The sequence below is a fragment of the Peromyscus maniculatus genome, chromosome 19 (assembly GCF_049852395.1).
Source record: "Peromyscus maniculatus bairdii isolate BWxNUB_F1_BW_parent chromosome 19, HU_Pman_BW_mat_3.1, whole genome shotgun sequence".
NCBI classification, from domain to species: Eukaryota; Metazoa; Chordata; class Mammalia; order Rodentia; family Cricetidae; genus Peromyscus; species Peromyscus maniculatus.
Window position 1 is genome coordinate 43523315 of NC_134870.1, and position 144179 is coordinate 43667493.

Here is a 144179-nt window from a genome sequence, read left to right on the forward strand (position 1 = left end):
CACACATGCGCACGTGTGCACACACACATGCACACGCACATGCACACATACACAAATAAATAAAACTGCAAAGTATGTGGCACAGAAAGCACATTCGAATCTTGTTCTTCAGTGAAGTTCATGGCTTGTGTGAAGTTTGTGGTAACCCTGTAGTTCTAACACATTGAAAGGAAGCAAGCAGAGGGAGCGGAAAGACCACATGCAAACGTTAGAGAAAAGAAACAATTATGCCATCTTACATAAGAGGAGTGGGCGGGAGAGCGGGAGGAAGGGATTGATAACCAGAAAAAGTAACAGAGTGAGTTACAGAAGCCTGACTTTTTCTAGTTGGAGTAGAAGGGGACCGGTGAGTGGACTTGAAAGCTAACAGGGACTTTCCATTCCTTTCGCCCCATCCTTGCTGTCTGCCACATGCCACTTCCAGGTATTCACCCAAATATAAAAAGTAGACAGTTGGTACACATTTGTCTGTGTGTCAAGACCGAACTAAAAAAAGAAAATAAGTAAACAAACTGGCTAGAAATAGCCCAGAAAGAATGAATTTTAAATATATCTGGCTGGGTTACCTAGCCCCTTGGGCCACCTAAGGAAGGGAAAAGTGGAATTGAAGTCTGGGGAATAGAAAAGCATTCTATTCTGCTGTCTTTAATGGATCTCCATATGTGATTACGTAAAGAATGCTAGTCTAGCAAAACAGAAAAGTGGGAAGAGAGGAAGGACCTCAGGGTGAGGAGAAAGGACCTTTGAAACACAGTGAGTCAGTCAAAGTAATTTGTTTATATTGACCAAAAAAATAAAGTGTCAGCCAGTTGGCAAAATCATTCCTAAGTGAAGTCCAGGTAATTTGATTGGGATGGTTGACAGCCTAGTGACAAAAAAAGATCAATTGTAGGTGTTACAGGGTGTGTCAGGGTTGTTTCTATTAGTGATAGGAAAGGTTGTGCAGCGAGGTCTGAATCTCGGCTTCTTTGCCCCTCAACTCTCCCTACAGTCCTCCGCACTCACTACCCATCACCCTAAAAGTTATTTACTCTCGTATTATCCAGTCATGATCTTCTGCTATGCTGGAAGGCACATCATGAAGACATTTGCTCTTATCTCAGGCACCTCTATCATCTTCGATTTCCCCAGCAGGCATCTCCCTGCTTTAAATGAATCTGTTGTGCACAGCTCTCCTTTGAAGCCCAAGGGGAGCATGAGATCACAAATTATTAACACTGGAATGGGAATTCCATGGAACTTGTCCTATAGGATGATGCTCTAAGAACATTTGAAAGTGATCTGTGTGTTTGGGGTGAAGACAGAATAGAAAGAAGATGTAGTGTGGCTATGAAAGAGAAAACCCATTTCCTAATTGTGCTTGAGAGAAGCCATGAGACCTTCTTAGTTTCAAGTTGAGCTCAGAACTTTGCATATTCTGAGCCAAATCCTCAGCCAGTGAAGATCTTTCAAAGAGGCCAATCAATACTGAAACTATTGTTGTACACATGGGTTCTCTAGCCTCTGCCTGATTTTTTCTTCGACATTTGTTGTTTTCATGAATTGTGGCTATCTCTTCTAGAAGGTTCAGGGAAAAACAAGAATCAAAACAAAGCTCAAGATCTCAGTTACTGTTCTAGGCTAGTTATGTGAATAAGACATAGCATTTAAACTTTATTTTCAAAGCTTTCTATGTACTTTTGGAGACAGCTAATAGCACAAGGACCTATAACACAATGGCATATTAGAAACTACTGACTACATTGATTATAAATTAATATTGAATAAAATTTTAATCTATACAGATTCAAAATGATCTATGGCTAAGAAATCTCTGATGTCAACTGTCTTAGTTAGGGTTTCTATTGCTGTGAAGAGACACCATGACCTCAGCCACTCTTACAAAAGAAAACATTTGATTGGGGTGGTTTGTTTACAGTTCAGAGATTTAGTCCATTATCATCACGGCAGGCAGCAAGACAGCATGCAGGCAGCAAGACAGCATGCAGGTAGCAAGACAGCATGCAGGCAACAAGACAGCATGCAGGAAGCAAGACAGCATGCAGGCAGCAAGACAGCATGTAGACAGACATGGTGCGGAAATTTAGAGTCCTTATATCTTGACTCACAGGCAACAGGAAGTAGTCAGAGGCACTGGACGTACACGAGACCTCAAAGCCCGCCTCCACAGTGACACACTTCCTCCAACAAGACCACACCTACTCCAACAGGGCCACACCTCCTAATAGTGCCACTCCCTTTAGGAGCCATTTTCTTTCAAACCATCACACCTATATAACTGAGCTGTGATCTTTTAGTAAAGGAAGAAAACAATCATAAAACAAGCAATAATAAGATAACTTAGCAACTTAATTATCCACTTATGAGACTGGACTTGTGCTTTCCATTAATAATGAGGATCTCTACTTCTTACCATTTATTACGTTAGTGGCAGCCATTCAATGTGCTTTAAATGCATTGACCCATTTTTATCCTCATTTACAATCTCGTGACATGTTTATTTATATTTTTGTTTTATAGATAAAAAACAATCCCAAAGCTTTAGAAAGATTAAGCAACATGCTTACTAAATACTGGCACCACTGACTTTTGAACCCAGGTCTATGCGATCAAAAACCACAATACTGAATTCTATCATGGGGTGTAGAAAGACGGAAACAATTGCTTCTTTCATCTTATTTCTTTTTGTTTAATTGCTGGAAGAAATAAACCAAATGATTCACTCAAGACTACATAGCAGTGAGATTGTGGCCAGGCCAATTAAATTACAAGGCTGGCAATGACTTTCACCTATGGCTTTGGGATCAGTCTGATATGCAAATGGCTGAAAAGTGACTATGAGTAGAAATAACATGGGTGAAGGAGACAGACAGTCCCTGCCGTGTGTGACAGTGAGTCCTTGAGCAAATTACTTAACTATTGTGAGTCTTGAATTGCTCCACCAAAAATAAAAGTAATAAAACTCATCTTGAAGGGCCGCTGCTATGAAATGTTTATAAGTGCACGGCAGAGAATCTAGCTCCTATTAGGCACCACGCAGAGGGTAATTGACATTACTGCTTGGTATTTGAATGGTAGAATTTAAATGGAGACAAAGAGTCTCTGTACACAAATAATCATGTCGAAAGGTGTTTTCTATAAACATGGAGAAAGAAGCTATTATTTGTTTTTTCAAATATGTTTGTTCGTTGACAATTTCATATGTGTATATTTTGAATTTTGGTGATTTTCAATTTCTCTCATTACTCTTGTTTGTCTCCCCTTTCTCCTACTGAAAACCTTCTTTTCCCAACAAGCTAGCTCAGTGTTCCTCCTACTTTGATGTGTGTGTGTGTGTGTGTGTGTGTGTGTGTGTGTGTGTGTGTGTGTCCCACTGAGTTTAATTATGGTTGCTTGTATGAGCATGAGTGAGATTATCACTGGCTACACCACTAAAGAAAAGAACACTCCCTCCCCTAGAACCCGTTATCTGACCACAGTCCCTCAGTAAGGGGTCCTTGTGAGCTCCTTCCTCATGGTGATGAAACAGTAACAGGCGTCATCTTGTGAAGGTCGTCTGTAGATAATGACAGTTGCAGTGAGTTCATGAATGTCATGGTCATGTCCAGAAGACACTGTTACACAGTCCTTCTCCCCAACCTCCGGCTCATACATCCCCTTCTGCCTCATTCTCTATGCCTTCTCAGAGACTTGGAGGTGATAAATAGATGTCTAGTTTATGGACAAGTACACCTATGTCACTTCTTCTTATCACTTTGACCAGTTGTAACTCTCTGCAGTCACCTCTATCCACAACACAAAGAAGTGGACTGCCTTCTGAAGGCAGTTGAGTTTTGTTACCTTGAGAGAAGATTAAGGTATAAATCAATGTTAATTATGAATTAACATTATATTGATCTATTAGTCACATAAAATAAGATGTATAATTTTCAAGTATATGACTTGGTGAATTTTAGCAATACTTATGTCAATATATCCAGGGCTATAATCAAGACATTGAGTATTCCCATAAACTACCCCCAGCTTACTCCATCCAATCCACTAAACCACAGCTCTGATTTTTTTTTTTTTTTTTTTTTTTAGCTTATATTGGTTTTATCTACTCTGGAAGTTTTCCTAAGTGGAAATCACACAAAGATTTCTTTTGTGTCTGCTCTTTTGCTCAGGAGTATGTCTGTAAGGTTCATCCATACTATTGTTCTATACACAGCTCATTCATTTTCTTTACATCAATTCATGCTACGAATGCATCATCATTTTTTTTTCATACCAGGGTTATGGATAAAGCTGATGTGAGTATTCACCTACAAATTATTCTGTGCATGGACTTTCATGGCTTTTTGGGTAAACAGTTAGAAATAGAATTACTACATCTTTAGAGCACCTACATATTTAACTATGTGAGGACCTGTCAAATGTTTTAAGTATTCCTTTTTTATTCTTCATTCATACCACTCAGAATTCAGTTGCATTCTTCTATTTCCTTGTCATTTTTACGTTTATTTATTTATTTTGTGGGTGTGTATGTGTGGGCACACACATGTTGCATTGTGTATGTGGGGGTCAGAGGATAGCTGACCTCCAGAGGTTGGTTTTCTCCTACCTTGTGGGTTCATCAGGCTCTGTGGCAAGTCCTTTTACTCACTCAGCCATTTTTCAGCACCTATTATTGTCATTTAATATGAATTTCCTTAGTGATTTTGAGTATTTTCAATGTGCTGCATTACCTAGGTTACATGTTTGTGATGTATCTATACAAATTTCCTTTATGCTAATTATATCCTATGGATTTTCTTGGATTGTAGAAAGACTTTTAAAGTTGATTCTGGCTACAAGACTCAAGAGATACACATTGTGAGTATTAATTGCATCTGTGAGATTAACCATTTCCTTTTTTAAATGACCTCTTTTAAAACTAGATGTCTATAATTTTGATAAACATCTAGTTGTCAATTTTATTTTCTTTTGTGACTAATGTTTTTTTTTTTAATTCTGAGAAATTTTATTCCAGTCCAATGTCACAAACATTATTGTTCATGTTTTTGTCGAGAATTTTCTAATTTAATTTCATGTTTAGGTTTATAACCCTTTCAAAACATTTTTATATATAACAATAGGTAAGAGTTAAGGCTTATGGTTCCCTACATGAACATAGTTGATCCAATACTTTTGTTGTGAAGAATACTCTTTTGCTAGAAAAATTTTTGTCAAAAATCAATATGTCTGTTCTAGTTTCATTCTGCTCCTGTGATAAAACACTGACCAGAAACCACTTAAGGGAAAAAAGGATTTATTTGGCTTACAAAGGCAGGTTCACAATATTTGAGGGAAATCAGGGAAGGAACCCACAGCAGGAGCTTGAAGCAGAAACCACGGAAGAAAGCTGCTTGCTGCCCCTACCTTCTGGCGCCTTTACTCATAGGCTCATGCCTAGATAACTTTCTTATATAGCTCAGGATTAGCCAGTCCACAACCCAGCCCTCCTATTAACAATCAAGGCAATCTCCCACTGCCGTGGTTTGAATGAGATTGTTCCCTATAAGCTCTGCTGTTTGAATACCTAGTCACCAGTTGGTGGCTCTGTTTGGGTAGTATCATGATTTGAATGAGAATGGCCCCCATAAGCTCATATATTTGAATGCTTGGTTTCTAATTAGTGGGTTGTTTGTGAAGGATTAGGAACATGGGGTTGGGCTTTGAGGTTTCAAAAGCCCATACTAGGACCAGTCCCTGCCTGCCTGCCTGCCTGTCTGCCTGCCTATCTATCTATCTATCTATCTATCTATCTATCTATCTATCTATCTATCTATCTATCCATCCATCCATCAATCTATCTACATTCTTTCTGTAGATCAGAGCTCTCAGCTACCACTCTAGCACCATGCATGCCTGTCTACCACCATGCTTTCCACCATACTGATTATGGACTAACCCTCTGAAACTGTAAGTAAGCCACCAATTGAATGCTTCTGTTTGTAAGTTACATTGGTCATCATGTCTCTTCAGAGCAATAGAGCAGTAACTAAGATGGTAGTTTTAGAAGATATAGACTAACTAAGAAGTATGTTATAGATTTTGAAGTTTCAAAGCCACATAATCATTCCCAGCTCCTTCTCTAGTTCATGTTTATGGTTTGAAGATGTGAGAACCCTCAGCTTCCTGATCCAGTCTCCACACCTACATGCTTCTATCATGGGCTCTTATCCTCTAGAACCATAAGCCCAAATAAACTTTCTTCCAAAAGTTACCTTGGTCCTGTGTTTTCTTACAACAATAAAAAAAATACCTAGTATTCCCACAGACATTCCATAGGCCAATCTGATCTATACAATTCCTTAATTTGAGGTCCTCTGTTTTCCAGGTGATTCCAGGTTGTGTTGGGCTGTCAATAAAACCAACAGGATAATGCTTTATTGCGTGGATCTGTTTCTAGTTCCTGTACTCTGTTTACAAATATGTTTACTTATTCTTTTACCAAAACCACACTGTCCTGCTTATGGTAGCTTATTGTAATCTTGAAATCATGTTGTGAAAATATTCCAACTTTATTTTTTTCCAGTAGTGTTCTGTTTTAGGTCCTCTGTATTTATACACACACACACACACACACACACACACACACACACACACACACGAGTCTGATGATTTTCATTTTTAAAAGCAACTAGAATTTTGACTGAGACTGACTTGAATCTATGGAACAATTTGGAAAGTTTGCATCTAAGCAATATAATATATCAATCAATGAGCATGGCATATCATTCCATTTATTCAGGTCTTAAACTTCTCTCAATCATGTTTGAGTACTTAATATAAAATGCATACATATTTCTTACTAGTATTACTCTTGAGTACTTTATATGCACAAAAGCTATTGACTTAGTTACTTTTCTGTTGATGTGATATACATCATGACCAACACCAACTTGAAGAGGGAAGAGTTCATTTGCTTTACATATTCCAATGCATGGATCTGTTTCTAGTTCCTGTACTCTGTTTACAAATATGTTTACTTATTCTTATACCAAAACTGCACTGTCCTGCTTATTGTAGCTTATTGTAATCTTGAAATCATGTTGTGAAAATATTCCAACATTCTCAGTCTGTCATTGAGAGAAACCAGTACAGGAACTCAAAACAGGAACCTGGAAGCAGAAACTGAAGCAGAACCATGGAGGAATGCTGCTTACTGGCTTTCTCCTCATGACGCCTCACTGCCCAGAGTAGGCTGGGCCCTCTCACACCAGTCACTAATTAATAAAAAATCCACATATTCACCTACAGGTCAGTCTGATAGAGGCATTTTCTCAACTGAGGGTCCCTTTTCTGAGATGACTCTACCTCGCACCATGTTGACACAAAACTAACCATTACCATTGGTCCCTTGTCAATTTGATACATGAATATATCACTATTAAAACCATAACCTTTCCTTTTTATTTATTCCCAAGATTCCTTATTATTATTATTATTATTATTATTATTATTATTATTATCATTTACATACACAGGGTTTCTCTGTGTAGTTTTGGTGCCTGTCCTGGATCTCGCTCTGTAGACCAGGCTGGCCTCAAACTCACAGAGATCTGCCTGGCTCTGCCTCCCAAGTGCTGGGATTAAAGGTGTGTGCTACCACCGCCTGGCTCCTTGTTAATATTATAACATAAAGTGCAGTGTAGCTTTAAATGTCACAATCCTTTTTTAAAAATTCAAACACTTTAAAAGTTTAGTCTCTTTAAAATATCCAATACCCCACTAGAAGTCCAAAGTCTTTTAATTGTGGGGTCCTGTAAAATCAAAAACAACTGAAATACTTTCTTATTCCAAAAAAGGACCAAGTCTCAGTCACAATCAAAGCCAAGCCAAGCCAAATTCTTAGCAGTGTAAACAACTCAGTATCTACTGTCTTGGTCTCATTCAAGATCTTCTGGGTTCCAAAGGACTCAAGCAATGGCACTTTTCTGGCTCTGTCATCTGCAGGCACAGATGGCTTGTCTTACAGGCTCAGGCCAGCTCTATTACTTACTAACTCTGTCCTTGATGAGTGTCTCATGGTCCCAGTGCCTCCAACACACTGGGGTCTCCACTGCAAGTGAGGCTGCTCCTACACCAATATTCTGGTTAAATTAATGTCTATTCACTCCAAAGTGATTAAATGCTTACTTTCCATACTGAGACAGCTGAAGAGACTTTGCATTTGGCACACTAATAAATGTGTAATATATGTTCATTGAAACCGTGCTGGGCTAGACTGGCTTCTTTTTATAGAATCTAATCCTGCTACATGGTGCAAAGCTTCAGCTTCTTCTTTTTGACCCCTTAAATCCCAAGTCTTCACTACAATGGAGACTGCATCGTCACCAATGGCCTCTCCTGACCTCTTACAGTGTTAAGCTTCAGCTGCTCACCATGACCCCTTCAATTCTGCAGCTTCTAGTCTGCTAACCTGGGCTACATGGTGAGTCTAGAACGGTATTTGGGGATATGCTGAGACACTTTGCTCAGCCTTGGTGTAGGGAGGAGGGGACTGGACCTGCCTCAACTGAGTCTACCAGGCTGGGTTGACTCCCTGGGGGAGACCTTGCCTTGGATGAGGTGGGAATGGGGGGTGGATTGGGGGGGGGGAAGGCTGGGGGGTGGGAGGAGGGAGGACAGGGGAATTCATGGCTGATATGTAAAATTAAAATAATTATAAAATAAAAATATTTTTAAAAAATTCTGGGGCCCATTATGCAAGGTAGCAGAGCCATGCTAAGAACAACTCCAGCTGCAGTCCACATGGTGACATTTTTATTTGTAAAATAAATATTTTATTTTTTAAAAAATATTTTATTTGTAAAATGCTGAGTGGTTATTTATTGATCTTTCAAGCAAATCACAGAGGAAATCGACAAGTGACTGCCTTAGACTTTGTTTACGTTGACAATTGTCTCCTCAACTGAATATGCATTTTTTTTCCAGTGTGTGCTCATCAAAGCATTTCAAAAAAAAAAGTGAAAGAAACTCCAATCACTAGCTGGAGAAACAAAGAACAAACGGAAAGTCAATTACTGATCCTGGATAGATGGCTCAGCCCTTGCAGGGGACCTGGGTCAATTCCCAGCACCCATATGGTGGCTCACAACCATCCGTAACTCTAGTCCTAGGGGATCTGAGGCCGTCTTCTGACTTTTACCAACACCAGGCATACATATGGTGCACAAACATACATGCAGGCAAAACATTCATACACACAAAATAAATAAATCTAAAATACATTTTAAAAGTCAATTCATGTATTTTTACTATTGCTCTGTATCAATAATCAAAGAAGTGAATAATGAGAGAGATATTGGCGCAATCTACTCATTTCTTGATTAGCAGTGAATATTATCAAAGTTGACACTACCAAGTTGATGATTACAAAAAATAAATAATATATTCTAGAAATACTAAGGGATTATCAAATAAAATACTACTTTAGGGGGCTGGAGAGATCTCTCAGTGGTTAAGAGCATCAGTTGCTCTTCCAGAAGACTGGGGTTCAATTCCCAGACCTACATGGTAGCTAAGAACTGTCTTTAACTCCAGTTGCAGGGGATCTGACACCCTCTTCTCTCCTCTACTGGTACTGCATGCATATAGTGCACAGACACAAATGCAGGGAAAATACCCATACACATAAAATAAAAAGAATAAATCTCTAAAAAAATACTGTTAATATGTATGTATATATTATATTATCATCTTTCCTCAAGAAAGATAAGTTTTTCCACGTGATACTTTAGGTTAGTTTCTGAGAAGCTAGGCCATAACACTGTAAGAAAACAGAGGTCTCTTCTAAATATTCAATGTCTGTTTCGCATTAACTAGAAGCTGATACCAACGATAAGACCTAGACACAGTTTGTTTTTAAAGAGGAGTAGCTGTGTGCTAAGTATGTGCTCTCTATATTGACATTATCCTTGGCGAGTGAATCATCTCTGTTAATAAATCACCTCTGGGATGACTGGCAATTGCTTACTGAATGTACATCCCACTTGTCTCATCTGAGCCTTAAAGTTATATTTGAGTTCCCTGCTAGGGACTGCTTTTTGAGATTTGGGAGCCAAAAGTATAATAATGTGCAGAACTAAATATCACCATACCTTCAAGATTATTACTACAATAGTTTTCAAGGGAAAATGGCCCAACACAAAAGGCAATGCCTTGGGGAACAATACTCAGAGTCAATGAAGTATTATAGAGACACACTAAAACAAAACATCCTTTTTAAGAACAGAGTGTCTTTCATGAAGGCCTTGATTTACATGATATGGTGTGAGGCTGCCCTTCAAAAAACTCTGAAAATGTTACTGATGATGTTGAGTGATGTGCTTGATTTTTAACCCATCCACAAGGCTGCTACATCTTTGATTTTCCCCATGATTTACAGTTACAACTCATAAGAGAAAGGACAGTGTACTTTATGTTCCAGCATGGTAGTATTTTGTTCCCATTGAAAAGCTTAAATGTCTTTGGAACGTAGCTCTCAGTGGAAAACTTGAAATCAAAACAGTTTGGGATTTTTTTTTTCTGATTCAGGATTCTTGCCACTCGGAGATCGATCTGTGTGGTAGGTGCCTCAAGAGGAAGGTGTCCAAGAAATGCTGTTCTAGGTGTGGTTAGTGAATGACTTGCAGACAGAAAAATGTTCTCTGTAGGTCTAGTGGAACAAAAGACATACGACTCTTTCCTTTCCACGGGGCAGTTCCTCAGTCCTTCAGAGTGAATATGTGGCAAGACAGACGTGGGCTCACTGGGGCTCGTTTGTCTATTTTCTAACACAGCTTAGTATTTCTAAAAAAACTACCCAAATGAGTCATCCTCCAGGGGGCAACAGAGTGTGACTCAGCCTCAGAATTGCCGGAATCAGGGAGGGATTGACCCTGAAGAATTCTGCAACAGTCTGAAACCCAAGAAAACAGTAGGCTGGCTTCCACTGTATTACTGTCATTAAGCCTATCTAGTGTCCTGTAGTAATAGTGAGGGAGGCTGCAATGGACAAAAAGACCAGTAACTGTTCTTCAGGAGCAACTGGATGGAATCCACGCCTCAGATCTGCGCAACCCTACTCCCTACTGAACTCCGGTACCATCTTTTTAGTGCTCAGCCCCTGCATTTGCCGTACCTGGGATGGGTGGATATTTTCTGTGAGCTGCTACCGAGTCCCTCAAACTTTAGTGCGTTGAATTGTACCATACTTTCCAGGCCTAGCGGCTATAGAAAAGTTAACTAGTGGTTATCCCCTTCCCCCATGTAATAGGAAGAGCTCTGAGAATTATTTCTGCTTCCTTGCTATAGAAATAAGAATCTGGGTGGGTGGGATTAAAATTCTCATGCTGGTTTCTTTCTTTCCTGCTGGTCTAGGAGAAAACAAGACAGCTATAAGCATAGTGTACTTTCCAGGTAAATGGTAAGAAACCTGCCTGACAGAGGTGAAGAAGAAAAGGCAAAGAAGAAGAAGAAAAAGAAGAAAAAAAGGTGGAGTGGGAGGAGGAAAAGAAGGAGGAGGAAGGGGAGGAGGGAGAGCAGGAAATAGGAGGGGGAGGGGAGGAGGAGGAGAGGGAGGAGGGGGAGGAAGAGGAGGAGAGGGAGGAGGAGAAGAAGGGGAGGAGGGGAGGGAGAGGGGTGAGTGCATGTAGGTTGTACAAAGACATATGTCGTATTCCTAGTAAAAGTATACAAAAGTCTAGTGGGGACAAAGGGTAGCGGAAGGAGTAGTATTAATTTTCAAACATCCATAATATTTCTTACCTCTGTTTCCTTCCATGAAGAGTTCTTTCTGGCTGGATTTTCCATGTAGACTTTGAAAGATGGGATAATACTTTTGTAAAAATCAAAGCATAGGGTAGAATACACTTGACAAAGAGCTGCATGCAAGAAGGAAAGTCACTATGAGCTACTAGAGTGGCTAGTAAGATCTCCCTTTAAAAAGATTTATTTCTACAATTATGTGTATGTACGTGTCTGTGTGCATGTATGTCCATGTGTGGAAGTTCCTGCAGAGTCTAGAAGAGTGTGACAGATCCCTGGGAACTGTAATTATTGGTTGCTGTGAGGCACAAAATGTGGGTGATGGGAACCGAGCTCAGGTCTTCTACAAGAGCGTTTGTACTCTTAGTTGCTACTCCGTCTTGATAGCCCACAAACGGTGGGTCTTAAAAAGAAGAGAGGTCTAGATGCGAGAGGATGAGACATAAAGGCATTGTGGAAGGATCATTCCTAAGGACTGTGTTAGCTATTATAAAGAGATGAAGAATGAGAAAAGTATGCAAAAAATACTAAGTCCTGTGGCTTGTATTCAAGGTACACTATGTGTCTTCAGGCACTTTCCCCTACCAGGAGACCTGTCAAGGCTCCAAATAGTTTTACTATTTGAGAATAGTTCAGGTGGGTATGGCCACCCACTCACATTTAAATTACAGTTCCATAGTATATTGATCTGTAATATGGTTATCACTTTCCTTACTTACTTATTTTAGCTCTTTCTTCAGTTTATATTTAATCACACACTGTCTCAGGGAGCAATAAACCCAAAACGTATATTAGAAATGTATTTTTAAGTCAACAGTAAAAAGAACCCTAAGCTTCAACTTAGTATAGCCAGGTTTTTTTTTTTTTCCAAGAACGGTAATTGTTACTTGTGGAATTTCCTTAGAATGGCCAAGGCTTTGACTCAATAGCTATAGTTCTGGAATGATTATCAGGGTGGAGGCACTAGTCTGTTGGAAAACTTGTGATAGTTTAGCTCCATATGCTGCAAGAGATTTATTGATAGATCTGCTTGGCAGATCCAAAACACACAGGGTGTGTTTGGTTTAAATTGAACACTGAATTCCCTTCGTGTTTGGTGTTTGTACTCTTTTTTCTTTTAACTATTTTTTCTAGCTTCATTTTTCCCGTTTTAATCATAGTGACAACACTTACTAAAATATGATCTTAGGATTAACATGCAAGGATCACACTCAGAACATGTTAAGGAGTTTGTAAGAGAGTTAGTTACTTGAAAATACACTTCTGGAAACAACCACAAAGCTGTGAGGAATGGGGGTAAGTTTAGAGACTAGAGGGTTACAGGACCAGGGCTCAACTAAGCAACGTGGACAGGCACAGTTCTGAGCCACAGTATTAAGAGTTGGGCTTCAAAACTCCTCTTTCATGGTATTTGAGTTGAAACTGATTTCCTTGCTGTGTTTTCTAAGATGTCACTGTACATAGACATGTGGAATATGGATATAAACCAATCAGTTCTGGGGGGTGGGGGAGGGGTGGTATTCTAAATGCTAGAGTTCATTTTAGGTGTATTCCTATTATCATTAGTGTGTGTGTGTGTGTGTGTGTGTGTGTGTGTGATATGTGTACAAGTACTGAAGGAGGCCAGAAGAGGCTGTTGATCCCTTGGGGCTGAAGTTACAGGTGTTTGTGAGTAGACATGTGAGAGTGCTAGGAACCAAAACAATTAATTTCTGGCACTCTGTAAAGAAGTAGGCTCTCTTAATCACTAAACCATTTTCTACACCTGAAAAGGTTCATTCAAATTTTTTGAATGATTTGTTTTATCTCTAAAATGTTAGTGTGTATATGCCCAAATGGAAAAAGGAGACATTTTTAAGAAGAATCTTTAACTAAATTTTTATACTGTATGTTCATTAGATTTTAAGCTTGATCACAAAAGATTTAGTTTCTCCTCTCCTGTTTACAATCCATTCAATGCTGTGGGGTGGTCTGTATGTCAAATTGCTCTGATTGGTCAATAAATAAAACACTGATTGGCCAGTGGCCAGGCAGGAAGTATAGGCGGGACTAACAGAGAGGAGAACAGAGAAAACAGGAAGGTGGAGGGAGTCACTGCCAAGGACAAGCAGCATGTGAAGATGCCAGTAAGCCACGAGCCATGTGACAAGGTATAGAGTTATGGAAATGGATTAATTTAAGCTATAAGAACAGTTGGCAAGAAGCCTGCCACGGCCATACAGTTTGTATGCAATATAAGTATCTGTGTTTACTTGGTTGGGTCTGAGCGGCTGTGGGACTGGCGAGTGACAGAGATTTGTCCTGACTGTGGGCAAGGCAGGAAAACTCTAGCTACAATTCAATATTCTTTTTTTTTTTCTTTTTTAACTCAAAACATCAGCAAAAGTAATTTAAAAGTGTGCCTTTCCTCATCTGAATATTCACCAGCTGTCACAGGAAGCTGTACAGATATGATCTGACATTTGCACTGATATTGGTCTATTTGTGAATAAGTCATATATGTCTGGAGTCTCATTTCTCTCTTTTCTTCTTGCACATATTAAAACACTTTAGTATTTCTTATTTTGGAGAATCATTGTACCAAACCAGAATGCCTTCTTTTCCAGCTAACATAAAGTAAAATATCATGCAAACAAATCTAATTAAAAAAAATTAGTCAAGCAGATATTTGTTACATCTACAGCATTTAAAATCAGGCCCAAATTTTGTAAACAGGCAGTTTCCAAAAAACCACATATATTACAAATCCAAGGATAAATGAGATCACTTGTTTCAAGCTTGTTTGAATTTTGTACTAAAACTTTAGGGCTGATGTGGCACCCATGCATACATTCCTGAACCACAGGCAAGAAGGGAATGCTACAATCTATTCCTCTTGGACTTGCCTGACACTAAAAGTTCAAGAACTGGGCACTGTAATTATATCAAACACACACGATTCACAAATGAAGTAAGACAGAGGCTGCCCGTCGATTTCTGCTGACTTTGCTGATACACTGGAGGAGCTGGAGTTTCCAATGTAGGAGTGATCTAGGGAGATATTTGGTAGTTTGGTCCACCTAAAGAGTAGAGAAAAGCCAGTTGCAGATTGCCTCTGGAGCTCAAGGATGCATCTTCCATGACTTGGGCTGCAGTTAAACACACAGAACAAGGTCAACAGTCCTAAGAACAGCTTTCAGATTCCACACCTGCCTAACTGTGGTCAAAATAGCAACTTCTTCTGTGGACCAACATTACAGAATCTCTCTATAATGATTCTGGGGTATAAGCTAGACTCTAGGCCTGCATGTCTTCAGTGCCTCTTAGAAGAATCTTATTCTTTGATTTAAGTCATTTTCTGTTTAAAAGACTTCATTTTCTGCTATCTGTAATTGAATCCACATTGACAGCAAAGTTTGGAGAGAAGCTGAAGATCTACTTAAAACAATGGGGTAACGGTAATCATTGCCAGCTGGTGGTGAAGCATTTAAGCCATTACTAGCATTTACCTGGAATGGGATGCCCATGGAAAATACAGATGGGGTGAGAGAGAGTGCCATGTCACAGTCTGAGGACGCAGTGAGCCCATTTAACAAAAATGCAGAGTCTGATCACGTGACTTTCTGAGTCACAGTGTAGGTGGGATGTCGGCAGATGCAGCCTTTCCCACTCCGTGGGATAAGATTCACCTTTCCTTAGTGATCTTTGTTGATCTAGTGCTGATGCTGATTTCCCTCCATTTTATCCCACACAGGGCTCTTCCAAACTCGTAAGCAAAAATATCTCCCCAGATGCCAGAGTATCACGTTTCCAGAGCCACAGCTGGAAAGAAGATGATTTACCCTTCAAGACGCTGCAAGGTTTTCTAAAAGCAGTGAAGAAATATGCTGTAAAGTAAAAGAAATTCCTGTGAAAATCAAATCTGTAGGTTATAGATGTTACCACATGCCTTATGCTGTGGAAGCATCTTATGAAGAATGGAATGACTTATTTGTGTGTGTGTGTGTGTGTGTGTGTGTGTGTGTGTGTGTGTGTGTGTGTGTGTGTGCATGTGTGTGGTGTGTGTGCTGGGATTAAGCCCCAAGCCTTAGATCAGCTAGACAAATACTCTAGCACTGAATCACATCACATGCCACTTAGATTTAAAGATGGCATTTATGATATTAGTACAAATCTACTCTCAGTATGTATTACTTGCTTTCCCATTGCTCTGATAAAAAAAAACCATGACCAAAAGCAACTTATAGACTAAGGAGTGACTGTGGCTTATGTTTCCAGAGAGATGAGTCCATTATGGAAGGAAAGCATAGTGGCCATCAGCAGGCACTGTGACCGCAGTAGGAAGCTGAGAGTTCACATCCTCAACCACAATCATGAAGCACAGACAGCTAACTGGAAGTGGGGTGAGGTTATAAACAGGGGGTTCTCAACCTGTTAGTTATGATCCCTTTGGGGGTCAAATGACCTTTCACAGGGGTTGCCTAAGACCATTGGAAAACACAGATATTTACATTACAATTCACAGCAATAGCAAAATTATAGCTATAAAATAGCAATGAAAATAATTTTATGGTGGGGGGGGTCACCTCAACATGAGAAACTGTATTAAAGGGTCACGGCATTAGGAAGGTTGAGAACCACTGCTCTACACTCTCAAAGCCTGCCTCCAGTGATATACTTTCTCCAGCTAGGCCAAACTCCCTAGACCTTCCTAAATAACGCCACAGACTAGGGGCCATGCTTCTTTCAAGCCACCACAATGTGAGCTGATACCTCAATAGGAAGTGAAATCTTGTCTTAACCAGTGACCAGTGTATACATATACACGGCTCTGGGCTAAGGGGTGTGCAGTTGGGCTCAGCACGGTCACTATGTAGAAGACAGTCATATAGAATTCTTGCTTTATATTCCACTGTGACATGGGATGCAAAACTGTGTGCTCAAATCATGGTTCCACGTTGAATGGCCAGTATGGCTCAAGAATTGGGAAGACGGTAGTCCCCCCCAAATCTCTGGCCATGATTGCCGGAAGAAGGAAAAAGTAGTACTGAGTGGCAAAATTATAAATGGCATATCATATAAGCAACCATGATCTAAATCAGTGCTTCTCGACCTTTCTAAGTCTTCCACTCTGTGATACAGTTCCTCCTGCTGTGGTGACTCCCACACATACAATTATTTTTGCTGTTGCTTCATAACTGTAATTTTGCTACTTTCATGAATTGTAATGTAAATGCCTGATATGTAGGATATCTGATATGTGATCCCTGGGAAAGGATCATTTGATCCCCCAAAGGGGTCGCGACCCACAGGTTGAGAACATTTGCTGTAAAGCATCCCAACAATCATGAGTGCGAAGACTCACCACAAACTACTGCCACCACTTAAGACTTAACTAACAGCAAATGCCTTCTTTTCAGGTTGCTATCCTGTCTTAGTCATGGTTTCTATTGCTGTTGACCGAAAGCAGCGTGGGGAGGAGAGGGTCTATTTCATCTTACAACGCTCAGGTCTCCCTCCATCACTGGGAGAAGTCAGGACTGGAGCTCAAGGAAGAGCCTTAGTGGTAGGAACTGAAGCAGTAGCCACGGAGGAACACTACTCACTGCCTTGTTCCCCATGGCTTGCTCAGTCTGCTTTCTTATACAACCCGGAACCACCTGCCCAGGGGTGGCACCACCCACAATGCCTTCCACATAAATCCTTAATCAGGAAAATGCCCCCCCAGGTTTGCCCACAGGCCAGTCTGGTAGAAACATTTTCTCAACTGAGTTTCCTTCTTTTCAAATGACTCTAATTTGTGTCAAGTTGACAAAAAAAAAAAAAAAAAAAAGCAACTAACCAACCAAACAACCAAACAACAACAAAAAACCCAAACTAATTAGTACACATCCTCATTACAAAGAGGAAGGGTGAATTAATCTATCTAGAATTGTAGAAGTGGGACAGAACTGTGGAGTGGAAAAGCTTATTCATGAAAAAATGCATTATGCAAATAGCATAAAATTGAAAGGTGTGAAAAGGGGATATATATATAAAAGAGCTTTCCTTTTCCACTGCTCATCAGACTCAGATGCTAGGGAACCCTAAAAAGCTGTTACCAACATCTTTGTGTATCACTCTATATATGCATATACAAAACACAAAAGCATATATAGTTATGCTAAAAATGCAGTTGGGAATTGGTATTGTAATGTCTCTTTTCTATTAATATACCCGTCGACTAATCTTGATAATCATTATGTATTAGTGAAAGCAGTTTTGCTGTGTTTATCAACTCCTACAGTGTTCCCTAGCTCTATTAAGTTCCATCCATATAACAAACCTTACTGGAATAGCCCCAACTCTTAACAATGTTTTGCAGGCAATGCCTCACTGGGTAGCCTTGTTCCTATAGCTTTGACCTCATGCTTACACATGCAAGATAAATTCCTAGAAATAGCATTTTAGCAAAAAGATACACGCATTTTAAACTTGCTAGCTACTTTCAAACTGCCCTCCAAAAGGATGGTTAGGGCTCCTATTTACATCAACTGTTCCTGCCTTATCCCAGGTATTTTGATTTCTATCAATCTGATAAAGGGGTATTTATTATGGGCATCTTTTCATGTGTGTGTGTGTGTGTGTGTGTGTGTGTGTGTGTGTGTGTGTGTGTGTGTAATCTGTCTTCCCATTCCTAAGTGTTCATATCCTCTGTATCCTGAACTATTTAGTCCTTTCAATTTGATTTAAAGGAGTAAAGGTGTTATTGTGTGGATAGAGATTTTCCTTTTTGTTTGTTTATAGTTTTTTTATTCTGGGCAGAAATTAAATTTCATTTATCTATTTTTAGTGAGTAACTTTATCTTTTAAGCTATCATTTACTTTGCTTACAGGCTTTAGAAAGCCATTGCTATCTGGAAAGTGAAAAAAAATTCTTCCATAATTTCTTTTCAGTATGTTTATGGTTTCCTCCCTGCACTAAAAAAATCTGGCATTCTTTTCAATATGAAGAGAAATTGAGATTTTTCCCCCTTCCATATTATAAAATTCCTTTAATGGCTATATTTTCTTGTTATCTTTTTCATGCTGTGAAAAAAATCCCACAAACAAAGGTGACGTTAGAGGATAAGGGATTTATTTTGACTTAAGATTTTAGAGGAATAGAGTCCAGGAGGGTGAGAAAAGTCAAATAAAGAAGGTTAACACTCAAGGAATTTGCTGAGGAGGTCTTTCTGTATGCTGTGAATGTGTTGCTCTGATTGATTGATAAATAAAATGCTGATTGGCCAGTAGCCAGGCAGGAAGTATAGGCGGGACAAAGAGAGAGGAGAATTCTGGGAACAGGAGGGCTGAGTTAGGAGACGCTGCCAGCTGCCACCATGAGAAGCATGATGTAATGTGTTGGTAAACCATGAGCCATGTGGCAAGGTATAGACTTATAGAAATGAGTTAATTTAAGATATAAGAACTAGATAGCAAGAAGCCTGAGCCATTAGGCCAAACAGTTTAAATAATATAAGTGTCTGTGTGTTTATTTGGGTCTGAGTGGCTGCGGGCCTGGGCGGGACTGGAGATAACTCCAGCAACAGGAATTGATGGTGCTGTGAGCAGGGAACTGGTCACATTTTTATCCATACAGGAAAGGGAGGGGGAGAGGGGGGAGAGAGGAGAAAGGGAGGGAGAGAGGGAGGAGAGAGAGGGAAGGAGGAGAGAGAAAGAGAGAGAGAGAGAGAGAGAGAGAGAGAGAGAGAGAGAGAGAGAGAGAGAGGATGAGGATGAGGATGAGGATGAGGATGAGGATGAGGATGAGAATGAGAATGGGAATTGAGGACCTCAAAGCCTGCCTTCCTTAGTAAGTCTTCACCTCCCTAAATGGTGCTAACAGCTAGGGACCAAGCACTCACATACATGAGCCTATGCAGGACATTTTTATCTAAACCACCACACTACAGGATGTTGTCTTCTTGTGATTATCAGAGATGACCCACTGACATTCCATCTGTATTTATTAACTCTTTAACACTACCTCCTGAGGGTTAAAATCTTAGTGGTTCTCATGTGATGACTTCAGTCAATATGGATGATGCTAATATCCATGATCACGTGAAGAGCATGTACAGGTGATCACTGGAAAGAACAAATGTGGGCATCATAAAAATTAAAAAGGGAAAGAATAAGAGGTGGTTCAGACAAAAACTCAGCACCATACTAAGTGCTATACACGGAATATTCCATGGAGTAAAGAAAGAAAGATTGTTATCTTATGTAAATAAGGCAACTGGCCTTAGAGCAGTGAAGTGATTTGAAATCACATAGCCAGTGAATGCTGAGGTCAGGCTGGGACAATTCTACAAAGTAGAGCAAAAGAAAATCTGAGACCTGGGAGCTAAGCATGCTTGGCAAAAAGGAAGATAATATGACAGGGGACGCTGCCCGTCAAGTGACCTGAGCTATATCCTCCTAGGACACATTTCTCCATAGCCAAGTCCCTCAATGCCACTTCTGGGTTGGGTATGACAGAATGAAATGCAGTAGTTCCCTCACTGAAGGCACAGAAGTTGCTCACTTGAGAACCAGTGGAAAGAAGACTGGTCAAAGGGAATGCAAGAGCTCATCATTCCCACCAGCTGGGCCACTCTTGAACCAGGACACGGGAAGAAGATCAGGGCTTCAACCAGGTCAACAAGGAGATGAGGAGGCACCTAGGGAATGCTTATGCTCTGCATCTGCCTGGCACACCCACCCACTGACCACACAGCTGTCCCTGCTGAGACTTGTGAAGACTGTAGATTAGGCTGGAACTGTCTGCTACAACCTGGAGAGAGGAAAGGATACAGGAGGACTGCTCTGAGCTGGTGTGGAGCTCCAGACCCCTGTCTTGTATCTGTTCATTTTCTACGTTTTCCCCAAAGTTATTCTGGTCTTGAAGCCTGCCTGGCATGGCTCAGGCGGCCAGTGACCACATGGAGAAAACCTTGTCTATTATTATGCCACCGAGGGTTCTCAGGAAACTGGCAAATGTTCAAAAAGAATTGTATGCGTTTCTGGGGTTTGGACTACCTAATCTTTTTAAAATAAGCTCTCAAATAGTTTGTGTGACTTTGAACTTAGAGTTTAGGAAACTGTGTGGGAAGAAATCTGACTGTAGCACATAGATTTTTTTTTTAAAGAAAATATATTTAAACTTTCTGTAAATGTATTTTATTATAGATACATGTATATTATTGTTTTAGGAACATGATTATTTGATCGAGTATTATAATCAGAAGTGACTCAAAGTTACTTAAAACAAAATGCATAAACAAGGAAAAAGTTCTAATATTTTATCAATAAAAGGCCTTATAATAAACATATGCTATAGTGTATATTCTGCCTAATAATCAAGGCTTACCGTTTACAGCTATGAATTCTTTACATTCTTTACTAATTCTTTATGAATTAGTTTTACATCCTTCTTAGGAGCACTAAAAGGTTAATTTTCTTTGTAGTCCCTTTTGTTCCAAATTGAAAAACAGAAGAGGAAAGTAGTTGTGTTGGCTAGTTAACATAGTTAACCCCTGTGTGTTTCATATTGGTAAAATAATTTATATATTTAAAGTAATGGTGGACGCAGCATGGGCTTAGGACCAGTCGCAACTGGTCTGAATTCTGCCTTTGTCCGGTATTGCTCTGTCCTTGTGGACAGTTTCTTTGACCTCTCTGAGACCTCTTCAGTCTTTTCTTCTGTAGGATGGCAACAGTGAAATCCATCTTGGAAGGTACTGAAGAGAAGAATGGCATCTAGTCGTTACTTAATAGTGGTGTTGGTTATTATTACAAGGAATGTAAATTGTCAGCCCAGAGCAAAATGTATTTTCTTTGAATGTAAAATAGATTCCTGGACTGAAGCTGGCTGAAGCTAATGTGATACGAATGAAACCACAATCCACTCGGATTGTGGGGATTTCTTCCTGTTTAGCGGGACAGAAAGACAGAAGTCTGAAGCTGATTCTGCCATGTAAAACTAGTGTAGCAGGAATGGAGCAAGGACCCCAGGGGTGAAAGGGCTTGGGGTCCCCCAGATGGTGCCTCAACCAATCTCTGCCATAGTTTGGTTATTTCTAACATACTGAGGGTGGGAGCCTCTTTAGGCTGACATGAAAGGCATGATGTTTTGTTTTGGAATGTCATTCATCAGTAGGTTCCCTCCACCCATGGCTATAAAAGTATTTGAAAATGAAACAAAATCGAGTGGTAAAAACTCTCGGTATGTATTTTCCCTTTAGAAGATGAGGTGCTCAGGCAGCCTGCTCGGAAAAGATTATTTTCTGCTCTGGTCAAAGTGGCCTACTTTCTTTTTGTGTTGAAGTGCTTTGAAATGAGAAGTTATTTGTATTTTCCCAGGGAGTGTCCACTTTAGGAAGAAAGAAAATTATATGCCTGAAGAACATAGTTGGCCAGTTTATTGTTTATGTCTACCCTAGGCTAGCAAGGAAATATGTAGAATTTGAGTTTATTTTTTTTCTGGGAAATATAAAAAAAAATGTCTCATCTGATTTTATTCTCCTTATTTAGTGGCCCTTAAAGGTGACTTCTCTGATCATGGGATCACAAATTAAACCAAACCAGACTTGCAGAGAAATGGAATAAACAAAAGAAATAAAAAATTTCCTTTAAAAACTTCAAAGAATGTTTTAGTTATTTAAGTACATTTTGACCCCTCTAAATGTGTTGATTTTTTGGCAAACTTTACAAAAGCAATTCTTCTGCAATTATTTCATATGAGAAAATCAGTACTGAACGCAGCTGAAACATCAAGGGATTCTCATTATGAGTAATATGTCATGGGGTTATTCTTATACCAAAAAGACTTTTGCAAATCACACAGAAAATAAATTAATTAGTAAAGTTTAGCAAGTGCTCAAGGAGTCTTTAAAGCTGGTGCTGGGGGATAACCTCGTTCATTTGTGCCAGGTGCCCTCTTCTGGTCATTGTGAGTAATGTTTGCTAGCTTACTCCGTTTTACCACGAAGCACAGGACGTGCAATTGCACATGTACTCTGTGCTGGCTCCACCTTCCGAAAATAGAGGACATTTAATTTAATTGGAGTTGAACTCATTTGCCCGCCTCAGTCCGGCAACTTTTGTTCACCAAGCAGTGCTTGGCTAGCCCTCCGTGGCGGGGCTGGCCTCTGGTGAACTGGAGAACTTCCCCATCTTTTTGGCTTCACTTTTGGCCCAGGGAAGCACACTTATGGTCTGTTTATACAACAGAGAGTGACAGAACTTGTGGGACAGAAAGGCTACCTCCAACATGAACAGGTCCAGAAATGAAGATCTTCCCAATATCATCCCCCATGAGAGGCTGCTGTATGCACCCCAACATTCTCACACCCAGGGAAGAGGGTACCCATTGAGATCGAGTGTTCCATGTGAAATGCTACTGGCTTATGCACTTTGCCATATGTTTTGGGAATCAGGAAGAGTGGGGGTAGAACTCAGAGCCAGAAGCCTATTATGGAGAAGCTATGATCATATTATGGGTTCTCAGGAAAGCAGCTTTGAAAGGACAAAATGGTTTTAGTTTATAAGCTATACACCCTCAGAGTGGGCTTGGCTATAAATGTCTTCTAGTTCAATCTCTAGCAGAGGATATACATGAAGTGTCAACTTGTTCTGAGAGATATGATGGGTGTGTCCTCCTACCCGACCAACCACCAAGCAAACAAACAAACAAACAGCCATCACCACCCCTAGGCTTGCTGACTGTTACAAATTGGTTGGATTTGCTGCATTCAGTGTTCTACAGCTCTAGGGCAAATCTCTGCTTCAAATCCGTCAACACGTGTTGAGTCGTGACATGGAGAGCGAATGTGTAACTGTGCAGATCCTTGGACTGCTTCCTGTGCCACAGGCGAAAGTGTCCTGGGTCTATGTCAACAGGAGTCCCTGTCTTTGGTCAACGAAACAGTAATGGACTGGCTTGCACCTTTATATGTAATACAAAATCAAAACCTTGACCTGACAATAGCACCTCCAGTGGGCTAGAGTTTTCCCGGGATTCTCTAAGTATCTATTTACCTTCTTTGTGTGTGAGATACTACACCAACTTCAGCAGCTGATTAATGTCCTATGCCACGTTGGTAATAGGCTGTCTGTAGACGTGAGTACATTTAGCATACTCAGAATATGTAAACACACAGACGATATGTTTCTAGTCAGAAATCAAAATTCAGAAACAGTTTCACAAATGTTTACGTCTTGATGTTTTAAACAATCAAATAGCTCGAGCTCACCAGGGACTTGATGTCTAGCTATTGCCCTTGTGAAGATGAAGGGAGTGAGTTCATTCAACGCAGACAGCCTAGACCACACTGTGGTTTCAATACTAAGAGTTAATATTATATATATATATATGTAATATGTTGATATATATATGATTTTGTATATATGTAAGTGTAGTCTTTCAAAGAAAAGATGGCAGAAAGAAATTGAAAAAAATAATGGCCCACACTCTGCAAACATGTTGAGAGTGAAAAGTTTACAGGCTCAATAAGTATAATCCTAGGTATAAGAAACACCATGCAAAGATTAATCACAACCTAATTTTGCAAAACTTCTAATAGGAATAAAAAATTTCAAAAGGAGCCTGAAAGGAAAACAGATACAATTCTCATCATATTTTTTGAATAAATAATTCAAATGATAAACTAATGGAAAATATTTTTGAAGAACTGAAAGGAAGAAAGCTTACAACTAGAACCCTGTGCCTAATCAGTTTTCAAAAATATGAAAGGTAAAATAAAGATTTTTTTCTGAGATATTCGAAAGCTAAGAGAATTCATCAGCAGATCGGAACTGCACTAACTATTAAATGAAGCCTCCCAGAAAGGAAAATAGTAGCAACAGAAACAGACATTAAAAAAGCAAGGCATCAGGAAAGGTCCAAGCCCAATACTGCCTTACATAAAGATGAAAATGTATTTTCTAAAGCTACATGAAATCCAATCACTGGGTTGGAGAGATGGCTCAAGGGAGGAGTACCCGCTTCTTTTCCAGAGGACTTGAGTTTGGTTTCCTGACCACAGAACTGCTCACAACCACCTGCAACTCCCGCTCCAAGAAATCTGACACTCTCTTCTGGTCTCTGAGGACACCTGCACACATCCCCCCCCCCCCCCCCGACACACACAAACACATAAACAATTAAAATAAAACACTTCAAAAGATGACTATTTAAAATAACAGCAATGGATTGTATAACTTATAACAATAAAATGCATGAAAATGATACTAAAAATCCAGAAGGGAGAAATTAGTAATCTCTGCAGCAAATGGTATTATCCCAAACAAGCCAGGTTCTTGCTAAGCCAATGGGTTGCCCTCTGAAGACTGACAGTAGGCCCCATTGCTGAGGACAACACCCACACAACTCATTGAACGTGGAGAAGTCGAGCTGGTGCCTACATGGAACATTCATCCTTATGTTCTAGTATCTTTACTGCAGGAAGGTCCTCTGTAGGCCACCAAAGAGAAACATAAACACCAACCCAGCCACAAAAGCTTTTACCTGCCATCTGTCCTGCCTGTAAGCTGTGCTAGGGAAATGGTGGCACAGAATTTGTGGGAGCAGCCAACCAATATCTGATTTGACTTAAGGCCTACTCTATTAGATGGGACCCATACCTGACACTGTTTGTGTGACCAAGAACCAGAGACTAGATAGCCCAGAGACCCAGGGTAAAACCAACTACTACTGGTCAAAAATAAACAAAACAAAACCACAAAAAACAAGTATCAATAAAATAACTCTTAGTTATATTTTGCTATATTCATAGATCAGTGCCTTATTCAGTCATCGTCAGAGAAGCTTCCTCCTGCTGCAGACGGGAACAGATGCAGTGATCCACAGCTACTAGACATTATGCAGTGTGTGTGTATGTGTGTGTGTGTGTGTGTGTGTGTTTTCTTGGAACACACCACTTTAAATGGATGTTCTCTCTGCTCAGTGTTCAGAGAATCCCACAAAAGAGGAGGCAAAAAGAGTGTAAGAGCCAGAAGGGATGAAGAAAGGACACCAGGAGAACAAGGCCCTCTGAATCAACTTAACAAAGCTCATATGAACTCACAGAGACTGAAGTAGCAATCTTAGGGCAGACATGGTGTTGCTAGAGTTTTCCGCCTTGCCCACAGTCAGGACAAATCTTTGTCACCCGCCAGTCCCACAGCCGCTCAGACCCAACCAAGTAAACACAGAGACTTATATTGCTTACAAACTGTATGGCCGTGGCAGGCTTCTTGCTAACTGTGCTTATAGCTTAAATTAGTCCATTTCCATAAATCTATACCTTGCCACGTGGCTGGTGGCTTACCGGCATCTTCACATGCTGCTGGTCATGGCGGCATCTGGCAGTCAGTCCTTCTGCCTTCCTGTCCTTTTATTTCTCCTCTCTGTTAGTCCCACCTATCCTTCCTGCCTAGCCACAGCCGATCAGGTTTTATTTATTGACCAATCAGAACAACTTGACATACAGACCATCCCCCAGCACAGCCAAGTGCAGACCATCTCAGACACCTGCACTCAGGCCCATGGTCCTAATCATCCTCTATGCAGACCTGCTGGGTAACGCCACAAAGAACCCAAGAAGGGCTCCCACAGGACATACAGAACATCCCACAGCAACATGGGTCTGTATCAGGTCCTCTGCATACATATCTATATATCTATATCTATATCTATATCTATATCTATATCTATATCTATATCTATATCTATATCTATATCTATATTATAGCTCTCAGCTTAGTATTCTAATAGGATTCCCGAGTCTGTGAATGAGTGTATCTCTGATTCTTTTGACTTCCTTTGGGACTCTTTTCTTTCTGTTTGGCTGCCTGGTCCAGTCTTTATATGATGTTTTTTGTTTTATCTTAGTATATTTTATTTTATCATGCTTGGTTGTTATCTCTTAGAAGCCTGTTCTCTTCTGATGAGAGACAGAAAGGGAGTGGATCCAGAGGGGAAGTGGGCAAGAACCAAAAAGAGTAAAAAGGAGGGAAACTGTAAACAGGATATATTGTATGAGAAAAGAATCTATTTTCAATAAAAAAGAAATGATGTAACATCACTTATTCCATATATCTTCACCAAACCACCAAAATAGCTCAAATAAATAAGAGGATACTTTAAATTGAATCATAAAAATATTCAGTTCTTTAAAAGGGGAATGAATATTTATGAAACAGCTGGCATACGTCACCCTCAATAGTGTCAGGAAAGATACTCACAAAATCCAAAATCCATTCATATTAAAAGCTACAACCAACATGCAGCTCATGGTCAAATACTATTCCCCTGAAGATGAAGAGTAAGAGGTAAATGTCTGCTTTCTTCACATTTATTCACTGCTAGACTTGAGAGTCGAGTCATTTAATAAGATAGGAAAAACAAAGACATCTAGAATTTGAATGAATTTTGAATTAATTTTTGTATATGATGTTCTAAGACAGGATTAAAATCTACTGCTTTGTATTTAGATGTCCATCTGCTGCTGCACCATTGGATGAACAGATTGCCCGTTCTCCATTGAGTTGCCTTGAATTTCCATCTTGTGGAAAATCAACTAACTACATAGATGCAGATCTATTTCTACCTCTACTTAATGTGCCTATCTTTAAATCAATATCGTTTCTTTTCCTTCTCTTTCTCAAAACTGTCACTGTGTTGTCTTTAACTTCCCACTCTTGTTTTAGAATTACTTGCCAACGTCTACAAAAGAGCCTTTGGGCACGTTTGATTGGATGATATAGAATCTATAGATAAAACAAGGACGGGTAGCTTTTGTTAGGGAGTGGAAAGAAAGGAGAGACAGAGACTGATTCATTATGTAGCACAGGCTGGGCTAAATCTTGTTATGTAACTGAGGTTAGCCTCCAATTAGTGATCATTCTGCCTCAGCCTTGCAAGTGCTGGGCTTAAAGGTGAAAGTTGTCTTTTTCCTAATGTATTAACGTCTTCTGATTTTGAGCAGACTCTTTCTCTCCTCTTGCCTTTTCCCTCTTTACTTGCCCTCACCAACGTTTTGTGGCTTTCATCATAGAGATGAAAACAAAACCAGCAAAACTCACATAAAAATCAGATACGGTGTAATCCATCAGAATTTAAAACATCCAGTTTTTTTGGGGGTTTCTTTTTTGTTTGTTTGTTTGTTTGTTTTGTTTTTCAAGACAGGGTTTCTTTGTGTAGCCTTGGTTATCTTAGAACTATCTCTGTAGATCAGGCTGGCTTTGATCCCCCTGCCTTTGCTTCCCAAGTGCTGGGATTAAAGGCATGCGCCACCACTGCCTGGCTAAAATGTCCAGTTTTAAAGGCCCTTTTGGAGAGAATGAAGACAAACAAAAAATGGCTTTAAAAAGCCCCTGAAAGTTATCTACACCATAGCAGCTGTACTGAAACTTTGAAAAGACACTCAGGATTCAACAGCATGTAAACCACTGAAGTGGGAAAAAGATGTCAGCCATCTGCTCGCCGAGGATCTATTAAGAGTAACAGATGTGCAACCGAACTGACGTTTAAAATTAGTCATCATTAGTCAAATCACAGTGGAAAACTGCAATGTATCTACTAGAATAACCAGAGTTCCAGACTCACTCATATCAGTCCCTGGCAAAGGCAGAGACGATTCCTAACTCTCATGTACTGCTGTCGACAATATAAAATAATACAACTGCTTTGAAAAGCAATTTGGGGATTTCTTACAAAGACAAGCAGACACCTGCCAGATGGTCCAGCCATCCTTCCTAGACATTCACAGAAGATGAAAGCTACATCCACTTGAAGAGTAACATGCAAATACTCAGAGCAACTTTATTAGTGGTAGCCAGAAGCTGCAAACAACCCAAGTGCCCATCAATGTGGGAGTATAGTAACACATCTCAAAGCACCCACCGCTCAGCAGGAAAGTAGCAATCTGTGAACACAACAACGTGGATGAAACAAAACTATTTTTTCCAAGTAAAAGAAGCCACAAAAAGAATAAATACTGTGTGGTTCTCATTGTGTGAAATTCTAGAAAATTAAACTATAGTGTGAGGGGTCATCGAGGCTGACCCGGGCTGGTGGGTCAGGTTGAAGGGGAAGGATAGCAAAGCTTAAAGAAGCTTGTGGGCATGTTTACAGTCTTCATTATGGTGGTGGTTTTCATTACATACATAAACATGTTCAATAGCATCTTACTAAAATACCCACACTGCCCACTTTCAAAGATGGAAGGAAAGAAAAATCCCTCTTGCTACATATATTCTGAAGACATCCGCATTGCCTTTCAGCAACATTGAGAACAGTTAGTTTTCATATTATTTACTTATTTTTGAGGCACTCTCACTCTATAGACCAGACTAGCTTGCACTAGTGTAAACCAGACTGGCCTCAAACTTGTAGCAATCCTCCTGCCTCTGCCTCCCAAGTGCTGGGACTGTAGGCAGGCATCTCTACACTGGGCTGGTTTGGGGGAGAGGAGGTAGTGTTTTTGGTGACAGGGTCTTATGCATCTTAGTATGACTTCAAAGTCACTTTGTGGTCAAAGATGACCCTGACCTCCTGATCTTTCTGCTGTCATTTCCATGGGCTGAGATTATGGTGTAAGGAGTCACTATTACCAACTGAGAACAATTAATTTCTACAATGTCCTGCCTACTGGACAGGCCAAATAATCCCAAAGTTCTAGACTTACCTTTTGGGTAGCTATGTGTAGGTTATTTTCACCTCTTCCAGACTTCCAGGGCATCTGTGCAAGGTATTATTTGAAAACGAGTTTGTTTGCAAACAGACTTCAAGAGCCACTGATTTATGAAACATTGGACACATTTTAGCTGATGTATCTAATATAGAAATGTCTAAAATATGACGTATTGGGGGAACCCAGATACAATGTGTCTAATGACCAGAATGTCATCACTATTATAAAATAACTGGCCTCTGAACAGATGGGGAGAAGATTTGATTTTTAGTTGGATGATACAAAAGGTGGGATGTAGTGAAGAACTCCATTGGTTCTTAACTAATAAGGCTTCCTTCAGCTGCTGTGCCAATTCTCTGAAATTTCTGAAGCCTAGATATGTTCTGCCTGCACATCTCACACATCTACTAATCCCTCAAATTAAAAAAATAAAATTCTGAGTTATTCTCTTCCTTCATACGACTAGAATTATACTCAAGTGGTACTTTACGACCAAATGTATTTTATAAGAGGCTAGAAGTTATGCTTATTTTTTATTATAAGTATTCTTTGATAACTTCCCGTGTGTGTGTGTGTGTGTGTGTGTGTGTGTGTGTGTGTGTGTGTGTGTGTATTGCATTTGTGTTTTTTTCATCCCTACCCGGTCTTATCTCCCTCAAACCCACATTATTACCTTCTTCCCGACAGGTTCCTTTCCCATGTTGATGTCTTGTTTTGTTTTGTAACCGAGTTAAGTCAGGTCTCTCTGAGGACAATGGTTATGGGTTTTCTAGTGGAGCCTGGTGGGTTTGTCCAATGGGTACACATCTCAAGATAATGACTCCTCCCTCCTCCTTATTCAAAATCCTTTGGTAGCTAATTTAGCACTGTGGGCTAGGACCCCATGAGCTCCTACCCAGTCCATGACTGGCTGTTTTTATGTTCAGTCCTACACAGGCCCAGAACTTGCAGTCAGAGCTACTGTAAATCCATGATTGCAAGGTTTTTAGTGAGCAGAGAAGATAACATTTCACAGCCCTTATCCCCACCTTTCAGATCTTCAAATCCTTCCCACCCCTTCCTGAGGAAAAAATAAGCAATATTCCTGAGAGCTCAAGGAAGTAGTATAACTATGTTCTTTAGGACTGAACACTCAAGTATCCCCCTTTTCCAGCACCTTCAACAGCCAACAGCCTCTGCATCGACCACCACCCCCACTCATATAAAAGAGACCCTTTCTAATTAAGGCCCACAGTAGCATTTGTCTATGGGTGTAAATATAGGAGTTTAGAAGGCAATTTATTACAATGCCAATTTAGCTAAACAACAGCGCTAAGTTCCCTGTTAAGATTTATGGCCTCCCTAGCCTTGAATTTTTGACCATGTTTATAATGCCAGGCTTGAAATTCCTCCCTTGGACACCTCCAGTCCATTTAGAAGCAGTTGGTTGCTCCATAACGGTATTGCAGCAGTAGGTACTCTTGCCTGCTGGGCTGGTATTACCCTTCATAGGGTTCACAGCTGGGTAACACTATTGATCTCTTTTCTTTCTTAGTAGTCTTCATAGTACTTTATATACAATTTTAAAAAGTTTAACATTAAAAAAATATAGTAAAGCTTGTTTCATACAAACTATTCTTAAGGAAGCAAGAAGCAAATTGGTCCTTCAGCCATTCTATAAAACTGGATAGATCATGATTGACATTTGACAATACCACACAGAGGAATCTGAGCCAGCATTAAAATGAAATACAGAGTATATACACTTGAGGATTTGGGAAATGTCTCTTCAATTGTCTAAGTTCTGCATACCCAAATTAAGTCGATACTAAATTCTATCTTAAGATTTAATGATTTGCTAGCCCCATGGTTATCAGCCATCTTATGTTTAAAGAATTGTCACTCTGTTCTGAGGTTCTTATCTAAGGATTACGTATAACAGTCCACTGGATATTCTTTTTTCTTTTTAATGTCATAATGTATGGCATAGTGATATCTATCAAATATTGATTCCTCCATCTCCAAACCTAGACTTTCTCCTCTGTACCTGAGATCAAGTAAGTTTTGACTTTCATTCCTCCTAGTCAGCCGGTTTTCAGAAAAAGGGACTTCAGTCATCTTCAATCCTTAAGGAACTGAAGTCTCTGAGAGATAAAATGAGCCCCTCCCCCCACCAAAAAAAAAAAAAGAAAGAAAAGAAAAGAAACAGAGCCGAAACCTGGAAACTTAAGGAAATATGAAAAGGAAAAAATGTCCACTCCTCACCCCACCTCCACCCCTGCCTGCCTCACAGTCTGGCTGCCTGAGACCAAAACTCTTGCGAAGGACTATAGTTGCTTTTCTGGGAGAATCTCACAATCTGATGAAGGAAGTGATGGTCAAAATGGGTGCCCTGACTTGGTAATGACCTTTTTGCCCGTGGTTTTGCACTCTCAGTCAGTCTGCAGGTCTACACAATGCATCTCATAAGCCATCCTCTAGTCTTGTTCACTAAAGAAACTTCCCTAGGTAAAGATAACCACACATGGGCAATTTTTACTTAATCTTTTAAATTCTTTGAACAATGGAACATTGAAGCCATCTAAATCATGCACATATAGCTATTGTTAAAACACTTAAATGGCACTTTCTTGAGAAACCTAACACACCCTTAAGTGTACAGCTGTCCTTTTCCTATCCTTCCCCCATGGCCCTGCTTAAAATGATAAACCTTTCCTAGGTAGCTCCAAATCTGCTTTGAAAATTAACTTATTTAGTAAACAGCAGTCCTTGCCCTCAAAAAGTATAAAAACAGTTATAGGTAAATGATAGAAGAAGCTTAAATAAATACTCATTTCGAATGGCAAACGTACTTTTTTTTTTTTTTTCACAAGGTGGTGCGTGTCCATTGAACATTCCAGAAAAGGATCACTGTGGGATATCAGAGGTTTGTTATGAACTGGGCTAGTAGGGAACGGCTTTAAAAGGAGCAGGCCTGAAGCTCGTCCTGGAGAGTTGTGTAACCGACCAAATGTTTGGCTAGACTGAGGAGGCGCACAATTGCTTTTAATAAACTGTGGGCCAACGTTCTGTGTTTAGAGAGTCAATATGTTCAGGGAATGCATTCTGCCAGTAAAGTCAGTCCCTGTGGAGGGTGATGCTGCCTCTCCGGCCAACGAGTCTCTTCTCCCAGGCCAAATACATAGTGTGACTGGAAGTCTCAAGGGGTCAGTTAGAAATATCCCACTCGTTGGAACCGGGACATGTTTGTGGAGTTGGTGAGGCACCTGTGCCTACCCATGACTGGACATAGTTATTAGCTCTTCATTTCTCCAAGTGGCAAGCTTGTTCACAGATGTTACCGCAAGGGAGGAAAGCATTCAGAGTTCATGTGGCAAATCTGTTCTGAAGAAATCATTATGCCCCACTGAGGAAATGCCACCTTTATTTTGGTATTCCATTAACATCGGAAATTTTTATTATTTGCAAGGTTGACCAGCCTTTTTTTTTTTAAAATCCATAAATAAACATCACATTCCTGTTTAATATAGCAAATGTTATTGGTCTTTGAAAAATAAAGAACAGGCAGGTCATTTCCGTCCCCACCCAGCAGCTTGGTGACCTTTCCGGTATCAACAAGTTTGACACATACACTTCTATCCTGTTCTCTGTGGGATGTCTAACTCAAAATGCTGAGACTGTCAGATGGTCCCTTTTACTGCCTACATGGCTGCAGTGGTGGCAGAGAATTGGCAGTGACCAAATGTTACTAAGGGACATTTCACAATCTATCTCTGTGGCAATCGCGAAATTCCCACCTCATAAAAACCATCACTGGGTCTCTCTAAAATTGATGCCATTTCTGAGATGGATGATTGGGGAGAGTATCACTGGGTCCTCTCTTTATTCTCCTTCCTGCCTGGAGAAATATTGGTCTCTTAGGTAATTGGAACAATGGAATGGAATTCGGTTGGCTTTTTGTTAGTTTTGCTTTTTCATATACATGAAATCTGTGTCACTTAGAAGACTAAAAGAGTGTTAGGATTAACCGAAGCCTCCTGTGATTGCTTTATATAAAAATTGTCTCAAACACCTCGAGGGTGCTTTGTCTTTGTGGGTATGATGGGTTGATGGGGCTGGTAGAGTGGCTCTCAGATGCTATCCCCAGCTAACTTCTGTTGAAATTCTAATCCCCACTCTTCCTTCTACCGACTGAGTGTGACACTGACATATTCAGACCCAGGCTGTGTGTGACAGACAGGGTGGCAGACGACGACGAGATGGATAGAGTGAAACAGTTCCCCTGCTTATGAGATGTTTGTGTGTGAAAACATTCTCAACATTCTGGTACCAACCTAGCCTCACACCAGCTTCTCCTCGTGCTGTGGCTTGTGGCTCTATGTTCAGGTCTTGTTACCACTTTAAAGTCTTATTGCTCCTGAAATCAAAGATACCTGTAGTGTCTCTCTGTCTCCCAAACTTGCCTCACAGCCATTCTGTCCAATAGACTTTGCCATGAAAATAGAAATGGCCTAGAAAGCACTGAACAATACTGTAGCCGCTAATCATGTGTGAGTACGGAGCCCTTGGAATGAAGCATCACATTTAATTTTAATTATTTTACATTTATATTACAATAGCTTATTATACTGGATAGCATAGCTTCCAAAAAATGGTGTTGGCTGAAAGGCAACATATTCTCAATTGGACAGACCTATTAATATGTGCTTATCACAGATACAGATTTCCTTCCCTAGCATCTAAAAGAATCCCTGCTTGTTTATGTCTAATACACTCTGTGTCCATGTGTATGAGTCTTACCATATAAACTAAGTCTGCCAGTCTTGTATTTCTCAACTGTATTTCTTTAAACATATGCTCATACATTCATTAGATGCCAGTATTGGCTATAAATTAGCAAATCTCAGCTCTACGTAGAAGCATCTGACAAATTGTAAAGCAGTCAAACAATTTAGTTTATCTAAATCATTCTTTTAAAGTAGCTGTGATTACTGGTGTCAGGGTACTCCATTGTAGGTATATACACTTTCTGCAGTCAGTTTTATTCAGCAGAAACTGGCATTTTATCTGTGGGATGGTAGGCTTTTCTCTCAAGCAGAATGTGCCTATGTTATTGGGGTCTCATACTACTCACCGTCTCCTGGGGTACAGAGAGAAAGTTCCCCCATGCTCCCATTCTCTCAGAAGAGCTTTTCTTGTCCTAAGAGCATAGGCTTTTTTTCACAATGTATATTTACCTTCTACATTCCTTTCTTTCAAATGTTTATTACAAATGTTAATCTTCAACAGCTGGGCTTTATTTTTTTGTGGTGAATGCATTTAATAGATGCTATGAACACTTCCCTTGACCAAAAATACTGTTTTCTTTGAGCCAAGGCCTGACACAATATTTCCTCTCTCAAACACTCCTTTGTGTAACTGTTTGCTTGTTTTCCATTTACATTTCTTCTGGGTTTGGCTCCAGTCCGTTCGATAGTCTACATGAAAATGGAACTCTTGTATTCACATGTTGATATGTACAGGCATTCCTTGCTGGGCTCAACATTTCAGCTTGCATATGTGTCTTCCTCCACTTGTGGGGCAAAGCTGCTATCTGAATTCTCTTGGGCAAAAAGAGTTCTGCAAAAGGAACACTCTTTATTGGATTGGCAATTCACTTCATTTTGGTCCTTCAGACTAAGTGGAGTCTCAGTCTATATTGGTTTCTGTCCTTAACAGCTCTATCTTGCTGACTATTGTGCAATGCTTTGGCAAGCTTTGATTTGGTCATGCAGAATGCTCAGTAGTGAGCTCAAAAAGTTCGGTTATCTCTATTACATTCTTAAATTTGGGGGTAGCACAATCATATGAACAAAAAATACAATGAAAACCAGCCCTCCATGACTTTAATGAAGTCATACTTTTCTATTCATGGGTATGTTTTCACACTGTTATAGTAATGATATCCACACATGTTAGGGTCTTTCTTTAGAACTGACTTTTCATTAGATTTTTTTTCACACATTGTGTTTTCACAACTTTCCTTTCTTGTAACTACCATTTTCTCCAGCTAGAGGACAAATTTGAGATTGGGAAGAACAGATATGGTAGTGGTTTGAATGAGAATGTCCCCCATAGGCTCACGTGTTTGAACACATGTTCCCCAGTTCATGGTGCTGTTTGGAGTCGTCTAAGGGTGTGGCCTTGTTGGAGGAGGTACTTCACTGAGGAAAGGTTTTGAGGTTCCAAAGCGTTGTGCAATTTTCATTCCTTTTTCTGCTTTGTGCTAGTGGCAAAGGACATAAGCTCTGTCTGGGTGTCCTCTTCCAGCTGACATGCCTGCTGCCTGCGACCCATGCTTCCCTGCCATGACAGATTCATCTCCTGGAAACCATAAGCCCATTCTTATCCCTCTGAAACGGTAAGCCCAGGTAAACTTTCTCCTCTAAGTTGCGTTGGTCATGATGTTTTCTCACAGCAACAGAAAAGTAACTACTACAGTAGGCCTCTTGAGAAAGACAGGGGCTGTTTCATCTTGGGTGGACTTAGTTAAAGAGTTAGGCTCCAGCATCTCACACTTACACAAAACTTCCACCGAGTCAGTGGCTCCGGGTTCTCATTTCATGAATTTGAGGATGTATTTTCATGAACTATGGGGGAAAGGGAGGGTTAGAAAGGAGTTTATAGGTTTTTTAGATAAGTTTAAGACCCAGTGAGCAAATGGAACTCTGGTATGCCAGAGGCTGCTCTGTTTTTGTAGATAAACTAAGAGGACCCATAGATGGACCCCCCATCTGAGGCATTTATGGGTGGAGACCTGAGTGTTAGGCTGGTCATGCCACAGGCTATGCAGTCAGCCCACCCAGAAGTGTCCAGAAGCTTCTTTGTTTTGGTTATATTTTCCCATAACACTTTGCAGGCATCTGTGCTCATCCAGGTGGCATAAAAGGAGAAAGATAAGAATCCAGAGCAGGAGCCAGAACCCACTTCTGGTATTTCTTGCCTCTGGCCAGGACAGAGTTCAGGATATTTCTGGCCTTCAGCCAAGGGCAAAACTCAAGGCCCCTGTCTCTAAACTGCCTGAGCAGTTTCTGTCTCCTGTTCTCAGCATTCGTGATTCAGTCTGGGAAGACTCTTCTAAAGTGCTGTCTTCCCATTACATCTCCACATGGTGGAAAGCAGAAAGTATGTTCATTGTGTGCATGTGTAGTAGGTGCGTTTGTGTGCAGCTGCCCACAGAGGCCAGAAAAGGATGTCAGATCCCCTGGGAGCTGGAGTTACAAGCAGTTATGAGTTCCTGGACATGGGTACTAGGATCCAAACTCATGTCCTCAAGAAGAGCAGGAAGTGCTCTGAATTTCTGAGCTTTTTCTCCAGCCCTAGGCCTATTCATAATGGCACTGACTACATTGTGTGAGGACTCTGCTTTCCCAAAGTGTCCCACTTCTCTATTCCTTGGCTTAGGGTTTCAACACCTGAATTGGGTGAGGATACAGACATTCAGACTACAGCACCAAAAGAGACACTATTCCTGTCTTTACAACCACTTCTTGTAGAACAATCAATATTTGGGAGAAATTAAAGAACACAAAGGGAAGAAACCACCTACTCGTAAAGTCCTGAATTTAGCATCTAATGAATGCCCAACAAAGGAGGAATTAGCAAAACCATAGGCCATGGCAGAGAAAGATGATTCGAGAAGAAAAAACAACACCTGTCTGAGAAGCATATCCATGTACAAGGAATTAAAGGAAGAGTGTGCTGGGGAGGGGATCATGTACAAGGAATTTGGGTCTTTTCTGCACGTTAATATTTATCAGTAACCGTAAGTCATTATTAGCCCTGGGTTGGCTGATGGATGATTGAGTTTATTATATTAAGCGTCCTTTCCAACACAAGTCAGTTCACTTCAATACACAGCAATACATTAGTGACTGGTTCAGCTACGTATTTCCAGTATTAGATGATACAATTTAAATTATTTTAATAGTCATGAATTTGAAAAGAAAATATTTTATGTTTATAATTACTTTTCAGGGCATATGCAACAATTTAAGGAAAACACTCGAGATCTGTGCAAAGAAATCTCTCAGAATTCTTAAAGTCTAAAGTTCCGATTGTTGCTCCTTTGGCTTAGAGTATAGAAAGCCCTTGGCAGTCTGTGACTTTACCAGTGAGCAGGATAATATACTAACCACCTCTCATTCTTGACCATTTTACACACTATTTTTCTACAGTTGTTCGTAAGCTGTGTCCTTAAAGAATGGATCTCATTGGAGTTGCTTGGCTGATAAATTCTGAAATGGAAATGGTTCCTATGAAGGTTTCTATTTAGAAAGCAAAGACTTAAAACATGGATTCCAGGCCTTTGAAGAGCTGGGGAGCAGAAGTATGAGGCAGAAAGGAGGTATTGCCTATGAAAGTTGGAGAATGGAGTGTGTTTGTGATGTTTTTGTCTTATTTGTTTGCTTTGATTTTCACTTTCATTTTCTTTTTAAGAAAGAAAGGACATGAAATCGGGTGGGTAGGGATGTGGGAAAGATCTGGAAGGAGTTGGGGGGAAAGAAAGAATCTGGTTAAAAATATTATCTGAAAATTTTTAACATAAAAAGCATATAAAAAAACTCAAAGCAGATAAAATTTAAATATATGTTCTTATAGAATACATAGCCTTTACAAAAAGCTGGTGAGTGGCTTAAAATATCATGTTCAGGTATTTTCCTGACAATAAATAGTAATTCTAGACGAAAATGCAAAATACCTTTGAGGAAATAATTTTTCCGAACATCAAATGTTTTATATTTTTGTTGGGTAACAAAAGCCAACATGGCCATGATTTCCCTTACGCTCTTGGCTATTAGCCATGTATTAGCAGGCACATTCAGTACCTGAGGAGGTCAGAAGAAACTGCTCTAGTTAGAAAAGATGGTACTCAAATGTAGTTGCCAGCACTAAACGAGGTGGAAAATTTAATTTCCATTCGGTTCTAGAAATCATGTTAGCCAGTATTTGCAGGCTGATCATGTGACAATTAAAGCTGGCTAATTAAGTTTCATAGTTGCTGTTGTCCCTCGGGAAATAGTCTGCTTCTCCCTCCACTGAGAAGTCATACTTTCGCTCACTCTACACCTTCTTCAACTTGTGGCTTGTTTTTGACAAGGAGAGAAGGAAAGTATGACGCACTCGGCATCAGAGAACGCAATGAGATGGACTCTCTTTGACCCACACTCATTCAACAACCACGGGGAAATACAGAACCATCTGGACTACTGACTACATAAAAATAAAGTCTTCTAACAGTCACAGCCAGAGGAAAACGGACAATAGCAAATAAGCGTTCATCTGGATGCACTCCATCTGCTTTGTAGACAAGCCAGAAACCATCAACTTCTGCCAAAGTAGTCCCGAGAGTTCTCAGGAAACTCTCACTGTCTTTTGCAGACAAATCTTCTTTTTTCCTCCAAATCACTATTGCCATGATAATGACCAAAGCAGATGCTCTTTTAGTAATATAGCCTAGAGTGTCCACTCCATCCTACTTGCTATTCCTGAGACAAAATAGCAATACCATACACCAAGGACAATGGTATCTAGACCAAAATCATACTGTCACCTTTAATAAGAATATCTGTTTAGATCAGCATGAAAGAATTTAGCACACATATAGCAGTGCTGTATAATTTCACAGACACCCCCACTTCATTCTGTTTGAATTCATTTTCTGTTCATTGTCCTCCCGACTCCACAGAGCTCAAGTGTGAGATCATGGTGACTAGGTCAGAGTGGCTGACAGAAATGGGCCTCTGCTCAATAATCATTACTTTGTCTGAGTCTCAGTGTGGTCAATAAACCCACACATCCAGAAGACTCTTTGTCCCTTCAGATGACTTACCTATAAAATGTCTCTTCAAGCTTCTTGCACACAGAAAAATGAATGGTCTCAGAATAACATTTCACTAGATGTGTCTCTCGGAGTGATCATTACTCAGGCGCTTGCCCGGTACTCCGCTACAAAATACTATGGAAAAGTTCGGAAGGGTTTATTATTACTATTAGGGTTATTATTAGTAACATTTGACTAACCAGAATTTTGTGGATCAGGATGTAAGAAAGTACTGGACCAAATAGATCAGAGCCGGAATGAGCTGGAAGAAGAGAAAAGAGTTACAGTGTGGTGTAGAATTTCTTTATAAAGCTGCATTCTACTGGGGAATTAGCATCAATAGAGAGCGGAGGAATTATATCCCCGGGATAATTAAACACCTGCAGTTGTTGCTAAAAAAAAAAATTAGTTTTATTTAAAATCATCATTATGGAACCTTCCAGAGGCAGCTGACTAGTGAGTATGATGGAGCTCATGTGTCCCCAATGCATTCTTCTTTTTCCTTTCTCTTCATCTATTGTTTTTTTTCTTTTTAGATGCTCACAACAGAAAAATAGGAGCTTGGGTAGCTATGGCGACCCTGAGGAGGTAGCCACTGAAGGTGGAGCAATAAGGTGCAAGATATAAAGCTTAAGTATCTAATGTTATAAAACTACATCTCCTTCCTGAACCATTTCCACTCAGACTATTAACTGAGTTTAGTTATATTTCTAACTTAAGCTACTGTGTGTTGATTTTGCAGACGATAAAGTAGTGAGCTAACTCACGAAACAGAAAAATTGAGATGTGAACTAAAACTATCAACAATTTGGACAGAACTATATATTCAGTCTTTGCAGGTAAAATATATTCAGGATAATGTAAAAAAAGATTTTAAATGTATTGTTGACAAAGTTGCATCCCCTAGTATTTGCTCAGTATTAGAATAAATAAATGTTATACTTAAAATGCGTATTAGCTAACTTGTATTGCAGAATTTGCAATTCTGTAACCCATGTCTTCAATATTAAATATCAAAAGATACCTTTGGGCGTCAATAAATTTCGTCTGCTAATTTTATAAGTTCATCCAGGGCAAATTACTTACTCTTTCATATCCCAGAATAGCTTAATGAGAATAAGAAAATAGAAAAAAACCTCTTCAAAATCTTTTATGTCCTTCCATTCTTTTCTCTACATTTTTATACTAATGTTAAAAAACAAATTGCTATGTTCTTAAGAAATTTTTTTCCAGAAACATATGCATGAATATTTTCTGATCCTGGGAGACCCACAGACACGGAATTGCCATTCCTCAGGCCCAGTGAAAGATGTCCATAACATTTGCTATCGGGTTGATCAATGACAGGCTTAGTTTTGTTCTGATTTACTCAGTTCTTGTAATAGATAAGGATTGTTGATAACATGACAATTGATGATTTAAACAATAATAATATTTAATATTCTGTTCAAACAAGAATTAGAATAAAGTGATTCCATTAAAAAAAAAAGTCAAGAAGTCTAGAAATGGGAGGTCCGAGGATTATGACGTCAGCGGCATAATGGCGTCATCAAAGATCTAGACACCGTCTTCTCTGATGGTTTCATTGTGCCTGCTTCCACCATGTCTAACACACTGACACAGTCCCACGCTCACATCTTCCTTCAATCCTACTCCAAAGCCAGAAGCTGGAGGGAAGAATGGGAAGCACTTTATCTTCCATGCTTCCCTACAGCTTGAGAAGGAACATGCTTGCCGGGAGTCTTAATACTTCGTTACTCAAGCTGCAGTCTCACAGATCTCAGAATCCACTCTCACCTGTGAACTTACTAAAATGCAGTGTTTCGGGTCTGACCCCAACTGGCTATTCCTGTTTTGCATCTTAACGAAACCCCCAGGTAGTCCTTCTACCCAGTAAATTTTGAAAGGCCCACAATATTTGTTTTCCTGTGTACTTTAGATACTGGAGACAGGCCTATCCTGGGGAGCAAGAGAAGACGGCAAAGGAATCTTCCTTGGCCTCTTCAGTGGAAACAGGAAAGTACACAAGATGGAGTGACGGTTGGGTAAGTTGTTTCCAGAGTCTGCTGTGGTATTTTTCCATGGACAGAGTGGTATCACACGTCACGCTCACTGCACTTGAATCCTGCCGGCTGTGACTCCGTGGCTTTCATGGTGCCTGGGGAATGAAGCCTGGCTTCAGGAGCAATATTTTCAAGAGAAGGTTGAGACGTTACCCTTGTGGTTTTGGAAAGGTTCCTCATTTTTATAATCTTGAGGTTTAAGAGCGCCGTCTGACCCAGGGGAATTCAGAGGAAAACCATTGATGCTGGCAGAATTGAACAGAAGGTGAGGATTGTAAAATAACAGGTTTCTTTTTAGTTCTCGTTGGTATGAATTTTTTTTCTCCACCAGAATGGCTAATAAAATTTATTCTTGTGTACATTTTTTCCCTTTTGCTATGCATTAGTTCTAAGGATTTATGGCAAACGTTTACTAAGAAGTTTGTTTTAAAATATGAAATAACTGTCTCAGAGGAGTTTAGACTAACTTTGAAAATGAGAATTGCACTGTTTCACAGTTCAGCCATTAATAAACCATGTCTTGAGGGTTTCATAAAGTAAAATTGTGACAAGTTTTCCAATCATAGAAAGCAATAAAACAGAATGGTAAATGGGATGAAAAATAATAAAGCAAGGGGGAAATGCATAGTACCTATTCTTGGGGCAATGTGCTTCCAAACCCCAATCCAAGTCCATTTAGATGACCTGATGACTCGTAATCACATCTACACATTTACTTAGAATACATCTAGTAATCAGTCCTATGGGCTGTTCGAGGACGTCCTGAAAATTAAACTCGGCCTCCATTTTGTTTCTTCTTTGGAAAATATGTGTTCTCCATAACCCTACCTCATTGTAGCCTTACCAACATGGCAGGATACCAATTGTTGCCTTACTAACTAGATGGGAGGCCCAAAGACACTGTCATATTTACAGGGAAAAGAAATCAGAAGACCTTTCAATATGGAAACATGTTTGACTTCAGAAATGCTGCTTACACACACAGCCTGTGCTCCTAAGCTGAATGTGTGATAGAGTGACCGTTTGCAGGAGAACCATACACCGGGGGACAGGACGCTCTTCACTGCTAGTCATGTTTTCGGTCCACATAGTTCTCATGAAATTGGCTGGGAGGCCCCTGCTGAGATCCGCTGGCAAACTGTGGTGCCCACTAAAACAACTGTGACTTTCAATAAAAGCTCATGCCAGGGGTGCCAAAGCAAACTTGCGAAAATTGCCCACTTACAGGCAACCCAGACAAAACCTTCGGAGGGCTAGAGTCACTATTTAAAGGCCTCTTTAAAAGCCAAGAGAAATTTATCCCTGATATATTTCAATACTGGTTCTTATAAATGGCAAAGTCAGAGTGAGCCAATGTGCATTTCATACCTACAGCTTGGATTGAGCTCAGGTTAATCTGGAAAGTGGAAACAATGAGAATCCTGGGCCACTCTTTGCTCTGAGACATTACCTGGAGAGTCCGTAGATTTGGTGAGATTTGATCTTAAAGGTAAAGATTTGGTGATTAATTGGTGATTTGGAAGTAGTCCTATTTTTATATTTCAGATAGTCTTCATTGGACTAAAGAAAAATAACAGTTACAGAAAAGCAGGAAGCATGTTTGATTAAGAAACATCAACTCAATATGGTTTCTTTTTTTTTATTTTTCTCTTTTGGGGTTTGAATTTAAGATTCTCATTGTACCCATTCAGTCTAGTGCTAAATCAGAATGTCACCACTTGCTCTGGCACAGGTACCTGGGAAGGAGGATGAAAGGTACATGGAACAATTTGTGTCTCTCTGAGTCACCAAATGTTCCTTCAACAGCTCAAATGTGTCATGTGTTTTGTCCTGTCTGGTCTTGAGCAACAGAAGGTGCGGTAATCGTAGCAGGGGGCGGGGGTGTGCCGGGGGAGGGGGGGGGTTGGGGAGGGTTGGGTGGGTTACTGCAGGATATGGGACAGTAATTACACATGAATATTTGCCCATAATTTCATAATTTTTTTTGAAAATGATACATAAGAACTTGTAATAGAAGTTGCTGCTGTGACTGGGGCAGGAGCTAGTGAATGTGAATTAAAAAAAAAGAGAAAGAATACTTAGAGTTTTTATTTTAAAGCTTACAACATGAATGTGTGTATGCCTGGCTGGCTGGCTGAGTATACAGAAATAGACAATCCATTCCAGAAAATTAGTAATAACAAGACAGGGAACAAAAAACCATGTTTTTGTTGGTTCTGTTTTCAACTGGGTGGTTAATTTTTTCTCTCTAGATTTTAGTTGTCTTTTTTTCTAAAATAAGGTGAAGAAAATGCAAAACAGCTAATATTCCCTAAAATAGTAACTCTGTAATTTAGAAATAGACCTTTTAAGTGAAGTCTGGTGTTGAAGAAGGACATTGATGATAACAACACAAGACATCAGCCATACCTCTCTAGCCATAAAGTTAAAAAAACAAATCCCACATTTTTGGATGGGAGGCTGTTATGAAAAGAAGCAGAAGAAGGCGAAGAAGAAAAGTCTGTAGGGCAGAAGCTGTCGAAGACAGGAGAGATGGGCTATTTAAGGCCTGGCAGGTGTAACAAAAAGACCATATGCTAGGACAGAATCTGGCGGAGACGAAGCTCACCTGGCTAGGATCATCACCAAGGAGGAATCCTTGTCTTGTTTTGGTTCAATTAGATGCTGACCGGCTTGGGTATGGTCACCCTTAACGGGCCCGGCTGACCTTCTCATCCCTCTTTTCTGAAACCTGGCTTTGGCCTCACATCTCAGAGTCTAAGTTGCTGACCCAGCCCCTACCTTCACTGCTGCCCGCTCTAATAATTCCCTGACCGTTGCCATGGGAACAACTGGCCTCTACTTCTTGTCCTGAACTTTCTCTAACTGACCCCTGTGTGGGAAAAGTGATTCTACTCTCAGTTGTACACTCACCCGCCTACAGCTGAATGTCTCTCACTCATATGCTTGAGGCAGGCGACGTTAAAAAGGCTGTTGGCCAGGAAATGAGCCTGCCAGGACCACCAAGCATATGTCAAAGGGGTCCTCATGAAGGAGGTAGAACAAGAGCGATCTGTGCGGACCCTCTGTGCCTGCTGCTTCCTATGCAATGGAAGTCCCTCGCTACACGCTCTGTGTTTGGAAAGAACCTGTTGACTCACCGTATTGTAGAAACAAACCATGCTTGCTTAAATCCCAGACAGTCCAGAGCACAAAGCTCAACATTGGCACCCTTGCCATTTTAGACTAGATAAATCTTTTTGTTCAGGACAGAAGTGCATTTTGTTTAAAGATGTTTGTCAGCATCTCTGCTATCTAGTCATGAGCAACACTCTCTGTGTGATATGTAATAGTACAAAATATCTCTAGGTCTAGACATTGGCAAAAGCTCCCATCCACAGAGGAATCACCACACTTTGAACATAACTGATTGAAGATGATTTTCCCATAAAATTTCATTTTGGCTCAAATAGAGCTAGGGTGAGTGTTTGCACAACATTAGCTTTATCCAGCATCCTCATCCCTTTAAGCCACATGCTGACCCATCTGGCTGCATTATGTAGCTGGCTTCAGAGGGACACAGTACAGGTCCTCCATATGAGTTAACTTAAGGTGTTAGTGTCCAACATGGTATCTATATGGCAGACACACTTATCCTTACTAATACAAACCTTTTCTCTTCTAAACCTTTCCCATGTGATTACTGAAACCTTTTTGGCATCTTATCACAGGCATTTGGGAAACTAGGAAGTGGAGAGAGACAGAAAACCACTGACAAATGTAGTTGAAGTTTTCCTGTGTCCCACCTGGCACATGGTCAGGACAAATCTCTCTCACCTGCCAGTCCTGCAGCAGCTTGGACCCAGGTAAACACACAGAGGCTTATATTAATTAAAACTGCTTGGCCATTAGCTCAGGCTAACTATTGACTACCTCTTACACTTAAATTAACCCATAATTCTTATTTATGTTTGGCCCTGTGGCTTGTACCTTTTCTCAGTTCTGCTTTCAAATCTTGCTTCCTCTGTGTCTGTCTGATGACTCCTGACTCAGCCTTTCTGTTCCCAGAATTCTCTTCTCTGCTTGTCCTGCCTATACTTCCTGCTTGGCTACTGGCTAATCAGCATTTTATTTATTAACCAATCAGGACAACACATTCACAGCATACAGAGTGATATCCACAGCAGACAAAGGGAGATCTTAGTCATATACTTCCAGGTACAAGATCTACTAACCCACTGACACTTTCTCCTCAACTCTCTTAAGTGATGACACCAGGAACTATGATTGTAAGCTAGAGTTTGGATTCTTTACTTCTCAGATGGATCACATTTATCAAGTCTTGAGTTGAATCTGAGGAATTTTGACTTATCCCAGCCCCATACACTGGAATGGAAGAGAACAACTTTTAATGGATAAAGCGGTGATTATATGAAGAGTCTCAAACTTGCTGAGGGGCAAAAAATAGGGAACACTCATGAGTGAACTGATTGGAGATCATTTGTGAGGTTTTACGAGATGTTTCAGTATGAGAAAGGAATAAAAACTATACAATGGGAGAGAGGGGGGGTAAAAATGAAGAGAAATATAAGAAGAGTGAGACACAGGGGGCTTAGACCAGTCTTTCTTAAGAAGACAGTGGGAGTGTGTATTCATGACAGAGACTTTTTAGTTAATAATAAATGTTTAGTAAGTAACACACCAAAGCAAGTATCTCTAAAATTCAAGAATTCTGTTGCATGAGCATTAAAAAGCCATGATCCCAGATTCAGCTTAAAGGCATTAATGTACTATATGATAGATGATGAATGAGCAAAACCATTTACAAGTCAATGCTTCAAAGCACTAGCACTTGCACTGAAAGCAGGGGTAGAGCTCCAGAGCAGACTTTTTCAAGAGAAGACACCCAAGTCTGGTAAAGAGGAGGTGGTTGCAGAGTAAGAGAAATTGAAAGTGCTACAGAGGAGGGGATAAACGTCAGAAAAATGTCAGAGAGATGAAACATTCTTTCCTCTAAGAATGATGAGAAAATGACCACAAGATGGAAATTTTTAATAAAACACTGTCTTCAATTAAGAAACTGAAATGTCCTGCTGGTCTACAGGTAATGAGCTATCTCAATTGTTCACAGTCAGTTACAGATTGAACCCCTGTTCTACATTTCCCCCTTTTTATTACTTACTATACTCGACTAGAAAAGAAAAAATAGAAGAAACTTAAATGTCCACAATATACCAATGAAAATCAAGATATTACATTGTCATCAGCCATGAACACCAATTTAAACCAGCTGTGAAATCTTTGGGCAATAAACTCATGAATAAGGATATATTGCACTTTTGTTATTTACTTGCTCTAATGCTTCAGACATGCCAAATGTCTGAAGACAGGCGAAATTATTTCAGAAAGTCCATTTTCTATCAGCAGGAAATTTGAGTACTGACTGGGCCTTAACATTTTATCTTCTGTCATCTTCGGCTGGTCATTATTCCCTTCAAAATAGTACTAGAAAGTGTGCATTTGGCGGAGGGAGCAAATATAAACACTCATTTTGTACAAGCGTTATGTTTGGTTGTGATTTAAGGGAGCTGAAAAGAGCTGGGGGAGCTGAGTAGATAATTGTCGAGATGACAGGAAAACTAGGACTGCCGAGACTCAAAGCAAACATTGAAAACCTGGAAGAGTTGCTCCTTGAAACAGTAGGTTTTATAACATGACATAGACAAAGCACACAGTTATCACTGAATACCAAGTATAATACTGAAGAAATATCCTCCTGCCAACAGAAAGAAAGAGCCAATTCTTCTACATAAGGTGAAAGGAAGTTTTAAGTGGACACGGGAATGAGTTGGTTGGGGGAGGGAAGAGAGGGTGTGTGTGTTGGGGGGGGTAACCAAAACTAAGGATATATTTAATAAAGCTATATGGAAATCTACTATTGTGTAAGAGAATCAAAGAAAATATCAAAAATAAAGTTTGGCTATAAAGACAGGTAGGTAGGGACCACAGGGGTGGATTTTGGAGAAGTTGGGGGTGGGGATAAAGATGATCAAATACATGTGGGAAATTCTCAAAAAAATTGATGAAGATCTATATTTTTAAAAGTAGAATGGGGAAATTGGATAGTGGAGGGGAGTGTCCAGCATAGGTGAAAAAAATGGTTTTTAAATGAAATTTCTAGTCCTTGGTATGGGTTACCTCCTTTTGAGTTGTGGGTCAGGGAACCCCAGAGGTTCCCAAAACAGTATAGGCTATTGCCATTCCTCTTAGTTATCCACTAGAACTAGACATCACACATTTTTGTTGCAAGTCATAGAAAAATCAAGCTGATGCGGAACTACAAGCTTCTTTCCTACTGGCTAGCATCCATAGTGTCCAGAACTGTTATTCGGGCTGGTGGAGGAGAAAAGGCATCACCAGTCTTTGAGCTACAACACCAACCCACAGGCAAGATGTGCCTTGATGCAGTCAGTGGTGACTGACATAGGTGTTATGGAAGCAACCACACACACGTTCTTTCTGGATTTGAGGTCCCTTCCATAGCAGGGAGTTCACGTTGTTTATGGGAAACTTGGTCAAAAGCCCATGGCAGCAGAGTTCATAGGCCCCAGAGGGGAAGTCACTACTGTTGCTTTGCTAAGTGCACATGGTGTCAAAATACTTTCTAAACATGTGTGATTATACCCACACACGAGTGCTGTTCTCAACCCAGGTCTGAGAGGTTGCCGCCATGGCTGGCAGTTTTGGTTATATCACACCTTTAGGCTCTATGAAAGCTAGTCAGAAGGAAGGAAGCTTACAGCTCAGTTTCAGCTTTTTTTTTTTTCCTCCATCTTAAAGTGGACAACTGGTCAAAATGCTGAAAATTAAGGGACTGTGGAGTGCTCAGCCCTGAACATAAACTATCTCACCCTTTCCAAGGATTGGGGACATCAAAGAAGAAGAGGCAGACAGCCTAAGAGCTGGGGGATGGGGTGGAGTGTCATGAAATGCTTTCTTGTAGACATGACATGGCGGTTGCATCCCCAAAACTCCCAGCAGTTACCTGCACAAAACTGCGCCCATCAACCTTCAGTCACAGATGGGAAGGGCTCATGAGATTGCACCCTTCCCCGGGGAAGTCTAAGCACTTAATGATTGCTGGGAGTGGAGAAATAATCATTCCTGATTGGTTTAGCCAGTGGTCAGTTTCCTTGCTTAAGTGAGTATCCCACTGTGTTCATGTAAGGAACTCTAATTAAATGCAGTTGGACATACATTCAGGAGCAGACACACAGAAAGGATGAGTTCAGTAGTGGGAAAGGGCTGAAAAAAGTCATGGGTTAATACAATCAAAGTTATATGTGCATATATGGTATATGTGATAAATAACATATATATGAGAACCTGTGAAATAACTAAATCAATAAAAAGCAGAATTTCTTCAATATAATAATATTTTTATTCACATTCGCTTCTCAGTCCTTCCTTGCACCCCCTTCTTGTGACCTCCCCACAACAACAACAAGAACAAAAAACAAGTTCAATTTATGATATCGATATACTCCCTGTATCATGGTTGAACTCCCAGTGGCCTGCCCCCGCAAACAGAACTAAGTCCTTTCCCTCCTACGCCCCTGCTGGAACTATGGTGGAGAGTGATACTTCAGCATCCTTTCATAGTTTTTAGGAGTTCTTTTCTATGGCTTCCTGCTTACGCTATTACTTTTGGGGAGGGGGTTGTGAAGGTAGAGAATGTCACAGAAGTCTTCCACGTTCCTCTTTCTTAACTATGGATCTACAGTCAACGATATCACTGCCAAAGTAGCTCATTTGCTCTTTACGGCCTAAGGGAGCATGGGTCATGAGCATCCACATGGTTTTTGGCCACAGCACAGACCACAGAACAGAGCTCCTGGTTGTAGTAGGGCCTTTGGCAGAACATATACTAAAAAGAAAAAAAAAAACCGCACTTTTAAAGAATAACCATACACTTATTAAAGTGCTGAATCTTAAAAAAAAAAAAGAAATCTTTCTATCCACCTTAGTAAAGTTTTTATTATGTCAAACATAAAGCAAGAGAATCCTTTGACAGTTTTTGTTGTTGTTAGAGTCTGAACTTGGGTCTCCTTATGTAAACAAGTAACTTAAAGTCCCCTGTTTATATGGCTCATTGATTTAAAAAAACCAAACCAATAGTGTTCTGTTTTGTTTTGTTTTTGCCCAACAACAGCGACAGCAGGTTATATAGACTAGATATTATTCAAATGTCATTTCTGGCTTGAGTTCATCTCTATATATATCTGCATTAAAGTATTGAAAATACAGTACATTTATTTCTCCTCTTCAAGTAAGTCTACTTTTTTCTTGAACACAGGTAAAGGAAAACGTTCTGGACTGTTCTGGGGAATTTTCAAAGGCTTAGCATAGTTTCTGTGGTCTCTTGATCACTTTTCCACACACCACCTTAAGTGCAAGGTCCTCACCATCTGCTCTTTGTCCGTGTGTCATCTGGCATGCGTTCCTGAGGGAGCAGCAAGAACAGTCTTTGTGCGAGGCAATGGTATTTCATCAGCTTGTGGTACATGAAAGGACCACAGTACACAGCAGGTGAGAGGGATATCTGTAACACTAAAATATGGTCAGGAGGATTCTCGACAAAGGGGGAGTGGTATCAAAACTACAGTCGTAAAGCTCTGCTCCAGAGCAGGAACTCATAAGCTGCTGTATGCGACCAGATAAACGCTTTTATTTTCCTCCTAGAAGTTTAGGTTTAAAGTGGATCTTTTCCCTTTTCTAATCTATCATAGGACATTTATTTGTAATGCTTTGAATTTAAACCTTTCAAATTCAATGTAGTTTGTAAAACTCCATGCAGAGGCTATTTTGTGACAGGTGTGTGTGTGTGTGTGTGTGTGTGTGTGTGTGTGTTTATTTTGAAAACTTTTTTTTTCTTTTCAGGTCAGACTTGCAGTCTGACAGCAAGATCTTCCAAAAGGCAGAGTGGACGGTAAATCATTAGATGGGAGAAAAGCATGTCACCAGAGATTTCCTTTGAATTAACCTTGTAGTCAGTGACACGTCCCTTAATGCCCCTGGAGTCCCAGTGTCTATCTGTCAAAGAAGTGTACTGCAGACAGATCTTGTGAGTGCTACAGAATTTGAGATAATGGATGTGAGGTGGCTGGCACTCACAGTTTATGAGTTAGAAAATAAAAATGAAGCAGATGAGAGGTTGAAACTGGAGGGTGGCCAAGAGTTGGAGGCCAGCCTAGGCTACAAACTGAATTCAAGGCCATTCGGGGCTGCATAGCAAGACTATGTATCTCAGAAGAAGAGAAAGAGGGAAGAGAAGGAAGAGGAGGTTGAAGGTGAGAGGGAAGGAGGGAAGAGGAGGGGGAAGAAGGGGAGGATATGGGGAGGAGGGAGAGGAGGAGGAAGAGGATGAGGGTGGGGGATAGGAAGAACATAGAACCTATGTTCTATGGCACCCAGCAGAACTATTTCACCAGATCTCACAAGCATCCTCTTCACATCTTTCTACAACCATGGAGAGGTGGGGGTGGAGGGGGGGGGTGAGGGGGGGAAATCCTTGCACACAGAAAACAGCCCCTGCCAAATTTACACAAATGTAAAAGAACTATCAATAGCTTTGGGGGTAAAAATCCAGGCTTTTCTCGGTAAGGACACATGAAGATTGTCCAAAAAAATACCAGCAAGGAGAAGGAAGCATGTCTCCTTCTCTATAAAAATCATCGTGATTTATTCTTTTAATGAAAAAGGCTTGGGAAGGCACACCAGCTGTGGTTTATGAGGGGGAGATGAGCCAGAATTCCTTGTGGCAGGGTCCTTGCCACAAGGGGTCAGATCTGGAGGATGGGTGGACCCTGGCATCATCTCCACATCGACATAAGCATGTGCAGGCATCACGCTGTCTGTGGTGACTAGCTAGACTTTCGGGTCAGGCTGTAACAGCAAGGCAGCCCAGCTTTCTCCACTAGTGTTGAGCAGACCTCGGGTCAAAATTTGGGGCTGGGGCAGAAGCAGCAGGTTTATGTTGAAGCGCTCGCTCGCTCGCTGGTTGCCCACTCAAATCGTGTGTGCAGCTTAGCCGTCTCCGTAAATCACAGCCTCTCCCCGCAGTGATATAAATAGGGATGCGTAAATATTTCGGATTCATCAGCCTCCAAGTATTCTTCAGATGTCTGGGGTTCACCCAAACAGAACACATCGTGCGAGCACATTCTCCCTCGCTTTAAAAAAAAAAAGAAAAAACTCAGAACTGTCTCAGATTTATGTGAAATAGAATCCATATGTTTCTGCCTGGCTTACACTTAAATAATCAAAAGGTTGTGTGTTGTAAGAGCTGCTTGCTGTCCAAGCTGACTCTGAGCTTGCTGCCCATCCCCTCCTCCCCTCCTCCCCTCCTCCCAGAAACACAGGCAGTCCGGTCCCTTTAAAAGCCAAGTGAGAGCGGAGAAGAGGGGGAGGGGATAACCTAGGAAGGCTTGCTTTGCCAAGATGAAATAATCTCAAGTGCCAAGAAGTTCAATTTAGGCAGAAACGGCAATTCCCAAGAATTTGGTGGAAAACACAGGCGCCTCTAGCCATGTTCAAAAGCAGCTTCAAGAACACACACACACACATACACACACACACACACACACACACACACACACACACATACACACACACATACACACACACACACAAAGCAGGCAACTTGGTAACCACACCCTGAAGAAAGAGAGGGAAAGGGTGGGACCTTCGCACCCAGCTAACAGCTACTCCAGCCTGTCATTCCTGGTTCCCTGAGAGCAGCCTGTTGAGTCCAGATACAGAATTTGTCCTATTTTAGTTGGAAATGCAAGCTCTTGTGGTGTGTCCTGGTGCCCTAACCTCACATTTCCTGTCATTCTGTCCCCTGGGCCAGCCAGCCAGCCATGGAACTCAGTATCTGTGTAAATTTGGAACGGTGTGTGCTTATTGCTCGTGCGCTTTCTTGAGACACAGCATTTCGCTCATAATAGGGCCAACATATGCACTTGGTGTAAGGTGAGAAATACGTTAACTGGAGACCTGTGAATCAGCCAAAAGCCAAACGAAAGGCTGTTTTCTTGCCTCAACATTGAGTTACTGACATCCTAGCTGCTCTCATGTCACTTTAGGCCTGAGTGTTTACGTGATTAGAAGAAATGGATCCAAATTAGAAATACTATCTTTAAATATCTATCTGTGAAGGACATCGCTTCTCATTTTTCACAGTACTATCACAAATTAATATGAAGGACCTCGTGGTCCAATGTGATCTTTATGTGTGAAGTTTGCAGTGACCCCCAAAGACGGAACAGTCCTGTGGATTACGAACTCTGCTGGTTAAGTTTTGTCAACTTGACACATCTGGGAAGAGGGAGCTGAAGCATTGCTTCCACCAGCCTGACCTGTGGCCATGTCTGTGAGGCTTTTCCTAATTGGTGATTGATGGGTCCAGCCCCCTGGGCCCTGCCCACTGTGGGCGGTACCATCTTTAGGCTTATGGGCTTGGGTTATTTAAGAGGCAGTGTGAGCCAGTAAGCGACATCCCTCTGCTGTCTCTACTTCAGTTCCTGCTGTCGATTTATGCCCAGGTTTCCCTTGATAATGGACTCTAACCCCTTTCTCCCAAATCAGTCTTGGTAATGGTGAAATAATTAAGGCCACTCCACATAGTTAAAAGGGGGGGGTTATTTTGTGGGGTAACTTAGAAGTGAAGGGATAGTTTATAGGGTCTGGGAAAGGTGTAGCGTAGTCCAGCAGTGTTCTCTGGAGAACTCTACTCAGTCTACCTCCAGCATCCAGGGTCCAGGAACCAAGAGAGCCCACGCATCTGGATCTCAGGTCTTCAGAGTCCTCTCTCTAGCCCCACCTTGTAGGCGTGACTGTTACCGAAGCCTCAATGGGGGTTGGAACTCCCAGGTCAAAGCTGGAATGGCTACCCACTATAGTCTTGGTCAGAGTTTTATTTAAGCAACTAAAAGCAAACTAAGACACATATGTAGCCCAATTATCTAGGAGGCAAGTTATCAGTATAACATATTTATTTCCTCAGCCCTAACCCTAAGAAACATTAGTAATAATATATCCCTTAATCTTACAATAGTGTGTAATAGGAATTAACACCTTGGTGTGTCTTAAACACACACGTGCACATACCTGCTTGTACACACACATACAGTATACCTGTGCAGAGTTTATTGAGTTCCCACTGTGTTACTAGACCGTCCCTAGCAACGGAGGTGTGGTTTTCCATAATTATAAGCTGTTTTGACTCTCAAGCTTCATGCATGAAGAGCAGTCCAGTACAGAACGGTACCACAGTTACCCTAATATCTCTAAGTGCTTTTATACATGAAAGAAGCATTTTAGATCATTACTTCATATATATATTTTAAATGTTGAATCTGGGCCTTTAATCCCAGCACTCTGGAGGCAGAAGCTGGCAGATCTCTGAGTTCGAGGCCAGCCTGGTCTACAGAGTCAGTTCCAGGATAGCCAGGGCTACAGGGAAATGTTACCTCAAAAAGCCAGAATGTCGAGGTTAGTTTTTAAATGCACTTTAAAATATACTTTAGGGCACAGTAGAAAAATAAATTACCATAACAGCTGGTAGTTCCTTGCATTTCAGATCAAGGCAGAGAACCCCTTTTGAAAAACAGAATTTTGTGTTTGGTGGATGGTAGCTGTTTTACACAGAAAACCGTTCTCATGTCCCTAGATCAAAGGATCAGTAGTATGACAAATAAATGCGAGGAACCTTTTCTCCCACAAAGAATAATGTAGGAGACCAGCCCCCACCATTATTTACCCCAGGAACTCTTGAGGAATGAGAGATAAGAGACTTAGAGAGGGGAGAGATAACAGAGAGAAAACAGGATAGACTCGGGTGGGCCTGGATCCTTATCCAAACGGGCCCAGAACTTTATTCCAAGGGTCTATTTATAACAATGCCAAGTTACTGCTAGTTACAGTCACCTGCTACCCAGGCCTGTGGTCCAATCAACCTCTTATGCAGTCCTGCTGGGTATAGCCACTAGGAAACCTAGTGGGCTCCAACAGAATAAGTTGTGTTTCCACATGAGGGACTGTGGCAAGCTCATCTGCCTCTGCTTCCTGGGTGTTCAGTATCTTGGTCTAGTCCCCAGGGAAAGCTCAGGTCCCACCCACCTTCCGGTCTACTTCCCCTTCCTTCACCCCTTGTTTTGGAGTTTACTGAGCAGTTGCCAGAGAGCCAGTCCTGTCCCTTCTGTTGACGGGTTGCCAGGATATATCCAGGCAACAGAAGCTGGGGTTCCTTTTATGCGGCAGCCTTACCTTCTAACTCTAAGTCCCACAAGGGAGATGTGAATCTCGGAGTTCCCAGCTCTAGCGCCATCCTCCCTGCGTCCTCGGAGGGGGTTGGAATGCCACGGTAGAGGCCGAACATTGAGAAGACGGCAGATACTACAAGGTAAGTCTGTTGGAGTGGGGTACTCTGGTCTCCCAGTTCCTCAGTCTGAAGCTTTTCTTTCATCCAGCCATTACTTGGTACCTCGATTTCCTCCACAGCGTCTTTCCCAGTGTGCAGTAAATACTTCTTTGTGAGAGAATAGAAATTGGTCCTAATAATAATGATATTGGGATGGTATTGACAATGAGGCGTAAACTATTACTTAAATGCTGTAATGACTGAAAGATAATCTAGTTTCATTTAAAGACACAACCTAAATAATTTTCTTCAAAGTAAAGTATGCTCTTAACACTAATGCAATATTAAATTTATTGGCCAGCTTAGCCACACCAATAAAAACAGTGATAAAGGGTTCAATTACTCAGTTGAATTAGATTTTTTAAAACAATCAACCGAGTAAACTATAATCACACTTGAGTTCTAATTTTGAAATTCCTAAAATCAACTAATTTAACAGAATATATAGTCACATAGAATCCTCTCAACCAAGGCAAGGGCGTTTCCGTCACCACAGAAACTGTCCTTCTGTCCTTCCAGCCTGCCTTCTCTCCGTTGTGCTGACTTCTGTCACCAGAGCATGATATACGCCCCATGAACCCTGTATGTCTATAGTCATGCTGAGTGCTCCTGTGTCTGACTCCTCTGGATGTGGAGAACGTCCCTGGGCTGTTCTGTGCTGCTCTGTGGGCTGCTGGTCAGTCCTTGACGGGTGAGCATAACCCCATGATTGTTCTACATTTGTTTAGCTAATCTATTGGCTGGTATTTGGTTCCTTTCCAGTTTGGACCTGCTGTAACCAAGCAGCTGTAAACACTCCTGCAGCAATTCCATTCTTCAAGCCTTCCAGCTTCACTGAGATTCATCTGACAAAATACCCATGCATTTAGGGAGTATCATGAGGTGTTTTCACGAGGTACATAGCGGGAGGTGATGGCCAGATTCAACTGGGTTGAAGTGTCCATCACCTCCTACGGGGGCCTTGTTCGCTTTGTTCTTTTCTGGTGGAATGAATGCTTGTGATTCTCTATCTTGGTACATTTCAGGGATATGATATACTGCATCATCGTTGTCTTCCATCAGTATGGTTTGTATTAGGTCCCCAATAGTTAAACCAACAATTTGGATCCTTTAACCGTTATCTTTCCTTTACCCCCAGGCTCCAGCTGCTGGTAACCACCACTCTACTCAAATGACTGACAGGTTTAAGAAAAACATGTTAAATATCACTAATCATCAAGGAAATATAAGTCAGAGTCACCTCATGTGTATTAGAATCTCATTTCACAAAAATGATTTTTAAAAAAGAGGTGCTGGCAAAGATGTGGTGGAAAGGGAACCCTTAAGGGCACACTGTCTGTGGGAATGTAAATTCAACCCGCTATTATGGAAAGGTGTTTGGATATTCCTATGGAAAAAATAATAATAAAACTGCCTTAGGACCCAGCAATCTCATTTCGGGCATATGGCCAAAGGAAATGCAATCAGTATGCTACACTCCACGTGTACTGCAGCAACATTCAAGCACCAAGATAGGACACTGACAAGTCCATCAGCAGATGAATGGACAAAGAAATCACGAGATGCATTAGGGTGTTGTATATAGTATACATATATTAGAACAATCAGTTTTCAAAGGAAAGAAATCCCCATTTGTGGTAGCAGGGTGAACATAGAGGACACTGTGCTAAGTGAAATAACTCAGGTACAGAAAGACGAATGCTGCAAGATCCCCCTTCCATGAGGACTCTGACCATGTGCAACAAGCCCTCTGGTTGTTATGTTTTTATTTATCTTTGGCTTAGACCTAGGAGTGAAATTGCTAAGTTCAAAGTGAACATTTACCTTCAATCGAGTATGAAATATAGTATCTTAGCATAGGAATAATTTGAATCTGCCATTGACTAACCAAGGGGAACACTTCCTTGTGGGTATCTTTTTAATTGCCTATTCACACCTTTGACCACTTAAATGTTTTTCTTACCATTGATGATCCATAAACCACACACTAGACATACCCTACTTGCGTAGTATTATTGATAAGTTGGACAGATGATGCCACCAAAGGTGTCAGCATTCATCTTTTTCATCACTTCTATATGTACTCACCTTCAAACCAAGCTCTGTCATCCAGTACTGCTAGCATGTCACATATATGGAGTCATTTAGCACATACCCTTTTGTATTGGATATTTTCAGCATCATGTGTTTTTAGAGGACTCATGTTGTGTCTTGGTAGTTTGTTTTCATTGAGTCAACTCCCATGTAAGAATATGCTGCAATATTTTTATACTTGTACCTGGTGTGTAATTATGTTTCCATTTTTTCATTATGAGTAAAGCTACTGAAGACATCTACCTGCATGTGACTTTTTGTGGATATGTAACTTCATTTTTTTTTATACAGTATGTACCCTATGCATATGTCTTAGTGCCAACAAGTCTTCAGAGTGGCTGTAACACTCTACATTCCCACAAGGAAGGTTCTCCACATCCTTAGTAATACTTGGATTGACATTATTTGAGCTTCAGGCCTTGCAGTATGTATGTCTATGTCTCTGTGGTTTCTGTTTGCATTTTTCTTTTATAAAAATTTCTTGTGGGGTGATGGCAGTGCGTACCAGTCCTTGGGAAGCAGAGACAGGCAATCTCTGAGTTTGAGGCCAGATGGTCTACAGAGAGAGTTCCATGAAAGCCAGGGCTATACAGAGAAACTCTGTGGAGTTTAATCCCAGCATTCGAGAGGCAGAAGCAGTTGGATTTATCCTGGTCCAAAAAGTAAGTTCCAGAGCAGCCAGGACTATTAAACAGAAAAACTCTGTCTCAAAAAAAATTACACAAGAAAAAATTTCTTATTATTTTTATGTGTATGAATGTTTTGCCTGCATGTATGCCTGTGTACCACATGTCCAAAGGAGCCAGAAGGATCCTGAGCCTAGAGTTACAGATAGCTGTAAGCTGAACATCCAGGAACATTGTGTCATATTTCCTGTGTTCTACTGTCTACTAAAAAGTAGTTGTTAGCAGTCTAGGCAAAGATTTGTTCTTTTTAAAACTTATTTTATTATGTATACATATAGATATACATACCAGACTCTCTACAGATATAAATCTTAAGTATATTCCTTTCCACTCTGTCATTTGTCTTTTAATTATCCTAATTTTGTAGAGTAGTAGTTTCTAATGTAGAAGCATCATTTATTAGACGTTTACATTTCCATCCTTTTTGTTTTGTCTATGAAGTTTTTGCAAATACCAACATCACAAAAATATTTCCCTATGTTTGCTTCCAGGAACCATCTGGTTTTAGCTCTTGTGAGTTTCTCTGTGGGTTGTTTTTGAGTGGTAAAAGTAGAGAGTTGATACTTATTTTTATCCGTGAATGCACTCTATCTCCCACTGTTGTGGATTAGAGAGGTTTCTTCTCCTCCACTGGGTCATCTGGATAGCTTTGATAACAGATGAACAAACCGTAGTTGACTATATACTTCTCAACTCTATGAAATGCCTCTATTGCCTACCCTCATTAGTATCATAATTTTAACAAAGCAACTTGTATTGGCGTATCAGTATAGAAGCAAAGATTTGAAACATGTATAGGGATGGACCTTCTGTGACCACTTGCCAATGGTCTTACATAAAACTTAAATGAGATTGGGCCATTTTCCTTGAGTGTCATATACATATCTTCCTAGGCAGTAACCTAGTATTAAATGGCTGGACATTAAGAAAAGGCCAAAAATAGTCAATAAATTGATTTACAAAACTTAGTATCAAAAATTAATTTTAAATTGTTTAATTTTTATTTTTCATTAACTTATTGTCTAGGATATTACATGACCTATTCTATACAGGGGGAAAACAGTATTTATTGGTTCGTAACATATACACAGAGACATTACCTCTACTAGCACTGTCTTGCCTATTCAACAATGTATTTTTCACATGACAGAGAAAAAAAATAAACCTACTAAAGTAGCATTAGATCAAAAGTTTTGACATCTTCCTGTGAACAAGAGAAAATTATCAACACCCAAATGTTTTCAAAGCAAAAATATGACATATTCCTTTCCAACTTTGGAGCATCTGTCATAAACATCCACTTTGAGCCTGAAAATGAAAACTGTAATTTCTGTTAGTTGTGCTTTCCTGCTTATTTCAGAACTTGAGTCCCATATAATTGTCTCTAATAGAAATTTGAGAACAGTGACGAATGTACACAATTCCAGAACACCACTCCTGAAGGAGCAGTGACGATTCCTATGGGGTATTAAAAACGTGGGGAGGTGTTCTCCAAATGGCAATAGCAATATACCATGACACAGTAGTATAGGCAGGGTTTAAAGAGGTGACTTGCCAATGGGTTAAACATGGTGATGAACTGTAAATTTGATGTTCAGGGTACAATGAAGCCAAGCATTTATTTGAGAAAAGACCAAGAGAATCCTGGAGAGAGTTGTACACAAGCAAAAACTGATAAGGATCTGGTGTATTTTGAGTATGATTTTAAAATTCACACTGATTAGTAATTGGATGTTTCACTTTAAAAATATTTTTGTTTGGTTTTCAAGCATGTGCCTGCATTTATGTTCATGCATCATGTGTATACAGTGCAGAGGCCGGAAGAGGGCATCAGATCCTCTGGAACTAGAATACAAATGGCTGTCATCACCATATGGGTGGGGACTGGGAATTGAACCTGGATCCTCTATAAGAACAAGTACTCTTAACTGCTGAGCCATCTCTCCCTCCCAGACACTTCACTTTTAAATCAAGTCCTACTTGTATGTTCTCATGCAGGGACTGCATGGTTTACTCATGTACGTAGGAGCAGTAAACAACTGAACTTTACAGACCATATACCCTGCCATCATAAGGCAAAAACAAAGACAAATATATAAAAGAATGAACATGACTATTCTCCAATAAATATTTATCAAATGAGGCCAGGTTAGGCAGCCAGCCAAATCTGGCTTATGTTTGTGTACGCTTGTCTAATGTTTGAGCAATTCTGGTGAATTCTCTTCCCCAAATCATACATTAATTTTTAAAGTCTGTCCTTGCTCTTGGGGACAAAGTACTCGGAGATCTCTTCAGAAGAGAAATGACTTTCAGAGACTATTAAGTTTGAAATTCCTAAGTACCCATAATGCTTTTGTATAAAAGGGATTATGGATAAATAATCTCCAGCCAGGAAAGGCAAACCTTGGTTTTTAGATTTTGCTTGAATGTGCAGTGCCCTTGGCACATGTGACTAGCTGTCATATGGCCATTGTTAGTGTCTCTCCCACTGTCATCCTTAGGGGCCAGGGGCTGCAGCATCTACTCTACAGAAAGTCAGCCATTCCTTTCTGAATGACTCCACCCTGAGGTATCCTTCTTGGTCCAGTGCATAGTCTTTGGCTGGGGTCTTATTTGCCTTGGACTAATTATAGATACATGTCTCAGGCTAAATAGAATAGTAATCCCTTCATGAAGAGGAATTAACAAGATTTAACTGCTCAAGTATCCCTAAGACCTAAAAAAAAAAAGCCACCAAATCTTCATTTCTATTTTCTATTTAAATAATTACTTTGAGTTCTGTTGAAAATATAACATAAAATAAAGCTAATCTCATTCCACATAGGGTGTGTTTTGTCAGCGCCTGTCACGGGCCTGGCAATAGGCCATGTTCTGTCAGTCGAACTGTACAGAACAAATAAGTCCCCAGTGCCTTGGAATTCATGTCCAAGGGAAGGAAATGGATACCACACGTGCAAACCAAAAACCCAAAAACAAAACCACATGTTGCAAATGCAGTTCAGAAAACAAGCTATGATGTCACTGAAGAGAACTGGTGGTGGTGGCTGCAGAACACGTATGTAGGGGCATGTGACTGTGCATGCCAGTATGCATACATGTGGTTGTGTGCTTGGAAGAAAGTGCCAGCAGTTAACAGAGGAAAAGCAATCAGGGACGGCCTCTCTGGGTTGATAATATTTGCAGAGAGAAGTAAAGAGAGAAATCGGAACGCCAGACAAGGAACTAGGTTTTAGGCAGGGAAGTGGTCACATACACACAGCTACATTCCAGCCTCCACCCCAGTCTGCTGAGGGTAAGAAAGACGTTGGCTTGTTTGAAGAACTGGAGGTAAAGTGAGCGAGCAAAGTACTGTACAGAGGAAGGAAAGAGGGAATCAGGAGAAAGACCTGGGAGGGGAGAGGATCTCCATGGTCAAGAGTTTGAGCTCTGTTTTGAGAAAGGTGGGGCAACTGTAAGCATCTAATCTGGGTCAGGGCACTGGGTTCTGGTTGGAATTTGCAAAGATAAATATAGTTGCTAAGAAAATAAATGAACTGGAAGAGTCAAGGTGAATGTGGTCCTTCAAAGCCATGGCTGACACAGGGTATGAACGGTTGGGCAACCTGCCTGGCAGTGGACTTCTGAGCATAGGCCAACATTCAAAGGAATATCTTGACCCGTAAGTGTTAGATGCAGAAATGTTTCCTGGTTTCCTGTGAGTTAATGCAATATCACAAGGTACCAACATCAGGTGGGGAGAGTGGATGGACACAGAAGTGAAATCATTTGAGAGAGGAGACCCACTCAAATTCAGAAGCAGAAAAAAAGCAGATCAGACAGAAAGTTCCTCTCTTCCTTGTGAATTCAGAGGATGACCCCATAGGGGAGAAAAGCTGCTGATGCTTTCGGTGTGTTATTGCCTTCTGCCTCTCTTCCTGAGCTGTTCTGATTGGCCATGCACCTCACAGGCAAACTATGGTCAGACTGGGCCTCCAGCTGGAGAGCTTGGACAAGGGAGAGCATCTTATCCCAAGTTAAAAGGCTTGTCAAGAGATGACGTTAGGGAAGTTACTGTGATATGAACAACAACAACAAAAAAAAATGAGAGACAACGATCTAAGACAGAGGATAGAAACAACTGGGAAAAAAACCCAGATTTCAGGTTTCAGCCAACGCTGTCTTTGTTAGTACCATGTGACCTAGTTACAACCCAGAATGTCATTTGTTATAATGATAAGAAGGCATCCTGGATTAAATAATTGCTAAGCAAAGGTCAGGATTATTATTAATGCACTGCCTTACCTAGAAGGCATATGGAGAGGGAGGTATACGTGTGTGTATAGCAGATTAGGAATTCTGTATTCAGAGAGGGGCAATTAAGAGCAGAGCACTCAATAATAATAATAAATGTAAACAATAAGCCTCTAACTCATTGCTGGTCATATATATTCATTAAAGTATATAAATACACATATAGTCAAAGGCTATTCATAAATATTTAATAAAAAGTTAATATACTATTTGACTGAGTTCATGGCATTTTACCCTCAAAAATACTAGGTGATTGTGCAATGCTACAATCAGATAAATCTTGGATTGCTTTATCAGTTCATTTCCAAGTTAGCCATCTTATATATGAAACACATGACATTGAACAAACCACAATTAAAACCACATTTTCCTCATCAGTCAGCCTTTCCTATGTAAAACACAATATCAAATGGAATTTAATTATCCTAACTATTGGGGCATGAATGGATGATAAGACATTCCCAAATAATGTTTTCTACAGAGATTTCTGGGAGCAACTTATGGTAAATAGCAAGTGCTGTTTTAAATTAAAGTTACTTAAAAGACACTGTACATTCCTTGCCTAAATAAAATAGGTGGTGTTGTGATACACTCACAATTTTATTAACTCTATCATGACCAAATTAATTTTATTATTAATTTTGTAACTGGAACTTCACAGTTAACTAAAAAGAATAAAGATTTAAAGCCTTAAATTGTGTCATCCTTCACATGGTATTTACAGGATAGACTTCCATGTGTGCCTTCTCAAATACTGACTCCATAATGTCTTGAGATGTTTACCTACACTCTATGAGGTTTCCCCCACCTGATGTGGAATTCAAAGTTGCTGGACTCGGGGGCTGGAAAATGGTCCTACAAGTACCCTCCATGCTAGCCTGAGGACTTGGGTTCCGATCCCCCAGAAACCACATACAAAACACAAACACTAGGAGGGTGTGGTAGCCCACCTACAATCCCAGCTCTCAGGAGCCAGTGTGTTTCCTGAATTTTCACCTGAGAGCTGGGTAGCCACATACCATCAAACCCAACTCAGATGAAGAGCTAGGTTAGACACTGGACTGGAGATGCTAGGCTTGGTCCATCTTCTGTGCATGAAGAGAGCAGAGGAGATCATCTAAGCACCATAACAAGAACAGCTTTTGCAACCCCTGAGCAAAAGACCATGGCCTTGGTGTTGTTTGGCTTTTGATTACCTCCAGACTTTCTGCTTTGATGAAACAGATATACTTCTATTTCCCTAAGTGACTGATGGAGGATTTTTTTAATTACAGTGACAAACGATCTTCACAGATACAAAATCAAAGTAACCATATTATAACAATTAGCCTGTGGACTCGTGAGTGGAAGAGTTGGGCTATTATGAAATAACTTGCAGTGAATTCAGCAACAATGGAGACAGGAACACCAAAGTTATGTCACAAATATATGCTCTGGACGCCACTACCTGAGGGAGGATACTGGATGAAATGAATTCATCCCTAAGTCCAGTTCCAGGCCCTTCTCACCTGCCACAAGTGTCCTCAGATGATGGGACACGTGTCATCAGGGTACATGCACAGGAAGCCACATGGGACTCTACTGCCAGGCCCAGCTCGAAAGCACACAGAATACCTGAATTGGGAGAATGCTGAGCCTGAGTTTAGGAGACTCTGTTCTCAGGTCTAGAATCCAAAATAATTCCTCAGTCACAGCTCATCACTTTCAGAAGACTAAGAAACAGAAACAAGTCCCATTGTTTCTGGTTAGACTGTCAATCATGCATCGTCCATACTGGGTTTTCAACTTCATATTTGTTAACGTCTCTTGATTGAACTGTTTTGAAATTCTGAGCAGAACTGGAGTCTACCCTGAGTCCACTTGTAAGAAGGGTTTGGAAAAGGCCAGTTCACAGCCAAGTGCTGCAAGTCAGCCTGTGTCCAGTGCCCATTGCTGTGCCAGTCAGCTTGAGTGCAGGGGAACATGGCCACCTAGAGCCAGCTAACTGGGAGATGGAGCAAGTGTCCTTAGCAAAGGGAGCGGAGATGGCAGGCAGGATTACAATGTACCATACGGTTTGGATGAGGTTAGAAAACATGCTCATGTTTCCCTAGAGTTCTCAGTATTTCCAGGACTGTGGCTGAAATGTCTTTTTATTGAATATAAATAAAATGTGGTTCGAGTTAGCTAGAGAATGAAAACTTGGGAACTTCTTGGGGTATTTTAATAAAAAGGAGAACAATTTCAGAAATGTTGCTAATTACATTTTCCTGTCTGCTACATTATGTATAAAGATGTGATCTAGTATGAAGATGGTATTTGAAAGCATTATAATAATAGTAGTGGGATATATATATATATATATATATATATATATATATATATATATATATATCATACCTGGCATCTGCCAGCACTTTATCTTTCATTTAATCTTCATAACAGTCCTGCCAGGTGACTTTTGAATCCCACAAAACAGGAAGAAACAAGTCCAGAGACGATAAGAACCTCACTCAACATTCCACAGCCAATAGGAATTTTGGAACTATGCTGTGAACCTAAGTCCAAGTTTATGTAGGGGTAATAAAACAAAGCAAATAAAAGAGACAACAATAATAAAAAAAAACTATGGACACTGGAAAACGAAGTTCTGATATTTTGGTAAACTTCTTTTTCTTCTTTTACTTAGAAAATGAGACCTTACCCCCCCCCCACAAAAAAAAAAAAACAAAAAACCCACCAACCTTTAGACACTAGGGAAGTTCTCATGGTTTGGCAAACCACTTTCTCTGCTTTTACTTAGAAAATGAAACCTTACCAATATATTTAAACAATTTGCTTGGCTCTGTGCTTCCCCACACACCCCTGCTAATGGTGACAATTCAATTACAATTAAGAACTGAGAGCCTGGAGATATGACTCAGTGGGCAAAGTTGTTGCTGTGCAAGCATGACGATTTGCATTAAAAACAAAAACAAAACAAAACAAAACAAAAACATTAAAAAAAAAAAAAACCTCCAGCATCTATTTTCAAATGTGGGGACTCTTGCCTATAACCCCAGCATTTAGGGTGGGAGTAGAGACAGACAGATCCCAGAGCTTGCTGACAGGTCAGTCTGTCAGAAACAGAAAGCTCCAGGTTCAATGAATGTCCCTGCCTCAAAAAACAAGGTGGAAATAACCAACATAGAAGTAAATGAGAGGCCGGGCAGTGGTGGCGCACGCCTTTAATCCCAGCACTTGGGAGGCAGAGCCAGGCGGATCTCTGTGAGTTCGAGGCCAGCCTGGGCTACCAAGTGAGTTCCAGGAAAGGCACAAAGCTACACAGAGAAACCCTGTCTCGAAAAAAAAAAAAAAAAGAAGTAAATGAGAAACTATCTCGGCTTCCTGTCTTAGTTAGGGTTTTTATTGCTGTGAAGAGGCACCATGACCACATTCCTTATATCCTTATAAAGGATAACATTCAAATGAGGGGGCTCGCTTACAGTTTAGAAGTTCAGTCCATTATAATCATGATGGGGAGCATGGCAGCATGCAGGCAGATGTGGTGCTGGAGGAGCTGAGAGTCCTACATCTTACAGGCAACAGAAAGTTAACTGGCAGACTGAGGGAAGCGAGCAAAAGAGACATCAAAGCCACCCCCACAGTGACACACTTCTTCCAACAAGGCCACACATCCTAATAGTGCCACTCCCTTTGGGGGCCATTTTCTTTCAAACCACCACACATCCTAACAGAATATATTGTTGAAAATGAATTATCTCATTATTTAATCTCTGCATAAATAAGTCAAAACAATAGAGCAGAATAGTTCAGAGGTGTCTGCCAAGATTTCAGCAAAAATAGGCATATATATCTGCTCTTGGGGACACAGGATGGGACATGAATTGGCTGCTTTAAATGTGTTGTACCCATAGTATTGGGAAGAGCATAGAAGTCTTAGTAGTTGAGTATAAGTTGTATTTTTGTAAATTATACCAATTTCTTCTCCTGCTAAAAGTTTGCTTTTAGAGGAAACTGTAATTATGTCTTTTTAAAAAACTGAAAACTTGCTTTACCTGGCTCCTAAAAATTAGAAGCCCAAATCCTTCAGATTTCATAATCCATTCTCTTTTTTCATTCTTATGTGATACATATTTTAAGAAAATCTGTGGAATGTTTCTATGACCCATAAAGGGAGTCAAAATTCCTGGTATCAACTGTAAGAGAGCTCATTATTTGTTTTCAATATATTTTCCTAATTAGTTAAATCAATTTTTCACTACTTTGCTTCTTATTTTGTCCGTACCTCGCAACCTCCCAGCCTCCCCCCTCCCCAAACTCCACATCTCTCTTTCTCTCCCTTCCTCCCACTTGTCTCATGCCACCCACTGTTACTTATGTACACACACCCATCTATATACTCAGTTATATTCATTTATGCACGTAAACATGTCTCCACTCACATCCACGCACATATTCCATCAAGCGATTCACAACACCTAAATGCTCACATCTTCCTACATTTCCACAATACCAGTGGCCCCCTTATTCATGCCTACCCCCCACACACTTGCACACACACGCACACACACACACACACATATAATATATATACACTCATTTGTGCACAAACACGCTCATTCTCATAATTCCATGTGTGCATTCTGATTAACTTGTATCCATCCACACACTGACCCATTCACACTTAATTCCATACTCACATTCATCCACTCCTGTCCCCATCTTCTCATAGGCATACATGCACACTTAAGCTCCACCCTGACAAAACCTCATACATATCATACAGAAACTTGCCTCTCTCTATACGTCAAGCCCTACCATTTGCAAGCATGACACGCTTTAGATACATACTTGTATCTTTGCGCACACTGCTGCTCCAATGACCCAAATTATCTTTCCTTCCTCTCTCACTATCTGACTGCTATGCATCCTTCAAAAATCACTTCAATGCTTTTTGTCATGAGAATGAGCATAACAGCAAAACTGAAATCATCCAAGATGCTTCAACAGTGAAACAAAGTATTATATATGTATAAAATCCTACCTTATGCAACAATTAAAAGCAGCAGATTACTGAAATATGCAACATGGTCAAATCTTCAGGAAACTATGCTAAATGAAAAAAGTCTATCTGCTGTCTAAGTTCATTTATGTAATATTTTGAAATGATAAAATTTTAGGAATGAAAGATTACTGGGAATTAAGTGGTTACTAGGAGTAAGGGATGGAGATTTGAGAGAGATAATGAAAAGAACATAAATAAGGTTAAAAATAGCATTACAGGGGATCTTTAGTATTGGAGCCATTTGGTACTTTGTGGTAGTGGCTGATATTTACATATGCAGTAAAATTATATAGAGCTTTTTTCATATACACAGACAAACAAATTAAATGGGTATTCTGGATTTTATTCAAATCTGTTTCCCGGGTGAGACATTATACTGTAGTTTTGCAAATTGGAGGAAAGTGAACAAATGCACAAGGGATCTTCGTATTATTTCCTTCAACTATATTGAATCTATAATTATCTCAATAAAAATTACCATTAAAATATAATTATAATGTTATCATCACACCTAAAAATTTAATGTAATTTTTAATATCTGGGCAGCAAGATATATTTTAAAGGACTGTGGTATGAAAAAGGATAACATGAACCCTGGCCAGTGGAAATTCCTTAAGTATATGAGAACAGTCAATTCTGTCCCACACAGAGGGGAAACTTGGCACACAGCAAACCATATGGCCAAAACCGGGATCTGCAGGCATGATGAGAAACAGAGACCAGCAAATCCCCCAGACTGTAGGCACCATGCTCTGAGAATGAGTAACTGTCCATATCCTTCTTCATGAGGGGGTACACAGCAGGAAAACAAGAGACTCCCAGCCTTGGGATGGCCACACCAGCCTAACCTCAATCATTTTCCTTTGTGTAATCCTCTTCTAGCTTTGGAGAAGCTTCAGGTACGATCCACTTAACAAAATAATCTCTCACATATTAAAATGAAAAGCATTTTTTTTCCTGAGTATCATGGGCAACACTCTCCAGTGTTCTTTTTGTACAGTATACTACAGTTTTTATCTGTGGTTTGCTTATGTGTATGTCATTCAGTCATTGAGTCTGAGCTGGGTAACAGTGATGCCCATGATGAACACCTTATGCCAGGGATTGTATAATGGGGTTACACAGAAAGACTACACAGGGGGCAGCAAGTTGGAGGATCTACATTATGCCGGAGCTCTGTACAGAGAACGAATGCCTCTACAAATCAGAAATGAATTTTCAGGTCAGATTCAAAACAGATAGTGACTCTTCCTACTCCACAAGGTCCAAGCACCTACTTCCACTTGCTGGAAAATGCTGCTTGTGGTGTGGACAACATGGTTGCAAGAAGAAAAAGAACTCTGTTACACATGGAACACCCTCATTAATAAGAAATGCCAGGAACTGGCCAAAAGCAGTGTGCATTTAATTCAAATTTCTGAAGAGGGTACTTAATGATGGTTCCCTCTGGTGTACATATGCAATGCAAAACAAATAATGTAGTCGAAGAAGAGAGAGGATAATGGATGTGAACCAAGAAAGACATACTGACCACAGTTGGGGTAAGACAGAATCAGAAGTTGCCATGCACCGTGGCTAGGGATTCTCACCACCCTAGACAGTGACACTAAGACTCACTGAACAATGTTCTGTATTTGTTTGTCTGTGATTATGGAGTGAATTTTATTGTAGCTCATTCGAGACAACCAGATGGGTATGACGCCAAGGCCCAGTCTGTGTGATGGAGTTTCCCACCAAGTTGTTACCTTTGGAGATGAGCTTGCTTACTGTACCATGATTTAAAATTCTAGGCCTAAGTGTGGACAAGACTAATGGAATGACCTTTTGGCAGAAGGCTGCTGCGTCCACAAAACTGATTTCAGTTTTTTTTTTGAGATGGTTTCATTTCTTATTATGAGTTGCAAGTTACCATAAAAACAATGGCTTAAAAAGCACAAATTCATTATATGACAGTTCTATGTCAGAGGTCTAGCCAGGGGCCTCCGTGGGCACAAGCTGAGATGTTAAAAGGTCACTCTCCCCAGATTCCAAAGGTGCCCCACATGCCTTGGCTTGTTTGGGTCTTCCTCTATCTTGAAAGTCAGCAAATGTTTGTTGAGTTCTTTTTGTACTTCAAATTCCTTCTCTCTCTGCAGGTTGGGGACAGGCAAAGTTCTTCACATTTGTGAGTAGAAAGAGCCCATCACTCCCAACATACAACAATCTGCTTTCTATACACTACAACTGAGTTAACATTTAAGTAAGACATTTCTAATTAGGAACTTGTTAACACTGCTTTTATCTTCCAGTCACATTATGGCAACTCTAGAGTCAACCACTGGGTGCCTAGTTCTTTATTCGTTTCCTAATTCTGCCCTTATTGTGTTGGCTTGCCCTAAATGTAAAGACAGATAGTGCTTAAAAGTGATATGGGATGGCATAGAATGAAATATAGAAAAGGAGCCAGCTGAAAACGCAAACAAATACCTCAGCCTTTGCCATCTTCTCTGCAACTGAAAATACACACACAGATTTTCCTTCTCCGCTACAAGGAAAAGGAGCAAGACAGCAGATACTCTGACATCCAGGGTGTTGGATAGTAATTCGACAGTGAGTGGCAGGAAGCTTTCAGTACCTTGTAAACCACAGGATATCTAAGCCATAAGCTATGGGGTTTTTAAATAAAGAGCTGTCACCACATTTCATGCTTTGCCTGGGCTCGTGGGACACAGAGAGGAAGCAAGTTCCTCACTGACAGCAGGAGACACATTCTGGTGGTTTTCACCAGCAGAAGACATCTTGTGTAAGTTTTCCTGAGAAGGGAAAAGATGTGGTGCAGAGGGTTCGGAGTCATTGATGAGTTCTAAGCATAAGGTCTGTGACAGAGTGTCTTCACAAGATTCAGTGACATCAAACAGAATGACAATAACTCTCGGGTGACATATCTGCATAGGGAGGTCCTGGTACCATGGCAATAAAAGCCCACGGTGAGAAGCAGTGTTTAGTTTGGAGGCATAAGTAAACCATCAAGCCTCCAGACTCATTGCCCGTCAGTGAGCAAATCAGAAAATAGAGCCTCATTTGTTGATTGACACAATAGAAACGCAGCCTTCCCATAGGCCCTGGTCAGCTTTTTCCTTCCTGCCCAGGGACTCTCCTCAGATACAGCTCTGGGTAAAGAGAGCATTATTAACAGTGTTGAGGGCTATAATGAATGTTCTTAATGATCAGTTTAAGAGTTAGCCAGGCTCCAGGAGACTCTGACCTCCTGGAGGTAGATAGAGCTAAGGCACAATACTGGTTCTGTTATTAGGTCAGTGGGGGATATGGCTAGGAAGGTCCCCCTGGGACGCAGTGACAGCCATCTGACTTTTGCCAATTTATCCTAGCCAAGGGCAGCCGTACGCATTATGGTTGTTTGACACACTAGGGCAGTGACTATATTCCAAATATTGTTACCCTTGGCTTGGCAGCCTATGCCAAAAGTATTGCACTAAGTGATAATGAGTCCAGTGAGTCACAACAGCAGAACTTTGTCAGGCATCTCATGTGCTGAGGCTAGTAACACATGCGTTGATTCAAACTTCTTCTAAAATTTGAATACTAAAACCTGAGTATTTTCCCCTAATCTTTGATGGTAATTTTAGATCTCCTTCTAGCTTGAGAAGGAATTATAGTTCTGTTCTTCCACGTGTTTAGTTTAATTTATACTCACTTCTTGACAAAATAGCTTGGCAGAAGAAAAAGTAGTCCAAATTCTTCAGTCCTCTCTAATGAGAGATTTTCAAGTCCTGAAAATCCTACAATTGCTTTTATTGTTGGTAGATGATTTGATTCTTAAATTGACTGGTTCTTTAGAAAGAGCAATAGCATCCTATAGAAGGAAAAACGTTGAGTGGTAAAGCAAGGTCCATTGGCTTACATAGAACAGCTCAAATTGAGTGGATTGATAATGCAAATGACCTGAGAGTATTCAGATGACCCCATGAAACACTTGTTTTCCTGCTGTTGCCCCCCCCTTCTATTGTCCTTCTTGTGGGTTTTCTAAATACCAGGTCCTTGTCCCTTTCTTTTTGGAATTACATGTCATCATTCTGACCCTTCAATAACTTACAAACATTCCTCCTGATGTCACTGAGTCTTTTCTTCTCGGATCCTTCCCTCATTCCTCAAACCATGCATTTCATCTTCAGCCCACTTTCACTGGCAGGATTCCCCCCTAAAATCTTCAAACAATAAGTATGTTGTGACTTTAGTCGTCGTCATATCTCACAGAAAAGATAAGATATCTTCAACTGGATCCTCAGTTTCTGAAGAGCTGGGATTTGCAAATTCTTGAAGTGGTTTTCAAATATCCAGTTCAGAAGAAGACTGTGGGAAAGGGTCAGTTTCAAGTGAGGTTCAGAGGCAAACTTACAGACTCAAATGGCCCCAGGGTGAAGCCTGCACTATAAATTAGTGAAGTGAACTGGTTGAGAAACTTTGGCAGAGTCCAGCTGCCATCTGATCTGTGACTTTCCTTGTGTTTTAGCTTATATTGGTTGTGTGACAGGAATGCAAACTCTACAGGCTAAATCTTCCACTATGTCCAGTAAATGCAAATAACCATTCATGAGACATCTCTAAATTCAAATATAGTAGGAAAGTAATTCATTTTTAACACTTTGAATGCTACAAAGAATACATGCATTTGGGCTATATTTAGTTTCTCAGCCACTACTTGGGATAGAATTATCTGAAATATGAGAAAAACCAGTATGTGAATGTGCTGGTTAGTTTGTGGTTGTTGTTATTGTCAATTTGACACAAGCTATAGTTAGCTGAGAAGGAGAAACCTCAATTTAGAAAAGGCCTCCATCAGATTGTCCTGTGGAACATTTTCTTGATTGATGATTGCTGTGGAAGAGCCCAGCTCCCCACCTATGGGAGGTGCCACCCTGGGGCAGATGGCCCTGGGTTGTATAAGAAAACAAGCTGAGGAAGTGATGGGGAGAAAGCCCAAAGCAGCATTTCTCTGGGGGATCTGTTTCGGTTCCTGCCTTCAGGTTCCTGTTTCCAGGTCCTTGCCTTGAGTTTCTACCCTGACTTCCCTTGATGATGGTAGACTGTAATCTATAAGCCAAGTAAACTCTCTCCAGGTGCTTTTGGTCAGTGTTTTGTCAAAGCAACAGGAAGCAGACTAGGTCATTGACATTCTTTTGATTATTCCTTACTAGCCTGAATCCTCCTGCTCCACCCTCTTCTTCTCTTCCATTTCTCTTTCCTCATCCTTTGGATTTCCACACGTTACAGGCCTCTGGTGTGATTATATTGGTGGTTTCCGTAGTCATTTCTCTGCTGCTCCACAGAACAGTGTGACAGTCACATGACCATACCTGTGTAGCATTCATGACGGTGTACCCGGTGATTTGGATACTCAATATAGAGTGAAAAGTACAGGTTGGATCTAATACTAGCTTCCGTGGGGTGATATTATGAACCTTAACAACATAAAATGTCCATGCAGAAGGCGCTACTTAGAGGCATAAAATGTCCATTTCTGTCCATTCCCTGTAGCTTTTCTAATACCACAGACTATTGTGTCCACACCTAGCAGTTAGAGGGAATGAAAGTAAAAGAACTTTTGGGTTGAATGTCTTTATACTGAAAAAAAATTAGGAAAGGGTTTTTTTAAAATTAACCATTCAAATCCAAATTGGAAATGCCCATATTCCCTCAAAGCCATGCCTCTGACTACATGGCTTTTTCTTTTTTAAAGCATTCCTGTGTTTACCTATGAAATACCATTCTTTCAAGCCATACAGCCCCCAGGTCCCAGCTGTTCTCATGGGACCTGTTGTCAGTTCATATGAGATTTACTGAGGACCACAGACACCAATCTCCCTAGTTCTTCCAGGAAGAGTACTAGACACCCAGTTCCCATCATCTTTTCTGGTAATCTGAGTGGGGTAGCTTTCCTCTGATTTCTCTCCATAGCAGTAATGGCCTTATGGCTGGATGATCAGCAGGTAGAGAGTCATACAAAACTAAAGAAACAATAGCTATGCCCAAAATGACAGGTTTCCCCTTATGACAAAGTTCAATTAGTGACAAGAATGAGAAGTGACATTTTCTAGCTCATAACATTATTTTCTTTAAGTTACAAGACCACATTTTTGGTGTTCTGAGTGAGTTTTATTGTTGAGGTAAGCACCTTAATTTCTAACAAGTTATGAAAGGATTACTTTGCTTATTGCAGTAGTAAAATAATGTGTAGCCTGAATAGCGTGGATTTTTTTTATTGCTTATTCTGTTTGTAACCATCAGGAAACAAAAACCATATAAGTTATTTGAACAGAGGGAATTTATCCAAAGTGCTGTTAACTAGGAATGAAGCTGTTACCTAAGCAACCAACAGTAAAAATGAACAATGGAAAGGAGGTGACAGTTCCATTCCCAAGACTGAAAGATGATATGGAAGACGCCTCATTTGCAAAAACTTAGACACTCAGAAGAGGCATCTGAAGAGACAGGAACCAGATCTTCCTGGAAGAAGAGCCAACTGGCTGCAGATAATGTCCAGTGGAGGTCAGTGGGTCTTCCCAAGTGTTATAAGGACAAAACGGGATTCCTCTGCTGCTGCAGAACAGAAGTGAGTTGCAACATAAGGAAGAGTTGCTGGAGTGATGTTCACAGCCATCGTAAGCAGACACAAAGTCATCAACAAAGAGCGTGTTGGCTCTTCCTGCTCCAACCTAATGTTCTCCTTCCATTGGCACCACTTCAGAGCCCCCAAGGCAGTACAGTCTTGGGCAGAGCGCTTCAGGAAGCATAGTAGAGAAGGAGGTTGGGAGGGTCGATCCTAAGTCAAAAACGGGCTCAGTTCTTTAAGAAGCTCGTGGAAAAAAAGTAAGCTTTTGTTTTCTTGAAGAATGTCATTACATTTTTTTTCTAAAAATATCTCTAGGAAATGAAGTATGAATAACTTATAAGAACCATTGGTTGATATTTATAGTTTTGAGTATTTCACATGTGATTTTCAGGATAAAAATTACATATTTTAGTAAGTCAGCTTTGCTCTGAACATATATCCCTTAAATTATCTTATTTGAAAAGATTTTGAAATTTGAAAGATCATAACTAGAACTTATTCTAAGAAGTATTTTTTTATTATTCGAAAATTTCATACATGTATACTGGTATCTTGATGATATCCACCTGGAATCTACCTCTCCAATTCCCCATGGACTCTCAAGCACATCTCCCTTACAACTTCATGTTGTCCTCCTCCTCATCTTCATAATTATTGTTAGTTTAGCCCTCCAAGTCCCAGTTAGAACTGGCCATGTGCACATGGATGTGAGATCATCCACTAGGAGCATGGGCAGCCTACCATGAGTTACACTTTTAAAGAAAAATTACTCTTCTTCCCTCAACTGCCAATAGCTTCACAGCTGGGGTGGGACCTCAGTGGTCTCTCTCCTCCATGCTGGAATTTTTATCTGGCTTTGTCTTGTGCAGGTAACCACAGCTGCTGTGAGTTACACAACAGCCATGTTGTGATCAAGGACAGCACTTCACAGCTCTCCTCCCCAATCTCCAGTTCTTACATTCTTTCCGCCTCCTCTTCCACAGTGTTCTGTGAGTCTTGGTGGGGAAGGGGTCAGGTTGATACAGATCTTCCGTCTATGGTTACACACTTCCAGTCATTTTTACAACGAGAATTCTTTTTGTGCTGTAGCAAAGGCCATTATTTAATGACTAGGATATCTCAGTTACTATTATGTTTTCATGTTTAAGTGACCTCTAAAATATACAAATAGACATTTGTCTCATGTGAATCAATTCTAAGGAAGGTACCCTAGTGCTCAGTAGTGGGTTTTACACTTAACAGAGACCCAAGTTCATGCAAGTCTGTGCCTGGTCACACCAAGTGTTACATGGATATAAACTGTTCCAAGATGGCTGCTGGGGTTCCAGACATTATATGTATGTTCTTAACATCAGCGCCTATAATCCTAGCACTTGGCAGCTGGAGGCAAGAGATCATAAGTTTACACTCAATGTGCAATAAATGCTAAGAGCCTGTCTCAAAAGGAAAAAAAAAAAAAAAAAAAACTCGTCCCATCTACAAAAGAACTCACAGACTTTTAGCTGAAAAACATGCCCAGCTAAAAATTAGGGCTGCATTGGCCAGCGGAGTTGGGCAGCATGGCTTTTGGTAAGTAACAAAACTACCACTGCCAGACTCTGGGAGGGATATTACCTCATTTGCCACAAGCCTCAGTGTAAGCGAGGATATTTGCTCCTTTTGAAAAGCACAATTTCCCAGGTAAGAAAGTGCAGAGGGTATATTAGGAGACCATGCTTGCATGAGCATCGAGAGAGAATGGAGGTTACTGAACAGGGTAAACGAAAGACACAAAAATCAAACCTTACTCGCCTTTGGATTGTGGCCATTCAGCACGAGCTTCAACTTTGTTCTTATATTGTTGTCCATTTGAAGAATTGGAGTTCTAAACTTACAGAAAAAAAGAGGCTGTCTCATGTGCTAATTATATTTATTTTAAAGGATTAAGGTCGTTTTAAAAGACTTGATTGTACTTTTGGTTGCGTCCAATAATTTTTTTTTTTTGTTTTAAAGAAACACTATTTAAAAGAAAAGTGGGCTCTGGATTCCCACAATAATTACACTCAAATTTGTGCTTGTTTCTCCCTTCTCATGACCCCTAAAGGGAGTGGAAAAGGACATAATCTTGATAAAATGTGAGCCCTCCAAGGTGCCCCTTAAATGTTCAGTTTGCAAATATGTCTAAAATTCAAGCATGTCTCCACAGATGCTTGGGGTAAAGCTGGCTGGCTTTACAAAGCACTTCTCTTTATGTACTAGCAACATTGTTTTATGATGTGTCTGAGTGACAGGACGGTTTCTTTAGGTGAGTTAAAAACATGTATTGAGTGTTTCTAGCCCTTTTGCCTTAATCACCAACTTGCAGGGCACGATAACCAACCATCCTTGCCCTGGCACACTGCCTTAGCAGACTCAGCAGCAGGGACGTTATCCACTGCTCCTCAGGCCCCTCAAAGTTCACTCACTTCTAGGTACCTCATCTCTTTTACTTTCCTACCTCCACTTGTGGTGAGAAATGTCTGTAGGAGAGGGACGCAGCGGAGGATTGAAACGGGAATCTTCGGACACTTCATTCCCCTTGGCGCAGAGACTGTGTTCATAGCCCACTCATGTTCCTGTGCTGTAAGGACAGCGGCGAAGCAGCTGCGGGCTGAACACCCTCTGGCCTCCCTGAGTGGTCTTCATGATCACCCTGAGTCTATTGTCAAGAGAGACTAAACAGGTCATTCCTCACACACCTCTACCCCACACCCAGCCCCTCCCGGGCCCAGTTACATAGATGATCCTGAAGAGGCTGGTAGGTTGAGAGAAAGGGTGTGTTGCGCCTCACCAGAAGAAACTTCTAGCAAACCATATTTAGAGCAAAATTAAATGACCCCTTCTCGTAGGGAACATCCTTGTCTTTGGGAGCGCTTCTCTCCCTGTGCTGTTTTTTCCATCTGTGCGCTCTCCACCCACCTGGCTTTGCTTCTCCGAAAGGGAACACCGAGGCTGGAGAGAGCTTAGTCGACTGCCCAGGAGGCATGAATAGTGTATTAAAACGGGACTGGAAACTGATGGGAAGAAGCTCCACGGAATGCAGGCCGAATGGATAATGGAAAGAGCTGCGCGCTCCAGCCAGCGAGAACTGGAATTGAACTCCAGTTCCGTCATTTAGAAACTCCTTGGACACCTTACTTGTCTTCTCTGAGTTGCAGTTTGTTTATAAAACTGAATAATAATATCTGCCTCATCATCATGTCAGAATTAACTGAGTGGTGTTCATGAAAACTAGCGCAGAGTTTGGCCCACAGTTGGCATTCAATAAATCTTAGTCTCATACCCTCGTGAGAAAGGGGATAGCGTGGTTGGGGTAGGTCACAGGGCTTTTTCAGTATTCTGCTGAGAACTGACTCTCTCTCTCTCTCTCTCTCTCTCTCTCTCTCTCTCTCTCTCTCTCTCTCTGCCTGTCTCTCTGTCCCCCTCCCTCCCTCCCTCCCTCCCTCCCTCCCTCCCTCCCTGTGTGTGTGTGTGTGTGTGTGTGTGTGTGTGTGTGTGTGTGTATGCACATGTAGGTAGGAAGGAAGAGGTCACAGACAGAGACAGACAGATGGAGAAGCAGTTTAAAAGAAGAGAGCCTATTTTATTGCATTGACTTCCCTAATATCTTGCACTCCTTTCACTGTCTGTAACTTCCTGGTATCGGGGGGGAAATGGATAACTAGGTCAGAGTAGCCAGTAGCTCTGGGTATTTTACCCACTTGCTGATAAAAGGTAGTGAGATCTCTGCGCCGTGCTCCCCACGCCCCCTATCCCACTTCCCCGCGCTCCCCCTGTTCCCTAGCCCACTGTCTTTTCTAATGGTACTGAGCAAGTGATCCGTTTTCCCGAGTTTCATTTTCTGTGCTGGCCACTCTGCTTGCAGCCAACACATTCTTTGGCTGCCACGTGTTAGTACTGCTGTCTCAGGGGCTGTCAGAATGAAGAATGGTTTCATTCTCTGTGCCAGACCTGAGCTGATCTTCTAAACGACGAAGATTCGGGCCTCTCTTGGCACCCAAATACAGGAACCGGGCTCGGATCTCACAGTTCTTTTCATCCACTGTAACCCTCGTAACTGGGTTTTTCATATTCCACGTCTAAGCTCATGTGTTTGCGGACAGCAGTGAGGCCCAGGTCAGGTGCTTCTCTGGGACCCAAGTGGATGCTTTCAGGTTCCAACCCTGACTCAGTGACCCAGGAAATGAGACCTTGAGATGTCTGAAAACAACCTTCCCGTGACCCAGGATATGAATGAGGCCCTGAGATTTCTGAAAACCACCTTCCTTAGAATTAGGTTGTTAACTCACAGTAAAATTTACTCATAATTTCCCCCAAGATAAAAAATTCCTTCTGCTTCTGCCCATAATGAGATCTCATTACCCTATCAGCCTTTCCTTCTAGTTTGTTTGAGAAAACCAGAGACCATGTTTTTCTTTCTGTCTTTACAAAACCTGGTTGGTAAGCATACATACATAAAAACAAAATAAATATGGTATGTAATAAAAGAGCATCAAGCAATGCCCAAACATCTTAGTTCCAAGGAAGATATGCAGCTACCAAGTCTGGGTTCTTTGCTTCAAATCCATAAATATTCAAGAAGCCTTGAATGCTACATATCTCAGTGCACACTGTCACCTCCAATACTTGACACATTTCAGCAAAATTTGTTTCACGTGTTAAATAGTAAAAAAAAAAAAAAAACATTGTTTTTAAAGAATAGTGTGAGTGTCACCTCAAATATTGGACACATCCCAACAAAATTTGTTTCACTTTTAAATAGTGCTAAAAACGAGGTCTTTTTGTTTTTAAGAAACAGTCTGAGGAGCCTGCTGCTGTCACAATTGTCAGAGGGATCTAGGACGCTGAAGGGTCGGGACTCTCTAAAGGAGGGGGTTTGTGGGATTGGGAAGGTTTTCCACAGGGTCTGTTGATGCCTTTCATCTTTGTGGTTTTCTGTTTTTTCTTCTGTGTGGCTATTGCCATCCTGGACTCTGCCTCTTGGCACGGGTCATCCATGTCTATGGGAGGTCATTTTCAGGCGCCTTTGTGTATAATTTTGCTCTGCTAATTTCAGTTCCCTGCAAATTGTAAACAAATTATTCCATTCAGGTGGACGTTTCTTGAGTATTTCTAATGTATAGGTTACTAAGCTAGTCAAAGAGACTACATGGCCAATTAAAAACTACTACCTTTTATCAGTTTATGATCTAAGGTGTGTGTGTATGTGTGTGTGTGTGTGTGTGTGTGTGTGAGAGAGAGAGAGAGAGAGAGAGAGAGAGAGAGAGAGAGAGAGAGAGAGAGAGAGAGAGAGAGAGAGAGAGGAGACAGAGTCTGTGTAGTAACTTCTTGATTTATGTTCCCCACTCCCACTCCTTGCAGATCTTGGAGACATCTGAGGCTTAATGGGGACTTTCCAACATTCCAGACTGCTGTCCTACAATGAAGCTCTGAGTCACTGACCCAAGTACTGGCAACAATGTGGATGCCCAGGACCGCCAGCTTCAGGCACCGTCAGTGTAAGCCCCGAGCTAGTGTGGCCTGAAACTCCAGCCAGCGCTAGAGAAAGCCTCCCGTGTTCATGGAAAGAGGAAAGGAAAGGATTCCCAGCCAATCACCACGACCTTTCTGCGGTTCCAAGGAGCCCACCTTCCTTATCCATCAGGCTGTCCTGCCTAGAGATTCCCACGCGACCCTTCTGCCAGAAATACAGTGTGGAGGTCTCACTGAAAACAGAAAGACCAACGCTCAGAAAAGGAGACCTGGAACAGTGATACTATCAAAACGCCCAAGCAGAACTATGTCAGGAAGCCAGCCTAGCCCTCCTGTGATCCCACCCCGCAGACCGGGGTTCCGGATATGCTACATCTGTGGCCGAGAGTTTGGGTCCCAGTCACTTGCCATTCATGAACCCCAGTGCCTGGAGAAGTGGCGCATTGAGAATAGCAAACTGCCCAAGCACTTGAGGAGGCCAGAACCCTCCAAACCACAGCCCATCGGTGGCAGTGGCTCCTACAGCCTTCAGGCAGCCAACGAGGAGGCATTTCAGAGCGCACAGGCTCAGCTGCTCCCCTGTGGCCGCTGTGGCCGCACATTCTTGCCAGATCGTCTCCTGGTTCACCAGAGAAGCTGCAAACCGAAGGGTGAGAATCCCAGAACACCAGATACGGATGGTCCTGATGTTCCTACTAGTCTCAAGAAAGCTTCGAGCGGCATCCCAGCCCGACCAAGGACTCTCATCTGTTACATTTGTGGTAGGGAATTTGGCACACTGTCCCTTCCTATCCATGAGCCCAAATGCTTGGAAAAGTGGAAGATTGAGAATGACCGGCTCCCTAGAGAGCTGCGTAGGCCACTGCCCCAGAAGCCCCAACCCCTTCCAACCAGACAGCCTAGCCAAGAAGGGGCAGGTGTAGCTGCGCTTGTGCCTTGCCCGAACTGTGGCCGGACCTTTGCCCCAGACCGCCTACCTGTCCACCAGAGAAGTTGTAAATCTCAACCCAACGGGCAAAAAATTCCAGATTCGAACTTAGAAAGGAAAAGTGGCCCAAATGTACCCACCAATTCCAAGCAACAAAGGAACGTGGCAGCAGGAAGTGAGGACAAGGTAACTGGTGTGGTATAGGATAAAGTAGGTGGACTGGGGGCATGACGCATCTTCAAAGGGATGAGAGAATTGTTCCCAGAGCCAGCCACCTCAGCCCCAAGGATGGTGTCTCTCAAAGCCTTACTTGTGTCTCAAGGCAGTCTGTCCAAGTGGATCTCCTTTTGAACTCCAGGGGCTGTGTCTTTTTTGGCAAAGCAGACCTAACAACAACACACTTGCCTGGTTGGTTCATAATCCTCTCCAGTCCTACAGCCTAAAAGAGATGGACTTTTTTCCCCCTCTGATCCCTCATCCCAATAATCCCCGGGAGAGACTGTTACTTAAAATGAGTCATTAATGCTGTGTCTACATTACAGAGATATAATTCCCATTCCAACAGCCAATGTTTATTGCTGGTTTATTTTAGTCATCTACCTTAGGAATTCAGCTTTGGCAACGGTGGGTTATGCTGAGTTTATCTTACTAAAATAGAATCTGTGTCAAAAACCCCAAATGACTTTAGCAATAATTAAACACTGGGGCACTTGCTAGGGTCTATGTGTTCTGCAGATGCAGTATGATTTTGTTTAACTCATACATGATTATAATAAGTGTGTGTGTGTGTGTGTGTGTGTGTGTGTGTGTGTGTGTGTGTGGTTAACCCCAGCATGGATTCTGAAACAACTAGATATGCAAGCATGGTTCTGGGTAGAGCCCAGTCCTGTGCTTTTCTGTACCCTTTGTGGACACTGTTCATCGAATAGGGTCCCCCAACCTCAGTCATTCTAAACAAGCGTGAACTCAGGTGTCATCAGCCTATAAGGTGAAAGTTGTTGACATTTTTCTTGGGGTGTTGCCATCAGCAGGATTGAGTAGGGATGTTTATGAAGGCTGCTAATTGAACAACAGAACTTGGTACATACTCTTTGTTCTACTGTGAAACCAGGACACTGGCCTGTCACATCTGACATGTCAAACTGTAAGAAATAGGAGGTGGTTTTTTCTGAGGGCTATTTTAATTCCAAGAATGCTCAGACCCCCTAATCACAGACTCTTGAAAGCAACCTTTAGCTAGATAATGTTTTTAAATGGAGCAGTTTAAGGAAAAGAATGATATTCAAACTGTTATTAAACTGGAGTGATAGGGGCACATCTTTTATTGTGATCTAGTTTCTCTTGGCTTTATTTTTTTTTATTACTCTGAGGACTGTCTAGTCTTGTTCCTAGTTTCCATGACTAAAAAGCACAGACTTACTGGTTTTGAAGATTCCATGACAGTGATCCTAAAGCAGAAAAGTCAGACTAACATGCTGGACAGTTTTTCCAGTGACTATTGAAGATAGGGGAAAAAAAAATCCAAACGGCTAGATTCCTGCCTGATGAAAACCCAAATGCTTCAGTGGGGCATGGGCTCCAAGTTGGTCTCATAAGCCCGATCTGTTTTTCCCATCTTCTGCCTGTTGCTTTTCTTCCAATATGTGTGGGGTCTGGAGTCAGAGAGTAAAAGAATCTGTGTCTCGGGGGCCACCAAGCAGCAACCCTGCCGGCATTCTGACTTAGAGCCTGCTTCTTGATTGCATGCATTTACACCGAACATTCACATCCCAGACCTAGAGCTAGGGAGGAGTGTGGTCGGCATTCTTGTGCTTATTGTTGTAACACATACTTCGTGCTCCAAGACTGGAGTTAGCAGGCTCAGTACAGCATGTTCTCCCAGTGACAGATGCTAAGACAGACTGACCGGGCCGGCCCAGGGTGTCACAAAAAGACATCTCCCTCGCCCACCCAGTTCTCTGGAGGAGAAAATGTCAGCAGAAGTCAGTGGCGGCTTCTCTATGATGCCTGCATGTATGTGAGAGTCCAGGGAAGCCCCTGGAGGACTAGATGTTGTCAGTGTGCACCCAAGCCCTCACAGGCCTGACCTTGCTGTGTGTCAGTAAAAATGTGACACCTGTCACTACTAGCTATGTGCTGGCATATTTGGGGACCACATAAGGCCTCGGGAGACACTGGAAGGTCATCTAACCGAGGGTTCGTAGTCAGATTTAAATTAAGCTTGGGTTAATTAAAATGGAGCACATTTTAGACTTCACTGAAGCATAAGATTTTTTTGGAATTGATGGGTGTGATCTGTACCTTCAGACATTGTTTTCAAGATGCATTCAGAAAACGTTTCTGCTTACTGTACCTTGCTTTCTTGATCCCATCTGTTGAAATTTTAGCTTCTTTATACCATTTACAACTTCATGCAACGAGTCCCTCGTTTTTCATAGAGCACTGACCTATACATTATTATATTTTGGAGTTGTATCTGCCTCTAACCACTGACTTGTGGCTGACTGAAGTGTGTGTATATTGCTCTTTAGAACTTGGATGCTTGCTTCATCTCTTTCTCTTGTTGACTGGAGCAGTTTTTATATACATATATATATATATATAATTTTACAATACCATTCAGTTCTACATATCAGCCATGGGTTCCTCTATTCTCCCCCTCCCACCCCCTCCCCTTACCCCAAGCCTACCCTCCATTCCCACCTCCTCCAGGACAAGTCCTCCCCCGAGGACTGCGATCAACCTGGTAGACTCAGTCCAGGGAGGTCCAGTCCCTTCCTCCCAGACTGAGCCAAGTGTCCCTGCATAAGCTCCAGGTTTCAAACAGCCAACTCATGCAATGAGCACAGGACTTGGTCCCACTGCCTAGTTGCCTCCCAAACTGATCAAGCCAATCAACTGTCTCACCTATTCAGAGGACCTGATCCAGCTGGGGGCCCCTCAGCCTTTGGTTCATAGTTCATGTGTTTCCATTCATTTGGCTATTTTTTTTTCAATAATTGAGTAAAACTGAAATTTATTATAAGTCACAGTCGTCCTAGGGACCTCCATGCTATATATATAGCCTCTATGGTTCTATGGGTTGTGGTCTGATTGTTCTTTATTTTATATCTAGAATCCACCTATGAGTGAGTACATACCATAACTGTCTTTCTGGGTTTGGGTTACCTCACTCAGGATGATGTTTTCTAGTTCCATCTATTTGCCTGCAAATTTTATGCTTTCATTGTTTTTCTCTGCTGAGTAGTACTCCATTGTGTATATGTACCACATTTTTTTCATCCATTCTTCCGTTGATGGGCATCTAGGTTGTTTGACTGGAGCAGTTTTACTTTGGAATTCTTCATCTGATTTTGGATTAGCATCAGCCCTCTTGCCAGATATTCTCAAGGGGCTCAACCTGAATTCCAGAGAGGAAAAAAATAAGTTCACAATGGGAATAGAATTTGCTCCAAGTGGGTGACAGTGACTTTCACTGGCCAAGTGCAGTGTTTCTCAGAGCATTCCTCTACTGTAGACTGGTTCTGCCTTCCCTTGGGATGCAGCTGCTATTGTTCGCCTTCAATCAAAGGGAACAAAAATCAATGCCACGAGAGATCTAAGATCTGCTGGGAGATCTAAGTGGGCATCTTGCTTTGTTCTTCTATGAACTCAAATTCTCTTGCTACTTATGATCTGAAGTACAGAGCCAAATCTATACTCTTTGTGATCTCACAGAAAACGTTATGAAGTGCTCTAGCAGTGTTTAAGGGACGTAAAACCCTAGTGTGGAATGACGTAAAAGTGTGACTGTCCTGAGGCCACCGTTGTCTGGCTCTGTGTTGTAACAACCAGCATTGTGGCACTTCCTTCCTCTGAAGAAAAGCGTGGATGAGATACACCTAGTTTAAAATTGTTAATAACTTCATATGAAGTTTTGATGCACAGTGTGGAAAGATACAGATTATTGTTTTGATTTTTAATATTGTGTTTGATTAATCAAATATTCCGATACTCATTTTGTAAGTGATTTTCTATTGCATCTGCTGAAGACTATGATAGAGGCCATTGTTAGTCCTTATTTTAAAATGGAATAAATGTGAACATTTTGAATCTTTTTAGAGGTTGATTGTCACAGTCTTTAGCTTTGGACTTGTTTCAGTTACTTGGAGCCCAGGATGATAGTTAAACACATAATTATAAACCCAAATACTGTCTTTGCCCAATGACCTTCACTTGGTAAGACTAGGGGGTTATTGTCTTCGGATTTTGCTGGTAACACATCAAATGTTCCTAAAACTCCTGCTTTATGTTGCAAAGCAGACATTATTTTTATTAAGGGACACTATCTTTTCTACAGAAGAACGTCTCTCTGAATGTGGCTCTGAGTTCTTTTGGCATCCCCAGGGCTCAGGTTGCAACTGGAAGCTCCTCAGACATGCCACAAGCATCCGGTGCTGCCATCTGCTGTTTCCTTCGAAGGCCTTCTACACTCTCAAATCCATGACTACCTTTCTCCTTTAAAAAAAAGATTTATTCTCAGTATTTTTAATTATGTGGATGTGGAGGGGTGTCTTTGGGTACATATGTGTACCTGAGTGAAGGTGCCCAAGGAAGCCAAGAGTGTCCAACCCTCCCTGCAGCTGAAGTGACAGGTGGTTGTCAGCCATCTCCTGCGGGTACAGGAATCTGAACGTGGGCCTCTGTGAGAGCAGTCAGTGCTGTTGACTGCTGAGCCCTTTCGCGGGCCACTGATCCTCTTTTTTTTTATTTTTATGTGTGTGAGTGTTTTACTTTCATGCATGTATGTGCACCGTATGCACACCTGGTTCCCTCAGGGATCAAAAGAGAGGATCGCATACCTCCCCAGGAACTGAAGTTACGCGTGGTTGTGAGCCCTCACGCAGGTGCTGGGAATCGAACCTCAGTTGTCTGCAAGAACAACAAATGACCTTAACATTCCTGAGCCATCTCTCCAGCTCCTCCAGTGCCTCTTTTTTTTTTTTTTTAAACTTCCAAAATTTTGAGAAGGTACCATTACAATACAACCGCAAACTCATGTTATTTGGTACCATGATGATATTAGATTTGGAGTTAGAGATGCTGTTTTCCGGGGAAGTTTCTCATTCCTTGAAGGCAACATATCTGATGGGACTGTCACAACAGGGAAGGCAGAGCAGATATTTATTGCCTCATTTCCATATCTGTGAATTGACATCTGTTAAATAGAAAAAATATGGCAGCTTAGGGACAGGGATGAAAAAAATATGAACTATTTTTATTCAGCATTTTTACTTCGTAGCATTCATCCGTGCTACTATGACATCTGCCTGAGACAGGGTGACTTGTGAAGAACATTCGAGTCTCACATTCTGCAGACAAGATAGTCCAAGATCAAGGTACCAGTAGCAACATTGCCTAGGAGGGATGCTTCTCTGCATTGAGCAATGCTTGTCTTCACAACAGGAAAACAATGGAAGGGCAAGGGCTCATTTGCTTCAGCTTTGAACCCTTTTACAAAGGTGTTAATCTTATTCACAAAGGTGGAGTCCACACAGCTCAATCACCTCCCACAGACTGAACCTCAATATGTGTTCCACTGAGGATGACGGTTCCGCCTGACTTTTAGAAGGGACTCCATCTCTCAAACTGTTGTGTTTTTGTGATCAGCACTTTGTATCTTCTTTGTATGTACAATCGACTTTAAATTTTCTGGTGGGAAGTTTGTGGTTAAGCCATTGTCCCGAGTTAGGTAGCAGGTTCAAAAGTGGGTGCTAGAGTCGGTTCAAAATCTAAACCAGTACATCTTTTAATGTCTCTGTGAAGGAGCATAGGAGTGATACAAGCAAGGATCCAGAGGCCTGATGGGACTCACTGGCCGAGTAACTGTGGTTTCGATTCCAAGTATGGAAAGGTGGGATCATGGTTACTCTGCAAAGCCTGAGCATTGAGTAAGACAAAGAGGAAGGAAGTCTGCTGACTTACCCCTTAGACTTTGGCCTGAGCACTAAGTACATACTCACTAAAAAACTATAGACCCAGCTCTTGGTCCTACGTGCAAATGATTGGAAAATTTAAAATATAATCATATAGTATCAAATTTTGATAGTGCAGTGTGTTGTGGTAGGAGACAACATTTATGACCTTGGCTAGAGAAAACCTCAAGGGAGATACTCCAGCGGATACCAGCCTTAACCTAGCAGGTGTAGAGTGAGGGCAAGGCTGTAAAGGGAGACCAACTGCACTCTGACCTAACAGTGGAACTGAAGAGCCCATATGTGGCTGGCATCTAAGAGGGATGATGGAGCACAAGAAGAGGCTGTAGGGGTGTTATCAGGGCAGTGGTGATCCCTCAAGCTGTCCTCCACAGAGCAGGACACCAGTTTAGCTCAATCAGGAATCCAGTGACTGACTGCAGGCTTGGAGATGAAATACGATGGGCAGATAGATCTTGGTGAGGCCTGAAATGCAGAAGGGTGAAGAAGGAGGCCAAGGAGAAGGCCCAGACCTTTAGCAGGAGCGCCAGCTTTAGTTGTACCATTTTCTAGGAAGGAAAGGAAGGGTCTAGGCAGCCAGCATCGGTAGTTTCATTCTGGAAATGCCAAATCAAAATGCTACTGAGATATCTAAGTAACTTGAGCTGGGCTATGTGAGTTTGGGACTGAGAAGAGAGGTCAGGGCTGGGATGTCCATTTGTTGGTTTTTAGCAAACAGAAACAGAAATCTGAGTGAGTATGGGATTAGAAAAACAGCCTGAAGGCCTGGAGAGATGGCTCAGCAGTTTGGAGCGTTTGTTGCCCCTGCACAAACAGAACAGAGTTCAGTTTGTAAGATCCACATGGCAGCTCACGACCATCCACAGCTCCAGTTCCAGGGGATCTGATGCCCTCTTGGCCTCTGGGAGCACCAAGTACACACACACATATGCAAGCAAAACACCCATACCCACAAAATAAAAAATAAACAAATCTAAAAAAATAAAAAGAAAGAAAAACAGACTGAAGCTGACTCCAGAAAGAGAGAATGAACATCCAAAGAGATGACCAACCAGAAAAGCCTGAAGAGTGAGCTTGCTCTGGAAGGTGATATCCGAGAAACTGTCAGCAGAGTAGGGACAACAGAAGACATGAGGACAGAGGAAGTAGAATCAGGACTGGGAAATAATTGTTAATTTGGCCATATAAATTTAGTTATGAGCCTTGGACAGAACATAGCCACTTGGTTGGAGTTGTAGAGTATGGCTGTGTCTTTGAGACATTTAGCTCTTTGGCCTAAGAAAGAAACAGTGGATAGGTTAGAAGTAGAGGTTTCTTTAAACAATAGAAGCTTTGAGGAAAATTTGAATGACCAAAATAATATTTCAATGGGAAAGGAGCAGACCGAGGTGATAGGAGAAGGTAAAGATGATGCAGAGGAAACAGGCACCAGCATCCAGAATCATCAGTGTGTAAAGAGGACTTCCTAAAAGGGATGCTTCCTTATTTCAGGGGGATGTTGAATGCAGAAAAAAAAATCAAGTTTATCCACCAGCAGTGGGAAGGTGGAGGGGGTGATTACAAGCTGCTTATCTGTTTTCTCAGTTAAACATCAGGCCAGCTTAGCATGCTATTAGACCGCAAGAAAGAGAGGGAAGGCCAGCTTTGAGAGCCCTCCTAGTGCTTGATCTCTTTGTGCCTTCTGCTACACTGAGTTCCTGGAGTCCCTAAATCCAAGAGTGACATGGGACTTTTGGGAATTAGTAGATAGCACATTGAGTGGCCTGTGGCTCCCACACATCATCATCTTCAGTGGCCTTAGCTCCCCTGCTCAGCAGGTACTGATGTCATGCAAGCCAGCCTTACCTCATAAAGTGCCCTTTGATGATGCTGCCAGCTGAGCTACTTAATGAGCAACTCCACGTGACATTTTATCATCTTTCCTTGGGGCCAACCATGCCCGAATATCAGGGCGGCATCCAATCATCCCATGGCTCTCAGATGTACAAAGATCAACAATAAGGTAGTAGTCTTGGCTCTTTTCTACATTATTGCCTCTGAAGGCCAACCCAAGTGAACCTGTGGATGGATGTGGAGTGTGTGAAATCTCTGGGTACGGGGAAGAGTTATACACTTTTAACAGCAAACTTACTATATAAGCTTCTCATATGAAATTTAAAGGATATCACCTACCTATACAAATGGTAATAACATATAACTTAATAAATAAGAAGTCTGCCTCAGATCATACCAGAAGTTAGCACGACTCTGATAGAAACTGATAACCCCTTCTGGGATTTTGTACCAGGGCACCTGTATTTTGCTTGCTGCTTCTTTAAAAGGACAAATGCTAATCGTTTATGACTTCTGTGAGAGGATAGGATCACATGTTCACAGGTGTAGACAAATTTCTAAACTGTCTTATTGAATAAGAAACACAGAACCAAATACAGGGGTGCAACCATAGAGATCAGAGCAATAGCCACCAACTAATCTTAGCTCACCACCTCGCCATAGCTTCCTCAGCTTCTTTCTGTCTAGCCTGGGCCTTCATTGCCTTCCTATTCTGCCTTCTCGTTGGCTCTAAGCCCAGCCACATCACTTCCTCATCACTGCCTGTCTATACAGACCTCCAGGTTTCTATGGTTGGTACTGGGATTAAAGGCATGTGTCAGCACGCTTGGCTGTGTCCTTGACCACACAGAGACTCTGCCTGCCATGTGATCGGATTAAGGGCATGTGCCACCACCGCCTGACTTTTGTTTATGGCTTGCTATGACCTCTGATCTCCAGGCAAAATTTATTTATTAACATACAAATAATATCACATATAAATAAGCACAAATAAAATATCACCACAACAAGCCAAATGTTATTTAGTCATACAATCGTTAAAACTATCCGATGGCTATATTATTTAAAAGCGTATCTGTTTGGGGCTATTGAGATGGCTCAGTGGGAAAGACGCTTGTTGCCAAGCCTGGCAGCTGGAGTTGTATGTCCGAGACCCAATTGGTAAAAAGAGAATCAACTCCTGCAAGCTGACTTCTGGCCTCCACATGCATAGATATATCTGATAAATAAGTAAATAAAACCCAATAAATAAATGTTTGTAAAACAGTTAATCAATCTTAGGTCTTCATAAGCCTGATTCCTCCCCTTACCCCATTTCCTCGCTTCCAGCCCCAAATGCATATATCTATCTTTCCTAGTAATATGCACTAATGACTCTTTATGAGTTAGAGCATGATTCCTACAAATCTAAATCCCAGCACTGGCTCTAAATCCTTCCCTACAAGTCTTTAAAACCACATCAAATGTAGTTCAACATATCTTGGCACGAGTCCTTCACGAACAAGTGTGTCGCTGATCAGGCACAAATCCTGCCTTATGATTGGGTAGAGAGCATCAAGAGAGGTTTACTTAAGCCTTCATTTCTTGCTTGCTGTTTAGGTTATATAGCAATTCTCCTCCTCACCTCCTGTATCTTCCTATAGCATTTACCAGTATCGTGTTGTCTCTTATAACACCCAAGTTGGCAAGGGCCCAATACAGGAATTCAATGCGTTTCTAGTATTTATGTCCAAGTTACCTGCCTCCAACGCCATGACCCCATCTTTAAAGACTCCAAGGAACATACACATCCCAGGCTACCTTTAATCAGAGAATGCAAAAGCATAAGTCCATTGCTCCCAACTTCAAGACTGAGGAAAACAGGGGTACTAGGAGGAACAAGAATAAGTCACTCCCATTTTGGGAAAATTTTAAAAGCAGCTTGCCTCTTAAAATTAGAATTATTTCTGGCCTATCTAACGAACAGGATAGCCTTTTAAACATGGAAATCCACTTCTGAGCACACTCCTGAGCTGGGGACTTTTGCATCTAAACCATAGCAAATTTGTCACAGAAAACAGCTTCCTGCCCTAAATGCAGGTGGCACCATCTGTACTTTTCTTTGCTCCCACAGTGGTCACTGGATAAGTTGATTGGCTGTCTTACCTGTGGGTTTTCCTTCCATGCTTGTTTGATTTCATTCTGTGACTAGAAGCCAGCTGACCATGAGAGTGAGACCATGTCCAACTGATGAGCTCAGAAACTAAATGCCCGGACGTCTTCTACCAATTTTACTCTAAGAAAGTCATTTTTGGGGAAGGATTTGTTTAGAAAATCAATATCCTCTAAGGTATCAATGGCAGGCGCAGGGCAGGTTTATTTGAATCTCAAATAAGAAAAGAAAAAATAAAATGGAAAGTGTTTAACCAAGGAACTATTCTTTGGCTGAGGAGATGGCTCAGGAGGCAAAGTACTTTCCCAGCAAATATGAGGACCTAATTTGATATCCAAAACACATATTTAAGGGGGAAAAAGCCGTATGTAATGGTGCAGGTTTATGATCCTAATGTGGGGGAGACACAAACAGGTGAATCTGTGGAATTCAGTGACCAGCCAATCAGGTCAGGGGGAGAAACTTTCTGCACTACGATGACCAGGGGGAGATCATTGTAGTGATCAGGGGGAGATCATTGTAGTGATCTGGGGGAGAAACTTTCTGCACTACAATGGGAGAATAAAGTAAGTATCTTGAGGGGGAAACCCTGTGCCTCAGGGAAGGCTGCATTTTATAAAGAAGCAAATTGATTTAAAGGAAAAGACAAAGATCAAGGCAGTCTCTGTTCCGCACAAAGCAACTGCTTAGACAAGTGTTTCCCTGGGGCTAGCACCCTCAGGCTGTCCTGTCTATGGCCCAAGGGGAAGCAGGCTACATCTTGAGCTGGTGTAAGAACTTGGCAGTGTTGCAGACATGGTGTTGTGAAAGCAGAATGGGAGCAGAGATGGGGACTAGGCTGGTAAAGCCAAAGGCTGACTTAGTGGCAGGGCATGGCAGTCCATTGACTACAGATAGTGGAATTGGGTAGACTTGAATTGGGATCCCAGATGCACAACCAAGTCATGGTTTTCAAGTGTGTTACTGAAATTGCCCCTTAATGTAGCAGTTCCTTGTGCCCAAGGGTAGCTTCAAACCTTCCATTGCATTCTGCTGTGATGAGATTGTTTCATGTTATATTCAGAGTAGGCAACCTAGTGATTAGGACTGGGGGTGGTACTAATTTATAAATATTGAGATATGCATTTAGAGGGCAGTTTGATACTAAGTCTACTTAGCAAAATGATAATAGTGAGTTCACCCTTAGGACCTAGAGGTCCCCCCACCGCCCTGCCCCCCAGCCATGGAATATTGGACAGACTTACACAACCAGGCACAAGTTTCTTCCTGTGGAACAGGCATTAAATTCAATAAGAAAGTCTTTGGTCACCCCCATAACATCATGCCACCATTGCACCCACAGATAATTTTAAGGGGCTGCTTGTTGCTTTGGTTTTGGGTTTGTTTTTTTTTTTAATTTCACCACCAGAGATTCAGTCTTTTGAATTGGTGACTTTTAGGAGACTCCAGGTAAAAAGCAGATTTCCTGGACAAGTAACAAAGCTTTCTTAGCCACTGACATGCTAAAGTAATAACTCATGTCACAAAAATTAAACATGAGGGAAATTACTGTTACCAGAAAGATCGAGGAATGGGAAAATAGGCTGTTTAGAGTCACACTTCAAATGCTTTCGGGGTCACAAAAATTCAACAGTCTAGAAAGATTCCTTGTCTGCAAACCAGTTCCCAAAATAATCAGTCTGAGCTCACATATGTCCGTGGGCAGAGATGTCAAGAAAACACTGTCTCTGCTCAGCAGCAGCTTCTCTCAGCTTGCCCTCCTCTGTTTTTTGAATAGTTTCATCTGTTATTAGCTAGGCAGAGGCAAGTGGGGATCAACCACCCTGATATTTACCCATAGATAGAGCTAAAGAATATTCACCAAGTAAAGTGAGTTAAGTGTGGTTGTTCCCTGTACAGGGCCTGGCACACAGCAACAACAACCTCCAGAGCAACAGTATTCACACTGCAATTGAGTCACTGAGAGAAGCCCAGCCTTTCCTCCTTACAATATGTCCTTCGATGAAGGTCTCATCTGAATCAGTTACAGCTGTGCCTCCAGCAGATGCCTCTGCTTTGTTTCTGCTCAAAATACATTGGCACCGTCAATATTTAGAATACCATTGTCTTACTGGCTCTTGTGAAATTGAGAAATAGTTGATTAAACCCAGATAGTCACAGACTAGCTGGGCCTGTTACTAGCCTCGCTCCATCTGAGACACAAAATACACACAGATATAGGGAGATAGCACTCAACCTAGTTTTGAGACAGGGTAAGGATTGTGATGTCTGTCTCTTTCATGGTCACCCCTGTTTTGAATTTAAATGTTTAGACTTGTATCATTACAGATCAAAGATTACAACCATATGATTGGCTAATATCCGAAAGTAGGCCTGTCTTTTGCTAGTTTGCTGGGAGTTGTGGTGTAGGCCAATGTTCTACTTCCCTTTTATGATGCTTTTTCATTTCTGGATCATTTGGGTGGTTGTCTTTGACTTTTAAGTTAATGAGTGGCCTCAAGTGAACACATAGAATAGGGCTATTTTGATACAGGGATGTTATGGTGCAATCCCTAGACAGGGATGGAAAAGTTCTCTGTTTTTAGGACTATTTCCAAATAACATATAAATTATGTTTCGGGGGGGGGGGGAATCAGGTATTGCATTCAATTTAAATACAGGCTTAGCAACAAGAATATAATTCACACTGTGATGTGGTTTCTTTGGCACAAGCCTCACTAAAATAGTCTTCTTATAAAGAATGGACAAAATGCTTCAATGACAAGCAATAAAGCTAGGCCTGGTAACAGGGCTTGGCAGGTAAAAGGTGCTTACTACCAAGCCTGACAACCTGAGTTCAATCCCTGGGACCTGCACGAGGGAAGAAGAGAATCAACTCCCATAAGTTTTCATTTGACCTTCACATGCGCTGGCATGGCATATGCACACAGTACAGACTCACAACTCATCAGAGTATCACACACACACACACACACACACACACACACACACACACACACACACAAACACACACACACACCACCCCCCACTAGCAAACTAACTAATACAAAATTGTCAAGCTACATCTTTGAGTCGAGTTCTCTTAACTATCCTGTAATAGTGCCCCCTGTCGGTTCACACTATAAAAGTTTACATTGGTGTCACTGTGAAGCTGATAAAAGAATTTAACAGATGCAATGATTTTGCTCTTTACTAAAACTACTACTAATGACTTCCATTTTGATTTTTCAGTGCTTCTCTCATTGAGATTTTTGTAACATTGCTCTTATTTTTTTCCTTCAGAACAATGTCTTCATCTTGTAGACCCTCTTGGCAATTAAGCTGCATGTTCGCCATGGTTCCCTTTGCATGGAGCCATGCCAAGGCCACTGAGAAATGCTGAAAGCACTCTCTCCAGGCTCTCTGAAATGACTGTATTTATTCTCCTTCACACCAGTGTTTGTTTTCTTGGTCCTTATTTTTGCCCTCTTATCTTGATAGTGCTATCAGAAATATTAATTTTCATTGTAAAAATTAACACATGGATGATGACAAGTTATATGTGCACTGATTGAGAGAGAAATCTGTAACTGTTCACTTGCCTTCTGTGTTAACCACGTTTGGCCTGAGCCATTGAAGATCAGGTGCTCTTGACAGGGGAAGAAAAAAAAAAGCATGACGCAAAAAATAAAATAAAATAAAATAAAAGATGCTGCATGGAAAGTAGTATTAGAATTCCACCAGTGGCCAGTAAAGTGATTGAAAACATATGAAAAGTTAGTGGGTTCTGGTTAAAAAACACACATAATAGCTTTCCCTAAAGCATCTTTGTCTTTTCAGCCTGAATTGTCTATATTGCTCCTGAAAGGACCAAAGCAGAACTGTAGTGAGCTGATAGACACACCCACGTAGCAAATATTTGCTTTAGTGAACCCATAGACACACCTACGTAGCAAACATTTCTTATTCTCATGAAGTGTTTCACACCTGAAGAGTACTCACGCAGAACTAGAGATTGACTTTTGGAAAGGCAGCTCTGTAAAAACTATCTGAAATGTTGACAGGAAAACGAAATCTAATCCTTTGCTCTCTACAGAGTTCAGACTTACAGCAGCTGGCTGGTCCTGGTAAGCTCTGCGTGGACAGGGCTTGCTGTGCTCCTAGGGACGACCTCCCACTGCTCCTGTCCTGCTCTGTTGGCCATGGCATCCAATGCTGTCCGCCTTACACTGAGCAAGAGGGGGCACTCTGCTGGCTCTCTCAGGGTAGGGTCTTCCCTTCCTGGCCATGCTCTCTAATCCCGTCAAAGCCATTTCTTCCTGCAAACACTGAAAAAGAACTCAGCTAGTAAATCCTTACTAATCAGGGTAATGGCGTTCACCACAAGCCACAGATTGCTCAATGAAATTTGGGACTAACAATAGTGATGTTAAGGAAAAACAAATCCAGTCATCTTATCACTGTTCAGATGCACCTGGGAACATTTTTTCCTCAGCCACAGTTGGGTTGCCTGTACTTCCCTATAGTATGGCATAGCGGGAAGATGGTCAAACCTGAGACCATAGAGTAGGCTGCAGGTCAGCTGAAGTCCAACCCCAAATACCTCTCAAAAGAGAGGCAGCTCTCAAAAGAGCACTGTAGGACATCGTCCCCTCTGACGGTGGTCATTTTCTCCCACGTCTTTTGCAGTTGTTCTTAGAGTGTCTTTTGGCCTCTGGGTCAGCCTGTTTGCTCACAACTTTCCCCTCCGCAGAGGAAACTTTATGACAATTTGATGGGAATGTCTTCATTTAGGAACCATGCCATTGATTTTGCTCGTTACGCTTGGTTAAATGCTGGATTTGGCTTGTAATCCAGGTTCCATATGGAGTCTTAATAAATGCATTCTTCTCAAAGTAAAATGAACTTCTTTTTTTTTCAACTGAAAAACCTGTATTTAATTAACCTTCCAAATGAAAAAACGTGGAAAGAAAGCACAGGGAACTTCGAGGTGTCTCGAAAATTATGACTTATGCTTTATACTTTCTCATACGTCTTGAATTCCCTGCTTCCCAAGTCACTTTCCATGGGCTATAGGACTCTGCATAGCATGAGAACATGACAAAGAAGCACCCGGTTATTTTGATGAACACAGTCTGATGGTATCATTTAATGCTCAATAAAAATATTATACCTCAAATAAAATCCACATTTCAGGAAGGCTCTCCAATTTCGGTTTTAATTGGCCTCTTAATTTTCTGTTTAGTCTTCTAGGATCTATTCTGCTTCTGGTAGTCAGAAATCATAATAGTGGTTTGTTTTTTGTTTTGTTTTTTATTGTGACCATGTTTTGTGTTTTTTCCATTTCAGGAGGCTGACCAATAGCTATGGTGAAAGGCAGGCTGATTCTAAAACATACATATTTTTTTTGCCATGTTTTATTTCCCCAAAGGATAAAATGCCATCTACTTAATTTGTTTCTGTCTCCATGCCTCCCAGTCCTACCAGAGAACATATGAGAAAAGGGCCCTTTAATGCTGCCGGCATCTCTTCCAACTCTATTTAATAAGTCATTTTTGCTTTAGTTGGTGAGTCTTTTTCCTAATTGAATCACTATCACATTCCCACAGTACCCAGTCCTATCGTTTTAATACTTGATTTCCCAGAATCTGAGTCTCTTGATTCCCTGAAGATCACATTACCTAGGAGATGAAGTTCATCTCTGTGAGTTCTAGCAACCCTGACTTTCCTGAAACTACCTTTATGTGACTTCGTCCATTTCTTCTTTCTTCCCTTTGCTCTGAGCTCAGCATCTTCAGTTTGCTTCATCCCCTTTCTCTGCCAGTGGAGAAGGACCCTACTTTCTAATCCTGTCATATAAACAAGCCTTTCCTGACACTACTCAGCTCTCCCTTCCTTCAGGCTCTTTGAGAGCACCCCCTTCTCCTAGCTCTGCTTTTGAATGTCTCACAATCGAGGTTTATGTGGTTAGCTAGTACAGGAATCAACACAGTTTAGGTTTTTTTTTTTTTACCCTTCCTGCTCCATCAGGGCTGAACATGCACCAGTTGCTGACGTATGACCTAGCAGTGAATATGACATCTTTCTCTCATCTCCCAGCTCTTTCTGTAACATTTTACAGCGTGATGACTCCACCTTGCTGCAAGCCAGGAAGGAATGTTTCCAAAATTCTGACGGCTTTTTTCTCTCCATGTCTCATTTCCTAAACTGAAAGTTTGAACCTTTCCCTGTATTTTTTAACCTGTAGTTTCATATTTTCAATATTCTTATTACAGACATTCTACTTGTATTTTTTTTTTCTCCATCCTCTCTAATCCCTTTATCTGGAATTTTCCTATTTAAAATATCCTTTTCTCCGAGAATAGTTCCAAAAACTATTAACACTGAATTGCGGGCCTACGTTTCCTGTTTTGGCTGGGTTTACTGAGATTAAGTTCTATGAATATGTCAATCTCCTCAGGCCCAGAACACAATCAATGTTTTCCTCTTCCATTTGCTTTTGCTCCTTTTTCCCTTTCTGTCCCTGGCTGTCATCTTGCAGAATAAAATACTGCCATCTGTGGTCCCATTATTCCCTCATCTGCAGAACAACCACTTATTGGATCTCATAGTCACATGGGCCTGGTAGCCACAAATCACCAGGCTAATATCCCTGATGCACAAGAATGGCTTAATCCCTGCTGAATGACCCCAGCCACAGTAAAATGTAGATCTCAGCATGGCTTTCCCGGCTCTCCACAGCCCTGCAGCTTATTACCGATCTGACTCAAGCTTCCTACACTGAACGTAAGGCGTTATCAACTTTCTTTCTTTCCCTGGTCACACAGAGTATTTTTCCCCCATTCTTTCACTTGAAACCCATTTGCATGTTTGTGTTCATAAAATGGATTTCTCATAATAAAACATGAAGTTGGATGTTGTCTTTTTATCTAGCATGAAAAATGTGGTCTTTTACTTTTATTACTTTTGGTGTTGTTGTTTTTTGGTTTCTTGAGACAGGGTTTCTCTGTGTAGTTTTGGTGCCTGTCCTAGATCTCACTCTGTAGACCAGGCTGACCTTGAACTCACAGAGATCCGCCTGGCTCTGTCTCCCAAGTGCTGGGATTAAAGGCGTACGCCACCGCCGCCACCCCACTACTTTTATTATTTTTAATTTTTATTCTTCGACTTTGGAGACAGAGTCTAGCTCTTTAACCCAGGCTGGACTAGAGCTCATTATGTAGCTTGAGCTGGCCTTGAACTCATGGCAATCTTCCTATTTCCTCCTTGCAGTTACTAGGATTGGGTATGAGCCACTGTGCCCAGTAACATGTCTTTTAATTATGTTGTTTAGTCTATTTATATTTACTGCAATTATTGATTACTTTTTTTTAAAAAACAGGCTTATTGAGGTATATATATATACTGTGAGAGGTAACAGGGTAAGCAATAATAAGAATACTGCCCTGGCCAATTATTGACATATTTGACCTTATTTCTACCTGTCTTCCTGTTTTAATGCTATTAATCAACATATTTTAGTGGGTTGATGTTTCCATTTCTCTCTTACTATCCTTTCTTCTTGGGGGATTGGTTAATTTATTATATTTGGAGTTTGGTTGGCCATTTACCTTTTGATTTTAGGTTCTCTCCATGATTATATCTGTATTAAATAGTGGCTACTATATACATTAAAATAAACACCTTTGACTCATAATATTAATATTCAAAAACTATTTCAAAAAATGTAATCAAATTAATAATTATCTCATTTTGAGTTTTGTTCCACTCTCTGTTCTTGCTGACTGTAACTTGTTTCATACATATATACTATAAACTCTGTCTTAGATTCTTTTGCCTCAAGTAGCCCATTATTTCTGTATGCCAAAGCTATGAATATTCCAAAGCTTATTTTATTGACTGACCTACTGTGTTTTATAGTATTCCCCCATTGTTTTTTACAGAACTAGACTATTTGCTGTTATTTCCTCTTGCCATTTAAAACTTCTCTTAGAATTTTTGGCTCAACAATTCTATCAGCAGTGAATTCTTTACCTGTTCCTCTAGACAGAGATACCTTTATTTCATTTTCAGTTTTGAAGACCATTTTTTACTGGACTGAACTTCCAAATTGACATTGTCTTATAGTAGGATAATTTAGTTTTGTTTTCTCTTATCATTTAAAAAAATGTCAGGTCATTATTTTGTGGCCTCCTTTTTTTTTTTTTCTTCAAAGAATCCATGCAAGGGAATAAATGGAAAAGAAGGAAGCCTGTATGGTATGCAATAGATATGGAACAATTTTACTAAGAACTTCTGGAAAATTGTATAAAATTAGCCTCAGTAAAGAATTTATCTACCAACTCTCATCTGTATTAGCTATTCTTATTGTTGTGATCAAATACTGGACAAGAGGCAATTTAATGGAGGGTTAATTTTGACTAAGATTTGCAGATACATTCACCCACAGCAGAAACAGGGAACTTCTTCAACAACACACCCAGGGTGTGTCTCCTAGGTAATTCCAAATCTAATGAAGTTGACAATGAAAATCAATGATCATGTCACTCTTTGTCAACCTGATACTGAACACATGACTTTCAAGACATTGCATTTGACCCCTGGCCTCAAAGGCTCCTACTTTTCCTATAATGAAGAGTTCATAAAGAGTCATAGCACTCTCAACACTGTTCAAAAGCCAAGTTCAAAGCCCATCAGAGACTTGATAATCTCTTACCTGTGAAGCCTTGTAAAATAAAAAAGCCACAAATTTCTAATATACAATGACAGAATGTGCATTCCCATTCCAAAAGGAAGAAACTGGAACAGCAAGCGAAGACTGGGCCAGAGAAACATTAAAACAAGCAGGGCAAATACCAATCACTGCAGCTCTTTGTCCCATCATCCAGAGATTTATTTATTTACTTAGTTAGCTTTTATTTATTTGTCTGTCTGTCTGTCTGTCTGTCTGTCTGTGTGTGTGTGTGTGCATGTGCCACAATGTGCACATGAGGGCCACAGGACAACTTGCCGGAGTTAATCCTCTCCTTCCAATGTGTGGATTTCAAGAATTCAACTCAGGTTCATCAGGCTTGGTGGAAAACCCTTGTATTCATGGAGTTCTCTTGTCTCCAACTCTGAGGCTCCTTATGGTGTCCTATGGGATGTCAGATACAACCCACACTTAGAGTATCTCCCCTCCTCCGAGAAAACTCCCTCAAAAACACACTCAGAGGTGTGTCTCCCAGGTGATTCCAAATCCAGTCAAGTTGTCAATAAAGATCACTGTGAAGAGGCTGGGTATGGATCTACCAACTTGATCAGCGGTCTTGCCTGTAGTGGATCTTACTCCAGACTCAGAAACAGGTGAAGGTACTTGCAGTAGAAAGAAGCTGACATGAGAGAATGTGAACAGGCCTAAGTTCCCTGCCTCTGATGACACTTTCATTTTCAGTAATGTTGGCACATTAGCTCTTTATGTTACTGAGAGGAGAACTTTAGTCTCACTTCCTGTTGCATCTCCCGGCATTACAACTCAGATGTAAGGGTTAGAAAATCAATTCATCTTATAAACAATGAAAATACCTCTCAGACAATACAATAAGAAGAATTCTGGTTGACCCCTTTTTATTCTCTTCCAAGCCCATATTCAATCATGTAACAACATAGTTTGATCTCTTTATTACCACAGAAGTCAAATTTTCCAGACTGGTTGGAGTTTTAATTTTTTATTTAGTGTGTGTGTGTGTGTGTGTGCGCGCGCGCGCGCGCCTGCAGATGCCTGTGGAATCCAGAAGGTGTTGGATCCACTGAGATTATAGTCAGTTGTGACTTGTTGGAAACTGAATTCAGGTCTTCTGCAAGAGCAGCAAGTACTCTTAGCCACTAAGCTATCTCTGCAGCCCTGATAACTGGAACTAAAAATGCTAATTTTCAAAGGAAATTTCCACATGTATCCTTTATCTAATGGGTTTTATATTATTTTCAGCCAACAATGATAAGACGTCCACCAACAGTTGTTTGTTACATCTGTGGCCGTGAATATGGGACCAAATCTATTAGCATCCATGAGCCACAATGTCTGAAAAAATGGCATAATGAAAACAATTTGTTGCCTAAAGAACTAAAGAGACCAGAACCGAAAAAACCAGAAGTTAGAGTCATTACTGGTAAGTTCTTAGAAAAAAAATTTGGAAAACTGACTATTTTTTTCTTATTAGTCCTAGCATCTGAAATCAGCAGCACTTACAGTCCTAGACAAAGTCAGATTGTATTTATAAAAGACATTCTGAAATGTCTTTACAGTCTTGTCTTCAGATGCTGAGACATAAAGACAGTATGTCCTGGCAACACCTTGTGAGGGGTACCCATGGGAATTTACCATATTTTCCTAAAGTTATTTTTAATATATTACCACACATAATATTTTAAAAACCATGAAGCTTAAAGATGTCTGGGAATATCTACAGCTTTGTTTTCATTTATAAATGTGCCTTGATTTCCTCATGGAGCAGGAATACCAAACTCAAATGCTCACAGGGTCTACTAGTCAGGTTACCGGACTGAAGAACGTGTTTCCTCTGTGAGCACAGAGGGAAGGCGCTCTCATCCAGCTGCTGCTGTCATTAAGAAATTTAGCCCAAGACATTCATATTTTCCAATAAATGCAAATAAAACCAGAAATCTAGACAACTGGGTGGAATGTCCAGATTTTTTTTTTCAACCAGTAATTTATAAAGTACTATCCAACCCAAGTGGAGGAGGATCTGTACTGTCTCATGTGAAAGTCACAGAGTGCTGGGTCCCCAGAGTATGAACAGAGTTGAAAGAAAAATATACATATATGTTATATTATAAATTACATGTTATTATTTAGATAAGAGTATATATTATGTGATACTTAATATTATATATAAAATACAATATATACTATGCACAATAAAAATAATATGTAATAATTATATTATGCATAATTATATGATATAATTATACATTATATTATACTTTAAATTATATATTTACATCAAATATATTATACATTAAATATGTAACTTAATACATAATATAATATATTGTATATCATGATATATTATTATATATTATGTGTACATTATATATTTATATGTTATATTACATGTGATTTTTTCATTGCATATATAAAAATATTTACATAATTGCCATGCAATTTCAGTCTCTATTATCATATTCCTATCATTAATGTTTTTCTCATTTGATTTCCTCATTCCTTAAAGGTTATTTTTTATTAAGAGAAGCATCTTTCAAGTATTTTCCCTGTGTAGCTAAAAGTTCCGCACAGGCTGTTTAGCATTGGTTAGTTCCCGGCACTCCTTAAGGTGTGATCCAAGAAGAGTATGTCAACCATAGAGTGAAATCTAGATTCTTATCAAGAGTTTTAGATGCTATTGAAACCCAACTAGTCACAGCCCTCAGCAAGAACAGACTTTGTAGCAAGGTTGAAAAAGAATTCAAAATGAGTATCTTGGGGCTGGAGAGATGGCTCAGAGGTAAAGAGCACTGCCTACTCTTGGAAGAGGACCTGGGTTCCCAGCATCCACATGGCAGCTCACAATCATCCCTAACTCCACTTCTACAAGTTCTGGCACCCTCTTCTGACCTCCTGAGGCCTCACAAACAAATATGGTGCACATACATACATGCAGGCAAAACACCCATACACATAAAACAAATTAAAAAAAAAAAAAAAGAATTTCACCCACTGAAATCATAGCATTTGTCTCTAGAGAGACTACATGCCTCTTCCTAGAACTTCTCATTTGGAACCCAAAATAATCATTCCCAATGCTCTGCATTGTTTTTTTTCTGCTTGGTCTTTATCATCACATGGCTAGAAGTGTGAATAGCTTGAAAATCCCTGGAAGTGGGTGTCTCACTGTTGGCCACTGTTGACAGAGAGCAGGGTAGTTCCTATCATTTCGCTTGCCTACAATTTTCCTTCATGCTACTTTTATCTTTGAAGGCGCCCTTCTCTTCTAGGTAAATAGAATTGGCTTCCTCTCGCACACACTCAGTGCAGTTACTGAGTTCAGATAACTCTTTTCCTGGATCCACAGTTAAAGTCCTATGCAGGACCATTGCCATGAAAAAGTCAGGGCTATCCTTTTCTCTACAGTTTTCAAAGCACTCAAAACACACATTCGTGTGCTGGAGAGACGTCTCAGCCATTAAGTGCACATACTGCTCTTGCAGGGACCTGAGTTCACTGCACCAATGATGATTAGCACCCTGCAATTGCCTGCAACTCCAGCTACAGGGCATCCAGCATCTCTGGTCCCCACAGGCATCTGTATTCAAGTACACACACACACACACACACACACACACACACACACACACACACACACACACACACTTAAAAATAAAAGCTAATCTTTAAACATACATCCATAATCTGTATAATAGTGATACCTGCTTTATCTAAAGGAGAAATAGCAGGCTGCACAGGGTTGAAGTCTCCATTAAAAGAAGGCATGCTAAGAATCTAAAGGTTTGTTATGGTTGTGTGAACCATTAAGATAGAAATCGAATGAACACAGGCTAGTGTTTAGTGAAGTAACATCTGCTGGCCAATGATAAAAACAGATCATTTTGAGTGCCTGGTCACATTTGAGGGGCCTATTTTGGGAGATTCTAGGACATAGTCAATTTAATGTACTAAAGTCATTCTATTTAAACACGGCTTATTAAAGTTAAACCCCACATTGTTCCCCTAAAATAAAGCCATATGCTTTTGCTCTCCCAGGCCCCGCCAAAAAAGATTACACATCTCTCAGCTCTCCCTTTGTTTCCTTAAGGCCAGTCTTCTTCTCCTCAACTTGTTTGCGTTCTTTGCTTTAATTACTTAAAGATCATATGAGTTTATGACAACGAAGAGACGACTTTTTTTTTTTTTTTTCCTTAGGGTAGACTTCATCTGAAATTCACTTTCAGTTGTCAGTGTGGGTCTCTGAAAACATTCCAGGGGAGGATCGCATAGAATGAAAATACAAACACGCATTCCTTTCCCGGTGTAAGCTTATATTTAGAACCAACAGGAAGGAAGCCAAATGTTATAGATTTGCAAGATAACAGCGTGTAAGCAAAGATGTTCATAATGAGCGAAGAGTGCATATCATAACAAGAAACTCTCTTTCCCTTTTTCAAAAGCCTCCAGTTCATAGCTAACTCCAATCAACCCCTGCAGAAATGCTCAACCTTATTTCTGCCAAGTCACACGATTTGCTTGAGAATGCCAATCCAGGGGTATTTCCTGCGACTATTTTCCATAAATAGTAGAACATGGCTCCCTTGAATGGAAACTAACACATTTCCCTCCTCTTTTTTTTTTTTTTTTTTTTTTTTTCAGCCAAGGGGTTCTATGATCTTGACGCCTTAAACGAAGCTGCTTGGTCAAGTGCCCAGAGCCAGTTGGTTCCCTGCGATGTTTGTGGGAGGACCTTCCTGCCAGACAGACTGATTGTTCACCAGCGATCTTGTAAACCTAAAGCCGCCAAGTAAAGCCCTTTCCTCTGCATGAGTGTTACAGGAGTGAATGCCTTCAAAGGGGGGTGGGGAAAAGGGGTTTAGTGGGGAGGTGGGGAGAGGATGCTAGGAGAACTTGTGTTGACTGAGCCTGAGTGCTGGCCCAGCCCAGAAGGCCAGCTCTGTGCAGAGGCAGCCAGGTTCACCCCTGCTGTTCGGGGACCGCCTCACACTCTTTGTCAGGCGGAATTACTAGCAGGTGGCTTCTCATCAGAGCTGCAAGTTTTGTCTAAAGGACATTTCTCAGGCAATTGTTGCCAGTTTTCTCCCATTCTAGTTTCCTCAACAAGGTTCGTACCTCAGAGTGAGGCCTGTGCCGAGCAAACAGAGGCTTAAAACGGCAATTTGAGGCAACTCCAGGTTGTAGGCCGAATGGATTTCCTTCCCATTCCTTTGCTTTCTGGCCCATGGGTGCTTTGACACCGAGTTACTGATTGAGAAGTTTCTTTCCCCTGGAGAACCATGTGACAGGATACATAAAATGTCTGAAGATGTAAAAAGAGCTGTGTTTAACTCTTACTGTTTCTAACAGCAAAACATGCTTTTGAGATACTGCCGAGCCAAAAGCTCCAGCCTCATGTGTCAGGAGACCTCTGCGACACTATTCATCAAAATGGGTGGAGGCTAGCTCCTTCCTCCTGTAGAGGTCTAGCAAGGGTTCGTTATAACCTCTTTGGGTTTTATAGGTTCTTCATTGTTGATTCTAAAAGCCTGCCAGGAAGTGCTGTGCCTCCCCACCCAGGCCCATGCACCGTGAGTGGGTTGTGAAAGAACTTTGTAACTTAGAGTCCTTGAATGTGTTTTAATCCAGGCAGGGCTCTCCCAGATGGAGGCTTGGGGCCAGAGAGGTGCTCTGCCCAGGAAATTCTGCTCTCCCAGGCAGTGTGGCTTTGCCTAGACTCCCAGCATTCTACTTGGGATCTTTGTTCATGATTGGGCTGAATTCCAGGACCATGAGGATCCACCTGCTTCCTGCAGTCCTTGCCTTCATGAGCTTACAAAGCACATCCAGTTATAAATCATAGGCAAGTTCCTTCAACCTAATATTTTGATACCATATTTACTTATTATCTGGGGTTGGGTTAGGATAATTGTGCCAATCACCCTGCTTTTTTTTCTATCCTGCCAAAGGAAGCAAGAGATGAACTTTTTTAAAAGCCCAGAGATCTCTGAAACAAGAATCTCGCGAAAAAGTTGACATTTAGTGACTCATAGTTGGTGGCTCCCTTCTTTCAGCTTGTTAACCTAAATGATGGAATGCAGCACACTCAAGGGAGTGTGGAGCCAGGAACTGTGTTTAGGGCTTTGCATACTGCAGTCTACGTACATCTTATATCAGCTCCATGAGCACATGGAATTGTGTTTATTTTACAAATCAGGGAACCAATACTTAGACTAAACAGCTAATTTAGGGGCACACCAAGATTGAGTTAAGCAACAGAATAAAGAAACAAACTTGGGACTTGTTGAGATTTCAAGCCCACTATATGTCTATTGCTGTTTATGACAAATATCATCACCATAACATTATGATTATCTGTACAAATATAAACGACCTGACAAAGGAGACATTTCTCCCACAATGTCTGCTAACTAAGGCAAACAAGAATCTTGGCACACTTGTCATTCTCCTGCTGACCTGGGTTTATCTTAAACAGAGGTGAAAACAAAACTTTGAAGCAGGTCATATTAGAGGGTTTGAAAGATATTTTGGTATTTTGCTGATGTTCCAGGAATAAGGCGTGAAGGGGGGAGAGGGAGAGCAGCATTCTGGCTTCAGCTTTGAACGGAGTTGCAGCCCAGCCTCATAAAGAGGTCCATGGGCACAGTCAGATACCAGCAGCTGTGTCTTCATCTATATGAATCAAGCCTGAGAGTCTCTCAAGTGTTTGAAAACAAGGGGCTCATCCAGGCCTTCTCACATCCTAGCAGACCTGTGAACAGGCTTGAAAATCTATCAAGGAGCTCACTGTGGGGATTCCACATATGGTTTCACCTCGGCTGGTCTTCAAATGTTCCATGGAATTAAACATGGAGAAAGTTCAGTTGTAATGACATCACCCTCAAGTTCTGGTCCATTATGAAGGCAAGTTATCAAACCTCACCATGAACAGAATGAGCTCACCAGCTCGCTGCCAACTACCCCTTTACCTCAGTAAGTTCACATCTGTTGAGGAGCTATGAAGTTCTCAAAAGAAAATTGCTTAACAATGGTTGGCACCTTCACGACTCATGAGTGTGAACCTTGATATAGTTTCCATGGTAATCCCCGACATACTGAAGAAGCAATAGTAGATGAAGGTACTTAGACCTCTCCATTAACCCAGGTAGTTATTGGTGTGAGATATAATGCCACTAAAAACACCAACAATAACGTAATGCCTTCTTCACTCTTACCTAGTGTTGTATAAACTTTATTTGAATAACCTTCTGTGAGTTTATGGGGAGATTTTCAGGATTGCTTGATGATCCTTTACATATTAAATTTACATAAAAGTTACAAGGTCTGTCCTACCAACACACAAATGACAAGGGTGTTGTATAGTAAGGGGCATTGCTACTATGTGTAACTACTTACATCCTTTATATCCATTGTGGGAGCTCTCCAGGCAGCTACATCATAGTATTTTTGTAACAAGTATTTCCAGATGATGTTTCAAGGTAATTCCCTGCTGTATGGCTTTGGTTTGAGGAACATGGCTCTCAGTTCCTTTGTAGAAAAAAAAAAAAAAAAAGAAGCTGCTCTCCATAGTTGGAGCTATGAATAACGAAGAGCTATCAGAAATCCAATGTCTTCTGCTTCCTGAAAGCAGGCCTCGGACTTTCTGTTCTCGCCTGTTTCTGTGATTTCTTTTTACGTGTGTCTAAGACTAGTTAGTGTGGCTTGAATCTCATATCACGTCGAGGCAGGAAGCTTAGCCCTTTCCTTCCCCTACCCTGAGAGGCCCTCCCGAGTCTGGCAGCAGGCCATCTTTCCTAATCACTTACCTTGCATGCAGATTTGCTATCTGGCCCATACACACAGTTGGCCCTGCCCTCTCTCTGTAGCCAGAGATAAAAAGTAAGGTTTTCCTTGCACTTGGAAGAACTAGTACAAATGAAAAGCAGTTGGGTCTTCAGCAGAGGCCAAATTGGCAGGAATACAGGAAAAACTCTGATGCAGGAATGCAGGATGGTACACTTTTATTGTTTTTTAAAATAGCATATTAGAAAAATCTTCTAATAGATCTCCTCAAAGGCCAAAGTAGAATGAAATCTCTTGTTCTCTACGTCCAGGTAGACTTGGTTCTGCCATCTCACGAAGGCTGCATTTGAATGGTTTCAATCCCAGTGTTGTCATCTGGGGCAAGAAGGGAGATGAGGACATCAGAGACAGATGCTGTGACCTGTGATTCCACTCTGTCTCTCTGGAAATGCTTTTCACTCCTGTGTGTAAAAGAGCAGGGTTAGGTTAAAGTGGGTATAAGCTTAACTGCGGGGCGATAAGATGAGACTGGCAAAGATATCACAGAGGCAGCTTTTCTCACTGATTCACACCAAGGACTCCATTGGTCAAGGAAAGCAGCTGAGATGCCTGTTAGTTAGCAGAGTCTATCCTCTGCAAAACCTCGAGGATGTTCATAGCATAGTCTCTAAAACAACTCTTCTGTTGCATAAGACTTTCTCCCATAGGTTCCGATATTTGAACTTTTCTCCCCAACGTAATATTTTAATTATTTGGGAATTTTAGACAATGCACCACACTTTCTTCCCCTTTCTCCCAGGTCCACGCTCCAACCCTTGTGCCACCCTCAAAAAATAAAATAATAAAACATAAAATTAAAAAAAAAAAAGTCCAGTTTGTGTTACCCATCTACTCATCGGAGCATGGTCAAACTCCCAATGGCCAGCTCTTTAAAGAAAATGGAGGGTCCCACTCTCCAGCCCCCAACCCCGGTTCCCCAGAAGCCATCAACTGTGAAGAGCTTCACTTCAGCATCTTCATCAGTTTTTTTTTTTTTTTTTTTTGGTTTTTCGAGACAGGGTTTCTCTGTGTAGCTTTGCGCCTTTCCTGGATCTCACTTGGTAGCCCAGGCTGGCCTTGAACTCACAGAGATCTGCCTGCCTCTGCCTCCCGAGTGCTGGGATTAAAGACGTGCGCCACCACCGCCCGGCTAGTTTTTAAAGACTCTCACTGATAGCCTCCTGTCTGGAATTCTTTCTTTCTTTTCTTTTTCTTTTTTTCTTTTTTTTTTGGGGGGGGGTGGCAAGGAAGTTGTCACAGAAGCATTCAGTGTCTCTCCCCCATTATGAATCTGCAGCCATCACTAACACAGCAAAAGAAGCTTCCTTGCCCACATCAACCAGAGGCAGCTTGGGGCACAGACACCAAACTGCCGCCCCAGCGCAGCAGCACAGATCACAGATCATAGACATCAACATGGTTCAGGGTGCCGCACGGATCTCGGACACCAACATGGCCCTCCAGGGGCAGCACAGACCACAGACATCTGCATGGCCCCCCTGCAGCAGCATGGACCATGAAAGTCTTTCCAGCAGACTTCGTCCAGAAAATGAGCCATTCTTCATCTTGGATGTCTTGTAGTTGCTCAGAGGCCGTGCAGGGGGGTGGGGCAGGACCCGTGCGAGCTCCAGGCTTGTGCTCTTCTCCCCGTATCAGGGCAAGCAAGTGCCACAGTGGCCCACTGTGCGAGCGGAGAGGCAGCAACGCTCTAGCAGCGAGGTGAGGCAGGCCCAGTGGTGGCCTGAACCTCCCTGTGGCTGCCCCCATGCCCCTTGCCGCCATGTTGCATTTCTAGTTCCACTTTCTGCCAAGCATACCGTTCCTTCCCGACATCTTTTTTTCAAGTTCCATGAAACCACTATTTAAAAACATCTTTCCATTAACACCTGCCTCTGTTGTTGTTGTTCCGGAGATACTGTGCACTCTTCAGGTACACCCTCTGCATCTGTGTCTCCCCTACAAAGCCTCTGTGTGTCTCTTAGGCTCTTTGGAGCAGTCCCAAGGCCCAAGGGGTGCTGGCTGCCACCACCATCTTGAATCTCCCACTATGTGAACTCTTGGTCCCCAGTTGGTGACACTCTTTGGGAAGCCTGAGGAGGTGGAGACTTGCTAGAGGAAGCATGTCACTGGGGATTGCGAGAGTAAAAAACCTCCCTGGCTTCCAGTTTGCTCTTTCTCTGCTTCTTGCTTGTGTTTGAAAATGTGAGCACTCAGCTTCCTGCGCCGGCCACCGTGCCTGCCACTTGATGCCATGCTTCTCTGCCATGATGGGAACTTAGCCCTCTGGAACTGTGAGCCTAAATAAATTCTTAGGATGCCCTGGTCATGATGTTTTATCACAGCAACAGAAAAGTAAATAATATAACATCTATGAAGCATAAGGTAGGATTCCATGTTGATCAGAGAGGCACATCTCCCACATCCAAGAGAAAATTCGTCTTCCGCTGCTTGCTCTACTAAGAGACAACCAAACAACACTCCTTGATGCACATATCCCAAGGAATGCTGAATGGGTGACCCATCAAAACAATTTCAAGTATAGGGAAGGGGTAGACAAAGGTCTCTGATTTGTTCATTGATAAATTAGCAAGTAGTAAATTCACCTTCAGCACTTCCCTTTCCCTACTTTGAAACTTCTTCCCTCTGTGACACCTTCATAGTTCTCATCAGTGTCCCCACCTCAACCATGTACCCCACAACTGCCCAGACTTTGCTTTTGTTGGAGGAAAATGTCAGTACTCCATGCCCCAGATAGTCCACTGTAGGAGTTGATTCCGTGTAGCTGTGAACTAAATATCTAACAGAATGGTGTCAGAAAGAGGATTTATTTGGGCTCATAATTTCGGGGGCATTAGACCATCGAGGCAAGCAAGGCACAGTGGGCAGAGTTTATATCATCACACCCAGGAAGCAGAGAAGATGGCAGGAAGTGTCCAGGAGTATGAACTCACCCCGAACGACCTGCTTCCCCCACCTTGGCCCGTGTCCTAATGTCCTAACATTTCCAAACTTCCCAGCGTAGCCCAACTAGTTGGGAACTATGCTTTAATAAGTGAAGATGTAGGGGCTAATTCAAATTATAGTATCCTTCCCATGTCCCTCAAAGGCTCTCATGATCTCCTCTCATAATGAACCCAGTCTTAATGGTTCCTCTGTTGTTCAAAAACGCAGATTCAAAGTCACTTCTAAGTCTCAAGGCAAACTATTACCTGTAAGCTCCTATAAAAAAAAATCCAAAATAAAATTATCCATGGCACAGAGAAAATATTTCCATTTTAAACAGGAAGAGTCAGAACCTGGTAAGGAGAGATGGGACCAAAGCAAGGCTGAAAACCAGCAAGGCAACCATCAAATCCTACTGCTCTATGTGTGGCATGAAGGCCATGAAGTATCAGGGTTTGACCCTGAAAGAGATTGTACACCTCATCTCTGATGGACTTGACATTTTCAGCACATACAGTCTCTCTGTGTGTGCTGAAAATGTCACTCCACTCCTTGCCTGTGGCAATGAATGACCCACATTGCTGACATCTCCAATACTCCGGGGGTCTCCACCACATCTTAGATTTCAACCTCACAGTTTTATGCATTGTCTTCTTGGGGGTTACTTACAGGAATCCTAACCCTAGCAGAGTGCTGGGGTTCTCGGGCCTTCTTTGGAAATGTGTGTGGAAGCGTCCACAAACCTATAACTCTTACATCCTGCACAGGAGAAAAATCAGGACCACACAGTCTACATCAGCTTGTGCATTATTTTGCACACATACTCACCTGCCCAGTCATGGCTGCTGAGCTTCTGTGTAGAGAGGACACATGGTAGCTCTCTCTTCTCTCAGGAAAAGATCTTTCAAAGGAGTTTATACTTTTATTCTGCAGCCTGTAATGAGTGTTTTCCAGCCAATTCCTGAGATGTCATCAAAGTATCTTTTCTATTGTCCCAGTGCAAAGTACTTGCCTTTCAAAATTATCTCCCTTACCCACCCCCACCCCCGTGTGTGTGTGTGTGTGTGTGTGTGTGTGTGTGTGTGTGTGTGTGAGAGAGAGAGAGAGAGAGAGAGAGAGAGAGAGAGAGAGAAAGAGAGAGAGAGAGAGAGAGAGAGGCCATCTTGGAGGGAAGCTCCTTAAGACACAGGATGTTTACTGGGAGGTAAAACAACAGAATATTCTAAGGGGAGGTGAAACATTCCATCATGCTGGGAAACCTGTTAAGCTTTGGAAGTTAACAACAACGGTTTCAAGAAGTCCCTGAAACTGATCAAATTTAACACACACACACACACACACACACACACACACACACACACACACACACACACACACACACGGCAGGGGGGGGGGGCTGCCAAGCATATATAAGTTGTAAGGACTGCTGAGAGACAGATTCAATGAGCTGCATGGAAGAGGGGCTCAGAGAAACTGAGCTATCCAGAAAGGCCACCCTCCACGCTGTTGCTGTACACGCTCCATACTGTACACTGTGCTCCAGGTTTCCCGCTCTCATGAGCTTCCACCAGTGCTGGGGTGGAATTTTGGTGACCTAGTTATCTTTGGGCCATTTCTGCTTCCAGTAGTAACCCACCCATATACCTGTAAGTAACCACCTGGACTTCAGTGATATCCAACTTTGGTTTGTTGTTAGTTTTCCCTCTGGGGTGAACAGATGTTTGTTCATGTCACTGTAGGAATCACGTCACACATAACCATGGCATGGGACATCTACGGAGGTCATGACAACTTGCAGGGAGTTTGTTTTCTCCTTCTAGCACATGAGGCCCAGAGATTATACCTAGATTTATCAGGTTTGGTGACACATGTGACACATGCCTTTACCAGCCGAGCCACATTCCTGGGCCGTTCCTTCTAATGGTGTTAATCTCCCTACTAGTCACACCCATCCCCACAACTTTAGATGCTTTTTTTCTGGCCACACTTCATATTATTCAAATGTTTTGGCTCTTCTATTTGCTCCCAAATCCCACTATAAACCAAGTTAAAAGCATCCAGCAATAACCAACCCACAGCAAATGCTCAGCTGCCTTGGAATGTCTTCTGCCCAGTTAGCCCTTTACTTTCGAATTTGGATTTGTCCAAGGTCACAGGACACAGAAAATGTAAGTTGTATTAGCGACAACTTTTCCTGTGACAAAATACCCTGATAGAAGGAACTTAAGAGAGTAAGGGCTTATGTTGGCCCACAGTTTGAGGGGACAGTTCATCGGAGCAAGGGTGTCATGGAGGAAGGAGCTTTAGGTAGCTGGTAACATTGCACCCACAGTCGGGAAGCAGAGAACACAGCAGTCGGCTAGCTTTCCCCTCCTTACGCAGTCCAGAAGCTAAGTCTAGGGTATGGTGCTGATCATTCCCTATGGTTGATGTTTTCACCTAAGTGAACCTGCGTTGCTTAGTTCATGTCAACCTGACACAAACTAGAGTCATGGAGCAAGAGGGAAACTCAACTGAACTGCCTCCATCAGACTGCCCTGTGCGGCATTTTCTTGATTAGTGGTTGACATGGGACTGCCTCCATCAGACTGACCTGTGCAGCATTTTCTTGATTAGTGGTTGACATGGGAGGACTAAGCCCACTGTGGGTGTGCTGGCCCTGGGGGGGGGGGTCCTGTATTATATAATAAAAACCAAACTGGGCCAGTCAGGGAGAGCAACCCAGTAAGCAGCTTCCGGCCACAGTTCCTGCCTCTGCTCCTGCTTGAGTTCCTGCCCCGGAACTCTTTCCATGATGGACTGTGACTGCCATGTGTGAGCCAAATACACCCTTTCCTATTCAATACTGTTGGCAGCAGTAAGTTTGCTGCCTTAATTTTTAATTGCCCTTTTTTGTCCTGTCCCAGTTAAGTTGTTTGTGTGAAAAATGTGCAGTTGGGTTCCGGAGGGTGCTAGGGATCAGTTCCCCTGTGGTTTTTCCTGTTTGGAAAACAGAGTCCGGCTTGCCTACAGATACAGAGTAACCATTCCTTGACTCCTGCTGTTGGAGGGGTATATAAGCCCATGTTGTTACGAATAAAGAGAGCTGCTTCCCTGACAAATTGAAACTGGGTGTCTAGAGTGCTGTTTAACCTCGTCGTCCCTTGCCAGATTCCGTGCTCCAGCTGTGTGGGCCGCAGTACAATACTTTTTGTCATGGTGCCTGTCAAAGCAACAGAGAACTAAACGAATACCTCACACAATGAGGAGAACCCCTTATTGGTATAGTATGCCCCAGATGCGTGTCTCCTAGGTAACTGTGTTTCTTAAACCCCGTTAAGTTGATGATCAATACCAAGCATCGTACATATCATGAGAACAGCCACTACTCCACATTCCTGTCAACAGTGTGATCTCCCAGCTCCTGTCAGAATTGCCCATTATGCTGTGTTTAAGAACTCTAAGGCTTCTCTATCTTGATTCTTTGAACGCTTCCAAGTTTTATCTAAATTGAGTTCCAAAGGCTTCAGAAAGCTGCAGTAATAACCCCACTTCTCTGACAGCAGTTTTTTGCAACAGTCACTTTTCTCCTTGCTGTGACAAGACAACAAAAGAGGAGGGATTTATTTCGTTCACAGTTTCAGGGATTTCAGTCCATTATGAAGGGGGAATCGTGGTACAGAGTGGTCCACAACACAGCATCCAGAAATCAGAGAAAATGGCAAAGAAAGGGGTCTAGTGATGAGGTACCCCCAATAACGTACCCCTAGTAACATGCTTCCTCCAGCTAGTTACCACAATCACCCCAAATTTCTAAAAACCTGCCAAAAGAATGCCACCAGCTGGAGACCTAAGCTTTAACACGGGAGCCTGGGGCTGGTGGATATGTCATATTAAAGACATAAAATCATCGGTCTTTCCTAATCAAATCTTCACACTTTGCTACCTGTTTCTCAACTTTTAAGGTGTTTTTGTGGTTGTTTTTGTTTGTTTGTTTGTTTGTTTGTTTTGTTTTGTTGCTTGGGTTTTTTTTTTTTTTAAGGTTTCTCTATGTTCTCTGTATAACAGTCCTGGCTGTCCTCAAATTCACTTTATAGCCCAGGCTGGCCTCAAACTCACAGAGATCCTCCTGCCTCTGCCTCCCAAGTGCTGGGATTAAAGGCATGTGCCACCCACTACCTGACTTGCAAGGTGTTTAATTTGAAGAAAATCCAAGAAACTTGTCTCTACCAAGCAGTGCCCAGAGAGACAGTTGAGTGAATGATTTCATCTAAATGATAGTTACTTTAAAAGAACATTCATGGTAATATTAGGTGTAGAGCTGGGCACTGTGGTACATTGCTAGCATTCAGGAGGCAGAAGAATTAGAACTGAAGGTCATCCTGGACTGCAAAGCAAGTCCCTAGGCTGTAATGTGAGAACTCGTCTTGAAAGAACAAATGAAGGAGATGAGAGAGTAGGAGGAGAAAGAAAGGAAGAAAGAAAATGTTAGCTCTTTATCTAAAGCAATTAAGTCCATGCAGCAGAATTTTAGACAAATATTGAGATGGATGTAATGAAAGTGTGAAACTAGTGTTCTCCTTAACCATTCGTGTCCACCCCCCACCCCCCTCCACCCCCCACCACCCCCCACTCACCCCACTCACCCCACTCACCCCCACCCCCGCACACACATAGACCTCTGCTTATTCCAGGGTAAAGACATCTCTGACTGTTAGGCTTTCCGTTACAGCTTGGGTTGAAGTAAGGTATTTAGAGTAACAAACAGACCCAAAACAGAGTAATGTCTTCAAATAAGACCAGGGTTTATTTCTTGTTCTAAACAGCACTGAGCAAGAAAGCAGTTTACTGAGGTGTGTCTTTTTCATGGACTCACAGGCCCCAGGCTGATGAATGCCCCCTGTTTTCTGCATTTAACATCTAGGTATCAGAAGTCGCCCTGGTGGGGGAGCCTCTACTCTTAGCCTGCCCAAAGAAGAAAAGATTCATCATTTCAAGCCAGGTCTAGAAGAATGGTAACCATTCCTCGTATTCACTCACAAAAAACAAAAACAAAAACAAAAAAACCAAACCTCAGTGGTATAACTGTATCTAAGTGAAAGGAGACTGGGGATCCTGTTCTAACTGAGACCCCAGGGAGAGAAGATCTGCCGCATATTTACGTGTAAATCAATACTATTTCGAAAACAAACAAGGGAGATAAGACATTGTTCTTGGCGTAGAGGTGGATGACCAGGAAAGTAGGATGACAACGGTGAAGCCTAAAGTTTGCTACCCTTCTCACGCATTCGGATCCTAACATCAGTCAGTTTTCAGAGCAAAGAAACTTTGGTTACTTGTTTAAAGAAGTGCTTTATAGGTATTTTTGATATGCAAAATTTGGTTCTGAGTTTGGTCTCATCTGGCAAACACTAGAGGCCATTTTCACAAAGTCTATAAGTAGAGCTCTAATTCTGAACAATTACTATGAAACAAATGGATTCCTCGTCCTCTGACCAGCATGTGACAAGAAATGAATTGGAATTTTTTTTTTACTCCACACTGGGTCTACAGGACCTATGGTTATATGAGAAGAGACTGGAGCCATAGGAACTAGTCAGCAAGACAGACTGGTGGGTGGGGGCAGGAGAGAGACTCCTTCCATTGGAATAAGGCAAGAGCACCAGTCAGTTCCCAGGTTTTCAGTGTGGCTTTCCTGCATTCTACTCTGAATTTCAGATCTTTTCTTCAAGTCCACAGTAATGTTTTAATTACTCTGGCTTGTTACGAGCTGGCCTGGGGTACGGGGGCAAGCCATGGGGTGGGGGCTTACTGCACAATTTGTGACATCTTGGTGGTTGGGGAACAAGAAGCAGGTGTCCCTTGTAGAGGGGAGGCAAGGTCAACACAAGGACAAACAAGGGCAGAACAGCAGTAACTTTATGAAAAAAGAAGTAGCAATTGTGGAGCATCTGATGAGAGGCACCTGCCAAGGCAGGTAAATACTTTGTGCCAATCTTTCCAGTTACCAGAGAGGACTTGGGACTCTTGATCTCAATAAGGAGATTCAGGCCTTGAATTTTTTCCCCTGGTAGAGATTTGAATGGGGATAGGGAAGATGACTCATGGGATAAGGCACTTGCAGCACAGGTGTGAGGGTCAGAGTTCAGAGCCCCAGAACCTCTATAAAAGCCAGGCACCGTGGTGAGCACCTGTACTTTCCACCCTTGAGAGGACAGAGGCAGGAGCTCCCCGGGTGGGGGTGGGGGGCAAGCTGGCTAGTGAGACTAGAAGGAAATAGTAAGTTCCAGGTTCAATGAAAGACCCTGCCTCAATAAATAAAGTGGAGAATGAATGAGAAGAACATCTGACATCACTTTGGGCCTCCACATGCATGTGTATACACATACGGGTTCACCTACACATACGTGTCCATATACATGGGAACGCAACATGTACACATGCACAGTACACAAACAAACACAATGCAAAACAAAAACAAAAAAGGAAACAAGGGAGAAAAACATGGATGAAATAGGAATCATCTCCCATGGCCTCATGTTTGAACAGTTGGCCTCCAGCTAGTGGTACTGCTTTGGCAGGATGGGGAACATGTGGGACTGTAGTCGAGCTCCTACAAGTGGGTCTTTGGTAGTAGGGAGAGGGTTAAAAGGGCCAGTGAAAGAAAACCCTGGCCCTAAGACCAGAGCCAAAGAAATATACCTTGCCCCTAATGAATTCAGGAGTTCAAATCCACTAATCCCTGAGCACAAACCAACCAGTCCCCGAGCACGAAATCCAACCAATCTCTGAGCTTGCCCCAAGCTCAGCAGTTGAAATTCTACCAATACTCACCCTGAAAATCTCCACCTTAGAAAGCTCTGTCCCTAAAAAGCCCTATATAAGCCCCGTATCTGTGCAGTTTGGGGCTGCCCCTTTTCCACTGTGGCAGAGGCAGCCGCTCTCCTCGAATCCTCCCTCCCCATAAATCTCTTGAGTGAAGTTTGTGGTAACAACTTCCCTTCTCCAGAGCAGAGCAGAGAGAGCCATAATGGTTCTTGCAGGAGAGCAGAACTGTAACACTTTGGCTGGGGAAACGTTCCCTTGCTGGGAGGAAGCTGAGCAGAGCTATAACATTTCTCCAGAGCAGAGCCAAGCAGAGCTGTGACAGTCTCCTCCATGGGGAAATCCTCCTCTGCTGGAGCAGAGTTGTTACACTTGCATTAGGGAAACCTTTCCAGAAGCAAGGACTGTACCCACTTTGCTGGGGAAACTGCCCCTCACCAGAACAAAGCTCTAACACTTCCATTGGGATCACTTTCCCTTTAGAGCTGCAACAGTTACAATAGGCACTGAAGGTGACATCTGCTTTGGTTTCCTGACCCACCAAGATATATATGTTTTCTGGGAAGCCAGAAAACATAGGCATAACACAAGGCTGAGTGTGGGTGTGTCAAAACATGCTGTGTGGTTTCTAATTCCTGTAGTTTATGCTGATGGAAAGAACATGTCATGATGGGATCTCACAGAACAATGTAAGTTGGAATTGGCCTTTCAGTCTTTTTTTTTTTTTTTTATTTTTCAAGACAGGGTTTCTCTGTGTAGTTTTGCGCCTTTCCTGGGACTCACTTGGTAGCCCAGGCTGGCCTCAAACTCACAGAGATCCACCTGCCTCTACCTCCCGAGTGGTGGGATTAAAGGCGTGCGCCACCACCGCCCGGCTCTGGCCTTTCAGTCTTAAAGGTAGACTGAAGGCCAGCCCTAGAGGAAACCCATAAGAACCTGGGCTGCTCCAAGGTTGCAGGCTAGGCTGTGTTTTGTTTCCACTTGAATTGCCCTGGTTTAGTCTCTTTGGTGTTTTCATAGAACTTCCTGATCATTCAACAACTTAACTCATGGCTGTTTTCTAAAACACAGTTCAGTTAGAAAGCGCCTGTCATTGGTGTGCTAACACATCAGTCCTTCGGTCCTCCTGGCCATCTCCCAGTTGCGCTCGCTTCTTGACTCAAGACAGTTTAGTTAGTGAACCCTAGTGTGCAGGACCAGTAGGTAGCTGTGAGGAAACTACGGTGGGAAGCTGTCTAGAATCTGTTTTGGTCAGAGACAAGGACCACCAGTGTTCTAGACTGCCAGGTCGTCTTAAAGCAAGTTATCAGAGTTAATGCTGCAGTTATGTCTTAAAGCTGAACTCTCTCTCATACACTCATGATCTCCAGCTAGGAACACTGCTTTGGTAGGTTGGGGAACCTTTGGGACTGTGGCCTGGCTACCTAAAGTGAGTCTCTGGGGTCAGGCCCTAAAGGTATGACATCTGCTTCTAGTTCTTAGTCCACCAAGGTGCACCAAGCCATCCTCTAAGTCCTCCACTGTTACAGACTGAGCTGTTCCAGCCACCATGGTTCCTTGCAGTAATGAACTGCTGTTCCCAGAAACAGTGAGCCAAAATACATTCATGTTCCTTTAATTGGCTTCTGTCACAGAAGCAAGAAAAGTAATGAATAAAAGTTATCTGCCCTGGTTCAAGATACTATGTCTGTTCAAATCATTTTTTTAATGTCAGTCCTGTTCAACTACTAGTACAAACACCTTTTCAGACTGTGGGAGTACTTAGACGCAGAAGGGGAAAAACAAATCCATACGCCTTCTAGCAAAGAGGAAAGAAAATCCTTACATAATGGGATAACAGAAAAGGTTCTGAGGCATCTACTAGGAGGCATGCTAAGCATGGCAGTTACCTGTGAGACCAGCAGAAGACAGTAAATTGGAACCGCAAGGGCCAGGGGTGAATGGTAGTACAAAACATGTGTACAGAAAGGAGAGGAGCATTGGCAACAGGAATATCAGTGGTGGCTTCGTGTCTCCTGAGGACCCAGCTTTCTGGAGGTACTTAACGCAAGTTGGACAAATTGTATGACTTGCCAGTTTCCTTTCTGGAGAGTATTTGACAAAATTACTACAGTCGAAAAAGTGTCGGAGAATGAATGGAAAGGCCCACGAGGATATGTCTGCCTTTCTGGTTTTCTTTCTCTCTCTTAATTTCCAGTGCTCACACAGACTTGCTAATAAGGCCTCTGGCACTTTCTGCCCAGAAGAGGGCAGCATTTAGAAGCAATCAACACAAATCATTGTGGCCCAGGCACAGCAATGCCAGGCCAAGATTTGGTTCTTTCTCCTTTTATTTGCTTGTTTGTTTATTTATTTAGTGATAGCGAACTATAAAAGGGACTTGCCTTTACTTCTGAAGTCATAAAATGTGACCCTTTCATCTCTTTCTTCCCTGCCAACTTTCTGAAGGAATAACCATAAATATTTAGCATATAGATTTCAATTTGGCTTCATGACAGGCAATGTTTTGGCCAGTTTTCTAACAAAATGTACACACAACATAAAATGTAACTATCTAGATATACTGAGCAGAAAGAACATAGCAATTCAGGCAAAAATATTTTTCTTCAAGTGTGCTTGCTTTTAGGCAGTTGGGCATGTGAATTAGTATTCCCCACCCACCCCTCTTTTTTTTTTAAGTATAAGCAATTTATGAGCTTTCCCAACACATAATTATTGAGAACAAACGCTGGCAAGACAATGGGGAGACACACAGCATGGCTGGTATGTGTTGAGTTTGAGATACGTAAAATCTAGGGGATTTTTATATCTATCAGTGGATAAAAGTGACCGTGATATCCTGAGAATTTTGAATTTCTAGTTTTGCTTAAAATACACTTCCAGAGAAGTATGTACCTGGTGGTCTGTTAGTGAACAGTAGTTCATAATTCCCGATTAGAAGTTTCTTCTATGACAAGGCAGAGGTGTTGGGAGGAGGGAGGCTGCTCTGTGGATGTGGAATGAGAAGAAGGGGTGAGGCCCAATCGAGAGCCTGAAGGGCCTCACTTAGGTTCAGGCCACTTGGTATCATTCACTTCATTTCTAAACTCTGGTGTAAAGTGCGGTGGAGGATTAAAGAGAACCTCCTAGGTCTCCCTTAGATCCCTCTGTAGGCATACTATGTGTGAAAAACACTGCCTAATTAGAGATCACATGCCAGTCCAACATTCAACACAGTAAAATAGATTAGATCCTTGCTTTCTGTCTTAGGAGTGTGATAACCAAGCTTTACCAACCTCTATCTCCAAACTGTATAGTTATTTAAGTTTCTTTTAACAATTTTATTTTTTTATATTTAATTCTTAATTCACATAGGATTTTAATTATCATACACAGTAGGAATATAACTTTTATACCCAGTGAAGTTTACTATTATAGTTTTAATTATCCTTTATATAAATGGCTCCACCTGGAATGTTCTACTCTCCTCTAATCTTTTTCTTTGTACATACAGGGTCATATCCTTAAAATATATTCTGGGAAGATTCTATTTTAAGTGCTTTCCTAAGTTTTCTTAGTCATTTCTTCTTCTAGCCAAAATTTAGAGTCAATTTTGTCAAATGATATGAATAATTTTGCTGAGATATTGACTTCTGTTGACTCCAACTCATCAACTACTCAAGGACTTTCCAGCTTATCTGCAAGTGGAGCCCTTCCTTTTGGAGACACAGCATGGGATTTGTGTTTAAAAATTATACATCTTCAACCCTAAACTCTCTCTGCTCAACCATGCTAGTCTGCTTTAGCCATGGCTGTTGTTGACTACATGAGTGGGAGTTTGGGGATGGTAAAAGCTTCACATTCAGACAGTTTCTGAATACTAAGAGCCTGTGTTCAGTTTTCAAACTCATATTGCATGTTATTGAATTATTTATTCTTTCAAATGCTTTACGAAATACTTGCAAGGCTTCACTTTAGACCATGAATGTAGTCTTCACTTGATCTTAGCCAAAAGGCCGAGAAGCGATAAGACCATGAATGTAGTCTTATCACTCTCCCCTCCATATAAGGGTAAGGTATAAAGGCATATGCAATTAATGGTAGATGTCATTGTAAATTGATATGTAGTTGGAAATGTACCTCATTTCTTAAAAGAAAAAAGAATAGAAACCTAACATCCCCAACAATATCGGTCTGTAAAATAAAGATAGGCCCTTTAAGAAGGTTTTAAACAGTTCACTTATTTACTGTCCTAGGCTAATCAACACATTTGATTAATAATATGTCACTGCCTTAAAATTGCATCCTGGGAAGTTTTTCCACTTAGGTCTAATGGAAAACACTTGGCGATCACTAAGCATTGTGGGGAAGTGGTTAGCTATTATTCTTGTTGATGAAGTAGGGTGGGTTTAAAGAGTAGTTGATGCTGAAGGCTAAAACTCTTTGTTGCTTTTCCGTCAGAATTTTTCCATCCAAATTGAAACTGAAACACTGACAAACGTCAGCAAGCTAAAGTTAGCTGACAAAAAGCAGCCGGAGGCAGAAATGTGGAACCAGAGATGGTCCAGCAGAGAGACTGATGCGAGAACAGGGCCCAGCAGGTGGCAATAGAGGCTCTTGGCTTCCCTTTGGGTCCAGCTTTCCAGTCATTCAGCTACATAAGCCATCACTAAGGCACATATAATGTTCCGTGGTCTCTTGGTTCTCATGGAAAGAAGGGTGAGAGGCGTCGAAGTTGGATAGGAAGAAAGCAATACATAAAATGTAAGCCCAGGAGTACTTCACTTTCCCGAGTCACTGAACACACCTTTACATAAGCCACATGGTGTTTCAGTAGCCTCTGTTCAGGCTAGCCATTGGAAAGACTGTTTTTTTTGTTTTGTTTTGTTTTGTTTTGTTTTTTGTTTTTTAAGTTGGAAAAGAACAGTAAAATTTAAGCAGAAATGGCTTTCAGCTTAATTGTTAAGTTCAGCTTGTTACTTCAAAGGGAGCTCACTGAAATGTTTGAGCTACTTCGTTATAAACAACAACAAGTGTTTTCCTTCAAAGAAGAGAGGGAGCGAGCGCAGAGAGGTTGCTCAGGAAACAGATTTGGAGGTGGGAAGCTGCTATGATGGGACAGAGTGGTGTTTCTGGTCACTCAAACTAAAAGAAGGGATTATCCTGCAGGGTGTTTCCCTGAATTTGGCCTGAGAAAAAGGCAAGCATTTCATCGAGGGGTTTTAGTTTTTGTTTCCTTTTATTTTTAAAACACAGTTAGTGGAATCAAAGAAAACTTTGGAAATTAAAGTCTGAGATTAAAAACGCTAGCCCCATCCATGATTATGTGCGGGGCCTTTAAGAAATGATTCATCCTTTCTGGGGCTCGGTTTCTGGGTCCATAAAGCGAATCGGTGGCAGGATTTGCCTCACAAGGTTGTAACCAGTGTCAAGTGCTCAGAACAAGGTATGTTGCAAAGAAATTCTCAACTAATATGGAGTACTATTGAAAAGAACACTAGTGTTCTTGCTTATTTATTAGTATCTCTCATACATTTCCCAGGACCCTCAACAGTCCACTTGAGTCCATGTGCCTGACATAGCCATGCACATATAATGAACATAACCAAGGACTGAATTGGAAACTGAAACAGCATACACTACACTCCCTCCTTAACTGGGGGGGGGGGAGATACATGCTCAGGTGGTAGGTGGAGAGGAGCCATCATACCCATATCAGGGTGTGAAGAGTGTGATCAAACTTTGTGTAAAGTCACTGACATCGTAGACCTCTCCCTTTACCACAACACAGCACAACTATGAAGGAGGATGTGGGCTTTGACTATTTATTTGAACTTCTCTGAGTACTGTTGTTGCTAGATAATGACCAATAAAATGTCTAAAAGAACAGGAGAACAACTTCTAGTTCTTGTAACGAGAACGCTTTCACTGTGGGGCCTGTGTCTTGCCACTGAAACCTCAGTGCCAAGAACACATCTTGGCATAGAATACATGCTTAAGAATGTTTTTGAGGGTCCTGTACATTTTCAAGATGCACAACACTCTGCACACATTGCAGAGTGTACTAGAAAGTCCAAACACGGTCTTGGCCCTCGAGCCAAAGGAAAAAGACAAGGACTCCAGGGTCTTCCTTCATCAGCTCCCATCAGTGAGGCATGCAAATCAATCGCGTTAATGCTCCAACCAAGAAATGTTATGTTTAATTGCTAATTTATGAGACAGAATTTATGCATATCCAAATGACAGAGCGCTCTGTGAAGACTGTAAACACCTGGGAGAGAAAGGCTAGCTCGGTAGATTGGAAAAGAGAAACCCAGGCCATCAGTTAGTTCAATGGAGAGGCTAGTGAAAGGGCTATAATGGCAACGTTTTAAATTAGTTTTTTTCACTATATTCCTCCACCTTCTCTCTCCTTCCTTCCTTCCTTTATTTCTGTCTGTCTGTCTGTCTGTCTTCTGTGTGGGCAAGTATGCTATGACTGCTATGTAGAAGTCAGAGGACACCTTGCATGAGCTGGTTCATTTCCAGCTCCACAGTGTGGGTCCCAGGTGTCACTCAGGTCATCATGCTTGACAGCAAGTGGTTTACCTATTGAGTTACCTTACTAACTCTCTAATAAAAATAGTAAGTGTGCAGGTATGAATTTTCATGAGTATCAGCGCACACACACACACACACACACACACACACACACACACACACAGCTCTCATCTTAAAGAGAATAGGAGTGACTTATCCTGGAGCCATTTTGAGTGACCATGGCCTGGGATCACAGATTGAGGTTACCCCCAATTCTATGTTCTGATGTAGAAGCAGTTTCATGAAATTTCATAGTTTTCCAAAACAAAGAAAGTCACAAATCAAGGCAAGCTTAAAATACATTGGTGGGTACATCAGAGAGGTGGTTACAGGAAGATGGGGGAAGCTTTTCTACAGGCCTAACATTCTATCTTATGGTATTCTTATCTTTTGGGTTGGAGGAAGCCAGGGGGCCTGCTAAGTCAACAGATCCCCATCAATTAGGTTTTGATCAGTTAATCACAGGATGTTAGTTCTGACACATACGGTCAAGGAATGGCTATTCCAGGATCTGAAGCTAGTGCAAGATGAAGTAATCTTCTAGACCTGTAACATTCCAACCTCTCCATCATCCTGAAGTTCTAGTCATTCAGCCTCTTCAGTGACAGCTTGTTTTCAGGAATTTTCATTCATGAGACAGGTCCTGTTGTAGTTTGAGTGTGAAATTTCACCTACAAGTTCATATGCTTGATCGCTTGGTTCTCAGCTGATGATACCATGGTGGAAGTTCTGGAACCTTACAGCGATGGAGTCTTACTAGAGGAAGTGGGTCACTGGGGTGGGCTTTGAAGTTTTATAGCTCTCCTTCTTGTCTTCTCACTGCTTCCTGTCTTGGAATGCAATAGGACCAGAAACATAGTAAGAAAAAGAAAAACTCCTCCTACATATGTGTAGAGTACATCAATGCTGTCCCACATTCTATACTCCAGTATTTCTGTCTGGAATGTGTTTACTCTCTAAAAGTCCACTCAGGACTCTGAACTACAAGTGCCATGAGTAAAAGGTGAAATTCCTTCCTTGACTCTACTACATGTGAGATCATTGGTTTGAAATGAATTTGTTCGAGAGGCAAAGTCAAGAGTAAACTCATGGGATCATGAAGAAAATCTCAGTATTTTGCAGTCTTTTACACAAGAGCACTGAGTCTCTGAAGGAAGGAGAATTGAAAGGAAGGCCTCATTTTCTTAGGACAAGCAGACAAGAAGTCAGGTCCTCGCATTCAAGGACACTAGTGGCGGCAGACTTGAATAGGAGCTGACAAACATGTTCTATTGAGGGAGGAGGAAAAACAGGAAGAGAAGGGGTGGAAGAAGTAGGAGAATAGGAGAAAGAGGAAGAGGAGGTAGTAGGAGAAACAGAAGTCAAGAGAGCCAAGCATGGCTAAGTAGATATGAGAACTGTAGTGACGATTAATCACTGGATATTGTGAATCGTCTGATGTGATTCCAAGGAACAACTTACATATCACACATGAATTTTTCTCTAAACTTATGAGACGTTTCTTCTTCCCAACATTCCTTTGATTTCTTATCTGTTGTCACAAAGGTGTTTCTAATGGTCTGGCACTGAAAGTAATAGAGCATCACCTACTACATGACAATTGTTATGATAATGGTGCTAATTTGACAAAAGTCACTTGCAAATCTAAGAATACTTTTAATGGATCTTGGCAAAGATGAGGTTAGTTTGAACAGTTCTAGGAGTACTGGTTTACAATGTACAGTAAAACTTGGTGTGTGTGTGTGTGTAGTCGGGGAGGGGTGAATTTTCCAAAATGTTCTTATAATAGAGCTATTAGTTCAAGCGAATTTGATGAGATTGGCATGGTTTATCAGTGACCAATGTATAGATGTGGCAGATCCTATAATTTATAGAGATGGGACCTCACTTAGTCAAAGGAAAAAACAGAGGGGACATCCTAAGGCAAGATGTAGGTAGGTAATGAGTGTTTTGGACACTATTAAGCCCACTGAGATGGGAATCATCTAAGTTGCAAGCCTGATCAACAAGCATCTTTTAAGATCTCTGACATGTGTCAAGCCCTGCAGGAGGATGCACTTGGAAAATTTACGAAAAATTAGACCTCATAAGATTAGAACTCAGAAATATGGGGAAAGGTAGGGATAACTGAAATTTGTCATTAGGACAGTAAGGAGAGCTGAAGAGAGACTTGGTGTCTATTGTGAGAAATGGCCAAGTTCCCAGACTCATCAGCTACATCAGGTGCTCTCATAATTTCTTGGAGCAGAACACATGAGACATTGCAGAATGGCTAGAAGAATCAATCTGTCGCAGATGTAGATGCTGGATGTACATCCCATATCTATCTCTACAAATCGGGGACTTTGCATTGGTTCTTTAGTGCCTCCAGCCATTTTTACAACTACACAATGAAATTAGTAATGCCACTTCAAGGAACTGTTGCTAGAAATTAATGACAAAACTCATGTGAAGTGTAGCACACAGCAAATGGCATTCTAGAAAAATCATTGAGTATATTCATATATAGTGTCTGATGAAGGAACTGATAGAGGGGGTCAGCTAGCACTGGAGAAGTAAAGGAACACTTGTCCCTGGAATCTAGTCTTTGCACAAGCTACATCCCTTAGTTCTCCAGGGGATGCAGATGGAAAAGCAGCCAACAGAAGTAGCTGGGATCCATTCTCTCTGGACTACTTCACCTCACAGCAAACATTCTCATCAGTACAGTTTCTTTCCTCTGGGGTTTGCAGTTCATGAGTGTCTCAATGTCTGAAACACTGCAGCTACTTTCTAATGAAACTTAGGCAATTATCTTAATTTTTGATTAGTAAGAATTTGTGGGACATGCCAAGTCTGAATAAAAGAATGAATGAATAAATGATGAATGAAACAGTTTATAATTCTCCAAGAGCTTTATAGCATTTTGTTCCTAAACAACAAAAGCAACTTAGGATTTCTTTAAAAAAAAAATCAGACATAATCTTCCTGCATAACTAAGGCTCTCTTTTACTCCAAATGTTAAAACTACTGTTTACTTTTAGTATAGATACAAATACAAGAACAAGTATGAGCCCCATTCATATGCTCTCCTTGTTGGCATTGAAAAGCCCCTACATAAATGATGAAAAATGGCTTTTCCTTGCCCTTTCTTTCCCTTACAATCCATGGCATGTCTGGCCTCTTGCTTTGGGTCCTTCTCTGGCCTATGAAAATAATAACGTAGCTGTGTATTAAGCAGAGATCAGGCGGCCTTTGAAAGTGCTGTTTGGTTTTTATATGATCTAGTTAAGAATAAATGAAAGTAAAGAGAAATCATTTAACTTGCTCCAAATGACAATACAGTGTGACAGGAGAGACGCACACACCTCTATCCATTTACTCATCTTGTTCTATTTTCTGCATCAATCCTTATTTTCCATCAGACACAGCAGTTGATAGAAGAGGTATTCGCCCTCTTCCTCCTTCCTTCTCATCTGGCTTTTAGGCTCTAGGTCTTCATAACATTGTCCCATCCTTCTGATGGTAGCATATGAGTCATGTGAACTACTGAAGGCCATTTTGGGTTTTAGTTTTATGTCCATGACCAGTTAACATAATAATGCCCCTTGATTTCCCTACACCTGACATTGAGATAATTCTCTGTGTGTGTCATGTTTCTGTACATCTTACAAATAACAGTCCTATGGCTCTGTTGTCCAGATCATGTATTTAAGGATGTTTGTATGGTGAGTAGCTGGGAAGATATGCCATTGCCCACCTGAGCAGACATCAGGGAAATACTTCTGTTGTGAAAGACTGAGGGTCCCTGAGCTCAGAATCTCTGTTCTGTAACAACCATAGCTTCAGGAGCATCATGGCTCTCCTTGCACTGATCTGGAGGACTGGGACTCTGCCACCAGCACAGAAATATGTTCCTTATTAGTGTGTGTGATAAACTGTTTACCTCTGATTAGGAACCTATGTCTTTTTCCAGTAGCACTGTGATATTCAACAGACATGCATATAGGCTAAAATCTTAGATTTTCTCCATTTTTTGATGTATGATCCCAAACTATCTGCTGATGTACAAAAGCCATGGCAAGCAATCTTCACACATTGACCAAGATTATGCTTTACCAAAGCAAATAGGGTGGCACACTGTCTCTCAAAATTTCAGAGACCATCTCGATACTAGTGCATAAAAAGAACTGCACTTAATTATGCTCCCTTGAATCATTATTATGGAACCTTCTTAAAAACTGCCAATAAAGAATTCAACCCTTAAACCACTTTCTAAATGTTATCATACACCAAGGATTAAACCCCTATAAATGGCTAAGGCTATTTGTGTTTAGCAAGAACATGAAATGTATGTGTGTTCCCACTATAATGACCGACTGCCCAACCTGACTCATTCATTTATTCAGATAAGCTCATGTGCTAACATTAAAAATATTTTTCACAGATATGAATAAAACAGGTGTGTTTCTTGATAGTAGGTAAGTTGCTCACTAATGGAAAGTAACATATTAAAAATCTCTATATAAAATACAAATTATGAATACTAGAAAACTATGAAGAAAATAAACACTCAGAAATACTTTAGAAACATGATATTAGAGGGTGGGTAATTTTATTTTTTGTCTCAAATGCCAAAAGTTTCATATGTTAACATGACTACAAAGCATTTTTCCTCCACATGTTTGTGTGTGTGCTAATGTATGTGTATCCAGCAACTAAACAGGAAATAAAAATTAAATGTGACAGTGGTGACACACGCCTGTAATCCCAGCACTGGGGAGTTAGAATCAGGAGGGTCTGGAGATCAAGGACATCCTTGACTACATATGGAGTCTGAGGCCAGCCTAGGGATACATGGGACCTTGACTCAAAAAAGAAAGTTGAAAAAAGAAAGAAAGAAAGAAAGAACAAGTACTAAAATATATGTTCTTCATAAATTTACCCAACTAAAATAACACTTCCCTTGAGTAAAGTGGGTTGGGGGAAGGATTCGTGAAGCTTTATCCAAAGAAAGAAAACATTGTTCCACTGACAGTCTTGGAGGAGAACTTACAGTTTGTTGGTTATTACATGGGAATTAGAAGCTGGAGAGTCCGAGAAAATGAACAGGCACTTCGTGTCCCAAAGCAACAAAGTAGATTTAAACACGGAAGATTCCTTCACTCTTCCCAGCAATGTTTGGACCGTACTCAGATGACGAAAGCCTGCAATGAAAAGCATTTAACATATTAATTAAAAACAAGGCCACACAAACATGAATCATTTTGAAAAAGTAAAACAACAGTTGATTCTAACTTAGTAAATTAAAAAAAAAATCAGAAGAGCAGGAACCTACCAAACTTCCTCCGTAATTCAGTTTCTTATGAATGCATATACACTACTTGAGCTGAAAACTTGCTGAACAGGATTCTCTGATGTTCTGGAACTACTAAAACTATTCTGATAATAAGATCTGCCTGTCTTTACCTTTTCTGAACGTTCCTGAAGCAGTGTGTGTTTGTCCCTTGGTTTTCTATGTAATTAATTTATTTGTGTTTGGACTATTCTAAATTATGCCCATAAATTGCCAAACTGTACTTTGGAAAGGCTTTGCCATAAAATCTGGGTATAAAGGGCTATTTTTGAGTGTGGATGGAGAAAAGATGAGACAGAGAGGGATTTGACAAAGACTTTTTTAGAGGCTGTTATTATGTGCATGTAGATTAAAGGAACTTAATCCTGTTGAAATTTTTCTTTGAAGGTAGTGCCAGAAGGAATTTATTTTTTCTTTGTAGTAAGTAATGCTGGGATTTAAAATAACTTACCTAGTAATTAGTTACTTCATGGGAAAGAAAAACCCTCACCAGTGTTTGTGTTACTAGAAATGAAGGCAAAGAATGTGTAGACCAGTTCTCTTCATCAGTCAGCAGTAGTAAATGTTCATCTGCTTCTCCTTGATCACTCCATGCGCATCTGGATGAGACCAAGGCTTTCTGCCAAGTGGACAGAGCCGATCCTTGTTAGCCAAAAAACCACAATGCTTGCAGCTATTGCTTCTGGCTTGATGACCCTCACTCCATAGCTTACTTTGAACAGTGATAGGTCGGTATAACTTTCTTGCTGCTAAAAGTGACTACAATGCACCTAAGTGTAAGATTCCTGATTTCCTTTCAGAGCACCATGAGATGAATATTATTTTCTCTAACTCTCTGACCCTAATTTCCTTTAGCATTTTCATTTTAAGAGGCTTTCAATCCTGTCATCAAGGTCAAATGAAAGGTTAAGGGGCTGTAAGATTTTCTTTGATCCACTTCTCCATCCTTGTAAGGGAAGGCACCATGAGCACAAGAGATTTTGAACCACTTCTTTATCTTTGTAAGGGAAGGCACTGTGGGCATAATGCATATATATCAAGCTTTTATTGTATTACCAGCATTTGGAGATATCTACATGGTGTTCAGTTTCTGTCTTCCCATCCAACACTGGGTGCTTCTGCCACCTAACAACATGACCTTGATTTTCCTGTAGGATTCTTGAAGACTGCTCCCCCACCCCCCAAACTACCGCTGGTAAAATAATGGAGGCAACTGTCTTATATTGTAATAATGATGGAACTTCTCTTGCTGGGTCCAAGTCAGTCTCCTGTCGCCTATATTACATTAAGATGGCTTTCTTATCTATTTCTAAAAGACTGGATCTAAGGCATACTTCCTGGAGAATATTAGAGTAAGCTATTTCCACTTGATGGCAGGTGAAACTAAATCGAGTATCTTTATCTTTAGAGAGATATTAACCTAGATAGACTTAAATTTTTCTACTGAGAAGATTAAGTGTTGTGAACCAACTGTACAAGTTCTATGGTTGTGTGAATTTTAATGGAGTGGTGTAAAACAATTCTGGATGGTTCATTGCTATAAAACAACTTTTACTCTGAGTACTGCTTTTTTAGCTCTGTTAGACTCAGTTGGGTACTTTGAAAAGATAAGTTAATTGTTTTTCTAGTTTTAACTCTGCTACGGAGTACTCTTTTTTTTTTTTGATGGATAAGTGCATAAAAATACATTTGCTAGTATAAGTGTAAAATCCAACATGAAGTTCCCCAGCTTCAGATTGGGTTTTAACTATACAGAAGTTCGTTGAAATACAGACTTTGGATCTCGTTAATTTCATTGAGTGGTGTCTTTATTTGTCGGTACTTCATAATAAAGTTTGAATATATAAATTTATATATATTAATACACACATACGTGTGTGTGTGTGTGTGTGTGTGTGTGTGTGTACTACTCATCCCAGAGATTCATCAGATTCAGTCAATCTGGAGAATTGGTATTATTTCCAAGTCTCTCATATTTTTGTTTTTGTTCTCTTAGAAACAGAATTCCTCCTGTTTTAAAAGATTCATTTTTGTTTTATGTGTATGAGTGTTTTGTCTCTCTGTGTACCTATGCACCATACATGCAGTAGCAACAGAGGCCAGAAGAGGGCAGTGGATCCTCTAGAATTAGAGTTACAGATATGGTTGCTGGGACTTGAACCTGAGCCCTCTGGAAGAGTTGCCAGTGCTCTTAACTTTACCTGCTAAACCATTTCTCCAGCCCAAATATGCCATACTTGGTAAATAGTTTTTGAGTTCATAAGACACTCAGTTACTTTCTCTCAGAATGCTTTTTTTTTTTTTTTTTCGGAAAATATGGGAAAATAAGATAATGGTCTCTGGTTGAACTAAAACAAATATCCTGCTGCTTTGATATTTTTTAATTTTTAAAAATCAAATATTGAAGTCATAAAGTGCTAAGCTAATAGGAAAAGCCAGCTAAAGCAACCTATGGAATGTGTCAGATTGTCAGGGACTGCCAAGCCCCCTACCTTTGCCTGTGGTTGCCTAACTATTTATACCTATAGAAATAGTCCCCAAATCTCAATGCTTCAACACAGCAACATTTATTTATCAGCAATGCTTATTGATTTACAATGTTTATTTACGTTTGGTTGGACTGTAGTTTTCCTCCACAAGGTTTTCTCTGGGTCCCAGGCTGAGAGGGCAGCCTTTGTCTACAGCATTGTCGGTTCTACAGTAGAGGGTCAGAGAAAACACTGTAGGCAGGCTCTTTGTGTGTTCATCTGTGAAAGTCACACAACTGCCTGAATTCGTGAGTTATATGTCTAATTCTGTCCTGGGGAAAGATGTCAAATATTTGAGAGAGTGTGTCACAGGATTCTCTAGAAATAAATAGTGAAATTTTTAAACTTCACAAGACACATATTTCTTCAGGACCCACCATGCTGCAGACCCTGTCTGACACTGGGAATGTGGCAGTCCATGGAAAAACACAAAACCCCATGAACTCTTGGAGCTCTCATTGAAGGAATGGAAGGGGGGGTAGATAAATACTTTTCCTTGAAAAAAACAAAACAGATCAGAAAGGAACTGTGCTGAAAGGTTGGGACTTTAATTCAGACACGATGGGCAGAGATGTGTCTTGGGAGGAGATGTTTGAGCACAGAATTTTAAAAAAGTGAATGGAAGCCCTTCCTAGTCGTGGTGTGTGTGTGGGGGGGCATGGAGAGGGTGCTTTGAGACACATGGTCTGAAGTAAAGACAGGTCATCCAGTATATCCAAAAAGTCTAGAGGGAAATGAAGCAGAAGATATGCCCAGAAACTTCACTAGTTAGAACCCTCCAGACAATCAGAAAAACATTGAATTTTCTTGTAAATGTATGGGAAACAATGAGGAGAATTTGAACAATGAAGGGCATGATCATACTTTCATTTTCAGGAAATCTTTCCATCCTAGAGCTTGAATAGAAACCCTTTTTAGAACAGAAGAATGGGGAATGACCAGCCAGGAAGACACTGTTATATGTACCAAGACAATGGGAGTAAATTTGGTAAGCAGCAGTCATTTAGACAGGGAACTGGCTGGATTTCCTGGTGGACTGTGAGATTTAAGAGAATAGACGTAATCTGCTAGGATATTGGCAGAGCAATTGGATGAATTAAAAGAAAGTTTGATTACTAAGTTGATAACACAGGACAACTGAGGGAATATCTCAGGTTAAATTTTGGACAAATTAAGTTTAAGATGCCTGTTTTATATCCACGGTTGGTCATACGCATCTGGAGAGCAGGAAAGGCCATGGATGAGGTAGTTACCAGGAAGTCAGAGGTTCAGCCAATCGCCTCTGATCTCGTGCCGGCCCCTCCCCCGCCCACTGTCATCACCAAGGAAACCAGACGCGATAACCTGCCACCAAAGCTGGATTCATGGCAGACGCTAAGAAAGCGGTTTTGGGGCCGTTGGTGGGGGCAGTGGACCAAGGTACCAGCTCAACGCGTTTTTTGGTTTTCAATTCCAAAACAGCTGAACTACTTGATCACCATCAAGTGGAAGTAAATCAGGAGCTGCCCAGAGAAGGATGGGTAGAAGAAGACCCAATGGAAATCCTGCAGTCTGTGTACCACTGTATAGAGAAAACATGTGAGAAACTTGGACAGAAGAGCATTGAGATTTCCAACATAAAAGCTATTGGTGTCACCAATCAGCGAGAAACGACTATAGTCTGGGACAAGATAACTGGAGAACCTCTCTACAACGCGTTGGTGTGGCTTGACCTAAGGACGCAGTCCACTGTGGAGACCCTCAACAAAAGCATTTCAGAAGGCAATAACTTTATCAAGACCAAGACGGGCCTCCCAATCAGCACTTACTTCAGTGCAGTGAAACTCTGCTGGCTCATTGACAATGTGAGGAAAGTGAAAAAGGCTATCGAAGACGGCAGAGCTCTTTTTGGGACGGTCGACACGTGGCTTATCTGGAATATGACTGGAGGCATCAACGGAGGTGTCCACTGTACCGATGTAAGTAATGCAAGCAGGACCATGCTTTTCAATATCCATTCTTTGCAATGGGACAAAGAGCTCTGCGATTTTTTTAAAATTCCAATGAGCATCCTTCCCAGAATCAGGAGCTCTTCTGAGATCTATGGCCTAATGAAAATTGGGCCGTTGGGAGGTGTGCCAATATCTGGGTGTCTGGGGGACCAGTCTGCTGCTTTGGTGGGACAACTGTGCCTCCAGGATGGACAAGCCAAAAACACATATGGAACAGGCTGTTTCTTACTATGCAACACAGGCCAAAAGTGTGTAGCTTCTGAACACGGCCTTCTGACCACAGTGGCTTACAAGCTTGGCAGAGAGGAACCTGTCTATTATGCACTGGAAGGTTCAATAGGTATTGCTGGTGCTGTTGTTAGCTGGCTAAAAAACAATATTGAAATTATTAAGGCATCGAGGGAAATTGAAAATTTAGCTGGAGAAGTAGGCACTTCTTATGGCTGCTACTTTGTTCCAGCTTTTTCAGGGTTATATGCACCTTACTGGGACCCCAGTGCCAGAGGGATCATCTGTGGACTCACTCAGTTCACCAATAAATGCCACATTGCATTTGCTGCATTAGAAGCTGTTTGTTTCCAAACCAAAGAGATTTTAGAGGCCATGAATACCGATTGTGGAACACCCATGAAACATTTGCAGGTAGACGGAGGGATGACCGAGAACAAAATCCTTATGCAACTGCAAGCAGATATTCTGTGCATTCCAGTGATGAGACCCTTCATGCCGGAAACAACTGCCCTGGGGGCCGCCATGGCAGCAGGGGCTGCAGAAGGGGTTAGCGTGTGGAGCCTGGACCCCAAGGACTTGTCAGTCGTCCAGATGCAGAAGTATGAACCTAAGATCAACCTTGAGGAAAGTGAAGTTCGTTATGCCACATGGAAGAAAGCTGTGATGAAGTCAATGGGCTGGGTTTTGACTCAGACACCTGAAAATGACCCCAGCATGTTCAACAGTATGACTTTGGGCTTTTATATAGTGAGTAGCATGATGATATTAATTGGGGCAAGGTACATCTAAGGGGTCCCACAAATCATGCCACCTTGTGGATCCCCCAGTTGAGAGCTTTTTACCTAACAAAGAATCCAGCTGTTGTCTCAATGCAACGCCACTATTCAGACTCCGAATTTGTTTACGTGCCACTTGTATGTATCTCAAAGAAGACCCGAGATGTGAAATAAAGAATAGCAGCAGAAAAAGAAATGCTACAGCAATATTGGTTTCTTTTTCTTATTATTAACATTAACCATTTTCACTGGAGTGCCTACCACTGAGTGGAATCCCTCCAGGGTTCTAACATCCTGCCCACTTCTTATTAATATCTTGTCCATTGTGATCTTTGACCACACTGAGGTGCGGATGGTCCAGCGTTTCTGTCTCTGCCTACACAGGTCTAATTATGGGTTTTACTAACCTACTAAAAGTGATTGACATTTTGTTTATAATTCAGCCTCCAAAATCTTTTCTACCCATCAGAAGGCATTTCCAAAGAGGTCTCATTTGATTATATGTCCTATTGAGTTTTTATGATCTACTTAACTTTCTAAATTTTGTCTTTTTTCTGGTTTTATTTTTATTTATTCTTCTCTCACATATTACATTACAACCACAGTTTCTCCTCCTTCCTCTCCTTACAGTCCCTCCCCCCTCCACACCTTCCTCCCCCCCCCCATTCCTCTTCCTTTCCCTTCAGAAAAGGGCAAAGCATCCCAGGAATATCAATCAAACATGGCATATCAAGTTGCAATAAGATTAGGCACCTCCCCTCTTATTAAGGCTGGACAGGACAACCCAGTAAGAGAAAAAGAGTCCCAAAAGCAGGCAAAAGAGTCAGAGGCAGGCCCTGCTCCCTCTGTTAGGAGTCCCACAAGAAGACCAAGCTACACAACTCTTAACTATACATAGGGGGTCCTGGAACTCACTCTGTAACCCAGGCTGATCTCAAACTCACAGAGATCCACCTGCCTCTGCTACAATAGCTCTGTAGTAGAGCTTGAGGTCAGGGATGGTGATACCTCCAGAAGTTCTTTTATTGTACAGGACTGTTTTAGTTATCCTGGGCTTTTTTGTTTTTCTGTGTGAAGTTGGTATTGTTCTGACAAGATCTGTAAAGAATTGTATTGGGATTTTGATGGGGATTGCACTGAATTTGTAGATCGCTTATAGTAAGATGGCCATTTTTACTACATTAATCCTACCAATCCATGAGTGTGGGAAATCTCATTTGCTGATGTCTTCTTCAATTTCTTCCTTCAAAGACTTGAAGTTCTTGTCATACAGGCCTTTCACTTGCTTGGTTAGAGTTACTCCCAAGATATTTTATATTATTTGTAGCTATTGTGAAGGGTAATATTTTTCTGATTTCTTTCTCAGCCCACTTATCATTTTAACATAGGAAGGCTACTGATCTTTTTTTTTTTGTAGTTAATCTTTATCTAGCCACTTCACTGAAGACTGAAGGTGTTTATCAGCTATAGGAGTTTCCTGGTAGAATTTTAGGGTCACTTATGTATACTATCATATCATCTGCAAATGGCGATACTTTGACTTCTTCCTTGCTAATTTGTAGCCTCTTGGTATCCTTTAGTTGTCTATTGCTCCAGCTGGAACTTCAAGTAATATATTGAATAGATATGGAGAGAGTGGACAGCTTTGTCTTGCTCCTTATTTTAGTGGAATTGCTTTGACTTTCCATTTAATTTTGATGTTGGCTCTGGGCTTGCTGGCTATTGCTTTTGTTATGTTTATCTGTGTTCCTTGTATTCCTGATTCTCTGAGACTTTGGATTTTGTCAAAGGCTTTTTCAGCATCTAATGAGATGATCACGTAGGGTTTTTTTTTCTTTCAGTTGGTTTATGTGGTAGATTACACTGATTCATTTTCATATGTTGAACCATCCCTGCATCTCTGGGATGAAGCCTCCATGATCATGGAGGATAATTTTGTTGATGTGTCCTAGGATTTAGTTTGCAAGTATTTTATTGAGCATTTTTACATCAATGTTCAGGAGTAAAATGGTCTGTAATTCTCTTTCTTTGATAATCTTTGTGTGGTTTGGGAATCAGGGTGACTGTGTATCATAAAATAAATTTGGCAGTGTTCCTTATATTTCTATTTTGTGGAATAATTTGAGAAGTATTAGTATTGACTGTTCTTTGAAAGTCTGGTAGAATTCTGCACTAAAACTGTCTGACTCTGGGCTTTTTTTTAAATTAGGAGACTTAATAACTGCTTCTATTTCCTTGGAGGTTAGAGGTCTATTTAAATTGTTTATCTGATCTTGATTTAACTTTAGTAAGTGGTATCTATCAAGAAAATTGTCCATTTCTTTTAGATTTTTTTCCAATTTTGTAGCATACAGGTTTTTAAAGTATGACCTAATGATTCTTTGAATTTCCTGAGTGTCTGTTGTTGTCAACCTTTTCATTTCTGATATTGTTAATTTGGATATTCTCTCTCTGCCTTTCAGTTACTTTGGATAAGGATTTACCTGTCTTGTTGATTTTCTCAAAGAACCAACTCTTTGTTTCATTGATTCTTTGTGTTGTTCTCTTTGTTTCTATTTTATTGATTTCAGCCCTGAGTTTGATTATTTCCTGCCATCTACTCCTCTTGAGTGTGTTTGTTTCTTTTTGTTCTAGAGCTTTCAGCGGTGCTGTTAAATTGCTAATATGAGATTTCTCTGAGTTCTTTATGAAGGCACTTAGTGCTATGAAATTTCCTCCTAACTCTACTTTTATTTTGTCCCATAAGTTTGGGTATGTTGCGCAATCATTTTCTTTGGATCCTAGGAAGTCTTTAATTTCTTTATTTCTGCCTTGACGTAGTGGTCCTTCAGTACAGAATTGTTCAATTTCCATGAGTTTGTAGGGTTTTTTTGTTGTTGTTTCTGTCATTGAAATTCAGCTTTAATCCATGGTGGTCTGATAGGATACAGGGGGTTATTTCTATTTTCTTGTATCTATTGAGACCTGCTTTGTGACTGAGTATATGGTCAACTTTTCAGAAAATCTGTGAGGTGCTGAGAAGGAAGTATATTCTTTTGTATTTGGGTGAAATGTTCTGTAGATAGCTGTTAGGTCCATTTGAGTCATAAGGTCTGTTTAGCTACATTATTACCCTGTTTAGTTTTTGTCTGGATGACTTGTCCATGGGTGAGAGTGGGGCATTGAAGTCTCCCACTATTAATGTGTGAGGCTTGATGCATGATTGAAGCTTTAGTAATGTTTCTAAATGTGGGTAACTTTGTGTTTGGGGCATAGATATTCAGAATTGAGATGTCATCTTGGTGGATTTTTCCTTTAATAAGTATGAAATGTTCATCATCTTAATTTTGGTTGTAGTTCTATTTTGTTAGGTATTAGAATGGCTACACCAACTTTCTCCTTTGGTCCATTTGCTTAAAAAAATTCTTTTTCCAGCCTTTTACTCTGAGTTAATGTCTATCTTTGATGTTGAGATGTGTTTCTTGTATGCAGCAGAAAGATGGATCCTGTTTTCATATCCATTTTGTTAGCCTGTATTTTTATTGGGGAATTGGGTCCATTGGTTTTGAGATACTAATGACCAATGATGTTAATTTCTGTTATTTTGGTGGTGGTGGTGGCATTGAGTGTGTGGGCATGTGTGTGTTTTGCATGCAGGCTTCCCTTCTTTCTATTTTGTTGGTGTGAAATTATTTATTTCCTGTGTTTTCATGGGTGTAGTTAGCCTGCATGGAATGGAGTTTTCCTTCTAGTACCTTCTACAGAGCTGAATTTGCAGATAGATATTGATATGGTTATTGGAAGTTTTGCTGGGTATAGTAGTCTGGGCTGGCATCTTTGGTCTTTTAGAGTCTGCAAGACATTTGTCTAGCCCCTTCTGGCTTTTACAGTCTCCTTTGAGAAGTTGGGTGGAATTCTAGTAGGTCTGCCTTTACATGTTACTTGGCCTTTTCCCCTTGCAGCTTTTCATATTATTTCTTTGTTCTATAAGTTTACTATTTTTATTATTATGTAGCTGGGGGGCTTTATTTTCTGGTCCAATATTGTTAGTGCTGTAAGCTTCTTGTACCTTTATAGGCATGTCCTTCTTTAGGTTAAGAACATTTTCTTCTATGATTGTTATTAAAAATATTTTCTGGGTCTTTGAACTGGGATTCCTCTCCTTCTTCTATACATACATATTATTCTTAGATTTGGTCTTTTCACCGTGTCCCAGAGTTCCTGGATGTTTTGTGTGAGGAATTTTTTAGATTGAACATTTTCTTTGACCAACATATCAGTTTCTTCTATTGTATCTTCTATGTCTGAGATTCTCTCTTTCATCTCTTGTATTCTGTCAGTAATGCTTGCATATGTAGTCCCTGTTTGCTTAGCTAGATTTCCCATCTCTGGGATTCCCTAAGTTTGTGTTTTCTTTATTGCTTCTATTTCCACTTTCAGGTCTTGAACAGTTTTATTCATTTCCTTCATCTGTTTGTTTTTTCTTGGCTCTCTTAGCTTTCATTAAAGGTTTTTATTCATTCCTCCAATTGTTTGTTTTTGTTTTCCTGCATTTCCTTAAGGGATTTATTCATTTCCTCTTTAAGAGCTTCTATCATTTTCATAAAATTGGTTCTGAGGTCATTCTCTTGAGTTTCAGCTGTATTACAATATCCAGGGTTTGCTGTAGTAGGATAGCTGGGCTCTGGTGGTGCCATATTGCCCTGGCTGTTGTTGATGGAGTTCTTATGCTGTCCTCCAGGCATTTGGGTTTGGGGCAATTATAGGTTTTAGTGCCAATATCTGAGTTGATCTTTGTCCAATAGGTTTCCATTTTTCTACTCATCTGGCCTGAGTGGCCCATGATCCTGGTGACTGGTAAGTTCTTGGGTCCAATATGGTATCTCCACTGGGGTTTTGACAGCCTGTGTGACCTCTGGTATTTTGGATGCTGGCATGACCTCTGGGGTTCCAGGTACCAGCACGGCTTCCAGTAGAGCAATGGGCTTCTGTTGGAATTGTGGGGCAGGATATGGAGATGGGGGGGTGGTGCTGTTGGGAAGCTGGAGGGCTCTGAGGAAGCATTGGATATCTGTGGTGGGGTTTTCCCTAGAGTTGTGGGTCCTCTCTTTCTTTTCTTAGATATGTTTTTTCTTCTTTTACTAACATATTAGTTAGGTTCATTTATATTTAATTTTTACTTTATTAAAAAGTAATAAAGTCTGGCTTTATAATCATCTTCTGTGGTTTTGCATTTTCAAGTGAACTGATTACCTTTTCTTATCTTGCTCTCTTTATCTTTCCATTGGGAGTTTTTCAAATTTTAATTGACTGAATTTTAGCTTGAGGATATGACATGGTTTCTGATTTGTAGAATTTGTTATGAGTTTATTTTTAGTTAAATAGTCTATTATTGCCAGTGAATCATATGTTTGAGAAAATTCTTTTTGTTGTTGTTGTTGCAGATTCATGCCTATGTTTTCAAGTATTTTACTAGGTCCACATATCCATGCCAGTTTTCTAATCACTTGCATTTCTGAGAGTGTTGTATGAAAATCTCCTAAACTGCAATCCTTTTCTGTTGTTCTGTCTCCTAAATACATGTCCCCAAGTCTCACCAGGGTACCTCCCATGATTTTTCATATGTAGCTCAGAGATCTAGAATGTGAGAGCTGGAAGAACCTGAAGATCCTAATTCTATATCTGTTGCATTACATTTTTGTAGACAGAGCCAGATCATCAGATTTGGCTAGACTCTCCGGGGGTAAGTACCTGTAATTAATAAGCAAAGCAGTGTCTTTATATATGACATAACTTTTAAGATGCACTTAATCTGATGAAAGAAATTGTTAATTCCCTAGGGAAAGTCTTTGAATACATTCTGGGCATTTATTTTCTTCCATAAGATACAATTTTGTAAACAATCAAATGAGCAAATGACTTTGACAACCATACTTCTCTTTTTAGAAAAAAAAAAATTTGATTTGTAAAGCCATTGAACCTGCCTTGTTTTGCTCCCTTGGTGCTCTACAGTCTCATTCATTTTCCTGCAAATGGCATAATTTTGTTATTCTTCATAGCTGAGTAAATCTCTGTTGTGCCTTTCTCCTACATTTCTTTACCTTTTCCTCTGATGGTGTACTTCTAAGTTGATTCCATTACTTACCTATTGTGAATGATGCAGCAATAAATGTGAGTGGCAGGCATCTCAGTGTTATGATGACTTGGAATCCTCTAGGTTTGCCAGAAATAGCACAGAGAGATCATTTCATAATACTATTTTTGCTTTTCTGAGAACCTCAATGAATTCTCACTGCTGTCAAACAAGATAAAGAAATACAGTGGTCTGGAGAAATACAAGCTTTAAACCCTTTGTTCTTGGACAGTCGCTGTGGGAGCAAAGAAATCCTGAATGAATGTGTGTGGTTGACATAGGCCTGGACATGACAAGGACCCTAGTCTCAGATCCATGGGAAAATGACAAAGGGTCCTCTCCCTCAAGATCCCCTCCCCCGAGTGAGGTTCAGAAAGATAGCTAAGCCAAGACTTCTTCTTGAGTCTGAGCATTGTCCGTGAGTGCAGAAAATGCCCACCATAGCTAGCATCCTCTCTGAATGTTTATGGCCTGAAGACAGCTTCTCTGCAGAGCCTGCTCCTAACAAGATTAGCTAAGCCTGCATCCTTGATCCATTGTAGACCATAAAACTCACTTCCTCATTTATGTGTGATGTAATAACCCTACTCCTGGCTCAGCTACATGCAATAACCCCCACCTTCCTATTTATATCTGTATAATAAACATGCTGAGCCTCCAGCGTGCTAAAGCTTCTCTATCAGCAAGTCCTGCCCTCCTGATGCCAGCTCTTCTGTACATCTTGCCTATCTCTTCTTCATTCTATAGCTATACTCTCTCAATCCCAGCCATGTCAACGTTTTTGTTTTTGTTTGTTTTGTTTTATTTATTTATTTATTTATTTTGGTTTTTCAAGACAGGGTTTCTCTGTGTAGTTTTGGTGCCTGTCCTGGATCTCGCTCTGTAGACCAGACTGGCCTCGAACTCACAGAGATCCACCTGCCTCTGCCTCCCCAGTGCTGGAATTAAAGGCGTATGCCACCACCACCCAGCTCATGTCAGTGTTTGAGGCAGTGTAAGGACTCACCAATTTTTTCGTGGGTTGTTAGTCCTGTTGGTTATATTTTGAAGGATTCGATTACTCGTATCACTGACTTAAGGGGTGTAACTATGCTACAAAGAAGTTTGTGGATCATTCTTACCTGGTCTAAAGTTAGGGAAATGAAAGTAAGCTTTTAGAAACTAAAATTTTAAGTGTTTTGTGAGAAAATAAGCCCAGCATCTCTTCATTTCTCAAATGTAACAGAAATAACAATATTTTAAACTTAAGTTTCCATTAAGAAGTGCAGGTGTACAAGATAGCCAATTAGAAGCTTCTAACAGAGCAACCTCGCCCCCCACCCCCGCGCGCCCGTGCACAGTAAATAATAATTTCCTTTCAAGCAAAACAAGGAAAGGAAAGCATTGGAAGAAGTAGCAGCGGTAGCTGCTGAAACCCAGGAAGGCCTTGCCTCTTCCTTCCCTCCCCTGAGCGAAGATCAGCTCTGAAGCAGGAGGGATCTGCCGGTGAAAGGTAACAAAAAGATTCCAGCAACCCCCAAGACCCTTGTGGTCATCAGAGGCTCTGAGCCTGGCGGAGGGAACTCTCCAGAGTCCACATGCTGCGCTCCCACGAGAGAAGGAGCCAACACTCCGCCAAGCCTCTTCCTACCCCTATAACCTATGCTATACCATCTTGGAACTGTGACGCACCCTCATCTACCCCAGGGGCCGGTCCATGCCCGCTGGCAGAGTTGATAATACACCCTGCCCCTTAATACCAAACTGAGGTGATGACACACCCTTAGGAGCCTAAAACCTTAAACTACTGGAGGTGCTACCCACCTGCCAGGAACTGATGCAACATCCTGCTCCCAGTGGTGGTGGTGGCGGGGGGGGAGGGGAACGGGGGGGCGCGGGGGTCACATTTCAGTAGTTGTATGTCCAACTCCGCAGGTGATATGGCTCCACTCCATCAGTGATAGGTTAGGATGACCCACACAGTCCAGCAGATGCAACACTTCAAGTCCCAGAAATCAGCCTTGGCCGAGCTTTTTGCTGAGCAATCAGTCGTTCATCGCCTTATCTGTCAGGAATTGCACTGGCCATTTGCAGTTCCCAATGCTGAGCTACCCCCTCTTCCTCACTGCTATGCTGTTCCTCATTCTCCAAGGTCCAGATCAGCACCTTGCCACTCCACAATCCTTCCGACCGACAAATGTCATCATAAACACCCCAAGTTACTGCCGTGTTCGTTCCTCCATCTTGGGGTCCACAGGCACCGTCCAGTGATGTCCCATCCTTGCGGGGACTTGCGCTGCTGCTGGGCTCTGCTGGTTCCAGTTCCCAGAGTTGCAATGTGCTCTGCTCTCTGGGGTCCCAGCTTCTGGAGCTTGGACACCTTCTTTCCCAGAGCTGTGGTCAAGCTGTTTCGTGACCCACCACTGTCGGAACCACAGTCACATCCCAACCTCTTAGGTTTAAGCTACTGGGATGTGTCACAGAACATCAGGTCCCAGCTTCGTGAAAGAATACTTCTACTAATACCTCAAAAACTGAACCTGTGCCTCAAGCCTCACATGGTACAGTAGTTTTGTAAGACCCTGAGTGCAGACATCTACCTTTATAGCCAGGTTAAGAATTTGTGCTTTTAGATTTCAATGCCTCTGTGACTGCCCATGGACCATAGCAGATCCATCACATAAGACTCCCACCTGAAAGAAGCAAAGTAACAGCAGGATCCCTAAAGCCTTTGATCTAGCCATCTATGCAAATACGGTCTATACCAGGAACTCCAACAACTTAGAACACAGAGGTACCTGGAGCCATCGTCACTAATGCTGATCACAGCTGAAGTGGCTGCGTGACACCCACACCAATGTGACCACACAGAAGTACAGCCATTACCCTGCTCAACAGGAGTGTAGGTGAAAGTGTTCCTCTACAGTGGCCACTTTATGAAGTTTGGAAGAGGTGACTGACCTACTAGATGCACAGACATCAACACAGGGACAAAAGAAATGTGAAAAAGCTAGGGGTTATGAATCCACCAAAGGAGCTCAAAACTCCAGTAATTAACCCCAAGGCATGCAGGTTACAACCTGCCTGAAAGAGCTCAAAATAGGATCTTAAAGAAACTGAATGAGACACAACAGAATAAAAATAGATACGACCCTGAAATGAGGAAAATAATGATCTACAACAGAAAAACAAAAGCATATTTATAAGAACCAAACAGATATAATAGTTGATGAATCAATAAATGAATGAAATAAAAAAAAATACAGAACTCCACCAAAAGTCTAGATAAAGCAGAACACATAATTTGTGAATTTGAAGACACATCTCTTGCTATGATTGAGTCAAATGAAAAGGGAATGGAAAAGACAGCCTTGAAGTAATTTAAGTGTTCCCAAGACTTAGGAGAGATGTGAGCTACTAGATCCATAAAGCCCCAAGTAGATCCTGTTCTAAAAGGTCCCTCTTTGAGACATATTGCAATTAAATTCTCAAAGGTCAGACAGCTGGGCAGAGTGGTTCATGCCTGTAAACAGGATACACAGAGGCAGGTAGATTGACATGAGCTGGAGATGACCATCCTGGCCTGCATAGTGAGGTCCAAGCCATCCTAGGCTACACTATAAGATCCTGTCTTAAAAACAAAACAAGCAAGCAAAAATTCAAACAAAAGCTATTAAAAAAAACCTCCAAGTCTAATACCAATAATTTAAAAAGCAACAATTGAAAATTGTCAAATAATAAGCAAAACTCTACCTGCAGATTTCTTAGCAAAAATCTTGAAGATAGAAAGTGACTGAGACACTATTCCCAAAGTGCTGGGGGAAAAAAGGATACCAACTTAAAAATTCTATATCCTGCAAAATGGCCTTTCAAAAATGGAAGAGGAACAAAGACTTTTAAAACTTTTCACAGAAAACTTAAAGGAGTTCATTACAACTAGACATGCCTTGTAATAGAAACCTAAGAGAGATTTTAAGGGTGGTAGCTATTGTCGTTAAAATATATACAATTATAGATAAATATAATAAGTAGAGTTGAGCACATAGTTAAATCCAGAACACACTAATGCAGTGATTACAGCTTGCATTTATGTGTCCACCCACCACACTTGTCTTGAGAAGGCTTGTGGATTATAAGCAGTGCTCAGAGCTGAGGCTCCTGAGAACTGTGTGAATCATGAGAGCCCTGTCTTTAACAATTTACTAATCCATCAATGAATGCAAAGATCTGAACAGATGGCTAGCATATGCTCCCACTGTGGAAGGTGAGGACTAATTGAAGGAAGTAGGTTGCCCTCAAAGGATACACACACACACACACACACACACACACACACACACACACACACACACATACTGGCAAGATTTTTCTTATTTTTGTGAGGTTTGGAGGTGAACAGTCCAACCACTATGATAGTTGGCCTCACCTAAGGGCTATAGCAACAAAATCTAACCCATGAGGCACAAATAAACCTTC

At 41.2% G+C, this 144179-nt stretch overlaps 3 protein-coding genes and 2 long non-coding RNA genes across 7 annotated transcripts; 3 read left to right on the top strand and 2 right to left on the bottom strand.

The window, feature by feature from the left end:
* Window positions 1-8768: 8768 nt before the first annotated feature.
* LOC143269585 (uncharacterized) lies at window positions 8769-44189 on the bottom strand. The gene is made up of 5 exons (XR_013046088.1): window positions 43966-44189; window positions 29448-29501; window positions 15264-15641; window positions 11776-11891; window positions 8769-9016 (listed from the first exon to the last, which is right to left on the bottom strand). It is a non-coding gene; the product is annotated as an uncharacterized LOC143269585 (long non-coding RNA).
* A 10456-nt stretch (window positions 44190-54645) lies between these two features.
* Znf474 (zinc finger protein 474) lies at window positions 54646-80318 on the top strand. Of its 2 annotated transcripts, XM_042264063.2 has the most exons (3): window positions 54651-54801; window positions 55339-55510; window positions 78926-80318. In XM_042264063.2, the coding sequence occupies exon 3, from the start codon at window positions 79125-79127 to the stop codon at window positions 80166-80168; it is 1044 nt and encodes a 347-aa protein (XP_042119997.2). In that variant the 5' UTR covers window positions 54651-54801; window positions 55339-55510; window positions 78926-79124; the 3' UTR covers window positions 80169-80318. The 2 variants fall into 2 exon arrangements, with proteins under 2 accessions (XP_076411358.1, XP_042119997.2); XM_076555243.1 differs by lacking the exon at window positions 55339-55510 and having other exon boundaries at window positions 54646-54801.
* A 7471-nt stretch (window positions 80319-87789) lies between these two features.
* On the top strand, window positions 87790-103434 carry Znf475 (zinc finger protein 475). Its single transcript, XM_006987478.4, has 3 exons — window positions 87790-87941; window positions 99871-100051; window positions 103267-103434. Exons 1-3 carry the CDS (start codon window positions 87909-87911, stop codon window positions 103416-103418), a joined length of 366 nt encoding a protein of 121 aa, XP_006987540.1. The 5' UTR covers window positions 87790-87908; the 3' UTR covers window positions 103419-103434.
* A 3174-nt stretch (window positions 103435-106608) lies between these two features.
* LOC121824024 (uncharacterized) lies at window positions 106609-131922 on the bottom strand. Of its 2 annotated transcripts, none has more exons than XR_006065756.2 (3): window positions 131868-131922; window positions 127787-127937; window positions 106609-106868 (listed from the first exon to the last, which is right to left on the bottom strand). It is a non-coding gene; the product is annotated as an uncharacterized LOC121824024 (long non-coding RNA). The 2 variants fall into 2 exon arrangements; XR_013046089.1 differs by lacking the exon at window positions 106609-106868 and adding an exon at window positions 122619-123581.
* On the top strand, window positions 131922-133808 carry LOC102904987 (glycerol kinase-like). Its single transcript, XM_006987479.4, has one exon. The coding sequence runs from the start codon at window positions 131979-131981 to the stop codon at window positions 133623-133625; it is 1647 nt and encodes a 548-aa protein (XP_006987541.1). The 5' UTR covers window positions 131922-131978; the 3' UTR covers window positions 133626-133808.
* The last annotated feature ends 10371 nt before the right edge of the window (window positions 133809-144179 follow it).

Excerpts from the sequence above, each read along its gene's own strand:
- Znf474 (XM_076555243.1), top strand. The coding sequence starts at position 79,125 with ATGGAAAGAGGAAAGGAAAGGATTCCCAGCCAATCACCACGACCTTTC.
- Znf475 (XM_006987478.4), top strand. The coding sequence starts at position 87,909 with ATGGCTCTCAGATGTACAAAGATCAACAATAAG. Across the intron at positions 87,942-99,870 it reads GTACAAAGATCAACAATAAG|CCAACAATGATAAGACGTCC; the intron begins GTAGTAGTCTTG and ends TATTATTTTCAG. Across the intron at positions 100,052-103,266 it reads AGAAGTTAGAGTCATTACTG|CCAAGGGGTTCTATGATCTT; the intron begins GTAAGTTCTTAG and ends TTTTTTTTTCAG.
- LOC102904987 (XM_006987479.4), top strand. The coding sequence starts at position 131,979 with ATGGCAGACGCTAAGAAAGCGGTTTTGGGGCCGTTGGTGGGGGCAGTG.